Source organism: Cannabis sativa, chromosome 1 (genome assembly GCF_029168945.1).
Source record: "Cannabis sativa cultivar Pink pepper isolate KNU-18-1 chromosome 1, ASM2916894v1, whole genome shotgun sequence".
Lineage (NCBI taxonomy): Eukaryota > Viridiplantae > Streptophyta > Magnoliopsida > Rosales > Cannabaceae > Cannabis > Cannabis sativa.
Window position 1 is genome coordinate 28025879 of NC_083601.1, and position 111231 is coordinate 28137109.

General features: G+C 31.8%; 14 protein-coding genes and 1 long non-coding RNA gene across 51 annotated transcripts in view; 8 read left to right on the forward strand and 7 right to left on the reverse strand.

Annotated features, from left to right (window-relative positions):
* LOC115705738 (uncharacterized) overlaps positions 1–1900 on the reverse strand; it is a 4453-nt gene extending 2553 nt beyond the window's left edge. The window contains exons 1-4 of the mRNA XM_030633158.2: positions 1014–1900; positions 754–927; positions 547–651; positions 295–402 (exon numbers count right to left, since the gene is read on the reverse strand). Coding sequence (XP_030489018.2) covers positions 295–402; positions 547–651; positions 754–927; positions 1014–1472 — 846 coding nt within the window. The 5' untranslated portion in view covers positions 1473–1900. The remainder of the gene's footprint in view (positions 1–294; positions 403–546; positions 652–753; positions 928–1013) is intronic.
* Positions 1901–5907: 4007 nt separating this feature from the next.
* Positions 5908–11187, forward strand: LOC133032735 (uncharacterized). 5 transcript variants are annotated; one of them, XM_061107009.1, is made up of 6 exons: positions 5908–6101; positions 6823–6900; positions 7418–8456; positions 9107–9851; positions 10057–10504; positions 10787–11187. In XM_061107009.1, exons 3-5 carry the CDS (start codon positions 7432–7434, stop codon positions 10501–10503), a joined length of 2217 nt encoding a protein of 738 aa, XP_060962992.1. In that variant the 5' UTR covers positions 5908–6101; positions 6823–6900; positions 7418–7431; the 3' UTR covers position 10504; positions 10787–11187. The 5 variants fall into 5 exon arrangements, with proteins under 5 accessions (XP_060962992.1, XP_060962988.1, XP_060962976.1 ...); XM_061107005.1 differs by having other exon boundaries at positions 5908–6097; positions 6835–6900; XM_061106993.1 differs by lacking the exon at positions 5908–6101 and adding an exon at positions 6123–6520.
* Positions 11188–16432: 5245 nt separating this feature from the next.
* Positions 16433–34109, reverse strand: LOC115709040 (uncharacterized). 8 transcript variants are annotated; one of them, XM_061112883.1, is made up of 10 exons: positions 24581–24743; positions 24359–24448; positions 21699–21768; positions 19729–19809; positions 19580–19645; positions 19050–19453; positions 18521–18936; positions 18283–18433; positions 17638–18194; positions 16433–16864 (listed from the first exon to the last, which is right to left on the reverse strand). In XM_061112883.1, exons 7-10 carry the CDS (start codon positions 18823–18825, stop codon positions 16672–16674), a joined length of 1206 nt encoding a protein of 401 aa, XP_060968866.1. In that variant the 5' UTR covers positions 18826–18936; positions 19050–19453; positions 19580–19645; positions 19729–19809; positions 21699–21768; positions 24359–24448; positions 24581–24743; the 3' UTR covers positions 16433–16671. The 8 variants fall into 8 exon arrangements, with proteins under 8 accessions (XP_060968866.1, XP_060968874.1, XP_060968877.1 ...); XM_061112891.1 differs by having other exon boundaries at positions 19729–19814; XM_061112894.1 differs by lacking the exons at positions 24359–24448; positions 24581–24743 and adding an exon at positions 33830–34109.
* LOC133032736 (uncharacterized) lies at positions 26539–29030 on the reverse strand. The gene is made up of 4 exons (XM_061107013.1): positions 28912–29030; positions 27825–28013; positions 27273–27719; positions 26539–27108 (listed from the first exon to the last, which is right to left on the reverse strand). Exons 1-4 carry the CDS (start codon positions 28975–28977, stop codon positions 26791–26793), a joined length of 1020 nt encoding a protein of 339 aa, XP_060962996.1. The 5' UTR covers positions 28978–29030; the 3' UTR covers positions 26539–26790.
* Positions 34110–34580: 471 nt separating the features above from the next.
* LOC115705783 (uncharacterized) lies at positions 34581–36454 on the forward strand. Its single transcript, XM_061112910.1, has 5 exons — positions 34581–35211; positions 35632–35914; positions 36037–36096; positions 36215–36289; positions 36407–36454. The coding sequence occupies exons 1-2, from the start codon at positions 34824–34826 to the stop codon at positions 35763–35765; spliced, it is 522 nt and encodes a 173-aa protein (XP_060968893.1). The 5' UTR covers positions 34581–34823; the 3' UTR covers positions 35766–35914; positions 36037–36096; positions 36215–36289; positions 36407–36454.
* A 1448-nt stretch (positions 36455–37902) lies between these two features.
* On the reverse strand, positions 37903–48137 carry LOC115705625 (uncharacterized). Of its 24 annotated transcripts, none has more exons than XM_061112809.1 (20): positions 47173–48137; positions 46490–47038; positions 46277–46384; positions 44262–46190; positions 44065–44181; positions 43764–43946; positions 43611–43673; positions 43142–43213; positions 42785–43048; positions 42421–42540; positions 42014–42073; positions 41611–41651; positions 41429–41506; positions 41254–41338; positions 40300–40594; positions 40069–40148; positions 39641–39757; positions 39088–39192; positions 38798–39001; positions 37903–38561 (listed from the first exon to the last, which is right to left on the reverse strand). In XM_061112809.1, the coding sequence occupies exons 1-15, from the start codon at positions 48022–48024 to the stop codon at positions 40466–40468; spliced, it is 4650 nt and encodes a 1549-aa protein (XP_060968792.1). In that variant the 5' UTR covers positions 48025–48137; the 3' UTR covers positions 37903–38561; positions 38798–39001; positions 39088–39192; positions 39641–39757; positions 40069–40148; positions 40300–40465. The 24 variants fall into 24 exon arrangements, with proteins under 24 accessions (XP_060968792.1, XP_060968813.1, XP_060968795.1 ...); XM_061112830.1 differs by having other exon boundaries at positions 39452–39757; XM_061112812.1 differs by having other exon boundaries at positions 40069–40153.
* A 2334-nt stretch (positions 48138–50471) lies between these two features.
* On the reverse strand, positions 50472–53604 carry LOC115706789 (uncharacterized). The gene is made up of 2 exons (XR_004009647.2): positions 52828–53604; positions 50472–50861 (listed from the first exon to the last, which is right to left on the reverse strand). It is a non-coding gene; the product is annotated as an uncharacterized LOC115706789 (long non-coding RNA).
* An 8311-nt stretch (positions 53605–61915) lies between these two features.
* Positions 61916–63544, reverse strand: LOC115705799 (dormancy-associated protein homolog 3-like). Of its 2 annotated transcripts, none has more exons than XM_030633015.2 (3): positions 63407–63544; positions 63020–63178; positions 61916–62309 (listed from the first exon to the last, which is right to left on the reverse strand). In XM_030633015.2, the coding sequence occupies exons 1-3, from the start codon at positions 63519–63521 to the stop codon at positions 62203–62205; spliced, it is 381 nt and encodes a 126-aa protein (XP_030488875.1). In that variant the 5' UTR covers positions 63522–63544; the 3' UTR covers positions 61916–62202. The 2 variants fall into 2 exon arrangements, with proteins under 2 accessions (XP_030488875.1, XP_030488874.2); XM_030633014.2 differs by having other exon boundaries at positions 61916–62316.
* Positions 63545–63811: 267 nt separating this feature from the next.
* Positions 63812–65947, forward strand: LOC115705621 (uncharacterized). 2 transcript variants are annotated; one of them, XM_030633009.2, is made up of 3 exons: positions 63812–63926; positions 64116–64142; positions 64664–65947. In XM_030633009.2, exon 3 carries the CDS (start codon positions 64667–64669, stop codon positions 65696–65698), a length of 1032 nt encoding a protein of 343 aa, XP_030488869.2. In that variant the 5' UTR covers positions 63812–63926; positions 64116–64142; positions 64664–64666; the 3' UTR covers positions 65699–65947. The 2 variants fall into 2 exon arrangements, with proteins under 2 accessions (XP_030488869.2, XP_030488873.2); XM_030633013.2 differs by lacking the exon at positions 64116–64142 and having other exon boundaries at positions 63908–63926.
* A 12153-nt stretch (positions 65948–78100) lies between these two features.
* On the forward strand, positions 78101–78520 carry LOC115704337 (uncharacterized). Its single transcript, XM_030631548.2, has one exon. The coding sequence runs from the start codon at positions 78101–78103 to the stop codon at positions 78518–78520; it is 420 nt and encodes a 139-aa protein (XP_030487408.2).
* Positions 78521–80479: 1959 nt separating this feature from the next.
* On the forward strand, positions 80480–81580 carry LOC115704336 (uncharacterized). Its single transcript, XM_030631547.2, has one exon. The coding sequence runs from the start codon at positions 80480–80482 to the stop codon at positions 81578–81580; it is 1101 nt and encodes a 366-aa protein (XP_030487407.2).
* An 8067-nt stretch (positions 81581–89647) lies between these two features.
* On the forward strand, positions 89648–91652 carry LOC133036326 (uncharacterized). The gene has a single exon (XM_061112940.1). It carries the CDS (start codon positions 89653–89655, stop codon positions 91003–91005), a length of 1353 nt encoding a protein of 450 aa, XP_060968923.1. The 5' UTR covers positions 89648–89652; the 3' UTR covers positions 91006–91652.
* A 137-nt stretch (positions 91653–91789) lies between these two features.
* Positions 91790–94845, forward strand: LOC115705631 (vesicle-associated protein 1-2). Its single transcript, XM_030633216.2, has 8 exons — positions 91790–92354; positions 92503–92573; positions 92686–92767; positions 92893–93008; positions 93122–93289; positions 93393–93455; positions 94086–94163; positions 94427–94845. Exons 1-8 carry the CDS (start codon positions 92303–92305, stop codon positions 94535–94537), a joined length of 741 nt encoding a protein of 246 aa, XP_030489076.2. The 5' UTR covers positions 91790–92302; the 3' UTR covers positions 94538–94845.
* Positions 94846–95060: 215 nt separating this feature from the next.
* On the reverse strand, positions 95061–96764 carry LOC115705629 (uncharacterized). The gene is made up of 6 exons (XM_030633023.2): positions 96175–96764; positions 95958–96053; positions 95759–95878; positions 95594–95654; positions 95346–95470; positions 95061–95261 (listed from the first exon to the last, which is right to left on the reverse strand). The coding sequence occupies exons 1-6, from the start codon at positions 96568–96570 to the stop codon at positions 95193–95195; spliced, it is 867 nt and encodes a 288-aa protein (XP_030488883.2). The 5' UTR covers positions 96571–96764; the 3' UTR covers positions 95061–95192.
* A 428-nt stretch (positions 96765–97192) lies between these two features.
* Positions 97193–100526, forward strand: LOC115707217 (phosphatidate cytidylyltransferase 4, chloroplastic). The gene is made up of 7 exons (XM_030635103.2): positions 97193–97646; positions 97950–98251; positions 98555–98745; positions 99017–99141; positions 99508–99641; positions 99725–99840; positions 99993–100526. Exons 1-7 carry the CDS (start codon positions 97323–97325, stop codon positions 100082–100084), a joined length of 1284 nt encoding a protein of 427 aa, XP_030490963.2. The 5' UTR covers positions 97193–97322; the 3' UTR covers positions 100085–100526.
* Positions 100527–111231: the final 10705 nt, after the last annotated feature.

The window sequence follows — 111231 nt, forward strand, 5'->3', positions numbered from 1 at the left end:
GAGTGAGATAATACTTCTTCAAAACCATACATGAACCTCATTTTATTAATATCTCAAAAGTTATAATAAGAACAATCCTTTTTTACTAAATTGGAATCTTGGCAACTATATATAAAAAAATTAGAAGATTAACTAATATGTAAATATTTGAAATGCTAAATACTTGAACAATGAGTGGAGGTGGAGTATCGAAGGTGATCAATTGCCAAATTTATATGTTGAACTTCACGCATTTTCAATAAACTATGCACCGAATCATTTGTTACTTAAAGATAAGGGAAGGAGAAAACATACTTTTTCAAGGTCATTTTGGATTTCAGATATAGCACGCCTCACTTCAGATCGTACAGTTTCATATATACCAACAGTAGAAGCATCACCATCCAAAGAATCCCGGTCTGACTGTTGTGAATTAAAGCATAAAAGTATAAGCCCATCGTTTCCCAAAAAAAAAAAAAAACTAAAGCAATGTACTTTCAGACCTAATAAATCATTCTGCAAAATACCCTTTCTAACACATTAATGAAGAAACACCACAAAAGTTACCTTCATCTGTTCACACACTGCTTTAATGGTTTTCTCTTCAACTCCCAACAAAGAGCTCGTGGAGGAAGCTCCATCTCCCCTAGAAGTTTTTGGATGTGAAGAAAACTGAAAATAAAACACATACAAAAACCAAAAACATTTTCACATCCAAATTTAGAAAAACTACATCTTGCAAATTTAGAAAGTGAGTTTGCCTTTTTTTCATACCAAACTCACACCAGAATCATGTGAGGGCTCTATGTCAGAATGTTGACTAGACCATGTCCTTAGACCTTTCAACTGATCAGTACTTCCAGTTCTAACCAAACGTTTAGTCTCATCTAAATTCAAATTCTTACTCCCGAAACTCTTCACTGGACTACATTCTAGCTCAGCTTCACTCTGCACAAAGTGCAAACAGCAAACATATAAAACCCAAATCCCAGTATTACCCACCAAAGGAAAATGAAAAAACACAAAGCCCAAACCTCGGAATTCATGTAAGACTTCCTAGGACCAGGACATCTGGACACAGATCGATTGCGGCGACCGGTATCCACCCTCGACAGAGTCCGACCCACCTCTTTGGTTGCCCCCAAAGAAGCATTGTCATTCCTAGAAACCGATCGTCCCCTCCGACTATCGGCGGAGACGGTGCTCGGCCTGGAGTCGGTGGGAGCGGGGTTATCGAGGTCCGGAGGGGAAGGAGTGGCGGAGAATAGAGGGTTGTCTCTCTTGTTGAGGAAATCAATGGAGGCGTTTGAGAAGTCGGAGGTAGTCCTGGATAAGGCGCTGACGCTTCTGGATCTCCGAGCTGCGGCTTGTCTCTTGGCTGAAATATCAGGGGTGCGTCTGCCATTGTTGTTGGGGATTGTTGAAGAAGAAGAAGAAGGAGGAGTTGTGATATTGTTTCTTCTAGATGAGGATTTGAAGGCTGAAAGAGCCATGGATGGATTGGATTCTATTTTTAGCTCCAAATTTTTGTTTTTTATTTTTGTATTTTAGAGTTTTTAGTTCGAATTGGATTATAGATGAGATGAGACAAGGAAAGAATATGGATTGATGATTTGAGGTAAAAGGTGGCAACAACAAATAATAAGACAAACAGAGAAGAGGAAGGGTACGAGGGTGGGGTTCTAAGCTTGGCGCCCAACCTCTACAATCAATTAGGACAATAACACTTTCCATCAAAAATAAAAATAAATAAAATAAAAAAAATTGGACAATAAGTCAATAACTATAACATGTGCACTTAAAAATAAAATACGCATACAGAATTCCATCAAAAACTTCATTAAAAAAAAAAAATTAATAAGTAAATGTCCATCTAAATAAAATGTAGTTGATTAATATCACAAAAAAAAACGCTAGGTCAAATACAGGTAAAAGTAATCTTAGGGAAACCACTAAAGTTTAATGTTGTGCATGAAGTAATTAAAAAGTTAATTACTGGGTCAAAAGTGCTCTTATAGAGTATTTAAGAAGTGCTCTTATATAAGAGAGTGCATGTGTGTTTGAGGTCCTAAGTTTGACTCCCAAATTATGTAATGTAATATATAAATGCTTCAATAATAATAAAAAAAAAAAGTGCTCTTATAAAGAATTTAAGAGTACGAGCAATTAAAGATGTCTAAATGTGAATTTTTTTTTAGAAAAAAAGACTAGTTCAGATACCTTATTGCTTAAACAGTTTCCAAACTTCATATCGTATGAACTAATGAAGGTAATAACTCATTTTTAAAGATTACATGTATGACAAGTATTAATTCCAATGTTAATACATGAATCCATCTCTTGTATAAGCCTCATCCTTAATTGTGTAAAAACTAAGGTTTCTCAACATAAAGTTTACTAATTCAAGAAGTTGATCCATTTCCTTCATCTACCTATCTTAGCTCCAATTATTCTTCAAATCAAGCCAACCAAGCCAACATTATCAAGGAAAATTGTGTAACAACTCAACTCTAGTATGTGGAAGATGAGTAATCAACTAAAACCAATCCAATTCAATTATGATAATTGGATTGGATTAAATTTAAATAATTAGATTTTAATTAAATTAAATGGCGAATAACGTTGTTAAAATCTAGTTAAAAATGACACAACTCAATTATATATACAATATACATTAAAAGATATATACTTATATATTGAAAAGTGTTACATATCTATTTATTTATTTATAATCCATTAATATTGGAGGTCAATTACTTTGTACTATGCTCTTCCCCACTTAATTATATAAAACCTAAAAAATGCATCTTATTATTAGTTTTTATGTTGAATTTTGTTGGAGACAGTCTAAATGTTGCCGACTTTTTTATGCATTAAAATCATTTTTTGAAGCTTTCGTTTCTAGGTTTCTTTTTAGTTTTCTAGAAGCTTTTCAGATATGTTTCCTTGTTGTTGGTTTGAGTTTTTACTTTTTTCTTTAAAAAACTATATAAATAATAAGCGTTTATATAAAAGGATAAAAGGTTTGAGTTTTTACTCTCATAGGATTGCTACCTTTTTTCTTGTTGAATGAAAATTTATTTTCTTCTTTATTTTTTTTTTCTTATTGAAAACTCCTTTTTAATCAAAAGGAAAAAAAATTGTTGCTGCCTACTTCAAAGTGTGGGTAGTAAAAAAAAATTCTCTAAATTTGGTATTGTTATATTTTTTGGGTTTGGATTTTTTTATTATTATTATTTTATTTCATTGTAAGAGGATCATGCTACACCTTATTCTCTTGTATATTTAGCTTTTTTTCTTGAGCCACTTGGTAGCCGTGATTGTCTAATTGTTTGGAATAAGGTTCTCTTCAATGGGAGAGGTAAAAGTTGAGCTATAATTAGTACAAAAAGTGATTTTGTGACAGTTTTACATCAATTTTTACTATTGTGTTTTAATGTATAATTGTAAATCTACAAAATTGAATATGTCATTTAATGTTCATTTAATAATTTATTAAAAAATATAAATTAATACTAATAATGTAAAGATAAATATAAAATTTAATAATAATAATAATACAAATTATTTAATTTAAAAGTACTTGTTAACTAAAATTAATAAAAAATATTAAAAATACCAAAATGATAAATATAAAAACATATTATTTATTATAATGCAAATTGTTTTATGTGACATATTTACATCATAATTTTTTCTTTATTTTGTACCTTATAATATTAATGAACTTTATTAAAAAAAATTATAATATTGAAAAATATATGTAGCATTTAACTTATATGATTAGTAATATTTAATTTTTATGTAAATCATTTTAAGAAAAAAATAATAATATATATTAAAAATCACTAACTAAATTAAAATCTAGATAAAAAATAAGTAGGTTGAATTGAATTGTAGAATGATTTTCGAAATGCAATTGGAACAAATTAGGACAAAAATATTAGATTGTAATCATTGTATATGATACTCTTCATATCTCGTTACATGAAGAATTGAGAGAAGACATTCGAAATTCCAATTAATCCACCATTAATATTACTTAATCAATCACTTTTCATAACACAGTTTGTAATAATCAATCCACTTACTTTCATAATAAACTGTCCCAAGAATTTTGTGCGTGTGCACCAATTTTTCATCTTTCTTCTATCTCCAATTCTCCAATATCATATTCTAATACTACTCCATTCCAGTTCCAGGTATACCTCTCTCACTCACTCTATTTTTGTGACAAAATGTCGTTTAAGCTTTTTACATTTTGATTGATTGTGAGATGAGACACAAGTTTTTCTATGATTAGTTTTTCAATGTAAAGTCTTTGAAATAGTGTTTGTAACTTTATCATAATGGTGAGTTCTGTTGTTAACATTACTAGGTAGATTGGGATGTAATATGTTTTTCAACTTAAATACACAAATATAGCAGATTAAAACAATAAATTTGAGTTTGATTCAATTGCTGTTCTTATGAAAACTAGAAAGTATATGCTTTTTTATATATGTAAAATGTAAAGACAATGTTTAAGCCAATGTTTAAAAAAACGCAAATGAGCCTTGAGGCGTTTTTTTTTTTGTAAGGCGAGGCGTAAGTCTCGAGGCGTATGAGGCGTAAGCCTCAAAAATTAATAGAATCAATACTTTTAGGGCCCGTTTGGTACGCAGGACTGGATTGGATTAGACAGGCTAATTTGTCCAATCCAGTGTTTGGGCATGTTAGAAGTCTGGATAACTAATCCAGCTAACCTCATCTGTCTGGGATTATTTATCCCATCCAGAGTGGGATAAATAATCCCATGCAGGTGGGATTTTTTTTTTTTATCGTTTTTTTTTAATTTTAATTTTATTAATATATTTTAAATTTAATAAGAATTTAAATGAAATAATTATCACACATTTATTTATAAATTTTTGTATTAAAATTTATTCATTAAAATTAGTGAAAATTTATAATTTTGAATTATTATACGTAAGTTTTCAAAATTTAAAATATTATTAATTAAACAATAGTTACTTAAATTAATTCTAAGAAAAACAATATGGCAATAAAATTTTATATTATTTTTAAATTACTAAAAAATTTATATAAATATTTTAAAAAATTAATATTTATATTAAATTAGTGATTAAATTAGTGTTAAGATAAACAATTTTATATTGTTCAACTATTTTTATTTTACTATTTTAATTATTTATTAAATCAAAAATATGATAAAATATTTTATTATATATTTATGATATATATTTAATTATATAGGATACATTATTTTATTTTATTTTATAATTTATTTATTTTTTTTGCTACGAATTATTCATTTTTATTTATCTATTATTATATATTTTAATTTTAATTTATTATTATATATTTTCTATTTTTATTTTAATTTAAGTTTTACTTTTCTAAAAGGAAATAAATAAAATAGTCCAGTCTATTCTTAAACCAAACACAGGATTACTTTCAGCATAATCCAATCTTGTCCAGTCCAGTCCAATCCTTTTCAGTCCAATCCAGTCCAATCCTGCGTACCAAACGGGCCCTTAGAGCACCTAAGAGGAAGAAGAAGCAGCAGGCTTTTTTTTTTTTCGTGGGTTGAACTTGAAGCAATATGCAGCAGCTGTGTGCTGCTGTGAAGAAAGAGATGAGCTGCTATGAAGAAGATAAAACTAGGTTTTATTTTTAAATTTTATTTGGGCTCACTTAAGTATTTTATTGAGCTTTTTTATTAATGTTTATTGGGCTTTTTTAAAAATTTTCAAGTCTTTTAAATTAGGCAGCAGAAAACTAAATTTAAAATACTAATTTGGGCTTTTTAAATTAGGGAGAAGTTGATAAGTGCCCCTTTTATAATTGAATTAACTAAAAATACCTCCAGAATAAATTTAGTTAAAATATACCTTCTTTTATAATTGAATTACCCAATATACCCTCAAATATCTATCAAATTCTTTTCAGTCTTCAGCCACTTCGAATTCCACCATAGCAACTGCAGTCTGCCATAGCCATCGTCGATCAGCTTCCTCTGGCATCTTCAGCGGCCCTCAGCCTCCACCACCACCGAAAAAAACATTACACCTTTGAAACCGCAACCGCAAAAGCCAATGTCCTTAGCTATTTGAAGGTATGTAAGTTTCTCTTTTCATTCTGAATTAGTATTAGTTTCTTTTTCTAGATCTTGTTTCTCCCTCTTTCAATCTTCTATTATATTCTAGTTTGTAAGACCTATGTTCATATGAATAAGTTTGTGTGTATTCAGTTTGACCATTTTATGAAAATATAATGCTTTTTAAGTGTTTGTTGAAATAACTAATAGAAATTATAAAATCGTCTAAGAAATCTGGGCTCGTTCATCATTATGAGATGAATATCCAATTCCCAGAAATGCCAAGCCAGAGGTCGTCACACTAGACCATTTTGATAAATCTATTACTTACTAGAGAATGTTGTCATAACATAAGTTGGGACCACTGTTTTTTTTGTCACGATAGAGTGACAATGGTCTTTAGGTTTCCCCAATTTACAGCCCCACAGATACTCTTTCAAGGTTGGTTGGTGCTTTTCATTTCTCAAGTTGAAATTGTTAATTAATTCTTAGTTTTCTTGTGTATATTAATTAACTAATATTGTTCCTTCCGTTTCACCAATATTAAGTCTTGGGAATTTTTCTTTAAGAGTTTCTGCATCAGCTTTGGATTTTGATTTGATGGGATTATTATTATCATCATCATTGGTGTTAATTTGTTAATGATTCCATATGTGTTAATAATTTGTTAATGATCACTCTTTTATTATTGCAACTCACTTGTTCGATGAATTGCCTCATTGGGGCTTTGTCATGATAACCAGTTTCTTTTGAAGGCTCAGCCACATCTTTTCCTTTGCTTGGGTTTGCTCTTGGTTCACTGGAGGATTTGGTCACCTCAGGTTGGTGTTTTTTTAGCTTTCTTATTGTTATCTATTTTAGCTTTGTATGGACATGGGGTTGGTCAGTTGTTTGATAATGGTTCTGAGGTACACCAATGTATGGTCTGAACTTTTTGTTGAGCTTGAGACAGACTTTTTTTTCGTGTGTTGACAATGTTTTCATGTCATTTCACAGTAGCCAATTTAATTGGCACTTTTCTTTCTTCCTATGCTGTAATGATTTGGCTTTTTCTGTGTATTGCTATATAAAATGAGCCTTTTGAAGGTATATTGGTATACTGATTTGGTTGTTCTCCTCATTAACTTCACATGTTTATTGCAAGAATTCTTATAAAATATCTATTTCAATGTGCTATTTTATTTTATAGCTATTTTGTTCTTTCTCAGCTTTGATTGGTTATTGAATTTTCATGCTTGGGTAATGTTCATTATTTTTGGTTGGAATTGATGGAGCCTTCTCGAATTATTTTTGATGTAAAGGAAAAGACTAATTGAATTTATAATTCTAATATTGCAGAAATAGAATCAAGGATGTTGTACATAGTATTTAACGGAAGATGGAATGCACACAACAAATATGTTGATCATGAAATCAAACTCCTAATGGTGCATAAAGATATAAAATTTTTGGATTTGGTAGATAAGATACACAACTTGCTCAATTTGAATCGAAATTTGGTTTCGATCAACATTCTATTTGATGTGAATATGGGTACAAGCAAAGGAATGAAGATAGAAAGCGATATGGATTTAGAGGCTTACTTGATCGAGAACAACACAAAGGAAGATCTGAGAAATTGTCCTCTTATTGTTGAAGTAATTGAGAAGAACCAAACAATGGCCTTGTCAAGAACAACTAGCATTGCTGCAACTACTTCAGCAAGTAACGCAACAAGCAGAAAAAAGACAGCAGCAAGCAGTAGCGCTTACAGCGGCACAAACAGCACATCATCACGAGCTTCTTGTATGGCTACTGAAGGAGGACAAGAAGTTCAATCACCTCTAACTGTCTTGCCAAGTATGGGCATTGAAGACCTAAGAGTGAATCATATGTTCAAGAACAAAGAAGAGTTGAAATCTGCTCTTTCGAGGATTGCTATCAAGAAGCACTTCCAATACAAGGTTAAGAGATCATGTTCGCTGACATTTTGGGCAAAATGCATAGATGAAAATTGTGAGTGGTACCTCCGCGCTAGAAGCTCTAAAACATCAAGCTACTTCAGAGTTATCAAGTACAAAAATTTTCACTCATGCTCCTTAAATCACAAAAGTACTGATAATAGACAGGCTAGTGCAAAAGTAATCAGTGATTGCATCAAAGAAAAGATTCGTGACCCGAAAACAAACTACAAAACAAGACAAATAATAAATGACATGCGAGATGAGTATGGAGTGCAGGTAAAATATAACAAAGCATGGAGGGCAAAGGAACTAGCAAAGAATAATGTCAGAGGATCATATGAAGAGAGTTATGCTGAGTTACCTGCGTACTTACATATGCTGAAATTGTCCAACCCAGGAACCATCACAAGAATTGAGAAAGATGATGACAATAGGTACAAAATTTTGTTCCAACTCATGTCTTTTCCTTTGAGTCTATGTTGTTTATTTTCTACAATAAGTGTTGTATATTTTGCTCATTTTTTTTCCTTTTATGATTATTTATCTGGAAGATTGATTACAAGATTCTTGAAATAATTTTTGTTTTTTGGCATTGATATACAATGCATCTTTCATAAATTACATAATTCATATAAACTACAACAAAGCCATAAGAAGTAGGATTATTTTTTATTTTTAATTTAATTATTTGTACAGTTCATGTTCTTGTTAATAAAATTATGGATGAAATTTTTATTGCTAGTTTAAGATTGGAAGTTTAAGATCTTATAATGAATAGGTCTTCAATATTTTTTTTTTCTTTAGTTGCTTTCCTTCTATGTTAAAACAGCTTGATCATTACACTAAATGAAACATGTTCATAGTTTAACAAAACACCAACACTGATATCCATGTCGAGTTTTATTTTCTCATTGTTTTCATAAATTCATAATCATCATCATCAATATCGATTAATGGTATAGACATTTTATTAAAAAAGGATTTTGAGAGCATGGGAAGTTCAAAATATATGTATGCAATAGTGGAATGATTTTTAGGTGTTTTTAATTCCGATATTTGGTGGTTGGTTTGTATTTTTTTACAGGTTTAAATATATGTTTCTGGCTTTTGGTTGCTCGTTGGATGGATGGAAACATTGCAGACCTGTTGTAGTGGTTGACGGAACTTTTTTAAAAACAAAATGTGGAGGAACGTTATATGCAGCTTGCGCTAAAGATGGAAATAACCAAATCTTTCCTCTTGCCTTTGGAATTGGAGACTCTGAGAATGACAAAGCGTGGAAATGGTTTTTCAAAAGGCTTAAAGAAGCAATAGGTGAACGAGAAGAGATGTGCATAATATCTGATAGGCACATCAGCATAAAGAACGCGATTGCAGAAGTCTTTCCAGGAATATACCATGGGATATGTGCTTACCATTTGAAGCAGAACTTAAGGAGTAGGTTTAGGGGTGTGCACGTGCAAGCCACATTTGAAATTGCTGCTAGAAGTTATTCAGTTCCAGAGTATGATTCTGCTATGGCTGAGTTGCGCAACATCAATCCTGAAATTACCACATACTTATTGGAAGCAGATCCAAAAAGGTGGGCTAGATCGTTCTTTCCGAAAAGAAGATATAATATTATGACCAGCAATATTTCTGAGTCAATAAATTCTGCCATTGAACATGCAAGAGACCTACCTATAACTCCATTAGTAGAAGCTCTTAGAGAAATGGTACAAGATTGGTTCTCAAGACGAAAAGAGGCAGCTACATGCCAATTTTTTGACGTGACAAAATGGGCAAATGACGTAATGGAGAGCAAACTTGATCAAGCATTTCGAATGAAAGTATGTATAGAATCTGTTTATTTATTTCACAACATATATTTTAAATTGAATATTGCTGAAATGAAATTATTGCATGGTTTATATTATTCTATGCTATTGTGGATAACCTTCTTATGGCTAACTCGTTCTATACGACCTGTAACAATTTTTACATTCCAAATAACTATGCTTTTATGTTTTACTTAATAATTAATTTGTTTCACAGGTTGATAAAATAGATATGTTCAAATATCAAGTCACCTATGGTGACACAACCTTCATTGTTGATCTGACTGAAAACTCATGCTCTTGCAAGGAATTCCAACTAGAGGGAATTCCATGTGCTCACGCCATTGCAGCAATCGATGCGAATCATTTTGATAAATACAAGTTTTGCTCCGGGTGGTATAGGAAATTTGTTTTGTTGGAAACATATGCAGGTTCAGTTAACCCTCTTCCAAAGAAAGAGGATTGGAACACCCCAGATAAAATTAAAAAAGACCGCATCAAGCCTCCTGAATTCAAAGTTAAACCAGGACGTCCTAAGAAAAGAAGAGGAGAAGGAATTGGAGACTATGCCAAGCGTGGTCGACGTCGAACGATGACATGTGGAAATAGTGGAATATTGGACAACAATAAAAAAAGTTGCAACCACACAACCAACCAATTCTAAAGTAAGGCTAAAGAAATATCAAATATTTGACATTGCTTAAACACATATAGATTTAGGCTTGCATCATACTCTGTTATTTGCTATTTGGTTTGTCAGCCTTTTCCTTCTATTAAGTTTGGTTTGGCAATGTGGAAAATGAGAATTATAATCATTTGATTAAACATAAATGTGAACTACAATGAATCATGAATGAATAACTGTCTTCTAATCTCAACCATTGGAGGAAAGCATGGTTGATACTTCCTGTATTCTTTTGTATCTCAAGTATTGATCAACTTTGCAGGCAAGGATTCTAGCATTGAATGATAATTACTTTTTAAAAGTTGGGGGTCACTTGGTAATCTCCATCAAGGCCAATTGCATAGACTCTACAATTCCGTGAGCATGTTGCTTGAACATATATAGCTTTATGTTTTAGACTTGAAATTAATAATAATATGTATCGGTTGAAGAAGCAAAGATAGCGAGCTTTATTGATTTGTTTTTTATTTTCTTGTTGGATTGTAATTCTTTGAACATTTTTGATGCATGAGCTTTATTGTAATCAAATATTTGACCACACTTTTTAAGACTGTAGACATACCTTTTCATTTTAATTTTTACACATTTGGTTCTCATTTATGTTTTTGATGATATAAATATATTATGATGCTTACTTTGTAGGAGCTAATATTGACATTTTTATACTATATGGTTTCAGAATTCTAAGAACATAAATTTTTTTCATGTGCAATGTTTAGAGAAATGCTTATATTTCAACAATTGTTTCATGTCTTTCTTTTACTTTATTAAAACAACATTGTCATCAACTATGTATGTAATCATTTATAAAAATTAGACAAATAACAATATAATATATGTTTTAGGGTAGTAATCATAGTTTAAGTTATTTAAGGTATATTGTTTACCTTATTTTAGGCATGTTGTTTATTTCATTTTAGATACGTTATTTACCTAAATTAACGCATGTTGTTTACCTAAAAAAAACATGCTTTTTTCACCTTATTTTAAGGCAATTTGTTTACCTAATATTGGATGACTTTTTAGGTAAACACCTAAATCTAAATAAGGCACGTTGTTTATCTTATTTTAAGGCACGTTGTTTACCTTATTTTAAGGAACATTGTTTACCTTATTTTAAGGCACGTTGTTTACCTAAATTAACACATGTTGTTTATCTAATGAAATATTGTTTACCTTATTTTAAGGCACGTTGTTTACCTAAATTAACATATGTTGTATATCTAATGAAATATTGTTTACCTATTTTAAGGCACGTTATTTAAAATTTTAAATAAATTATTATTTGTTATTTTAAATTACATTGCAAATTGTTGATAATGAAATAATTATGAACATCAAAGTGCCAAGAAACAAAGATTTTTTTTTTTTAAAAAAAATAGTGTTTAAAACTTATTATTATATTTTTCTTTCTCAAACAAAATAAATAATATTTGGAAAGTTATTTGTATTTTTTCTTATCCATTTATTTCTAATGGATTTATTATGCTTTTTTTTTTTTAACATTGTGCATATATTTTGACTTTATCTTCTGCAATATTCAATAATTGTCCTAAATTTTTATAAAAAATCATGACTTTTTTTAGTGACAACTCATATACATATATTTATTTTAATCTTTATATATTTATGGATTTTTTCATAAAAATTTAGCTAATTATAATTAAATAATAAAAAATTTAAAGTTTTATTGTCTTGCACTCTCCTCGGTATCACACAAGAAATTTTTTTAAAAAATATTGCTAACCAATCGTGGGACGCCACCTATAGAAATTACTAGGCAAAAGTGCTGCCCAATAGCAATGTTGTTTCTACAATATGCCTATAGCCGTTCTCTTTCCTTCACTTCTCACACGAAATTCTTAATTTAGGTAAATAGTTTGAATTTTAATATTTTTGTGCGATATTCAAATAATAAAAAGGTAAACATCATGCCTTAATTTAGGTAAACAGCGTGTCTAAATAAGGCATGTTGTTTACCTTTTTTAAGGCATGTCGTTTACCTTATTTTAAGGCACGTTGTTTACCTTATTTTAAGGCATGTTGTTTACCTAAATTAACATATGTTGTTTATCTAATGAAATATTGTTTACCTTATTTTAAGGCACGTTATTTAAAATTTTAAATAAATTATTATTTGTTATTTTAAATGACATTGCAAATTGTTGATAATGTAATAATTATGAACATCAAAGTGCCAAGAAACAAAGATTTTTTTTTTAAAAAAAAATAGTGTTTAAAACTTATTATTATATTTTTCTTTCTCAAACAAAATAAATAATATTTGGAAAGTTATTTGTATTTTTTATTATCCATTTATTTCTAATGGATTTATTATGCTTTTTTTTTTTAACATTGTGCATATATTTTGACTTTATCTTCTGCAATATTCACTAATTGTCCTAATTTTTTATAAAAAATCATGACTTTTTTTAGTGACAACTCATATACATATATTTATTTTAATCTTTATATATTAATGGATTTTATCATAAAAATTTAGCTAATTATAATTAACTAATAAAAAATTTAAAGTCTTATTGTCTTGCACTCTCCTCGGTATCACACAAGAAATTTTTTAAAAAAATATTGCTAACCAATCGTGGAACGCCACCTATAAAAATTACTGGGCAAAAGTGGTGCCCAATAGCAATGTTGTTTCTACAATATGCCTATAGCCGTTCTGTTTCCTTCACTTCTCACACGAAATTCTTAATTTAGGTAAATAGTTTAAATTTTAATATTTTTGTGCGATATTCAAATAATAAAAAGGTAAACATCATGCCTTAATTTAGGTAAACAGCGTGTCTAAATAAGGCATGTTGTTTACCTTTTTTAAGGCACGTTGTTTACCTTATTTTGAAGCATTTTGTTTACCTAAATTAACACATGTTGTTTATCTAATGAAATATTGTTTACCTTATTTTAAGGCATGTTGTTTAAAATTTTGAATAACTTATTATTTGTTATTTTAAATGAGATTGGAAATTGTTAATAATGTAATGATTATGAACATCAAAGTGCCAAGAAACAAAGATTTTTTTTTTTTTTTAAAAAAAATAGTGTTTAAAACTTATTATTATACTTTTCTTTCTCAAACAAAATAAATGATATTTAGAAAGTTTTTTTGTATTTTTTCTTATCCATTTCTTTCTAAAGGGTTTATTAGGCTTTTTCTTTTAACAATATGCATATATTTTGGCTTTATCTTCTGTAATATTCACTAATTGTCCTAACACTTTATAAAATATCATGATTTTTTTACTAACAACTCATCTACATATATTTATTTTAATCTTCATGTATTTATTGATTTTTTCATAAACGTTAAGCTATTTAAAATTAAGATTTTAAAAAACCTATTTATTATAGGTAAATAGAAGAAATTTTAATATTTTTATGCAATATTCAAATAATAAAAAGGTAAACATCATGCCTTAATTTAGGTAAACAGCGTGTCTAAATAAGGCATGTTGTTTACCTAAATTAACACATTTTGTTTACCTTATTTTAAGGCAATTTATTTATCTAATATTGGATGACTTTTTAGGTAAACACCTAAATCTAAATAAGGCACGTTGTTAACCTTATTTTAAGGAACATTGTTTACCTTATTTTAAGGCACGTTGTTTACCTAAATTAACACATGTTGTTTATCTAATGAAATATTGTTTACCTTATTTTAAGGAACGTTGTTTACCTAAATTAACATATGTTGTTTATCTAATGAAATATTGTTTACCTTATTTTAAGGCACGTTATTTAAAATTTTAAATAAATTATTATTTGTTATTTTAAATGACATTGCAAATTGTTGATAATGTAATAATTATGAACATCAAAGTGCCAAGAAACAAAGATTTTTTTTTTTAAAAAAAATAGTGTTTAAAACTTATTATTATATTTTTCTTTCTCAAACAAAATAAATAATATTTGGAAAGTTATTTGCATTTTTTCTTATCCATTTATTTCTAATGGATTTATTATGCTTTTTTTTTTAACATTGTGCATATATTTTGACTTTATCTTCTGCAATATTCACTAATTGTCCTAAATTTTTATAAAAAATCATGACTATTTTTAGTGACAACTCATATACATATATTTATTTTAATCTTTATATATTAATGGATTTTATCATAAAAATTTAGCTAATTATAATTAACTAATAAAAAATTTAAAGTCTTATTGTCTTGCACTCTCCTCGGTATCACACAAGAAATTTTTTTAAAAAATATTGCTAACCAATCGTGGAACGCCACCTATAAAAATTACTGGGCAAAAGTGGTGCCCAATAGCAATGTTGTTTCTACAATATGCCTATAGCCGTTCTCTTTCCTTCACTTCTCACACGAAATTCTTAATTTAGGTAAATAGTTTAAATTTTAATATTTTTGTGCGATATTCAAATAATAAAAAGGTAAACATCATGCCTTAATTTAGGTAAACAGCGTGTCTAAATAAGGCATGTTGTTTACCTTTTTTAAGGCACGTTGTTTACCTTATTTTAAGACACGTTGTTTACCTTATTTTAAAGCACGTTGTCTACCTTATTATTGTGCAATATTCAAATAATAAAAAAGGTAAACAACATGCCTTAATTTAGGTAAACAGCGTGTCTAAATAAGGCATGTTGTTTACCGTACTTTAGGCACGTTGTTGTTTACCTTATTTTAAGGCACGCTATTGACCTTATTTTAAGACACGTTGTTTACCTTATTTTGAAGCATTTTGTTTACCTAAATTAACACATGTTGTTTATCTAATGAAATATTGTTTACCTTATTTTAAGGCATGTTGTTTAAAATTTTGAATAACTTATTATTTGTTATATTAAATGAGATTGCAAATTGTTTATAATGTAATGATTATGAACATCAAAGTGCCAAGAAACAAAGATTTTTTTTTTTAAAAAAAAAAATAGTGTTTAAAACTTATTATTATACTTTTCTTTCTCAAACAAAATAAATGATATTTGGAAAGTTTTTTTGTATTTTTTCTTATCCATTTCTTTCTAAAGGGTTTATTAGGCTTTTTCTTTTAACAATATGCATATATTTTGGCTTTATCTTCTGTAATATTCACTAATCGTCCTAACACTTTATAAAATATCATGATTTTTTTACTAACAACTCATATACATATATTTATTTTAATCTTTATGTATTTATTGATTTTTTCATAAACGTTAAGCTATTTAAAATTAAGATTTTAAAAAACCTATTTATTATAGGTAAATAGAAGAAATTTTAATATTTTTATGCAATATTCAAATAATAAAAAGGTAAACATCATGCCTTAATTTAGGTAAACAGTGTGTCTAAATAAGGCATGTTGTTTACCTAAATTAACACATGTTGCTTACCTTATTTTAAGACACGTTGTTTACCTTATTTTAAGGCACGTTGTTTACCTTATTTTAAAGCACGTTGTTTGCCAAAATTAACATATGTTGTTTATCTATTGAAATATTGTTTACCTTATTTTAACGCACGTTGTTTACCTAAATTAACACACGTTGTTTATCTAATGAAATATTGTTTACCTTATTTTAAGGCACGTTGTTTAAAATTTTGAATAAATTATTATTTGTGAAATATTCATATAATGAAAAGGTGAGCAACATGCCTTAATTTGGGTAAAACAGCGTGTCTATATAAGACATGTTGTTTACTATACTTTAGGCACGTTGTGTATCTAATAAAGCATGTTGTTTACTGTACTTTAGGCACCTTGTGTATCTAATAAAGCATGTTGTTGACCTTTGATTTAGAATTCAAATGAGAGTTTTAGCATTAATTTATAATGTAATTAAGTTATGTTTGGCTGTGTTGTGAGTTCTGTCATAATCATGTGATACGAATTGTTCTGTTTTATCTTTGATGTCAACATATCATTGGAGTGTAAATTATTTTAAGGCATGTTACTTATCTAATATTAGAAATCTTTCTAGACAAACATTATTCCTTAAAAAAGGTAAACAAAACTAACAGACAAAACTAACCATGCTTGTTTAAAACTAGAAATAGAAAATTTACATCTGTCCAACAACTCAAACAACTAATCGGTTTGAAACTAGAAATTGAAATACGTTCATTAGATAATTTTCACTAAACCAACACGAAAATGAACCATCTGGAAACACTCTCACTGATCATATTTGCATATTTGAACTGATGGAGTTTTACAATCATCAATCAATTTGATGCATGCATGGTCCCAAAATTCTATGGCCATTTTTCTTCTCATGTCTTCAACATTGTTTTGGCTAATACGGAAGTGAGACTCCCCCATCATCAATAATTCAACAAATTTGATGAGGTAAACGCCACAATCAGTTCTGAAAAAATACGAACAACATAGTCAGTAATTTTAATAGTGGATTAATAAATGCAACATAAACGTCATGAGATATGAAAAGCTCATCTTATCACTATGAATCTAATTTTATTTTCTGTTGTATTCAAATAAATATCTCATTTACTTTTATTTTTTAACTAATTAGTCATTATTCGAGATCTTAATATTGTAGGAAACTTAGGTTTTCTCTATGTTTAATATCATATAATACAAACTTAAATAACAGTAAAAAAATTATCCAAGGCAAAACAAAAGTAAACAAATTATACACATACACATATATTTCATCTACAACATGAATTGTAATGCATTTAATATGTCAATGAATCAAATTTGATTAGATCGAATTAAATTTAAAAGTCCTTAATATAGCCTAAAAAATTTAAAAAATGTGAGTTAGAGATGCTGTTAGATACAACAAACTAACAAACAAATATAACTCTTATGAAAAAGACAACGCATCCAAGTCTCAAGTAAAGTCTTTTATCAAATTTGAGTCAATGAACAAGAGAATGCAAAGAACTTTAAATTTTAAAACATAGCATACTTATACATTTTAACAACATGTCAATTGTTTAATAAAAATTTCAACGGCAGATTGTCAAGTAATTACAAGATCATATCAAAATAGAGCAAATGATGAGAGAATCAGCACAACAACAAGAAGCTTTGTTATCAAAAAAATAAGCAGCAACATAAAGCTTATTTTCTAATATATAAAGAAAGCAACAAGCTTTTAATATCACAACTTACTGGTTTCCTTGGTGAGGAGCATCAATCCAAACTAACTTGAATTCTTCATGACCAACAGCGTATTGTTTACGTTTTTGATGAAATCCCAAATGCTCAAGAATGAATGGAAGAACTTTGCAGTAGTTTCTCACATAATTTTTTATAGCTTCATCATTGGCCTTATAAAATGAGTCATAGATATAGATAATTCTTTCATCTATTCCTAAAACACCTAGGAACCAATGAGCTAAAGAAATACCTCCTTGAAGACACAATGGCATAAAAACATGATTAAGATCCACCCATGGCTTCGAAAACTCTATACAATCTCCTTTAATCATATTAATCAAGATTTTTATTGAATGGCACGGATGCTTCATAATCTCACCTTGGTCAAACTTTTTTATATCTGAAAATATCTTCCTTAAATGAATTTCATCCAATGAACTAACATCCCTACAAACTTGACCCATGTAGAAATCAAAAAGACAACTTGTTGTAGTGCATTTCAAAAATGAAGGGCAACATCTATGGTATAATGCTTTCTTTCGCAAATAATACAGAGATGTATCAACATGCTGAAAAAGGAAAAAAAAATAGTAACCAACAAGATTTAAACATAACCCATCGATTTAGAAAGATAAAACAATTATAAATAACACTTACTTCATCTGATAAAAGACCTTTAGCATCATATATATCGAAGAACCACCTCTTCCTTGTAACACGTGTTGTACCCAATTTGAACTTCTTTCCACTTTGAAAAGTGATAATGTCATTTTTTCCAACAAATGGAGGAGAAGATGGAGAATTCTTGCTAAAAAGAAAACAATTGCAATTAGTTTTTTTAAAAAAAAAAATGAACTAAAAATATATACATATAATAAATACGCAAACAATTTACCGTTTCATGTTCATGCCTTTTGAATACCACTCTAAGAAAGCATCAGCTACTTCCTTTGAAGGCATAGCTTCAAAATCACTATCAAATGGAAAGTTGCCTGAGAAACAATTTATCTTCTTTTCTGGTGTCAAAAATGTTGGAGAAATATCAACATAATTTGGATGGGAGTCGACTGGAGGATCACGATTGGGATGTATATCATTTCCTTTGATTACAGTTGTTTCAACAAGTGTTGAAAACGAAGGTGGTGAAGCAATAATTGTTGGTGGAATTTCTGCACTTGAAGAATGATAGACGGAAGTCATGTCCTCCTTGCTCGCTACCGAAAAATACGACTTTTGTACTTTTTTATCTTCATTAGATCTTTTTCTCTTGGAAATTTTCGGTCGCTTTTGATAAAAGAATTTATTGTCATCCTACATAGGTAAAATTTATGTTAGTCATATATCATTAAAAAAAGAAAATAGAAAAAAAAAATTGAAAACACATAAAAGATGCATAAAGGTAAATGAAAATTAATAGTTTATACTTGTATGACAGCTTTTAAAATTGATGGAGAAGGAGCAACACAATGCGAATTTTGCTAAGAACGATTCTCCCGGATTTTAAATCATTGATGCACTCCTCCAAGTCCTTTTGTGCAGCCAATTTTTTCTCTTCCACTTTAGTTCTTTCTATATCCTTCTCTCGTTGATTACACAATGCTCGGAGAAGATCTTCGACACGTTTGGCATCATCTTTCATTCCAACGAGATCATTAATATTTTCACGAATCTCATCTAATTTTTTTCCAAGAATAGAAATTTCTTTCCTACGCTCAGAATACTCTATCTTGTTCTCAGAAAGCTCCTTCCTATTCTCAGAAAGCTCCTTTCTATTCTCAGAAAGCTCTTTTCTATTATCAGCGACTTCCTTTATATTCTCAGTAATTTCCTGTTAAAGATATAAGAGGGAAGATAAATATATAAAAATGTTAAAATATTTATGAAGAAAACAATAAATAAACAAGAAAAACAAAATTAAAGATCAAATTTAATGTTCAGACAAATTAAAACACACCTTATAAAAAACACCTTCTTCATTGGTACTAAATGTTGTATTTTTAGCAGCACCCTTTGGCATAACCTATACTAAATTTTTATTAGAGACAAAGAAAATCCTATAAAATTTAGTTGCACAATTTTTGATAAGGTGTCCAATTTTATTACCTTGGAAAAAGTCAGTCCCTTTTGATAAGGTGTTGATGATTTTCTTTTTTTGTACTTCCTGTTATATTTTCTCGCCATACCCTGCACTTGAACGACAAAATACAACCATGTCACAAAAAATTATATTTCATGTAAGTTTCGTAAGTAGTGAAGTGTACTACAACTTCATATGGCAAATAATCCATCTAATAACCACAAAAACTCAACAAAAATAATATTACTTCTACACACGCAAAAGTCTTAAAATTCAAAATTAATATTTCAATTTTGGCTGACTGGCCTAAAGGTCAGAAAGCTTCAATTTTTTCAATTGTTGTTGAAATAGTTCATATTGTTTGTTCCTATGTCATTGTTTGTATCTAGCTAGTTTTTCAATTGTTGTTTACCTAAAGAAACATGTTTTTTTACCTTATTTTAAGGCACTTTGCTTACCTAATTGGATGACTTTTTAGGTAAACATCATTCCTTTAAGAAAGGTAAACAACATGCCTTAATTTAGGCTTTAACTAATACACAGATGTTGCCATAGTCTGTTTAATGATATTTGAATAAAGCAAAATACTAAATATGCATCCATTATTGCCACTGTAAGACAAGAGAAATATGTACCTGTAATAAGAGATGTAAGAGATAATCATAACAATAAATTGCCACTTGGAAGAAAAATTTCAAGGACATTGAAAATTCTTTAAAAGTCAATCAAAACATTCAGGGTTTAAACACCACCATTATAACCAACACCAAAAGCAAACAGACATTCAAAATAGCACCAATCTTTGTCTAGCACCACCACAAAGTGTGATAATCTTTGTTGGTACATGTATCATCCTACATATTTTAAACCTGCTACATCACATAGTTGTAATAAAATTTACTGTAGATGGTTAAAGCAGAAAATATGTAACAAAGCTAAAACAAAAACACAACAACCGATTTTTCGTTGTTCAATACTTTTTTGAGGGCCAACGTAAAAACTCACAAGGATGGCTACTACATCCTCCTATGATGTTAGCAACAAGAGGAAGTAGCCAAGTGTTTGTTGCAACTGTCGTAACAGTCAATGACACCTAATTGGCTAACCTGAGATGACAAGAAGCTGACTAGGATATCAAATACAAAACCAACACGGAATAACTATATTCTGTCTACTTATATTAAACAAAGCTTCACAAAAAATACAGTGTTGTCATTGCCCATGCTTGATTTGAATGAAGCAAAATGCATCCAACAATTTTATTATAAGAGAGGAGAATAACATGCAATTAATTAGAAACAAATTAAATGAAGCAAAATTCATCTAACAAAAAACCAAACAGTGACTCAATGCGTAATATTGTCACCATCATGCAGAAAAAATAATATTTGGTAATTTACAAAGCAAAATGAATGAAGAAAATTTCAACAATAGAGCATTATAAGATATTGAATTAAGAGGATATGAATAGTCAAAGAAAGCCCTCAGATCTCATACCAAAAATGGTCATAACAGCATAACATTAGACTTTTTCATTCAAATAGATATGTCATATAATTGTTGTTTACCTAAAGAAACATATTTTTTTACTTTATTTTAAGGCACGTTGCTTACCTAATTAGATGACTTTTTAGGTAAACAACATGCCTTAATTTAGGTAAACAACGTGCCTAAATAACGCATGTCGTTTACCGTACTTTAAGCACGTTGTTTATCTAATAAGCCATGTCGTTGAACTTATTTTAAGGTAGTAATCATTGTTTACCTTATTTAAGGCATGTTGTTTACCTTATCCAGTAATTGTAAATTAGTGTTGAACTCCAAAACCAAAGATGAACAATTGGTATATTTATTTATACTACTTATGCTATGTATTCATATGACTCCAACTTAATTTAATAATTAATATATAATTTTCATGTTACTACAGACAAATTTTGCAAAATGGGAACCTTGGCATGGAAAATTTGGGCTTTATTACCCATGGGGAAAGTACCTTCAACTTGGTGACCACCTTAGAGAATTGGCTTCCTCTATCATTTCCTTGACAAGTTGTCTCCAATACTCTAAACAGGTATACATCGTGAGCATTAATTAATTGCATAATATATATATAAATTTACAATATAGTTTTTCAAATACATATCAAATTATGTATTAGTATTAGGTACATCTAATTGTTATGTACATTTGGTACCTTATACACAAAAGTTTTTTCATCATTACAACAACTAATGTGTTCTGTTTTAAATGTATGCAACTGTAAATGGGTGCCTATTCTGTAATGTATGCAATTTGTTTAGTAATATAAATTTTTGTCAAAATTAATTTTTAAGCGGGTATATATTGTTAAAACAAGAATCATTAATATGTAATATGTAAGATTATACATAGCCAAGTTTATGCGGTAATTTGAAACCGAACATTGTTGTCAAACTTTGGTCTTGTAAGTTTTTTTTTTATTATTTTTTTTTTATTTTTGCTAAACGTATGTTTTAGTTTTTTCATGTGGTGCTATTTTAGTTTTTTTTTTCTTTACTACTGAAAGAGAGTCATGATGCTATCTTGATCTTGGTCTCAGTATGGTCTTGATCTTGGTCTCTGTTTTATTATGATTTATTTTTGTGGAGCAACAAATAATATTAATATGATTGAATTATATAAATTCATATTTAACTGAAAGTGAGCTCCCCAACTAGTCTTCTAGTTATGCTTACTGAGAAAATTGTTTTGGTTGCAGGAAAAATATTTTGACGGGTTGGAGACTGGAGACTTGAGCTTATTCCTCATTGTGGAAATTTTGGTAAACCCAGAATTTGCAGTGTATAAAGTTTACAACCAAATAATTGAGATCATTGATTCTTCATCACTTGAAGTCTTATTTCTCAGCACAAGATTATTCAAGTTATTTTTCAGCACAAATAATTTAAGAGGTGTTTTTGGGTAGAGTAATGGATAAGATGAAGATGATGGTTTTTAGTGGAAATGTAGGACAAAAGAGTTTAGTTTTCCAAACAAGAAGTAGTTTGGGACATGGCCTTTCTTGATGCAGTACAAGACAAACCATACTGTGCTAGTTTACAACCAATAAATCCTAATCCACAAACAAAATAACACAAATAATGTCATACATAGCTCTTCATAACAAATTTATACATATATATTATGAATTAAGGTTTTATTTAATCTCATTCTTTGATCTGTCTAACTCTTTTTTTTTTCTAATATGTAATGACCAAATTAATTCAGCTATAATATGCATGTGCCTCTCTCTTAATTAATAATACTAATTAAGTAGTAAAGTATGTATAACAGCAAAATAAAAGAATTTTGTCATGGAAATGGAACATAAGATCAAAGGAAGTGTGCATTGAACTATTTCAGTTGCAATTATTTTTTTAATTTCTTACTGTTTTATTTCTCCCACCTAGTTTTACACACTTTGCACTACAAAGAGATTATATATTTCTCTCTTTCAAAAATTACCAAATAGAAAAAGATATAAGAAAGTGAGAAAATTTCAAATAAAAAGGAGCCATGGTAATGACAAGAATCTCAAATTTCAAAGCTTGTGATGAGAATGAAGCATAATCCAGATGAAAAAAATTAGAAATTCTTCTTGCACACTCTTTTACTTTTGAAAGGTGAGTTTCTTCTTTTGTTATTATAATGTTTATATTTATGATAATTTAAAGTTATCTTTTTAAGTTTGACAACAAAATAGAGTAAACAATTACTAATATTATCTCATGAGGATCACTCAAAATAGAAGACAAAAGAATGAAGTATAATTCACAAACTGTGATATTCTCTACTAACCCAACTACTCTATTCTGAATATATTCCTTACAATTTTTCATTTTTAATAATAATTCTCATGACTCAATATATAAAGTGATTCTTATTTTATCTTTTTCTGTACTTATATTTATAGTGAAGGTGATTCTCTATAAATATATATCCATTACAAAACCCAGAGTTAGAAGCTTTAGAGAAATTCCATAGAGACAGAAAATCCACTTGGGAGACTATCCAATAACTTAATATAATCACTAGCTACTATAGATAATTATTGTAGCTGCCATTAAATTCTCACACCTAACTAACTAGCTTATTGTAATTACAGCTTGATGTTTGTATTTTGTGTAAGCTATACTATAATGGAGTTCTTTAAATAGAAGAAAATCAACACATTGCAAAGAGACTAAAGATTACAACTAAGAGATCACAATCACAAACTAAACCCATCATTATATAGACAAACCTTGTTCTTTCTTTAAAGGCATAGCTGAAAAAGTTGCAGAAAAATATTTATAATATTTATGTGAGTATATAAGCTTAGTTAGTAGTTTATGTGATAGAATTTCATTTGACATGGTTAATAGTGTAAATTTTTTTCCTTTTTGTTTTTGAGATCTAAAGTGTTGTCAAGTAGTTGGGGAACTCATGGCGCAAAATCATTTAATCAAACATAGATAGTATTTTAAATGTGCATTACGTATTTTATTGAGGCATTTAATCAAACACATAAAAGGCATGAGTGCATCCATTAATGACTAGATGCTTCTACCAACATTAAAATTCCTATAAGAGATGAAACTTGAATAGAAACTAAACAAAAAGGTGAATATAAAAGATAAAAAACTTCTCACACACCTGAAATGATGAGATTAGAGAGTGAAGAGTTGTAGTCTAAAAATTGGCATCAAAAAGGAAGAGCAAGGTATTGCACATCAAATTTTATATCTAGAAGAAAAACAACATTTGCATATATAAGAATTTGTATAGCTCACCTAATCATTAATGTGGCAATGATACCCAAAATCTTGGGACCAAAAAAATTGAAAAATATTGAAAGTTTTCATATTATAAACTTACATGGCTGGTGTTGATGAGTGAGAAATGAAAGAGTAGCTACTAGGAGTTGAAGGAAAAATGAATATAGAGGAAATCATTAACTTGGCTGGTTGTGATGTGGGTTTAAGGAAGAGGCAAAGGGAATATGATAGGGTAAGGCATTTCATCAAAAACAACTAAAGTTTTTTTTTTTTTTTTGTCAAATATTTTGCTTAATTACTAAATTGGCTCCTATTTATCAAATAATTGATTTTTAAACTACATTTGTTGTCCAAAAAAAAAAAATAAAAGACTAGAAAAAATTTATATATATTATTGGGATTCTATCTCTTTTTAATTTCTTTTTTTTTTCAACATATAAAATAAATAGTAAATAATAAAAACTTAAGTTGATTGAAAAAAATAAAATATTTTTTCAGTTTAATTTTCTAAAATAAATTTAAATTTAATTTTATATTTTTATTGAATTTTTAAGTAATATTATTATTTTTAAAATATGAATTTGTAAGTATAAATAAAATTAAATTTAAAAATATTTTGTCGTTGTAACATAAATGACCGAAAGAGAGATATTTTACCTACACTTTAAGTCTTAACAAAGTCTAAGCTTATCATCAAATCATGCATAAACTTTTTCTTATATTTAATCAAAATAGTAGAAGAAGTGAAAAAAATTATATTATTATAATGTATTAATTATGTAACAACACTAATAAAGAACAAAAATCATAATAAAATATTAGATTGGGAATAGAAATAAATGTTAACTAATATAGATATGAACACCAATATCATTGAAAAAGATAATAATGAGTCCAAAAAAATACAGTTTAGGATGGAGGTTTACCATTTTAATGATAAATTATGTTTTAGATTATTTTATTTAAGGAATTAAGTTTACCTAAAATGACATGTTTACCGTAATTTAAGATAGTGATTTACTATTTTAATGATAAATTAAAGCACCAAGTTTACCAAAAAATAATAATAAGAACTTAAGTTGATTAAATAAAAACTTAAAATGAAAATTTTGAAATTTAAGCTAATTTTCAAAAAAAAAAAATTAAAATGAAATAATTTCACAAAACAAAAAAAAAGAAAAAGAAAAACTTAAGGTGAACAATATGTTATTTATCTAATTTTAGAATAGTAGGTCACCATATTAATGATAAATTATATTTTTGAATTACTTTCCCTTATGCACTTAATTTACTTAAGCATGTTGTTTACCTTACTTTAGAATGGGGATTTACCATTTTAATGATAAATACATTTTGAATTACCTTATTTAAGTCACTAAATTTACCTAAAAAGACATGTTTACCATAATTTCAAGCAAACATTAACTTGCTGAATTTCTTAGTAATGCTAATAAGGCAATCCTATAGTATAATGTATTTTTCTCGATCTCACAAATGCACCAATTAGTTAGATAATAATTAAGGAACAAATGAGATATTGATTCATTAGCAGAACCACACATCATACAATTTTTATCAAGACAAATTTTATACTTCAAGAACCAGTCTTTAGTCTGAAGTTGCCCAAAGAGCGTAGCAAGCCAAAAAAATAAAATGATGCTTTGACAAAAAAAAAAATACCTTGAGATAATGTAATATTTAATTGAGAGAAATTGATTCAAATCTATTTGATTTTTTAATTTTTTTTAGTAATTCCACCAATTCGCTTCTAAAAGGTAAACATTATGAATCCACACCCATAAATAGAACTATAAAATTAAGTTTGATAGGATCAAACTTATTATAATGGATACAAAGAAAGTGGGGAAAATGAAATTGAACAATAAAATTAAAATGAGGCACTAAGTTTACCAAAATATAATAATTAAATTTTAATTTAATTGCAAAAAAAAAAAAAATACAAAAAGCAATCTAAAAATTGTGTCATTTAACAACAAAGAATTTGTTTAGACAATGACTCTTAGAAAATAAATTATATTAAAGCATTCAAAATAAAAATTAATAATTTTTTGCAAAATTGCTATCTTGTATTACTCAATTGGTTTTAGTAAACCTTGAATGTCATTCAATCAAGTACCTATTCCAAAAGCATTCCTTAAGTATATAACAAAAAAAGGAAACTAATATTAAGAAACTATAAAATGGGTTAAAACTAAGAAGTTGTACTTTTGTTTTAGAATAACTAGAAAAAACACATATGAAGTATCAAAAAATTGATACTTGTTGAATGTTGAGTCTTTAGTGATCACGTTATCTTGCGCCCTTTGGTTTATTCAATGGCTCAAATGGAGAAATAAGATAGCGGCTTAAGGTTGTCTTCCTCTTTCTTTTACTACGTAACACCTTCAATGTTTCACACAACGGCTCATTTTCATTTTCCGAAAATGATTGAGATAAAAGATTGAAGGTTGGAATATCATCATCGCTCTCAATTATTGCTTTTCCACTTTTGTTTGCCTCTACAACTTCTTTATCTTCATCATTGACATGATCCATGCTTCTAGATCCCTCATTTGCTTCCTTGTCTTGTTGTCCTTCTTTCATTTGATGAATTTTTACATTAGAATCCTACAAATGAAAATAAGATACATGTCATTGTTATTTGATAGATAAAATTATAAAACATAACATAATGAAATATGGTCATTTTGTAAATACTATACATACTTGCAAAAATATAAGAAAACTTTGATAAGAGAATATTCAAATTGAGTTAGATTCAAAAAAATTACCTGTAAAATCTCTGCAACATTAGGATGACAATCTGGACCGCTAAAAACAGTATTACTAGATTTCAATTCATTTGTGCACTCGTGAAAATTCCTTCGGGAAAAAGTGTTTTTACTTTCATTCAAAAAGACAAGATCTTCGCTGCTTTCTTTAGCATTCTCTTTTTCTCCACAAGTTCTCTTCTCTGCACCACCATTCTCCGCTAACCATAATACAAGTTTCTCAATATTTTTGAAACTTGTCTTCAACTCGAGAAGATCTGTAAAATATTGCATGAACACATCAACTTGTTTTCTCACGGCAGCTATTTCATCTTTTAATCCACAATTCTCGTTTGTTATTTCAGTAATTTTTTCTCTGATTTCAGCATTTTCTTTCTTAATTTCGACATTTTCTTCTCTAATCTCAACATTTAATGCTTTAAGAGAAGCACTCTCTTTCATTAAATCCTGCAAACATATAAGAGGCAAAACACAAAATCTTTTATAAATTTGTAAATAGTATGAAAAGACTAAAAAATAATAATATATGAAATAAGAAAATAAAAATAATACCTTTAACAAAATGGTGTGTTCATCTTTATTCATTTTTAGACTAGAAGAATGATGATTTACTTCAATCTCTTTTTGCAAATTTGTCCTTCTATCATTCATTCTTGGACTAGAAGAGTCGTGATTTAATCCAATTTGCTCAATGGTTGTACTTCTATTATCATCCACAGGAGCCAAAGGAACACAAGTAATCTATGATCAACGATATAAGAATAAATTTTTCAATGACTAAAAATGAAGTAGTAGCAACTTGTAGTAGTAAGCAGAGAAAAAAAAAAGAATCAAACAGAAGTATATTGTCACTTTATGTTGTTTCCCTCTCTGTGAGATTCCTAATATGGAAAGAACCAATCAATCAAAATTCTTACTAGAATGAAATCTAACAATGCCCACCATAAAATTATATCACAATAGGAAAAGGAGAGCATTTTTGTCAATGGTGGGAGTGAGGAGAGGCCCCAATCACATCATGTGTGTCTCTTTTTCTTTTTAGTTGTTCATATAATTGGAGTCAAGGAAGGCACTAAGTCAAAAATATAAATATTTTATGTATAAAGCAAGTAGTTATTACATTCATATTATGCTGATTCTAAGCTAAAGTGACATTATTAAATGAGTGGTAACAACTAAGTAGAGCACATATAAATTAAGGAGCCCAAACATTTGATGACATAAGATGTGATATGGGTTTTATCAAAAAAATCAAAAGTGGTGTATATAACATAATTTCATTGTATTCATTATTTAAAAAAAAAACTTGTAGTTTAAACAAATTTGTGAAATGATAAATTAAGCCACAAAATTAATCTTCGAGGTACTAGACCACTAACAACAAGTGTGTAGATTTTTATTGGATATTTTAACTTGAATTGGGTCTTTATTTTATGTTGTTATAAATTGGGAAACCAAAAAAACAACAAACAAACAAATAAAATTTTTCCATAAAACCCCAAAATAATGTATGAAATTGAACATAAGTAATTTAAGATCAAAGATAGAAGATTAATATCATATGAAAAAAAAAACATGAAATTGAAAATAAAACAATTAATAATTGCAAAAAGAACATAGACAATATAAGAATACACACCTTATTTTTTCCGAAAACTTCTTTCCAAATTGTTTTCAAGCGTGAGTTACGCTGCAAATTGGTCATCTTCCAATTTAAAATTTTAGGAATGTTATTTCCAACCTTAATCGCAAAAGATGAACCTAAACTTGGAAGAATTTTAAAGCCCCAAACTTGAAAAGCTAACGGGAATCCACATATCTCATATCCCGTTTTTCGGCGATTCAAAACAGTAGAAAGGCATTAGCTTGTGTCATTGAAAGAACGACGACCCCAAGGATACTTTTCAAACATTTGTTCATCATCAACCAACTTCATAACAAAATTGTCTACATGACATTGGCCACGCTTACTTTGTAAAATATTCTGCACAATGAAAACCTTCGTCAATTTTACAACATCATCATCATCATCAATTCGGGTTTTCATAAGACATTCTGCCAACTCTTTTCTGCTAATGGATTCATTGCCAGAAAAGTACTTGTTGAGTAATCGATTTGGGTGCTCAATGATATCGAATGGGGAAATTCATTGCAATTCAACCCTGTAATGATGCCAAACTCAACAATACTGAACTTCACTTTGTTGCTGTTAAAACTTAATTGAAGCTCATTCCCATTAGAATTGCACTCTTGATGAAGTAAGAGAGAGTGCATAATCATTTGTGCTGGTTTGAGAGATTCATCCAAATCAAAAAGATACCCAAAACATGACTCTCTCAACTTTTGTAGTTGTAAATCGCTTAGAAACTCTTTTATACAATTAAAACCGTGCCAATGACATGTAACATGGATGCGAGAATCATCAGAAGAAAATTTTTCAGGACCTACATCCTACATATAAAGCAAACATTGAAAAACAACTAAGATCAGAAAAAAGGAAAAAAAAAGGTTTAAAAGAACTATTAGCATCAATTACAACATACATTAGAAACTACACCTACCAATTACAATAACAATTTCAAAGGTTTATGTATCAGCTTACTAAATATAAAGTGCAAAAAATAAAAGTCAAAATAAGTCGGCAAGGCAATTAACATATGTTTTTGTACATAATTACTAATGCATATTCATCTAATTTTTAGTGCACATATACAAAGCAAGAAAAAAAGAATCAATATTTCTTCAAACACATAAAATACATTAAGTATAATAAATTTTAATTTATAAAAAAAAAAAATATACCTGAAAAACAACATTTTTTTTTCCACCACGATGACGACTTGATGAAGCTCTTCGCGCTTTCTTCATAGGTGATACTTTCGTCATATCTATAACAATAAGACAAAACACAATACTTAAGGCTAGCAATAACAATAACAACATATATGCTTATGCTTGTGGTGCTCAACACCCATGCAACTTCCCCAACACTTTTGTTGAAAAGTTATTTGTGTTATATCAATGTCTTTAAGCAAAGCAATATGTGACAATGTTGGAGAAGTTGAAAAAAAAAAAGAAGAGAAAACTTAATAAAAAATTTTGTTGATGGTGCTCAATCATCGTGACAAATGAGCGTAAAAGGAACTACTACTATATTATTATGAGTCTTTAAGCAACTAAACAAGTTGGAAAAGAAATAGCATATACTATTGTTTAAAAGCAATTATTTTTTTACCATGAAACTCTAATTGTAGGTTCAAAATTAAAAAAACAAAATTAACTTGCTACGGCCGCAATAGAACGACTTCACGACTTTAAAATTGTCCTCGTTAATTGATCTTGAAATTTGAGTTGTTTTACCACAGTCTTCTTTGGAGACTTACTAATGATATAAAATAAAATACTGGATTGAAAAATTAGTACTAACCATTACTAGTCAACAAACAAATAAAATAATTATGGTCATATTGGGAGTTTCTTTACAGAGCCTAATTGGTATAATTATGGTCCTTTAGAAATTCTTATGAAGCAAGATAGCATGAAATAGCTTCCTCACAACACACACAGTAATCTGAGTTATCTGTCATAATAGGTCAAAAAATAAATACATAAGAAATAAGTAGCATGATTTCAAACGAATTAACTTTTGCACCCCAGTATCAACACTGCACAACACATCAAGATCCAAAAGGTTCAGTATTATCAGTGGTTTCTTAGTTTATAAATAAAATAAACTTAAGAGAAGGTAGAGCCTCATATGCAAACCTCCATGAAATACAGCAAAATGATCAAATGTCTCTTTTAAGAAAACTAATCAATTTGTGTGCAAAACATGATGAAGATGAAGATGATGGTTTTTAGTGGAAATGTAGGACAAAAGAGTTTAGTTTTCCAAACAAGAAGTAGTTTGGGACATGGCCTTTCTTGATGCAGTACAAGACAAACCATACTGTGCTAGTTTACAACCAATAAATCCTAATCCACAAACAAAATAACACAAATAATGTCATACATAGCTCTTCATAACAAATTTATACATATATATTATGAATTAAGGTTTTATTTAATCTCATTCTTTGATCTGTCTAACTCTTTTTTTTTTCTAATATGTAATGACCAAATTAATTCAGCTATAATATGCATGTGCCTCTCTCTTAATTAATAATACTAATTAAGTAGTAAAGTATGTATAACAGCAAAATAAAAGAATTTTGTCATGGAAATGGAACATAAGATCAAAGGAAGTGTGCATTGAACTATTTCAGTTGCAATTATTTTTTTAATTTCTTACTGTTTTATTTCTCCCACCTAGTTTTACACACTTTGCACTACAAAGAGATTATATATTTCTCTCTTTCAAAAATTACCAAATAGAAAAAGATATAAGAAAGTGAGAAAATTTCAAATAAAAAGGAGCCATGGTAATGACAAGAATCTCAAATTTCAAAACTGTGATGAGAATGAAGCATAATCCAGATGAAAAAAATTAGAAATTCTTCTTGCACACTCTTTTACTTTTGAAAGGTGAGTTTCTTCTTTTGTTATTATAATGTTTATATTTATGATAATTTAAAGTTATCTTTTTAAGTTTGACAACAAAATAGAGTAAACAATTACTAATATTATCTCATGAGGATCACTCAAAATAGAAGACAAAAGAATGAAGTATAATTCACAAAGCTTGTGATATTCTCTACTAACCCAACTACTCTATTCGAATATATTCCTTACAATTTTTCATTTTTAATAATAATTCTCATGACTCAATATATAAAGTGATTCTTGTTTTATCTTTTTACGTACTTATATTTATAGTGAAGGTGATTCTCTATAAATATATATCCATTACAAAACCCGAGTTAGAAGCTTTAGAGAAATTCCATAGAGACAGAAAATCCACTTGGGAGACTATCCAATAACTTAATATAATCACTAGCTACTATAGATAATTATTGTAGCTGCCATTAAATTCTCACACCTAACTAACTAGCTTATTGTAATTACAGCTTGATGTTTGTATTTTGTGTAAGCTATACTATAATGGAGTTCTTTAAATAGAAGAAAATCAACACATTGCAAAGAGACTAAAGATTACAACTAAGAGATCACAATCACAAACTAAACCCATCATTATATAGACAAACCTTGTTCTTTCTTTAAAGGCATAGCTGAAAAAGTTGCAGAAAAATATTTATAATATTTATGTGAGTATATAAGCTTAGTTAGTAGTTTATGTGATAGAATTTCATTTGACATGGCTAATAGTGTAAATTTTTTTCCCTTTTGTTTTTGAGATCTAAAGTGTTGTCAAGTAGTTGGGGAACTCATGGCGCAAAATCATTTAATCAAACATAGATAGTATTTTAAATGTGCATTACGTATTTTATTGAGGCATTTAATCAAACACATAAAAGGCATGAGTGCATCCATTAATGACTAGATGCTTCTACCAACATTAAAATTCCTATAAGAGATGAAACTTGAATAGAAACTAAACTAAAAGGTGAATATAAAAGATAAAAAACTTCTCACACACCTGAAATGATGAGATTAGAGAGTGAAGAGTTGTAGTCTAAAAATTGGCATCAAAAAGGAAGAGCAAGGTGTTGCACATCAAATTTTATATCTAGAAGAAAAACAACATTTGCATATATAAGAATTTGTATAGCTCACCTAATCATTAATGTGGCAATGATACCCAAAATCTTGGGACCAAAAAAATTGAAAAATATTGAAAGTTGCATATTGCCTAAGTCTTCTTCTACCACAACTTTCAGTTGCATAAGTTGCATATTGGGACCAAAAGAGACTAAAGATTACAACTAAGAGATCACAATCACAAACTAAACCCATCATTATATAGACACAACAACACCCAACGAATAATGTTGCATATTGCCTAAGTCTTCTTCTACCACAACTTTCAGTTGAAAATTTTGACCAATATAAATCTGTAATAAGGGAAGATAGGCATAATAATGAGGGGATGGTTGATAAAGAAAATCAAATGTTTGAGTAATAATTACTGAACTACATTATAACCAGTAATCAAACAATGGAAGGGGTAAGAGGAAAGGAGGCACAAACTTAAAAGATAGCATATACTACTATATTATTATGAGTCTTTGTTTCTGATTTTTACGCTGGGACTTTCATTTGCTGCCTCTACTTCAAGAGCTACAGAAGAAAAATCCTCTTCTCACACAAGAGCATCAGGTAATAATTATACTTTATCTATGAGTATTATCTATTAGATATGTTACTTAGCTTGGCTATCTGAAATAGCTTCATTCAAAAGACTGAGGACTAAAAAATTCATTGATAACGGGCATCAGCCACATAATGTTCTGAAGTAGCATGCAAAGCAATTTAGCAAGGTATCAGCTACTACATTGACAATTCTTAGACAATAAATAAAAATCACACCAGAAATAGTAGAGCATAAATCTCTAGTATCATTAAGAAAGTAAACCCAAAGAAGAATCCAACATCGTTAAAGTACTGAGCTTCTTGATTAAACTTTGATAATCGGATTCAACAATGGAAATGAAATTTACCTAACTTTGATATTGCAGAAAGGATGATGCAGAGGTACGAAATCGCCGGTGGTGGAAGGGGCTGGCGACGAAGGAGGAGGGCTGAAATCGTAGGGTGGAAGGGGCTGGCGATGTTGAATGGAGGAATGAAAGTGGTGAGGAATGGCTACTGTTCTGGTGAGGAATGAAAGTGGTGAGGAATGGCTACTGTTCTGGTGAGGAAGGTTATTAGAGAGGGTATATTGGGAATGTGACAAATAAATGAAGGTATAAATAAAATAGATAGATAAGGAAGGTAAAAATGAAAGTAGTTAACCCAAAATGGGTATAGGATGCAATTTCCTCTTTTTATTAATGTTTATTGGGCTTTTTTAAAAATTTTCAAGTCTTTTAAATTAGGCAGCAGAAAACTAAATTTAAAATACTAATTTGGGCTTTTTTTAGGGCTGAAATAGCCCATTTCACACACAAAATTTGAGGCGCACGCCTCTTACGCCTCAACGCCTCACGCCTCAACTCAACGCCTCACCACATGAGGTGTACGCCTCACTTCTTCTCAGGCGCACGCCTTGAGGCACTAGACGCGCCTCAAAAACGCCTTTTTAAACATTGGTTTAAGCATTGTAGTGTTGATTTCCATTCCAATAGACTGAAACAATTTTATCTTTAATTCTTTGATTTGATGATATGTGTTGGTTTTAGTGCTTACAAAGTGTTTGATATAATTCCTCACTGAGTTCTTAAGGTGTTATTGGTGAGTTCTCTTTCTCTTTCTCTTTACCCTCTTTTCCTTTCCACACTCAAATCTGATTACAACAAACACCAAACACCCAATTTCTTTGTTGATAAATAAATTACTTTCACAAACAAACTAATGACACATGACACCGTGCAGGCATGTTTTTGTATTCCTTCTCCATAAAATATATTAGAATAATAAAAAGAAAATACATTTAACAAACAAAAACATAATAACAATAATAGGAAAAATTACGGTTCCCATTTCCCAGTCGCAATGTCCAGCGCAAGCCACCATCACCTCCTTCGCCTGGCCCTTTCATGTCGAAAAATCACGGCTCAAGTGACGAGCCCTTCCTCCTCTTCGATCGTAGCTATGGCTTCCTCCACCGAGCAGGAGTTCTTGTCCCACTACCGCGCCAAGCTCAACCGATTCCCTCGTTCACACAACTTCTGGGACGCTAAGATCGCCTCCCGCGTTGGTGAGAAGCTAGCCTTTCGTCTTAAAGAAATCGGCGTCACCGCCGTACAGATCGACCTTCGCGAGGAACTTTCTCGCCCCGCCCACTACCGCCTCATGATTTCGCCCTTATTCGATTCAGTCCGCCGTGCTGGTGTCGCCGTTGATGGAGCCGAGAATATTGGGGTCGGCGGCGCACATATTTGTATTGATTCTGATTAATTAACAGTGGTGATAATAATTTTTTAAAATTCAAGAATTTTCCTTTTATTTTTTGTTAATGAAGTTATTTTTTCTTTCATTCAATTATTATTAATGAAGGAATATACAATTATACAAAACATACATGTTTGTATGTGTGTACATATGCCACTAATTTCCTCTAATAATTTCTCCAGCATAGATAGTCATTTTCATGGTTTCAATTTCAAGTGATTTTACCTAAAGAAAAAGAACAACAACCATCTTTACTCGACAAACAAAACAACCTTTTCGAACTATAAAGATGTCGTTTTTGGTTAAAAGAAAAACACGTCGTTTAGTGGCTAAGGCAGTCCAATGCAAATTCCAATACATCTTCACTTCACAACAGCAAATAAACACTCAATTAAATCTTTCTTGGTAGGTTCTTCTAATTCTCCGGGATGTGGTCGCAGCAACTGTTGCCAACACCAACTCCGTCACTGTTTCCTCTTTATAACCCCCAAAATGCCCCCTTCTCTCAGCATGTTCTTAAGGTCCAAAAGGAGGGAAGAGTGAGGGCAATTTCGGCAGATGAAATTTGGCCGAATGCGGCGCGGCGGAAGAGGGAACCAGATTGGAGAGGAGGGTTCAGTTTAGGGGTAGACCTTGGAATGTCTCGCACCGGAGTTGCTCTCAGCAAAGGTTTCTCCGTTCGTCCTCTCACTGTAATTACCTCTCCAAATTATTCCATGTCTTTTTTTTTTTTCCATCATTATTGTTTGTTTAAATGATATATTGTATTTGTTAAGGTATTGATATTGGTGTCTCATTTTCACTATTTGGATAGGTTTTGAAATTGAGGGGAGATAAACTTGAGATGCAGCTTCTTGAGATTGCACAAAAGCAGGTAGAATGAGTTCTTTGAAAACTAAAATCTAGAAAGTAGTATTTTGTAATCTTTTTGCTGAGAAAAAGAAAAAAATGTAGGAAGCTGATGAATTCATAATTGGGCTTCCGAAATCCAGTGATGGCAAGGAGACGCCACAGTCGAACAAAGTTCGGAGTGTTGCGGGGAGGCTTGCTGTTCGAGCTGCTTACAGGTTATTCACTTTCATTCTTTTTCTCTTATGGAGCTAATTCACTTGGGTTGAGAAGCATATTTTGCTATACTGATGAGTCTCAACTGTCTGAACTTAAATTCTCTTTTCGAAATGAAGGGGATGGAGAGTGTACCTGCTGGATGAGCATGGGACTACACAAGAAGCTGTTGACAGAATGATAAACATGTAATCTCATTCTTTACTTTTAGAAATCAAAAGTTTAAACTGTCATTTGAAATTGTCAAGTAAAATAGCTTAAACTATTTATAGGGGCCTCACCGAGTCTGCTCGCCAAAACAACAGCGATGCCTATGCTGCCATGGTATGCAACCCTTTTAATTTTCTTTTTAAAAGGAATGCAAAGTTTTGGTTTCTTCTTAACGTTATTTCATATGGTGGTTGTTGGGGAGTAACAGATGGTGTTAGAGAGATATTTTTCTATGTCGGGCGAGGGAACTGAACTTGTACTCCCGAAGAACGTGGATCTACAAGAAAGACTGCGAAGGGGACCACCCAAGGACATCGATTTTTTCCCTGAAGAACATGATAATTGACATTGTTATTTTTGTGAAATTATTTGGAAAACTGCAGTTACAATAATGTTATGCAACTGCACAAAATCGGTCACTTTGGGGACGATTGTAATGACTCTGGTATAAGGTTATTTCGAAGCACTACTCATCAGCTCCATGGAAACAAAGCAGACCAAATAATTTGAAGAATATAGACTGGTACAAGACTTGGATAACAATGGCTCCTCAAGTTTTTACGGGTTCTTCAGATGTTAGAAACCGGCATTGTTTGGAGTCTAATTCATGGAAAAGCATTCAGATAGCCATCCCCAATGCTCTCTTTTCTCCTTCATCCTCCAGAAACCGTAGCTGCAGGCTTCCCCAAGCTTATTTGAATGTGCAATGTTCAAGATACCCAGCTCCTTCATCGTCAGATGATTTATCCCATTCTTCTAAGTACCACAAAACCACGTATAAAATGATTTAGTATGGCAAAAACATGATTACAGAGTTAAAATTGGCTAGTTAATAAATATTGTGCAGGTATTATGGCCTAACCTGAGGTAACTCAATTCTGAAAAGTAACACCAGAACCATGTTGCCCCAAAATACGGCACACAGCCGAGTAAAAAAACTTAGAATGGACAACGAGCTCGACAATGTCATGTGCGTAAATGTTCTTTAAAGTAAATGGCACCACCATATATATGTTTTGTGCATAAAATTACCAAGGAATTTTATTTGAAGGATGTGCATTCATACTGACTTCCACTTGTAAGATGAATATCTGAATTTTGTCCTTTATACGCATGGAAATAAATCAATACTTGGTCATGATTTCTATTAGCAATACACAGAATTCAGAAATGCAGCAACATTATCATCGGAAATGAAGCTGAATTCCTACCCAGAAAGAATTAAACCCAATGTCTACTCGAGTCACCCACGTTGAGAAATCTATCCCAACTTGAAAACCTACAGTTTCTTCACTTACAAAAAGACCAACCATAGATAAGGGAACTGTAGTAAAAAAAAAAAAAAAAAAAGCAAACTGTTAACCTTGAAAACTTGGAGATTATTGAAATTCAAGTTAAGACAATATTGGGTAATTGCTATCTTATTTTTCTGTATACACAAACCGTGTATATATTAAGTACAGGAAAATAAATAATTACAATATATAAGAGAAAAAATTCTATTAACTATCCTAATATCTCAGAATAACAATCAAATATACAGCTATACAAGAATAATTCCCAAACAGAAAAGATTTTCCCACTCCCCTCAAGCTGGTTGATCTTTTACATAATCCTTTTGTAAAGATGTCTGCCACTCAGTAAGAATATAGGGCAAGCTCACTTGGCCATTCTCATCTTTTCCTTGATAAAGTGCTTGTTAACTTCAACATGTGCTCAGTGCGATCATGAAACCCCTGAATCATAAACAATTGCAATCACTAACTTATTGTCACAATACAATTTTACAAGAGATGAATATGATGACTTCAGCTCTTCAAGAAGTCTTTTTATCCATATAATATCACACATGCCGTGAGCATCTGTGCTGCTTCTAGCCACCACATTTTGTTTCTTACTTCGCCAAGCAACTAGATTACCACCAATGAACGAACAAGGTAGATCTTCTGTCAACTATACTTCCGGCCCAGTCAGCATCGGTATAAACTCCGATTAAGTGCCCTTGTGATTTGAATAAGAGGCCTTTTCCAAGTGTTCCCTTTAGATACCTTAGAATTCTGTAAACTGCATCAAAGTGCTTAGAACTAGGTGAGTGCATGAACTGACTTACCATAGTTAAGGAAGCGAACTGTTAACCTTGAAAACTTAGAGATTATTGAAATTCATGTAAGAAATACATTTGGCGAATTAAATGCCGTTTGTAAGATTTGGATTTCATTAAAACATTGTTCTTATATTGTAGTATTAAGCATAAAAACAAGCACAAGGTAGTAATAAGATAAAATTGTTCAAAGACAAACCTAATATTTCTGAATTGCTTTTGAATTTATTGCTTTAGTTGTTGTCCACTGTGGCCCTGCCACAACTTTGCTTCATCAAATGGGAAGAGGACATGCAGCTTGAAGTTTACGACTGTACAGTAGCTGCTTCATTAAAGACTGTGTTTTCAAGTCTTCTGAATTGTTACCAGTGTCAGACTCAGCCTGTTCCAGATAATCTGCTGCCTGCAACATGTTATCAAGAAAAAACTGACTAAGAGAATCAAGAAACTATAATTTGGAGCATAAAAAAAGGGCCAACAAGTGCTCACTTTGGTCATGGCTCGGAGAACAAAAAGGAATGTGAAGTACAAGTTCTGGACACGATCTGGGTACTTAAGAAAACGGTGATATAATATTTCCACATTTTCACCCCACTGAAACCATATTAAAAAATAATCAAATCCTCATCCCATTAGATAATACGGATTTATTCTACTGTTTCTGTAAATGTCCTACAATGAAAAAACAGAATTTATAGTTGCACCTAAAATATTATATGTGCAATCATGAAATTGAAGGAAAAAAATTACAATTTGATCATGTTTTCTGTTATGCAAAGTAGTGACAGAAGATCATGTTTAAAATGCAAAATAGTAACCAAAAAAATTAGTGTGTGAAAAAGTTAGGCTTAACTTCCTAACCAGCATCCATTTTTTGTTTGAACAAGAAGGCCTCGTATTAAATTGTTGAATGCAGGAGTATGAATTGATGACATTATTTTTGCAACAATCTTTATATCTCCCAAACTTAATCACAACAACTAAAGCTGATGTCAGCATCGATAAAACACCATGGTTAATTATTATGAGGCAGCAGGAGAACCTGACTGGTATTCATCCAAAAGGTAATCAAAAGCTATGTGGATTGTTATTGAAGTATGAAGACCAGATATTAATTTGTATAGAACTTTCTTTTCCGGACATATTCCTGCAGATGAATCTGTCAAATTACTAAAAAGTTAATAAATAAGAACAAGAAAAATATGAATTTTCCAATGTAATTTTCAAATAAAAATGATACAGGACATCCACCCATGAATGATATTCACTGAATCAGTTAAAGCAACAACAACAGACAATTCACATCATGTGCATTCACATTCAAATAAAGATACACTAGATCAAAATCAGCATTTTTAATTTTCATAATTTATTCCTTCAAAAAAGTATACCATCAATGTCTCAATTGACATATTAGAATGTAAAATTTCTGGTTTAAAAATATTATGCAACAAAGAGTTACAAGCTTACAGCAAATTAGCTTTGGCCATCTATTCCTTGACAAGTATGCATTTTGCTTCAACTCATGTAGCTTACAAAGGAAGTCAAATCTGTACTTCAGTTGACAACAAACCGAGTTCATGTCTCAAGTGAAAATGTCAAAAAGGAAAAAGTGAGACTATAATATGCAGGTTGTAATAATAAAGAACACAGATATCAAACTCTACCTAAGTTCGACACAGAACATTAAGCAACCCTTACTTTGGTTCCGCTCTGCTCATAAAAAACAGGAGTCCAGTATGAAAAGGAATATGGCCTTCCAGTGAATTTTTCAACATTCTTCTAATCAACTGTTTCAATTCTTCAGAAGGAAACAGTTGATATAATACCTTACAATACGAAGAAGATTGCTTCATAGGAAAGAACCTTATGATAATACAATGCTTGGTATAATTTTTGGAAGCAGTCTACAGGACAGTTTCGAACACGACTCATCATCATCACTGGATAGGGTAGCAAGCTCCTTCTCCAAAATAGTATAGGCATCTGAAAATGCCTACATCACACATTACCCTTAATGTCAAATACTTAAACATTTATACACACATAAATATATATATATATATATATATACTAGTAAGAGCTTGCACGTGCTTAACTTATTAAAGAGTCTGATTAATTACTAATAAATAAATAAATCTTAAAAAAAACCATCATTTTTAAATTGTTACAAGAATATTAGTTTATATATTAATAAAGCACATAGTTTGCATTCTTGTGTTTCTTATGGAGTTGGAGTTGAATTCCAGTAATAAAACCACACAATGTCAAGGGGTAGAATTAACAGAGTTCTAAAAAGTAGATGAGTTAGTAAAAGACAAAATATTAAACTTTGTTCTCTAGCAATGTGAATTATGTACAATATCAAGGGGTAGAATTGTCCATTAAATATCACACCATTTTGAGACCTTTATAATAGTAAGATAAGATACATGAGACTTTTATAATGTGAGTAATTTGAAATGCAGTAAAAATTTAAATTAAATCATATGACAGAGAACATTTAGAGTGTACACACAACACACTGACACTGAAAAACATTTCTTGTAAATGTCAAATCAAAGTTATTTCCAATGTCAAACAACAGAGCTTTTACTGTCTTTGCTCTAAATAACAACAGCAAGATAATAAAACTGACAAGGACCTGATGATTACCTTAATACACTGGTGAATCCTAAAGCAATTCCTTCCCACATTATTAGTTGGAAAAAGGGGGTCGTCAATGTGTATCGGATCAATGCTACAACACAAAGTACATCATCAAGATACTAAGAGAGGGAATTCATAACAATGTCTACTGATTAAAGAAAGTGAAAGATAATAGCATTACCTACAACCTCTTTCCCTTTTGATATAAATTCCACTTCCCCTTACTGAGATTCGCATTTGTCTAGGATCAAATACATTACTGGACAATAAAATTTATACCATAAATATAAATATAAATAAACAGCTTTTTAAGTAACAGTACCAATTGATTAAGTAACATATAAAAGGAAATCAACAACTTACCCAAAGAAATATAGAAAATCCATTAGAAGGCTTCCAAATTTCTGAGAGATAAATAGTGTAACAGTTAGAGAAGCATGAAAAACATAGATTACGCAGAAAGACCAAATCAAGCAGTTACATCCAATATTAACTCAAAATATAGATGGTTAATATTCCAAAAAGAAAAGATAGATGACTAATTTTAGTTTTGAATGGGTCCAGTCAAAAATATTATTTCAGTATATAGTGTGATTCGGTTTATATATAATCTACATAGGCAACAATTCTGTGATTCATGTCCATGTTTATTTGCTGTCCACTTATGACCAATAATAAGACCGTCATCAGAAGGCTAGCAGGAGAAAAATAGCTTCCACAAAAAGCAAAAGATAACAATCTTTTTTTCTTCGTTTAAATAGCTTACTTGATTTATAGGTCGGCCAAGATGATACTCGTGTTGAAGAAAACGCGTAATTAGCAAACTCTGTATAAAAGAAAACTATTAAATAGATGAAGGAAAAAGCTACTTTCAATAGCGAAAAAATAAGTAGGATTACATTAACTGGTTTTCTGATCAATCAGTCGAAGCAGTTCTTAAAGTTCAAGGTGCAAACTATTTTAACCAAAAGAACATTGAAAATGACTTCTACAAGGAGTTATCATATACGAATCCCTAATCTGATCACAAAAATTGCAGTTCTAGCATCTTGCATTAAGCTTATCACCCATCCTTAATTGCATTAGCTATGCTAGATTGTGAATTTATTTACTTTACATTTTTTCTAATAAGATACATTGATCCAAAGAAATAAGCAGTTCAGCATAGCTCACCAAACAGTAGGAGCTCAAACCACCAGAATAGGATTGATCCAAGCTCCGATCTGCCAAAAACTGTTTAAGTACCAAAGCGAGAGGCATGGCCGCAGGAAAATGCTCAGTCAGCTCCTTAACCTGCAATTTTCAAATTCGACATAAAAGATTCACTCTTTAACTTAGAGCAAAAATGCCAAATCAAACCCAAAGAATAATTGCAAACTCAATGTAGCACCTTTGCCATACATCTTATTCAGGTGAATTTATTCCCATGTGGATAAAAATGATAAAACCACATGGTCAAATTTCATATAGATTTATCTGGTTCAAATAATGAAGTTAAAGGTAATATATTCACAAACAGAGAAGAATTAAAATGTACCAGTTCAGTCGTCTGGAGTCCTGTATGTGATGGAGATTTGAAACTTATGTCAAGACGAACTGATATTGAATCCTTCTTAGTATCATTGTTCATCTGTGAGCATTTTGGCAAAGCAGATTCTTCTAAAACAACCACATCAGCATGCACATTAGAACCTTGTTCCAAAGACAAGTGAGAAGGTTCTTCTTTTGGTGATTGTACATTAGATGAAGACGAGGCAATGAGATCACAGGGAACTTCTACCACAAGCATAATAATAGGTATCTAAGAGTAACAAGGAAAAGTGGTTAGAAGATGAAGCAAAAACTAAAGCCTAAAATAATAATAATCATAATAAAAATAGGAATTAGGAATTACAGCTGTATTTTCCACAGTCTTGAGAGAATCATTTTTCACCCAGTCCTGATTTGCTAGATACCTGGCTGCATGCTGGGGAAACACAAGCATGAAAATATTACAGTTTTTATAAATATTAAAAACAACAGAGAAACACAAACAGGCCTACATATATAGAGACCACTTGATTTATTTGATAAAAACATGAATCCAGCTTATAAAAAAGACCACCACTCGAACAAATATATGTACTGTCAAACAAAAAAACAATTTAGTTCAAAATATCCTCCAACTAGTTAGAGCATGCATAATTATATTGTTCAAGGCAAGCCTAAAACCTTAAAATTCATCCTACTAAGAAATAAGAACCAACAATTATAGCACAAGTATCAGTCTCAAACTGCTATCAGTTATCACTACCACAGCATCAACATTAGTTCTTTTACAAATTCACAATAGCCATTTACACTCTGCCAACGTGCCAAAATACCTGAAGGCATGTTTCTTTGATACCATTGCGACCCTCCAATATTCCAGCTTCTTTAATTGGTTCCTACATTAATATTAATTCAGCAATTATTTCTTTCATCATAATAAAAGAAATAAGGGAGCTTAATAAGCAATTTGATCAAGTGAACTTTACCAGGTTCCTCACAGGAGGAAGACAAACCACAAGGTCTACATCACTGGTAGGAAGAGACAAACCAGTTGCATTAGAACCAAATATGTTAGTCCTGGACCTTGGCCACAGCACTTGAAGAGACCGCGTAACCCGCTTGACTGCCCATGTTATGTATGGTTTTCTACCCAGATTTTGTGCAGCAACCTTGTGATTAAACAAAAACCGATGAAAAAAGTAAAATCACATGGATAGATGGGAACTATATACTTTTAGCATTGGGAAAGAATATAATGGAGATGATAATGAGCATAAAGCTTCATACCTGCTTGCAGAAAGAGTCAATCTCATCATGGAGGAGGTTGTGCATCATAGATAGAGAGGCTTTTCGTGAAGGACAGCTTTGCAATTCAGCTGGCTGCATGGGCAAAGCAACATCTGGCTGCATGATGTTAAAACCATCCATTAGAATAGATTGTTTTGTTAAGTATGATTTAAAAGTGTTATAAAGACTATAATTACGTGTTCCTGATCACGGGCAAGATGCGACATAGCAATCAGCCGATCCTGAAGCAAAGCTGCAGGAAGAGGTTGAATCATTGAGTGGCCTGAAAATGTAGTGTTTCTCCAAGATGGCCAAACAACTTCAGCTCCATCCCTGTATAAACAAGCTTCCTCCAAATTAGCTCCATCAGGGAACCAACCTCTCATACCCCAATGCCTTGGGCTAGAGCTACCAGATCTAACAGTTGGAAACCCCCTGTGTTTCCTTGATTCACTCACAGGAGAGGGTGGAGGAGGGGGTCGTGGAGCACGTGTAACACAACGCACGACTGGTGATGGTGGTCGTTTCATCCGAGGTTGCTCACGCCTAGTGAGAGGGACACATGGACTTTTAACATCATGACTACACTTGAATTCAGACCTTGACCTATCCCTCCTCATATTTGGAATAATGATTGGAGGTAAAATGTGGTAAGGAAGCAAATCTCCTGTCTTCCCTTCAACATCAACAGATAGCTCTGCTAATGATCTAGACGCATCCTCCTCAACTGTTGAATCAGTCGCTGCAGATGGCGAATGAAGCACCTTGCCTGGCACCTCATTTCCAGTCATAACATAGCCTAAGGCCTGAGCTGGACCCAAAGTATCAAAGGGCGAACAAAAAGAAGCAGTTGGTGAAGTCAAACCATTTGTACTATATGGAGAAGAAAAGGCAACCATATCATCAACAGCCCTATTCATGTCAGCTTCACGCCAAGCCCATGAGCTATCATCCGAACTCAGTGAAGGAGGGCGAGAGAATCCTCCTGCAGGATTATCAGAAGAATTCCAGTACATCACACCACCACCAAAGTATTGGTTATAATCTATCCCTGAGACTGCATGAACATCAACTTCATCTTCTGACATCTGGCTGTCCCAGTCATCTAATAGTTCTTGCTTACTTGTTAAATCAGGTGGGTCAGTTTGGTCTCCAGAATGCTTCCTTTCATCATCAATGGTTGTTCCATTAATAGTAAAAGCCTGAGGATAATGCCATCTTGAGATGAACCCAGAGTCATAATTACGAGCCAGCGATGGAGCCAACCCACAAGCACCACGAACCATTGGATGCCAATCTACACTCATGGGCAATCTTCGAGACAAAACTGGGTTACAGCCCCCTTCAATATTCCTCTGATGTAATGCAGGTACAAAGGATTGATGAAAGTGGTGATGCCAATTACGACCAACATCCAGATGCAAGCGATCAGTGGCAGGGAGGAGATGTGGGTAAACAGGTGGATAGTAGGTAGAAGCCACAAAAGGCCATTCATATGGAAGGCCATCTGAACTACGTGAAGTTGATGTATCAAATACATGTCTAGTCTCTTGCTTTAGATTTAAAATGGGTTTCTCTTTAATATCAAAAACCCTGATTGGTTTCTCTGGCGAAACTGATTTTTCATCAATTTCACTATTAGGTAAAGATTTCTTGGTATCACTATCTTGGACCCCGGAGGCATTGGTGTCCATTGTATGCAAAGAAGAAGATATTGCTTTCAAATCTACTGTATGATTTATAGTTTCTAAGGTATTATTTTCCGTAAAACTTCTATTTAACTGATAACATTCTAGTCCACCATTCTCTTGAATGATTTTGGTGGTTTGGTCATCCACGATAGGTCCACTTACAGAACCAGATGAAATTGTGTTTGATGGAGGGGTATCATTCTCAGCTGAATTCTCACCTGAAACACTCTGTAAGGTTGAATGAACAGACACGGGACAAGTTGCTGCCTCATCTTGAGAAACAACGGATAAAGAGGAAGCTTCCATTAGTGGTCGTTTACAATTGGACCATTCAACTGGATTCTTGAAGACATTTACTTTCTTATTCCCTTTTTCTCTTCTCTTCTTCCTTGTAGCGGATTGAGCTTTTCCAACACTAACTGCTTTGGCAGGTTCCTGATGACAGGATAACAATCATAAACTATTCAAACCATCAAGAAGATATGACAACCAAATTAAACAACTAGTGCAACAATTTCTACTTTTAATGATGTATCGTTGCAGATATCCTTCCCCTGATCAACATCAGGTGTCTTCTCGGGCTCATCCAACTCTGACTTCTCTTTACCAGACAATGTACATCCAAGAGCCTGGCATAACAAAGAGTTACCAGTTAAGACTAACTCTTCTCAACATGCGTTGTCTGTATAAGTTACTACAGAAAACCTGCCAAGGAAGAGGGAGCAAGAAGATACCTTGAGATGTTTTTCACGCGAATCAATAGTAACACATCCCCCTGAAATAAGATTTAGCTTCTTTGTATTACGGGTCCTCCCCTTTTTCTTATTGCTACAAGCACCAACCTTTCCTTTGGACTTAATAGGAGAGGACTTAACGTTTTCTTCTGCTATAAGTTCAAGTTTAGTGCAATCAAGCGAAATAACCATTAGAAATCCTCGCACTTTTCTAAGTATAAAATCAGAAATGGTACAAATTGAACTCATTGTGCTGAAGAAAAGTTTCCCTTTATCATATTCATTATCCTGACATAGTGCTGCAGTCATCGTAACAATATCAAGAAGCACAAATAAACTACTGAAGGCATTGGATAAGGAAGCGGGTTTTCCAGAAAGAGAAGCTGGAACAACATTTGACCCAAATTCAACATCAGCTGCAAGTGTTGGGATAGTCTTTCTCGTATTTACAGTAGAGTACTTGTACCTCATTGGTCGTTCCGCTCCCGTGTTGAAGAGCCAAAGCTCATCCTCCGATGCACTAGAAGAAGCCTTCAAAATCTCACGACACTGAAATTAAAAGTTTCAAACTTCAGTAACATTTCAATAAAAGGCATCATAACTAAAAAAAAAAAAATCAATGAAACATGCTGCTACGAACAAAGAAAACACAACACTTCAAAATGATCAATTATAACAGATACCAAAGATTTCGCTGATTTTCCCAAAACCGCAGAAAGAGTCTTCCTCCTCGTTGAAGCATCCAAATTTTCCCACCAGTCTACACAACCCTTCTTCCTCCAAAACACATTTGCCGCCACACCGGCAGCACTCACTTTCTCTTTCAATTTCACCCCTCTTTTCTTCCCATTACTACTATTAAGCCACGCTAACCTTAAAGCCACCTCTAACCGATTGGCCACAAAAGATTCGATACTGTAATACCCTTTTTCCTTCAACCACTCCAATTCGACCCAATTCGAACCCAATTCATTAACTTCGCCTCTCAAAAAAGCTCCATTCGAAACTACATCCATGGCCTCCACAAATCGATCCAAATTCTCAACCAACTCCTCGCTCACAGTTAACGTATTCAAACATTTCACCGACGACGAACACTCCTCGATCGTCTCACCTTCTGTTGACGAAAATAGCCGCGTGGACTCAAAAATCAACCTCTCTGATTGGTTCGACTCGGAAACCCTGTAAAGAAGACCGTGCGACCTCTTGAAGCAGATGCTTGGGAGGTCGCCGGAGAGGAGATCAGGGAGGACGATGAAGAATCCATGGCCGCGCCTACGAATAGTACCGAGCATCTGAAGGAGAATCTGAATGAAGTTGGAGTCGATGGCCGTGAGGTGAGCCTGGCGCTGGTGGAGAGTGAGAGATGAAAACCATTTGAGGATGGAGGACCTGGGATTAGAGATTGAATTGGAATTGGAATCTGAAAGGCGAGAGTGAGAGTGGTAGAGAGAGATGTGGGATGTTAGTTTGTCAACAAGTTGGTTGTGAGTTGCGAGCGAGTTCGGAAGGGAATTCAGCTCTGGTTTCGACATTTTCGATGCTCGACGTTCGCCTCGTGCATACAGACAGAGGAAGGAACAGAAAGAGACCCGGAGCACTAAATCATAAATTTATAAAATCAGCCCCATTTAATTATACTTTTATTTTTTAATTTTAAAAACAGAAAAATAGGAATAGATTTTTGAAATTTTTACATGAAAAATCTATTTTTTGCGCGATTTTATTACCTGAAATAACCTACACTTTATGTCTACATTTTTACTTACAAAGTTGGTTTTATTACACAAATACCACTTAGTCGTCATTCGTATCATCATCAATCGAAATCTCTACTCTCTTCCCTCTCTTTTTTCATTTTCTATCAATCAATCCATCATTTCACTCTCTTTTTTTCTTCTTTTCTTTTTATTTTTAATTTTATTTCAGTTTTTAATTTTTTATTTTTAATTTTATTTCAGTTTTTAATTTTTAATTTTTAATTTTATTTTCAGTTTTTAATTTTTAATTTTTTTTTCCATAACAATTCTTCTTTTCTTTTTTATTTTTAATTTTTAATTGTAAAGCTAGTTTCTTATATATTGTTGCTTAGGGTCTAGGATTGACTTCTATCAATCGAATCCATCATTTCATTTCTCTTTTTTTCTTCTTTCCTTTTTATTTTTAATTTTATTTCGAGTTTTTAATTAAATCTTTTTAACTTATTAGTTTAACTTTCAACTTCGAAATACTTTCATGACAAAAGAAGACTTTGACTAGGCCATTCAGGCGATATAAGCATGTACAAATAAATTCGTACAATTTTAATGTCATTTTCATTCTCGGAATTGGACTGAGCTTCAAAGCCACGTCGAAATAATTAGATAACAAAATAATATAATAAGAAACAATTACGATGATATTACATGCTTGAAAAGAAAACGATCTAATTCATGCTTATAGTAGTATTGACGTGAGTAGAGTTATAAAATTAATATTAGAAAAGTATTAGGACAAACATGATTAAGATTTATGAGTAAAGGTGGCAAAGCTAATAGATTAGATTAACACAGTGAGTCCCATTTTTATATCATCGATGGTATGATGAGATTTATCATGGATGTTGATGTTCGAAAGAGTTTTTCTTTGTATTTTAGTTTGTATACGGTTGTTTTGTAGTTTTATTATAGTTTTGCTACTTGCATATGTTATTTATTTTATAAAATTAATATGCGACTATTTGCACAAAACTTACTATGTATAACTACTATTTCTTAGTCACAATCAAATTAAATTCTTGCATAATATATAAACTATCATAAAACGATAATGCAACTATAAGGCAACTATTTGCACTTGCATACAGTTGTTTTGTAGTTTTATTATAATTTTGCTACTTGCATATGTTATTTCACTATAAAATTAATATGCAACTATTTGCACAAAACTTACTATGTATAACTACTATTTCTTAGTCCCCATCAAATTAAATTCTTGCATAATATATAAACTATCATAAAACGATAATGCAACTATAAGGCAACTATTTGCACTTGCATACAGTTGTTTTGTAGTTTTGTTATAGTTTTGCTACTTGCATATGGTATTTCACTATAAAATTAATATACAACTATTTGCGCACAAAACTTCTTATGTATAACTATTTATTTCTTAGTCCCCATCCAAATTAAATTCTTGCATAATATATAAGCTATCATAAAACGATAATGCAACTATAAGGCAACCAAAAGCAAAAAATAAATCAAAATGCAATTTGTATATAACGTAGATGTATTATTCATGAGGTTTTTTTTTAAATTTTTCACATCATACATTGTTTTGGATTTAGTGGGAGCTTCAGATCTGTTTGTTACAGATCTACATTTCATGAATATAAATTTCGATATTAGGGGGAGTTATTTTGATCGAATAAAATAGAAAACAAATGTGTAATTTCAGTTTCTTCTCACGGTTTTTGATTTTTTTCGTCATTTTCGAGTTTAGATCATTACGGGTATTCTTTTCCGAGTTGATTTTGCCGAATTAATAGTTGTATTTTTCTCGTTTTGGTTTCATTTTGGTTGTTTTGCGGTTTTGAAACGATCGCGTATTTTCATCTTCATGGTAGTTTCGCTGCAATACAGCTGAAGGCTTAGTGCATGTGGTATTTTTGTAAATATTTGTATGTGGACTGTATAAATGTTTAATGGGCCGGCCCAAAGTATTTTTGTAATTTTTTTTCCTTTTTTGTATTTTTTTGTTTTTTTCCCTAGATTTTTTGTTTTCAAAATTTTATTTTTAAAAAATAAAAATATGTTCAATAACTATTTTTGTTTTTTAATTTTAAAAACATAAAACAAAAGTATTTTTTTTAACCGTTTTTATTTTCTATTTTTAAAAACAAAAAGGACAAATTTTTTTTTTGCTTTTTCTAAATTAAAAAATTATGAATTTTATTTATTTTTATTTTTTAGATAAATATATAAAAATTATAATATAAAAATCAAATAAAAAATAATCATTAACATTTTAAAAAAATTCAAGTATTTTGAAATCACGAAAGTGATTATCTATAACACAAAACCGACAAAAATCATAATAAAATATGAACTAATAATTGCCCACTCTTAAAGAAAAATATTAAAAAAGTCCTAACAGTTAATAAATTCTACTCATTATCTTCATCGTTGTTTTGCTCTCTATATATGATTAGCAATTTCATCACAGACATTAGCCATTTCACGAATTTGATCTCTTGAAGTATCATTCAAAATTTCGTGAGTACTTTGTATAGTAGTATCTTGCACTTCAAGAATGTCTTCATCTCTATCAAAATATGTTTTTTTTCACATCCGTCTTTATAGATCTCTTAAGAACCAATCTGCAAAACAATCTGATTGGAATACAGGATTATGATGATTATAGTTTCAACTACTTCTTTTAATAATATACAAAATATTATTATACCGAACTTACACTTTTATATAAGAGAATGCTGATAAAGTATATCTATATATAATTACAAGACTAATCCTAAAATTCATAAAAAAAAAGTAACAATTAAACACAGAAGAAATGCATAAAGATTGTGCAAACCAATTAAATACATCAATGTGAAAACATATTGTTCAACTTTATACAAGTTAGCTCACTCTCTCATGCTAACTATTCTGAAATTCTTGAGCATTTTGACTCAAACGTAATGGCTATCTTACTTCTAAAACAAAAAAAATCGTTCTATCACAAAGGAGCAATAATCACTGGCTAACAAAAACTGTGGTATATTGTAACATGTTAAGCTACACAGTTAGTGAGACATATCATGTAGACTCACTTCTGGTCTTACTGTTAACTAAACTAAGTACTAAATAAATTCAATTCAAGTATAAAGCATTTCAAAATAGATTGATACAAACCAATGCAAATGAACAAAGACATAGAAAAATAAAAAATAATTAAGTGGGAAGCTCCAAAATCAACCTTTGCAAACTGTGTCTGTGGAGCACTTGGGTTCCTGGATGTAGTTATCAAAATTTTAGGTTCTTTTTAAACTGCATAGGGGTACTCATCATCTACATGAACCAATTACAAAAGCTTAAAAAAGACTAACCTAAACACTAGTATCAATAAGAACCCATCAAATAAATCTGAACCAAAAGAACCTAATTTCTTGACATATCAAAACAATAAAATAATAATGACCAATTCTTATGCAGGTTGCCAAATTTTTATCATACTATAACAAATTTATGAATATTCCGATTTGCTATTATGATAATAATTGCCTATGACATCATATAAGAGTATGTATAAGAACAAAATTAAAACTCTCCCAATTGATAAACGCCTAGTGAGACATAACAATAAGTCTCTTATTCGGTCTAAAAAGAATAAGATTTCATGTGTTGTTTATACCAAAATCGTCACTGCAACTATTACAATCCCAATTGGCTCACTCCCATAAATCTCTCTACCCATCCAATTAGTATAATAATACTAGTTCAGATACTACAAACCAATACTACCACTACTACAAATCATTAAGATACTACAAATCATGATATCATCACTACTAGTACTACTACAAATTGACCATCATCTCTACTAGTACTACTCAACCTCAAGCACTAATCTGACAAAAAATAGCACTAATAAGTAACTAAAATCACAAATAAAACTGGTAACATTTGTTCTAAAAATCAAACTAGTTCAAACATGAACAACTCCATCCATACATAATGCAAACAGAAAACTAACTCATTTAACTCAAATCTAATCTCCAAAAGCTTGAAACTCAAAATACATCATTATTTACAGCAAAAAAAAACAAAAAAAACTTACATAAAATCAAATAAAGAGAGATGGATATTGAAGTACAACCAAAAATCTAAAACAAACAGAGATATCAAATATCAAAATCAGGTAATGGAAATTAATAATACCTATTTCAGAGAACTTCAGAAACGACACCCTAAACTTCTAATTGGTGAGATTTACAAAAGGAGATAATACTGTAAGGTAAGAAAGTAAAACCCATTTCAGAGACTAAACCTAAAATCTTATATTTGAGATTAAATCCAAAATCCATTTCAAAGATTAAATGTGAAAGTTAAGCAGAGATTTTTTTCAAACTTTCCAAACCCTATAGATTAAAAAAAAAGACAAGAGAATTATACCTACAACAACAAAAATTCTTTCTCAAGCTACTCTTATCATGCTATTCTCATTTTTCATTTTCAAATCTGAGAATGAAAAAAAGAGAAAAAAAAATCAGATAGAGAGGGAGAGAGAGAGAGAGAGATATATATATAGAGAGAGAGAGAGAGAGAGAGAGGAATAAAGAGAGGAAGAGATTTTACTTGTTGAATAACTGAAGCCATGGAATAGTTTGAGCTTTTGAAGAGGAAACGAGCAAGAAAGAAAGAAGCAAAAGAGAAAATATGTTTTTAAAATCAACATAAATCTGTTTTCAAAATTTATTCAATTTTGATTTTAAATTAAAAAAATAAAAAACAAAATATTGTTACCGAACGTAGGGCTTTTTATTCATATATTCCCCCCTACGCTTACCCAATATTAGTTTAAATTAAACATTTACGGGAAGTCATTCCAAAAAAAAAAAAATACATTTGTGAATTTTTCTAATTTTTTTAATGGTAAGATCATTGTTCCTTAAGTTAAATGGAAGAAAAATTATCGTCTGCGCTGGGTGTCACACGTTGTTGCCTAAAAACCACTTGAGGTAGCCTCAAGTGGCCATAGGTGGGTGTATGTCTTGGAAGTTCTAAGTTCGAGTCCCAAGTAAAACATGATTGTAATATATAAACGCTTAAATAAAAAAAAATAAAAAAAATTATTCACCACTCCTAAATTAAAAATAAATAAAACACATACTAAAAAAATTGATACTGATCAATAATTATTTTCTGTTTTTGTTTAATTATTAACAATTGTAAAATTTTATTTTTTTCTCAACAAAATATTCAATTATTTTTTATTAGATGATCAACAATAAATATTTTCTGTTTTTGTTTAATTATTAATAATTGTAAAATTTATTTTTTTCTCAACAATATATTCAATTATTTTTTCTTAGATGATCAACAAATTAAATAATTAGATATTTTCATATAATTCTAGTCGTAGTATTCTTGAGCATAATACTCTATTTGATCTTCAGACTCTTTTATATTCAAAATACTAAATTTCAATAAAAAAGATAATTCATTTTCAAAAATGAAAAACACATACCAAGAATAGCTTAATGCTACATTTGATAAAATATGAAAGATGATTTCAAAAGAAAAAAAGATTACAAACTCAATGATAAAAGTTACAAGAAACAAAAAAAAAAAAGTTTGGATAAAATTCTTTACATTCTCCTCTCAAAAACATGCTTTTGAAATTTATCAAGCCTTCACTATTTGCCTAATACTCTAAACAATCAGAATGTAAGTTATTTTCGTATAACCAACATAACATTATTTGAAAATTATATAATAAGGCATAAAGGGCAATTAACCTGTATACTATTGCGTGAAAAAGCAAATATAGCCGTGTCCGTGAGAAAAAGCAACAGAATGGAGAAAAAACTACTAAGGTGGCGTTTGGTTACTAAGTGAAAATGGAATGGGAATGAGAATGGGAATAGGAATAAGAATGGAATGGAATAGAATTTTTATTCTTTTGTTTGGTAAAGCCTATGGAATCAACAACGGAATAAGAATTATCATGTTTGGTATTGTATGGAATGGAATAGAACTTTTATTATTTTGACTAAATTACCCTCTACTCTTCAAAAATTATATTTATTTTATTAAATTACCATTATTTTATGAATTGAACAAATAAATAATATTCTTAGCAAAAAAATATATTTATCATGTGAGGGAAATGTGCACATTCTCAAACTTAATTATTAAAAAATAAAATAATAAAATTACATATAAATATTAAATAATTAGTAATATGATGGTAACATCCAAAAAAAGTGAGAAGTGGAGGAGGATTGATAGGGTAAAATAGACTTTTGTTAGTATGGAATTAGCTTTCAAGTGATTTTATAGTGGAAAAGTAAATCCTTAATTTAGGTGAATTGTAATTCCTTTGGAATGGGCTTTCAAGTTCTAATAAAGAAACCAAACACTTGATTGAGCTTTCTTAAGGAATAGCAAGTCCATTCCAATGCTCATTCATGTGAACCAAACACCACCTAAGTGTTTGGTAAATATATTTTTAAAACAGCTGTAAGTTAGAAAAGTTGTATATAAGTGTTTGGTAAGCTAAATAATTGAATAGCTGTTAAATATACAATTACTAAAATAGGCATGACATTTGTTATCTAATTTATTTAAATAAATTCATCATATTAATATATTTATAATTATTTTTTATTTTATTATTATTATCATAATTATTTTCTTATAATATATTTTTTTTAAAATATAGGTAATAAAATAATTAGTTAAACTTTTACTACTACTAATAATAATAATAAAAAACCTACATAAAAATTGTCTATTAAATATTTTTAAATTATTAAAAAATTTCTTCATAACAAATAATTCAAATTTAATCAATTTAATATGATAAAAGACAATATCAGTTAAATAAAACAAAAATAATGTAACATGAATATATTTTAATTATGTCCTATTAAACTTGCAGCAATCAAATCTCTGATATTGTCCATTTCATTTAAATTTGAAGCTCTAGTTGTCTCATCTTCATCTTCAATATTAGTTTGATCACTTGCACAATAATCTAGATTGTCTCTAATTTTCTCAAAATGTCGATCACGTTTTGCATGCCTTCGAATGTAATTATGCAAGGTCATTGATGCAATTACTATTTTTACTTGCTTCTGGTATGGATAACTAGGCATATCTCTTAATATTTTCCATCTTTTCTTCCATACTCCAAAAGTTCTTTCAATAACACTTCGAAGAGAAGAATGTGCCTGGTTGAATACCTCTTTATAACCAGTAGGTTTGCTACCTCGTTGAAATTGTGGAAGATGGTATCTTTGGCCTTTATATGGTCCTAAAAAACCTGTAATTTGTGGGTATCCCGCATCCACTAAATAATATTTTCCTGTCAAATAAAATATAAAAATATTATTAAAAAATTATAAAGACTTTAATAATTTACAAATGTGTTTAGATGGCAACCTTGGGGTGGTTTTGGAAAATTTGAAGTTGAATCACGTAAAGCTGAATAGAAAATTCTTGTATCATGCGAGCTTAACCTTCCCACCCAAAGATATGCATATATAAATTGCATATCAAAATTACATATTGCCATAACATTTTGAGTTGGTACCCCTTTTCTACCAACAAATGGTACTTGATCTTCAGGTGGAATTACGGCATTTACATGTACACCGTCTATTGCACCAATACAGTTCTAGAAAAAGAATACCAGATTATAAAATTATACTCTAGCTTGAGAAAAAAATTAATAAAAAAATATATAATTTTAAAGTATGACTTACCTTAAAATGAGGCATATATCTAGAATCTTTCAATATCTCTACAGGAACATCTTTAAATTCCCGGGTCCGGTGGTTTTAATACATCTATACTCATATGACATAAAACATCTAAAACCTTGTTGAAATATCGACTAACTACTTTCCGCCCGAGTGCGAATCGCTCTTGGCACCTGCTTCAAATGCCGCCGTGACCTAATGTAAATAAAAACATTCCTAATATTTCAAGAGTACACATCCTTTTTGAACCCTCGAAACAATAATTAGCTTCCAGTTCATTGCATAATTTAATAAAAACATATTTCTCCATCCTAAACATTCTATAACATCTACTTTCATTTCCTTGTAATATTTCCATCAACCACATATGACCAGCTTGAGAAGAATTCATACAAGGAGTCTTTTCAATGTATGTTGTATAATAATGCCGAACAAGGTATGTAGCTACGTACACCGATTGTAACTCAATCTCGTCATCGGTGTCTGCCATTATTTTTAATTTAAAATAAACCTGTAAATATTAAAAAAAATATATGAAAAAGATATCAAATAGCCATAGAGTTTTCATAGCAAATACAAGTAAACAAAATAATAAAGCATATTTATTTTAAATAGTAATAACACCAAGTCTTGAGAGCAAATACAATTGAAGAAATAACATAACAAACATATATTAAAGTCATAACACAAAGTTTAAAAAATAAATACTACTATTCTACAATGATTTAAGCATTATAAGTATTCCGTAGTATACTCATTCCCGAGCCAAGTAAGCATCAACTCAGTTCTTCCAATGAAACAAACATCTCTCTCTTCTCTTTCATGATATAAACAAGCGAGTTGCAAATAAATACAAGCCGCTCTCTTTTTCGATTTCGTGCAAAGAATTTAATATTTTCATAACTTCGCAATACTATTCTCCTTTCTAGCCTATTTCAATATTTATACTTCTTGTCTCCACGGCATCAAGAAGGCGACCAATTTGTTCAAATATCATTACAGTCTCGTCTTCTTCATTTTCCCTTTTTCATTTTTCACCTTTTTATTTTGTTTCTCAAGTGGCTCGGTTGATCTCTTGCTAATTTTCTCTTTAGAAAATCTATCAATATTAGGCGTCTCCAGATCATCATCACTGCTCTCAAGTTGTTCATGTAAGGTTTCAGTATCATTAAAAGGCTTTTCAGACGCAGATGGAATTATTCCAGATGAAGGTGTCCAAGCATGCTCTCCTGTAGCAACAGTGTTCATAAAAATCCTATCTAATTTTTCCTCTACTCGGTTCAATTCGAATGCGAAACTTTGCATCGTGATGAGTCTACAAAAGGAATTTTGTTAATTAAATGTACCATGTATAAAAAAGTCTTTTAGTTTTATATAAATATTTAACAAGATTATAATGTACCTGTAATTTACTATTCCACCAATCTTCAGTTGCATCAATTGTATTCTTTTGCATACTCCATCCTAAACCAGTTTCTTTTCCCTTGAGTTGCTTCCAAAGCTTCCATTCATTTTTCAATCCATCCCACTTATTTTTCAGTTGGGCTCTAGTGTAATCTCTTCCAGTTGCTTTTTTCATATTTGTAATCAAGTTTAGATATCCAATTTTATCTAAATAAGTAGTAGGACGATGTCCATCATCAACCTCTTTGATACAGAATTCCAAGAAAAAATTCACACTCTCAGAATTCCATATTGCTTTACCTCATGGTACTGCTACATCACTTTTAGTACAAATATTTTTTTCTTTCTCCATCTAATTAAATTAAAATAATAAGTTTTATTAAGAAGTAAAAACTAAAATAATCAGTGATAAAACTAAAGACTAATTTAACACGAAAGACATACAATAATTATGATGAAAGCTTCATCATCATTTATTCTACTTGGGTACCTAAAAAATTTAAAGAGTGACCAAAGTAATGTAAACACTTGATATGATGTATTAGTATTCTTTTTTTTTTTTTTTTGGATTAAAGTGTTTGTTACTGTTACTCAATATGACTTTGTCAATACAAAGAAAATAAACAAAGTAAGCAATAACACTAAACAATTTGAATTGGCACAAAATGTACTCACTAAAATACCAATACCAGTATACTAGAGACTCGATTTTTTGAGACCAATACCGATACCAAGATTCCCTTTTTTTGCCGATTTTTTTTTAAACAGAAGCTTGCAAAAGGCACACTCCATTAAAGTTTAGCTTCACTGTTGGCTTTAGCTACAATTTGCAACATATGTGTAATGTCTAATTTGCATATCATGATGACCCCACTTGTACGGCATAATTATATCTAAGCAGACAAGATTTAAACATTAATTCTCCACCCAAAACTGTTCCATCTAAGAAACCCAAGCAACTAAACATTACTTGCACCTTATGTATAAATAATGCCTAATATAATTCTGAGACAAACAAAACTAAAATCCCCAGCTTAAAGATAAATAATTTAAACTTCTAATTCATGGTGGAAGAGTGTGGGATAGGCATTGATGCATCTAATTCTGATGCTTCAAATGGGTGTCACAAGATAGAATCTTAATATTTACGAGATAAAACCCCTAATCCCAATATATATTTATAACCTAAATTTCTTTTTCAATAACAATAGTGTGCCCAAACTTATATATTTATAGGAAAACCCGCATCGTTGTGAGTGGTTTCTCACGTAACGCAATTGACTCTTACACACCCAGAGGAAATTGTGAAGAAAAAATTGATTCGATAGGAGAAAAAGATAAAAAAAAAATATTTTCATGGCATTAAAGTGGAAAAGTTAAGAGAGACAAACCTTGATCAGGCAGAGTTGTTGATGATGGAGTTGGCGAACGGCGGCGTGCAGATCGGGACTCGAGAAGACTCCTATGAGTAAAGGTGAGGAGCCGCAGTCTATCTCTGGATTTTACGAATGAAAAAAAAAATCCTAAGTAAAATGATAATTTTTTAATTTGAATGAGGGTAATTGGGTCAACTAAAAAATTCATTAAACCTAAATTTTAGCTTCCCGTAAAAGCTAAAATCTAAAAGTTGGTGTGGGCCAACTTTAAGTAAAAGCTATAATTTTAGCTTAAATTTTAAAAAAAGCTATTTTTTTAATTTTGCCAAACACATTTTAAGCAATAGCTTTCTCAAAAAGCACTTTTAACTTTTCTAAAAGCCACCCCAAACGGGCCCAAAATAGCTTAATCCCATATTTATCTTTTTCTTTAGGATTCCTACCCATATTTCCAGCTTTATTCAAAAGTTTTTTTTTTTTTTGGTTTTTGTTGTGTAATTTCCTCATTATCAAGGTGGGCCTTTAAGTTGCCTCAAAGGTGGGCCTTTAAGTTGGGTCTAGCCCAAAAATAAGTTAAAAGTGCGAAGCTTGGAAATGGGCCTTTTTTTGGAATTTATCTTTACCAAATGTGAAGATCTTGGGTAAACTTTATTCTCTTTGTTTATTTTTATTTTAATATGTATTTTTTAGAATTTAGGATAACATGAATGCGATTCCATCTCCAAACCAATTGACAATGGGAGGAGTAGCGTATTCATCTTATACATGATAATTTATTTTCACACATTAGCAATGTAGGACTAACTCTAATACACCTTCCTCACGTTTGGGCTTGGAAAGTGTGGGTATAACAAACGACATTTAAGAGACCACAGAGTCGAACATGACATTTGAGAGAATCCCACAAGGCCAAATATCGAGAAATTTGTGAGTGTACATGTCAGTAAATTTGTGGATTTTTGAGAGAGGTCAAAGACCCAATATTAGAAACTGGCACACCTTGGCCGAAAAGTCTCAAATGGAAGGGAGACAGCGAAAGTATCTTTTTGGGCTCGCAGGACTTTGGCTCACAACAGATCACAAACAGTTTTTTGGACCGGTGGCATTTGGGCTCACAACGGATCACAAGTGGCTTTGATACCATGTTAGAATTTGGGATAAGGTGAATGGATTTCCATCTCAACACTAATTGGCAATGGGAAGACTAGCCCATTCATCTTATATAGGACAATTTATTTCCACACATAAGTAATGTGGGACTAACTTTAATACACCCTCACGTTTTGGCCTGAAAAGTGTGGGTATAACAAACGACCTTTAAGAGGCCACAAGGCCGAACGTGACATTTGAAAGAATCCCACAAGGCCAAATATCGAGAAATTTATGGGTGTACATGTTAGAAAATTTGTGGATTTTGAAATAGGTCAAAGACCTCAACACTGAAACTGGCACACATTGGCTGAAAGGTCCCAAATGGAGGTTAAATGGGAGACATCAGAAGTATCTTTTTGGATGGCACTGGGCTCACAACGAATCACAAGTGGCTCTGATACCATGTTAGAATTTGGGATAAGATGAATGAGGTTCCATCTCAAAATCAATCGGCAATGGAAGGAGTAGCCCATTGATCTTATATATGACAATTTATTTCCACATATTAGCAATGTGAGACCAACTCTAATAGTATTTGTTGTTATTGTTATTACCACAATTGAATTTGAGTTTATATGTATTTTATAGAGAGGAAATATCATCATATATTTTTAAAGCATTTGGATATATGGTTCCCAGCTCTGAGAATAAAGCTTGAAACTAGAATTTTAGAAACTGTTTCCAGTATATAGATCAAATGGTCGTTAAAATAATGAATACAAAACAAAAATTATATAGATTAAATGTGTCCACCATAATAATATTTTAATGGGGTTTGCCACAAGAAATTTATAATTTTTTTTAATAATCAATATAGAAAATATAGAAATTATAGATGAGTTTATGTGAGTAAATGGATTAAAAAAAATTTAACATGTGGAATAACACATCATAGGATATTGTAGTATCTATTAGTAATATTTTACAAAATTTTAATCAAAAATTTAAACAATTATTTTAATAAATTAATTTTAATTCTTTTTTTTTTGAATAAAAATCATAAGATTTATTAATAAATAAATTCGTTCAAAACAATAGAACGCACTTCAGAGGAACAGTCCTCCAACTGAAGCACACGACCTGTAGAGAAACAAGAGTCTATTGCCAAGCAATGAGCCAACTTATTTGCAGATCGTTTTACAAAACACAAATCAATAAAGGATAAAGCCAAAAGCGAATTTCGAACATCTTGAACAATAAGACCAAACTGTAAAGGCTTAAAAATACCGCTCTGAATCGCTTGGACACACACCAAGCTATTTGTTTCCAACATGACTCTATCCCACGAATGAGTTGCAATCCAACTCAATGCTTCTTTAATGCTTATTATCTCAGCAATTTCGGGTTGAACACATCCAATATTCCCCTTCTTGAATGTTTCTACCATAGCACCATAATGATTCTGATCTACACAACCCATGCCAAAAGACAAGACTCGAACGAGAATAACTAAAAGGAAAAGACTAAAAAACCATGTCAAAAGACAAGACTAATGAGAAAAACTAAAAAGAAAAGACTAAAGAACCATATCAAAAGACAAGACTAATGGGAAAAATTAAATTAGTTTCAACACATAAACACGATCACAGCATTAAAATTAAACATTTTAATTCCTTTTCTTTGTTCTTTATTTTTTAGTCTTTTTTTTTTTAAATAATTATTTGTTCTTAAATATATTTTTGCTGTGTGCAGTGATATATTAAATTATGAAATATATTTGGACTGCATGTACTTAATTTTAATATTGTAGTTTTTTATACTTTGAAATATTAATTATAAATTTAATTTTAATTATATAGGTGTGGCTAAGATCTGAGGAGACTATTTTATCTGATGAAAATCAATATTATTTCTTTTCTAGTGGATATTTAATTTTTTTGGTGTGGATTGAATTGAGTTGAGTAATTTGTACTAACACTCCTAATATATTATCATCATCATTACTATTTCCCCATCATACCATAGATGGAAACAAAATCATTACACAAACGAGTATTAGAAGGAATTTCACCAAAAAAAAAACAATAGAAGGAAAAACCGATATATACAGAGATTTCGATCGAACAAAAGTAGTACATAATAACCCAACCCTACACTCCGATATAGGTACAGCAAACAGCCCATATCTCACATCATCATCATGATTATCGTCATCATATAAATTATATATATATAACAAACTACACAGCCTCCTCATCCAAAACACAGAGACAAACACAACACAGCTACCTATTTATAGTAGTTAAGTGACATTCTCAGTCGTTTGATTTGGAACTGCAAAACATGATCTTGTGATAATCATATCATCATCATTATATTTCACACGTCGTAAGGAGGAGGAGGGCTGCTTCTGGGTCCAACTTCGCCTGTTTTCTCGTACGCATCCGATGCTGACTTTCTTCGAAACCTAAACGACTCTCTGCCTCCTAACAAAACATTCAATGAGTTCCACCATTTCTTAGCAAACCCACAATATACATAATCATTTCTTTTGTTTATACATCCAAACTCGCCATGTTTAAATATTGAAATATTAAAATAAAAATAATTAGGTGAACAAACTCAGACAAGGGTATTTCTTCAGTAATATTCATCACAATTCACAACTACACACTCGTGAATAGTTCAACTCAAAATCAGAATTTGTGTCGAGATAATTAATGGGATTTATCTTATATATTGCCAGTGGCTTATAATATAGATATATATATATGTACAACCAACCCAATTAAAACAAAATTTGATCTTTCAGACAATAAATTATGAACACTTTCAGTGTTAATGTGGCCGCTATTGAAAACAAGTGATTCGGATCATACCAATCTATTCCATATCCCACCAAATGGTCATAATCATAAATATATTAATTGTCATGCATATAGTGTTAAAGTGTATTACGTCAAAAGGGTAAAAACATCATTTCAGTAAGAGTGTAATTATTATATGCATCCTCCTAACACTACACTATTATCCACTAAATAGTAGACAGCATCACAAAATGACAAAACGACCCTTCCTGGATGTTCAAAGAGACTGATTACACAGATAATGCATTCCCCTAAATAATGGAGAGAACAAGTCTTCCAAGTAAATAGAACAGGGGCAATTAGGTCATTTCATTAAACTTACCAGAAAACGGCGACACTGGAGGAGTTGATCCAGCTGGCGAAACCGGAGGCGAACCGCTCAGGCTCGCTGGTGGTCTTACTATCATAATACTCCGCGTAACTCTCGTCGGCTCCTCCGGCTGATCCTCACCGTACGATCTTACGTTTCCACCGTCAGATCCTAATCAAATTAAAAAACACCAATTATTAATCTAACACAATTCCCCTCGTACTTGAAATATAGCTTCCATTTAAGTTAAAATTAAATATGTAAATATATAGAGATGACAGTAGATCTAAGCCGTCCGATCATTTTTAATATAATTGTTAGTAGTAGTAATAGTAGCAGTAGAGTATTATTATTTATTAAGATCTTTGTTCTAATAATAAGCCACCAACTCGGCCGTACCCTTGCCCGAATTAGACCGGAAACTGAAGGTGGAATGCTTTCGAAGCTTTCCTAAACCGTTCTCCGGACGAGGTCCGGCGACGGTGTCGTCCCAAAGCTGGTCAAGTAGGCCCATATGGTTAACGTAAGTTTTTAAGAGGAGACTGAGAGACCGAAAAAGCGGCTAATATCCCGAAAGAGATCTCGAGCTCTGTGTAGAGTGATACCCAGAATAGAGGAGGGAGCTACAAAGAGTAGCAGAGATATTTAATGGGGAATTTCGAGAGGTTAGGGGCGTTAAAGGTCGAGCAAGTTTTGGGATCTGGAATGGTCGTGAGCCGTTAGATGAATCCAAGGGCTGTGTAAGGACGTGGCAAGTGGATCGATTAGCACGTAATTAGGATAAGAGCGATATGACAGGTGGGCCCCGACGGCTGGTTGAAAGGGCAAAGGAACAGGTATGGCGGATAAATATAAATAAACGGTGAATTAATTTCACCATTAGAATCTGATCGAGTCTCAGCTATGGCGGAAGGAACAGGTAGCTTTGTACTTTCAATCTCTCTAATTTTCTGATTCTGAATTGTTTTGAGGTTTCCCACATACCTATTTATTTTTCATCTCAATCACCTCCCGCTAATTTATGTTTTCTGTTTATATTATATAATATATAAACTAATTTTAGTTGAAATCTAATTTACCAATACAAATTGAGTTCTGATTTTTGCAGCGATACACCTGTATATTCAATTCTCAGGTATCTCTTAAACGACATCTATTTTCTCCTTATTTAATTACATACCACATCGTTTTCTGCTTTCATGCAGTTTTCATTTGTCTTACCACAACTATTGTATGTGGCACTTTAATTTCTTCAGCTTTCCTTTTTGGGGCAAAGAATTAAACGTCTTTTTTCTCTGTAGATCACTGATACGACTTCAATTTCAGAAAACGACATAAAATCTCATTTTTATATATATACAATGGAAGTGTACGACCCCTTCTTTTTAATACGACATTTTCTTCCCTCTGTAACACGAGTTACGGCATTTAGTGGAATTTATAAGTATATATACATGTGAAAATTGGAACTTTATATGATTTTGTTGTTATAGAAATATGGTTACATTTACAGAGAATCTGAAATTCAGAAGAGTCAAAGCTAAAGAATATTATAAATGTGTATGTTATGTAATCTTGTTATCATTTCTTTTTCCAACATGATTAATTTGCTGTTATTTTCTGTTCCTTCTTTCTTTTTCAGCTCTGCTTGTTTAGACAATGAAAAGTAGTGGTTCTCTTGGTGTTCTGAATCAAAGAATGGCTTCAGTAACTGTGCCATCATTTTCAACCACCATCAGGTCCATCACTCTTCCTAGGGTCAACTCCAGAAGCTTCAACTTCTTGAGACCCTCAAATGGCTTTCGTCTACTCACATCCTCAAACTCTCACATAAAGCATTCTGCCATTAGCTGCACCAAACTGAGTCTTTGGGAGACCTCTTCAGCTACACACGCCCCAACTGAAGAAACTGGAGAAAATAATTTGTTGAAGAAAACTGCCAACATTTTTGAGACATTGAGTTCTGAAAACACAACTGAAACATCTGAAGCCAGCAGTGAAAAAATTTACAGCTCAAGTAATCAGTTTCAGTTACTCAAATGGCCAATGTGGCTTTTAGGCCCTTCTGTTCTCCTCATTACAGGCATGGCTCCAACATTGTGGTTACCTATATCTTCCATATTTGTTGGCCCCAACATAGCCAGCTTGCTTTCCCTGATTGGGCTTGATTGCATATTCAACATTGGTGCAACCCTTTTCCTTCTCATGGCTGACTCTCTTGCTCGGCCAAAGCTTGCAATGCAACCTTGCAAAAGCAAGCCTCCATTTAGTTACAAGTTCTGGAACATGGTTGCTATTGCAACCGGCTTCATCATCCCACTAATCATGATTTATGGCTCACATAAGGGATTCCTCCAACCTCAGCTAACATTCATTACATTTGCAGTTTTATTGGGTCCCTACCTTTTACTGCTCTTTGTACAGATGCTGACAGAGATGCTGACATGGCATTGGCAGTCACCAGTTTGGCTGGTGACCCCTGTTGTGTATGAAGCTTACCGTTTGTTGCAGCTAATGAGGGGTTTAAGGTTGGGAGCTGAACTTAGTGCACCTGGTTGGATGATGCATACAATTAGAGGCCTGGTGTCCTGGTGGGTTCTAATCCTTGGTATGCAGTTGATGAGGGTCGCTTGGTTTGCTGGCTTCACTGCTCGTACTCGTCAGAAAGTGGCTTCTTCTGTTGATGATTAGTCATATTTGGCATCCTCCAACTCTACTTGAAACAGTTATGGATTTGGATGTCTTCAATTATTCTTGTTATCTGTACTTTTGTAATGTTTTAAGCTGTAAGTCTGTAGAAGAAAAGTGTGGTTTGATCACCCCAAATCTTACTTATTTTTATGTAATATACATCTCACACTAGAGTAGATACAGAGACAAGGATTTCGACAAATTAAAGAAAAAACATGTTATATATAATGCTGTGGATTTTGGGTATCATTCAGTGACAGATTCATAAAAATACTAGGTGAAATGATTTCTTATCTATAATAATTTGCTCAGGCAGTGAGGCCAAAGAAGCCAACTTCTTTATCGTTGGCATCTCATGGGTGAAGTTTTGACTCGGATGTGATTGTTTCATTTTGGTCTAACTCATCACTCACAAAAACTGAAGTAGTGTCATTTTTGTGGTGGTGACCCTTTTTGTTTTTTCTTTCTTTCTTGTGTCATTTATTTATTTATTTTAGAAGATTTAAACCTTTGTTTTCTCAAAAAAATTGTTGTTTAGAAATTTTAAGCTTTGCTGGAAAAAATAGAAAAGCTTCAAGTTTATTATACATACAGATATTTTTTGTAAATAATATATTTTCATAAAACTGCTTTTCAACTACCAAAAAATTAAAGCACCAATCTATTATTTTAAAATCATGCTCACTATGAATGTCTCCTCCTTACTTTACAAAAACACAATCTATAATCTGTATAACTCTATATAAATGTGTTGGTTTACTATTCAACTTTCGTTCACTTATTTTGTCAGTGTATTCTTATTTTTTTTTAAGAATATTAGCGGCAAAATTTATTAAATTTTATATTTTTTAACGCTTAACTACAAAAATTAAAATTTTAACGATAAATGTTGAGTTCAGTAGGTTTGTCAAATTTTTTATTTTTGTGGTTAAGTGTTAAAAAATATAAAATTCAAGTGCTTTTAACGGTAAAACCTAAGTTTAAGGCAACGACAAGAGACTTGTGATAGCTATCTAAATTTGTATTCAATATTGGGGGCATTGATGTTGGTTACCCCTCTTCAATCTAGTTTCATACTCGGAGGTGGATAGCAGAATCCTCTATTCTCACTCAAGAGATAGTGTTAGGCTATTTTTAGCCTAAGTTTCAAATCAGTTTTTGAGTTATTTTTCTTCTTTAATATAACCATTTAGAATATTTTTACGCTTGATTTTCTTAATTTTAGGTTCCCGAGATGTTAAAGTACAAATTCTGTCAAGTGACATTAGGACAAGACGAGCTAAAAGTGAAGAAAAATTCGATGCCTAAGTTCCTTAGCTAATTCTGACCAGCAAGAACCATAGTTGTGACGAAATAACTGGTCACGACTAGGCCATTATGTAGTCACGATTAGCCAACTGGGCAGGGGCAAGGAAATTCGACTTTACACATGGTCGCGACTAGGCATTTCGTGGTCGCGACCATAGGCACGAACGTGATTTTTGGACAATTTTGTAATTTGACCATTTTGAGTTGTAAAAATTGATGTCTATAAAAAGATTTCGAGTTTTCAAGCAAATTATTAGGAAATAGAACCCTATAAACAAAGAAAGAGGTTAAAGAAGCAAGTGTGGCGACCTATATCAACTTCCCCATCTAGTTCTTTCTTTTTCCTTTTTATTTTCTTGTGTTGATTTCTGTTTGTAGTTTGATTATGGGTTTGAATTTAGAAATTATGAACTAATTTCTCAATTTAGGGATATGATGAATGTTGACTGATGTTATTCTAGTTTAGCTAATGTGATTTGTTAGTTTTCTTCTCTGAATTGTTGTGATTTGTTCTTATTTATTTTAATACATGTTTCAGACTTGTCATCTTATTAAGATCCTAATATAAAATCTAAGAAGTGAATACTAAGAATGCTCTAATAGAATAAACATAAGTTTTAATGTAAAACGAGAGTATTTACATAGCATGTGTGACATCTAGATTATTACTTAATGCAAATCATATGTTAATTTATTTAGAGAAGAAAATAGATAACATATGGTTTAGGATCTTAATGATTTGAGAAGAGTTAAGATTATTTCTATAATTTGTCATCACTTAAAGACATAAAATTGATAAATTACATTACCAGTTGGATAACTAAAATAACAAGATTCATATTCTTAATATCTTATCCATATTTAAACATCATTAAAAGCTATTTTTTAAAATTTCTTGTCAAGTTTAATTATTTTTCTTGTCACAATTATTTCGATTAGCCAAATAAAAATATAAATCTAGTTTGGTAGTATTCAATTTTAATTTTATGTGGTTCGACCTCTCACCTGTGTGAGTACTAGTCAATACATACACTTGCGTAGTTTACAATTTTGAGTAACGGATAGTTCACAAGATTAAAAGGAGAAAAGGAAAAGGTGGCCTTATGGCCATCAAACTTGATATGCACAAGGCTCATGATAGGGTGGAATGGTCTTTGCTTCATCAAGTTCGTATTACAAATGGATTTGATGAGACGAGTTACATGCACATTATGTCATGTGTGACCACTGTTTCATATTTGGTCCTTCTCAATGGGAGTCCTCTTAAAAAAACTTGTTCCAAGAAGGGGGTTGAGGTAAGGAGATCCTATCTCTCCTTTTTTCTTTCTCCTTTGTAAAGAAGTTCTTTCCAAACTTTAATCTAGAGCAGAAGGTAAGGGTTTAATTCACGAAATTTAAATTGCAAGATTGGCTTCTCCTAATTCCCACATAATGTTCGCGGATGATACAATTTTATTTACAAGAGCAAGCGAAGCTAAAGCTGTTGGAAATATTTTACCAGGATCTAGATTTACTACCAAGTATGTTTAATTAACATCCTAATATGAATTCTAAAACAATGAAATAAACACATAAGAGTTTAAGAAAATCTTACATTGGGTGCAGCGGAATATAATGACTCCTTCCATTCAGATCTCTAGCCCTTGATTCCTTTCTGTAGCAGAGCATTATCAAGATCTGAATCTGGATCTCTTTCTCTCCTTCTTTGATGCTGATTTTCCATAGTCTTACATACTATGATTGAGGTACCACTTGATGTGTGTGGGCACTACTCACTCACTCAAGGAATTTAGAAATTTAGAAGAGAAGAAAAGAGAGAGGAAAGTGGCGGCTCAAGAATTCTCTCAGAAAAGAATGAGATGCAATTGTGTGTTGTTTCCTGAAGCCATTACTTTCTATTTATAGAATGCCTTTTAGGTTTAGGTTAGAATTGTATGACATTAAAATAATGAAAACTATAAATTGTAATTGCTATGCATAGTGGGCGGCCAAACAAGGGATATTGGGCCTTACTTTGCAATTTTACCATTTTGTTATTTTTCATACCCATTTTCTCAAAAATGCCAATTTTCTAATTTAACCATTTAAATGCCAATTCTAATTATTTAATAACTTAAAAATAATTATTAAATAATATTGCCATTTAAAATATTTATTAATTTAGACATGTAAAGTCTCTTAATTAATAAATAAACCTAGAATCTCTTTTCTTTACAATTTCGCCCTTGCTTAGTGAAAATTCATAAAGTAAACATAGTCTAACTTTAGAATTATAATTGATTAATTAAAATCAATTAACTGAGTCTTACAAGCAGTATGGTCTCAACTAGTATGGGGACCATGGGTCTATATAACCGAGCTTCCAATAAGTCGAACCGAATTTACCAAGTAAATTCCCTAACTTATTAATTCATTATTGAATCCACACTTAGAACTTGGAATTGCACTCTCAGTCATATAGAACGCTCTATATGTTCCATGATGTAGACACGTCATTAGTTATCCATTGTTATATCCTAATGTGATCAATGACTCTCTAATAGATGATCTACATTTAAAAGGCATTAAGTTACCGTTACACCTTCAATGTATTTTATCCTTAAAACACTTAGCTCCGTATAAATGATATTTCAGCAAAGTGAAATGAGATCTCCACCATTTATCTCTATTTAGCCAAGCTCGAAGGATATCATCGCTTCACTTCTAAATTCCTATAGAAGTTATAGACTCCATGTTTATGGTAGCGCTCCCACTCAATTATACTATCATGTTCCCAAAATGTACGTATCACCCTGACCCAAAATTAGGCTTAACTAACAAATCAAAGAACATGTATAGTACTCGTGAGATCGAACCTAACCATATCAGGAGTAAGATCATTTGATCTAGGATCAACAGGTGATATTGAATTGAATATATATTACGGTAAGTTTTAATATATCTAATCAAAGTTCAATATCGGTCCCTTCCGATGTATACCCCATACATCCGATACTGGTAAACTTTGCCAATGTCCTGGAAATGACATAACACTTTTCCAAGGTGTAAGAATACCTATCGCTGATTATACCATGTCAGTCTAAATCCAGTGTTCTGACAAATCAGGGAATAAACTTTCGAACATATAATTAAGATTATATTCCACTGTGCTGACAACACTATAATCATTAACAAATTTATACGTTTTGGACTTAAATAGAATTCATACATTATATATATAATCATGAAATAAATCATGTGAACCATGCAACATAAAATATTATTTCTGATCTTTATTAATAAGTAAATCTGATTATATTGAAATGGGTTTTATTTAGGGCACAAAACCTAACAAACTCCCACTTGCACTAATATAAAACAAAATGTGCATTTCAAATAATCTCAACACCTTGATATACAAATCAAGTGTAGTAGTAGTAGTAAACTCTTCGTAATAGGATCTGACAGGTTGAATTAACCACAACCTTTTCTCCACCATTACTTTCCCTTAATCACAAAATCCTTTACATTGTGAAATTTCTCTCTATATGTCTACTCTTTTGGGATACTGGATTCTATACCTTTGGCAACTACTTTTGGTTATTCAGGAAATAACACTAGTAGTTAAGACAAGTTGGAACGGTGCCACAATTGTATAGAACTTTCCTTAGACTGAATAAGTACCTTTCCTGCAACTTTAACATTCAGTCTCTCTCTGGTAGACTAAGAGACTTCAGATAGGTTTTTACACTTCTCCAAAATCACTATTCCACCCCAGAGTAATCACCATCTTATCAGCAGACTTTCTAGCACAAAGGCAAGTCTCGAAATCTGATGTGGTGTAGTCTAAGAGTTTTAAACACACCCTTATTGACTAACATATAGTTCCTCTCCTTAATCTTAAAATTTACTTGATTGTCTTCCAATGTTCTTCTCCTGGATTAATCTGATACCTACTCATTACTCCCACTCAACAGCAGGTGTCTGGTCTAAGGCATACTAAAGCATATCTGAGACCTCTCACTGTTGATTTAAGAAATTCTTTCATGGCATTATCTTTTCTGGAATAGTTAAGACTTTTCCTTAGATAAATAAAATCTATGCTTAGAAGTTGTGAAGCTTCTATAGATTGCCATTTAAAGAAAATGCTTCAGTATCTTACTAAAGTAAGTTGCTTGCATTAGAGTAAGTAATTACCAGGTATACCACAAGCCATAGGTTTAGATAAACTCAAACCTATAATACTAGGAACAGGAAGTTTTGTTAAATCCATTGAATAGACTTATTAACGAAAATTTCCTTTTATGTCCTTATAATAGAAAACTTTAGGTTACTCCATGTGAATGGATTAAACCATAGTTCTCTTTGCTTTCTTCTTAGTTTCTTATCTTGACAATCCATTACTTGTTTAAACTCACAATGGATTTTAGTCACTAGCGTCTTCCGAGTCATAAGAAGGTGAGTTCCTAGAAACCCTCCCACTACGACAAGATACCGTGAATTGTGTCTAAGAAAATTAAATGGTATTGACCTCTTCGGTTGTGACAAGACAACAGAGGTAGTGAGATTATCATAATAAGATGATAGAACACTTTTGGAATCAAAAAAAAAAATTATCTCCTTTATTTGCTACTTTATTTTCAGACTTAGTCATTTTCTTAGAAAAGTAGTATTTGTTTAAACAAACACTTTCTTATCTATTGACTATGGGATGTTCCACTCCTAATCACTTAGAATAGCTAACAAACATGCAAACCATGGTTAACAGTTCTAGCTTTTCTTAAGATTTCGATTAGGTCATCCATGAATCTAGTAATGATTTACATTAAGTATACAACCATTGCATCATTCTGAAATTATATTACCATAGAAGGATTTAGGCAACGACTAGTAACTAATTATCAATATGCAAATTGAATTTCTGGGGAGGTAAGTTTGGATATAATTCAAAAATCAAATTAATGATCTTTGAACTGCATATCTACTAACTTTTTCTCCACCCCTATCAGTTCGCAAGATCTTTAACCACTTACCTTAATGGTTTATCACCATTGCTAGAAATTCATGAAATTTTTCAAACATTTCAAATTTCTTTTGCATAAGGTAAAATCTAGAGTGATCGTTTTAAGAATACAACGAAAACTCATATCCACCCCTGAATGTACATCCATCTGCGAATGAGATGAACTTAATTTCAGTGGATATAGGCATATTAACTCTTTGCAGAGAATGATCTTGTCAAAACCACTATGAACAAGATACAAATGTCATAGATTTATAAAATATGTGGTTGTATCTTTTGATGAGTTAAGTTAATTACATCAAAGAGTTCTTAGAATAGTGCAAGTGGATTCTGGTCACAGAATACTAAACTCATACAGTTTGAATCCATTGATAGAAAATGGTTATGAAACACTTGTGAAAGTGTAACTGTATAATGAGTAATTCTTTCTTGGACCACCACTACTAATTTAACTCTAAGTTGATTTGCCCATACAAGTTATTGATTTTAAGATTGAGAATTTATATCATTTCGGGATAGTATTTCTGGAATATAATCATATTCGTCATTTAATTTCTTAAGAGAAAATATAGAATGACTTTATATGATTTAGAGACCATTCATCCAATAATATGTCATTGAGCTAATTCGAAATGAATAAGGTAAGAGGAATTATGATAATTTCGTTTTAAATAAGAATCCAACGATGCTCTGATTAGCGAGAGTCAAAGTAATCTTATTTATACAATCTTTTTGTTTCATATTGTAAATACTAGTCTAAGGTGTCATCAATTGATGAACAGCTAGATGTTGCATTTACAATACTTATCTTTCGAGATCTAACACTATTATGTTAGTCTAATAGTGAAAATCCATTAGGGATTTATCTCATTAGAAAAACAAACCAAGTTAGACCAACAATGAAGATTCAAAATTAAAACTACAATTTAATAACAGAAAATAACATGTTTCAATATAAATTCATACACAATTCAGAAATTATTAATCACATAGCAAGTAGGAATTATAAGTGAAAATACTAAAACATACAATCCTAAATAATTTCCAAGGTCTTCAACAAACTGATGTCAGTGTCCCGTTTAGGCGAGAGTCAGTGATACCATCCATTGAATAGAGTTGTCATCTCATCTAAAATGATAAACATTCTAGCAACCTTTTATTCGATCAAGATTGGAATCCGCGTTGTCCCGTTTAGGCGAGAGTCAAGGCTATTCTATCTTATGAGCTTCCACCATTGTTTCATATTCTTGCAAGTCTTATACAGTCGCCACCATTAGGGTGATCAATACTATATAAAAAACTTACAAGATTACTTATCTTTCGAGATTAAACGGTGCTAACTTGCTAATGAACGTTCCTCCATTAGGGAGGATTACTCACTAAAACAATAGCTATGTAAAACCAACAATGGAGATCGAATATCCTAATAATAAAGCTCATTATTTAATGAAAGTTGTATTTTCTTCTGAAACTTATTTTAATTTATTTATTTTAAATATATATATTTATTTAATTAAAATTTCCAATTTAGAATGAAAAATTCTAAATATAAATTTTAATTTAATATTTATAAATTATACTTAGATGGATATGAAAATAACGTGAATTATTTCCATTTTAGTAATAATTTCCAATAAATATTTAGAAAATTATACAATTTAAGTTGTTTCAAAATTAATTTAAATTAATTTACAACTCAAATTTAATTTTCTATAAATATATATTGCATTTCGAAAAATGAAGTGTATAAGAATACTACTTTCGAAAATGCATTAAAATAAAATAAAAATAAATCTTGGAAAAATTATCTTAATTTTATATTAATTAATTTTCAACAAAAATATAATTTTCCTATTTAATTAAATATTTAAGAAAAATTTCAAATATTTAAGTATCATGATTAAGAATCAACTTAAATATTAATTTTTTATTTAATTAAATATCACTAGAAAAATATTTCAAGCAAAACAGATATTATCTATGTAGACTTTCATTGACTAATTAATTCAATTTCTAACGATAATATATTTTATTCATTTATTTTAATTAATCATTAAATGAAAAAAATCATTGATTTAAGTTGGTCCAAAATTAAAATAAATAATTTTCAACTTTAATCTATTTTTCAAATAAAATTCAAAATTTCTGCATTAAAGAAATGCAATTTCGAAATTTTGGGAAAAAGATTAATAAAATAAAATAAAATATATTTTAAAAAATTATTCAGACTTAAGTTATTCTGAAATAAGATTTCAAACTTAAGATAATTTTCAATTTTAATTAAATAACATGAAAATAATAATATATATAAGTATCATGATGAAAATCAACTTAGATACTTAAATTTTCAATTTAATTAAATGTATTAAATTCAAAAAATAAATAATTAAGTATAGAGGAAACTTAATTATTAATTCTAGTTTAATACTAGGAAAATATACTAAACTTAGATTGTACCTGTAGTGGCCAAAAATTGCTCTAAGCCCGACGAAAAAATGCCCAACGATCGAAGTACTTACGAAGCCCACTTATAAGTCAGAAACAAAGAACCCGTAAGCCCAATGGCTCACATGGGCCACGCCCAATCCATGCCTTTTGGGTCATACCCATATTCGAATGTCCAACCCACAATAAAGCTTGATTTTAAAGTGTAATGTTAGGGTTGACGCGTGGGGGAAGAAGAACGTTAATTTTCCCAACTAACCCACGAAAATAGCGATCTTCCCTAGCATAGCGGAGCAAGAATATCAACCCTCTAAGTGATACACTAAGGGGATGACGCTGATCGAGGAACGAACCTAAAAGATGACGCTCATCCCTCGAGAAGTGGGGGAAGACCGTTTCTCTAAGGACAGACCACGTTTCAAGAGGTAGCCGTTTTCCTAAGATAATAAATAGGCCCACACTGGGACTGAAAAGGGGGACGAATATTCACTCTCTCTCTCTCTCTCTCTCTCTCTCTCTCTCTATAGTTTTACGATTAAACTTATCATTTCTCTACGATCTGACATACTCTTTCTCATCCCAGTGAGCAAGGTTTGACCGTCATCACGTAACCATAGACACAAGAAGTATTTATTTACATTTCTTATTTTCTTTTCTACTTGGCACTATAAATTTACTGACTTGACCGTCGGAGTGCCTTCGGCCGGCACCACCCCGGTGTCCCAAGGTTTCACGGTCATCCTTTGTCTTTGTTCCGCAGGTTGTCGGTGCCCACTAACGCTCATTCCGATCATTGTAGATTTTAGCGTCTACAGTACCAAAATTAATTATTAAACAATTAATTTCACAATCAATGATATTTTCCTATTTAATATTAGAAATAAGAACTAGTATAGAAATAACTATCTAGAATATATATCATTAACTAAGTGTTTTTCTAAAATTAACTTTAAAATATTAAATGAAAAATAAATTTCATATATTTTAAAAGTTAATTATGTTGCTAATTCAATTTTAATTAGGTTAGACTAATATAATTAACCTAATACAATTATTTAAATAAGGCAAATGGGCCTTCACAATTGGGGTAGTTCATGTGAGGGGGAGCTGGGTTGAGTATGTTGTACCCACTTCTATTGGCCCCCAACTCTCACACAAGGCCCAAAAGAGAGGAATTTAACCTTTAAATAAACAATTGTTATTCATTGAATAAGCCCAAATCTAATTGGGCCTAAATAAAATTACTTATGTCAAATTTTATTTTAGCAACCTAGTCCATTTACTTAGTAAAACTTAGATGAGCTTCTTATATGCATCTAAGCCCAATAGCAAACATATAGGCTCACACAGGTCAAAAGATTTGGATGGACCCTATCATGTTACTAGGTTTACACAGATGAAAGAAGTACAAAATTTACCTGTTACAAATTATTCATAAGATCTATTGACAATTGGACTATGATGAAAATCAGATCATGGGATCTGTCAACAAGTTAATCATAGCAATTTAGATCAAATAAATAATAGGTTTGTTAAAAAAATTTTGAATAAACAATATAAATAAACAAACATTATCCATGTAACAGATGTGAAATAAGATATTAATATAATTAAATTATTATTCTTAAACTAACCAAATAAATTTTGAAAATTTAGGGTTGTTAAAACAAACCTTAAAATCTCAAAATAAAGGAAACTAATTTTAAAATATCTAGGTTTATTTGAATCAAATTAAATTAAATATCAAATAAGATCAATGATTTGAAAGAAAGAATCTTCAATATCACTTTCAAATCTTATAATTTAATAAAATAAACCAATTTTAAAATAGATTTGGTTAGATAATTATTATTTTATGAATAAAATAATAAATAAATAATAATTACCATAATTATATGTCAAAATATCTCAAATTAAGCAATATTCAAATTTCTACAAAAAATTTAAGTTATTTAAATATTTAAGATATGATTTATAAATTTCCAATAATGAAAAAAATGATATCTTTATATATAAAAAGTGCCTATCTAACGACAATTGTTGGTTTAACGATTTTTTTGAACGATTCCTTTTTTTTTTATTTAGCCTTACACGATTAACTTAATAGACTGTTAACGTTAAACGTTAACAAATAAATAAACCCAATAATTAAACCCAAAAAATTAAACAATCTTTTAAAACCCAATAATTAAACCAAAAAATTAAACAATATCTTCCCCACATATCTCTCTAACAAATCGTACAATTTTTGAAATTTTTTTACACGGCTTCAATTTCAAAAAATAAACCCAATAATTAAACCCAAAAAATTAAACAATCTTTTAAAACCCAATAATTAAACCAAAAAAATTAAATAATATCTTACCCACATATCTCTCTAACAAATCGTACAATTTTTGAAATTTTTTTACACGACTTCATTCAAATTTCAAAAAATAAACTCAATAATTAAACCAAAAAATTAAACAATATTCCACACTTTCTAATTTAATTTAATGATTTTTTTTTTAAATCATGATTTTATACACAATTAGCCTAAATAAAAATCAGAAAAGAACAATAAAACAAAACGTGCATTGCACGTAGGTTGACTCTAGTATATAGAAAAATATCATTTTTAAACTTATAAATTATAAATAATTAAATATTTAACAAAATAACATATTTTGAATTTGAAAATATTATGGTAAGTATATCTATAAAAATATCTATGTTAATTTCAAATTTATTAATTATTTAATTTGTCATATAAGATAATTTTAATATAATATTTTAAATAAAAAGACAAAATTATCTTTTAATTTAAAATATGTCAAATATCAAAATATTTAATCTTATAATTAAATAATATATAAATATTAAAGAAGTTAACAAATTTTTAAATCTGACCATAATAGGAAATATTTAAAATTAGAAATATTTAAAATTGGCAAAATTCCAAATTGAAAATATTTTAAAATTGGAAACATTTCAAATTGGAAATATTTAAAATTGGAAAAATAAATTTTGGGAAACAATCCCATAAAAAAAATTGAATTTTTGAGGAAAAAACCCCAAAAATCGCAATTTTTGGGTATCTGCCCAGGAGGGGTTGCATGCAGCAGCCCAAGAGGCTGCAGATGCTTGGACGCGCGCGCGGAATTGGAGGGGACGCCAAGTAAACTCGGCGCTGGCAGGGTGCACATGGGCGTGCTGCAGAGTCATCGTGAGCTAGTCACGCGTGCGGATGGGGGGGGGGGTGTCCGAGTGCACGAGCACCCACTCGACACAATGAAATCCCGATTTTTCTAAAATTCATATCTTTTTCGTTTTTCATCGGAAACGAGTTCCGTAAAAATAAAAATTGCTTAATTTTTCACAAGGAATCAAAATAAAATATTTTCAAAAATAGAAAAAAATATTTTTCATGGAAAAAATTCGTACAACACATACATTCATCGCATAAGCACATAAACCAACATGAAACCATCCAAATCAACAGAAAACATATAAAACATCGTTTTAATTCATATTACGTGAAAGTAAATCATTACCATGGCTCTGGTGCCAGTTGTTGGAAATATTTTACCAGGATCTAGATTTACTACCAAGTATGTTTAATTAACATAGGGACAACCAATGCAGTGGAAATCCGTCTGGACCGAGCAATGGTTACTCAAAGTTGGCTAGATGTTTTCAATGAGGTATCTCTTACTAACCTTTGTTTTTCATCATCTGACCACTCCCCCTTATTTTTACTCCCTGAAATTACTGCTGGTATTATGACTACTGCTCTCTTTCGTTATGAAAATGCTTGGCAAAGAGAGCCCTTGTGCCACCAAATCGTGTCGAATGTCTGGTATTCTAACCCGACTGAAGGTATTATGGGGAAAATTGCGATGTGTGCTAAGCATCTTGCTGATTGGGGTCGAACTACTACTGGGAACTTTAAATCCCGATTGAAGAAAAGCAAGAAGCTTCTTGCTCAGTACAAAAATTCAGCCAATGAGTTTGATGCTGAAAACTTCATGGTGGAGAAGAACAACTATTTCGAGATTTTAGCGCAACAAGAACTCTATTGGAAATAACGCTCCAAACAATTTTGGTTACATTCGGGGGACAAAAATAATAAATACTTCCATGCTACGGCTAGTGCTCAAAAAAGATCAAACCAAATCCACCAATTGCAAGATGTTCACGGCAATTGGCAGAGTTGGAATACAGAGATTGCTACAGTAATAAATCAATATTTTGAAAGTCTCTACAAGTCCATGGGTTCTTTTTCTCCTCAAATTATTGATAATGTTAGAAGCTCTGTTACTATATCTCACAATGGAGCCCTTTTGCAACCGATTCTTGATGAAGAAGTAAAATTGGCAGTGTTCTCTATGCACCCCGACAAAGCCCCTGGGCCTGATGGCATGGGGCCTGGCTTCTTCCAACATCATTGGGATATTGTCAGTTCGGATGTTACTAATTTGGTGAAGAATTTCTTTGAAACCGAGGCTCTACCTGAAGGATTAAATGATACCAACCTTGTCTTGATCCCCAAAAAGAAAAACTTTACTATGATGAGTGACTTGAGGCCGATATCTTTGTGTAATGTTCTTTACAAGATCATTTTGAAAGTTTTGGCTAATAGAATGAGGGACTTGATTGACTGTATCATCTCTGAAACTCAAAGCGCTTTTATTCCGGACCATCTCATTTCTGATAATGTTATGGTCGCCTTTGAAGTTATGCACTATCTGAAGCGGAAAAAAAGTGGCAAAAAAGGCTTCATGGCTTTAAAACTCGACATGAGTAAGGCCTATGATCGTGTTGAATGGAGTTTTCTTGCAGCTATGATGGCTCGGATGGGATTTGCTAGAAAATGGATTAATCTAATCATGGCATGTATCTCTTCGGTTCGGTACAGAGTTGTTCATAATGGTCGTGTCCTTGATCCAATTTTTCCAACAAGAGGAATTCGTCAAGGTGACCCCCTCTCCACTTATCTGTTCATTATTTGTGCTGAAGGCCTCTCTGCTCTCATTCAGAAATTTGAAGCTAACAGACTTATTCAAGGTTGTAAAGTTGCTCAACGTGCGCCTCCTTTAACTCATATGTTCTTCGCTGACGACAGTTACTTGTTTAGTCAAGCCACACAAGGGGCTGCTGACAGCATCACCAACCTTCTTCAACTCTTTGAAAATGCTTCAGGACAGAAGGTTAACTACTCCAAGTCATCCATCTTTTTTAGTCCTAATACTGATGCTACTACCCGTGCATACATCTGTTCTGTACTTCAAATGTCAGAAGCTCTTGAAGGTAGTTTTTATTTACGCCTTCCAAACATTGTTGGTCGAAATAAAAATGCTGTCCTTGGGTTCATAAAAAATAAAGTCATATCTCGTATCAACAGCTGGGATGGCAAATTTTTGTCCTGTGCAGGAAAAGAAATCCTACTCAAGACAGTAATTCAGTCACTACCTACTTATGCTATGAGTGTATTCCTTATCCCGATTGGAACTTGTAACGAGATTGAGAAACTAATGGCTAGTTTCTGGTGGAAAACAAAATCAAGTAATGGGCGAGGTATTATATGGATGTCATGGGATCGTCTTGCAATTCCCAAAGAAGAAGGTGGTATGGGTTTTAGGCATCTCCATGATTTTAATCTTGCTATGCTTGCCAAACAAGGATGGCGGTTACTGTGTAAGCCTGAATCTCTTGCCGGCCGTGTATACAAAGCAAAATATTTTCCAAATTGTACTGATTTCCTTTCATCTGAACTTGGAAATAACCCGAGCTTTGTATGGCGTAGCATTTGGGGTGCAAAGGACCTAGTTCAGTTGGGGGCTGCTCGTGTTATTGGCGATGGAAAAGAAACAAGCATATTGGGTTTTCCTTGGCTACCATCTTAGAACAACAGGTATATTACTTCTAATCATCCTGGCATCATCAATCAAAATGTCCACTCTTTATTTCAAACAAATGCACACTGTTGGGATGATGAGGTAGTTAATGACCTTTTCTTTCCAGAGGAGGCCGATTTAATCTTATCCATGCCTCTTGGCCGCAACACTAGACCTGATAGTTGGGCATGGACAACAGACCATCAAGGAAAATACACTGTACAGAGTGCATACCAGCTGCTGCAGAAACAAAAACCAGTTGTTGTGCGACCGAATAACTCTGGTTTTTGGAGAAATTTCTGGCATCTGAAGCTTCCTCCCAAGGTCCTGAACTTACTGTGGAGAGCCATTGCAAATACACTCCCGACTTGTGTTAATCTAGTCACAAAACATGTGCCAATCTCCTCTCAATGTCCGGTCTGTAATGCTGCTGCAGAAACAACAACACATGAACTTCTCACCTGTGCTTTTGCTCGATCCTACTGGGCATTTTTTGGCTGGCCGATTGAAACTGATCTTTCTATTTCCTTTGGCCATTGGTTTGAACTGCTACAGCACACAGATGACAAGGATTTCATCTGTCGAGCAGCCACTTTCTGTTGGGCTCTGTGGAAAGCTCGCAACAAAGTTGTCTGGAATAAACGCACTTCAACTGTTAAAGAAGTTTTGGCTACATCTTCAATTACTCTTGATCACTGGAGAAAAGCTCAAGATAAAAGTGCTCTTTTATCACTATCATTTGGAAATAGTGATGATGGGGCTGAGCTTTGGACACCACCTGCAATTAACAATCTCAAGATTAATGTAGATGCGGCTCTCTTCCCAAATGACAACTCATATGGCTATGGTCTTGTGGTTAGAGACAACACTGGCAAGTTCCTTGAAGCCAAGACTAGCCATTTTTCTGGTAGCTATCCGGCTGAAGTAATTGAAGCATTGGGGATAAAAGAAGCTCTTAGCTGGATAAAAGGGAAAAATTGGGAGAATGTGGTACTTGAGTCAGACAGTCTTTTATCTGTGCAAGCAATAAGAAGTAACCAAAAGATGTCCTCTACTTTTGGAATTGTTATAGAAGATTGTCGTTTATTGTTTTCCTCTTTAAATAATGTAAAAATACGATTTGTCAAACGATCAGCAAATCGAGTTGCTCATGCTATTGCAAGGCAATCTCGGTTTATTCCTGGTGGTTGCATTTTAGAGCAAGATATCTGGCCCAATTTGAGGGATATCTTGCTTTTTGAATGCTTTTGATTTAATGAAGTTGATATTTCATTCAAAAAAAAAAAAAACATTCTAATATGAATTCTAAAACAATGAAATAAACACATAAGAGTTTAAGAAAACCTTACATTGGGTGCAACGGAATATAATGACTCCTTCCATTCAGATCTCTAGCCTTTGATTCCTTTCTGTAGCAGAGCATTATTAAGATCTGAATCTAGATCTCTTTCTTTCCTTCTTTGATGCTGATTTTCCATAGTCTTACATACTATGATTGACTTGATGTGTGTGGGCACTACTCATTCACTCAAGGAATTTCGAAATTTAGAAGAGAAAAAAGGAGAGAGGAAAGTGGCGGCTCAGGAATTCTCTCAGAAAAGAATGAGATGCAATTGTGTGTTGTTTCCTGAAGCCATTACTTTCTATTTATAGAATGCCTTCTAAGTTTAGGTTAGAATTGTATGGCATTAAAATAATAAAAACTATAAATGGTAATTGCTATGCATAGTGGGCGGCCAAACAAAGGATATTGGGCCTTACTTTGCAATTTTACCATTTTGTTATTTTTCATACCCATTTTCTCAAAAATACCAATTTTCCAATTTAACCATTTAAATGCCAATTCTAATTATTTAATAACTTAAAAATAATTATTAAATAATATTTCCATTTAATATATTTATTAATTTAGACATGTAAAGTCTCTTAATTAATAAATAAACCTAGAATCTCTTTTCTTTACAATTTCACCCTTGCTTAGTGAAAATTCATAAAGTAGACATAGTCTAACTTTAGAATTATAATTGATTAATTAAAATCAATTAACTGAGTCTTACAAGCAGTATGGTCTCAACTAGTATGGGGACCATGTGTCTATATAACCGAGCTTCCAATAAGTCAAACTGAATTTACCAAGTTAATTCCCTAACTTATTAATTCCTTATTGAATCCACACTTAGAACTTGGAATTGCACTCTCAGTCATATAGAACGCTCTATATGTTCCATGATATAGACACGTCATTAGTTATCCATTGTTATAATCCTAATGTGATCAATGACCCTCTAATAGATGATCTACATTGAAAAGGCACTAAGTTACCGTTACACCTTCAATGTATTTTATCCTTAAAACACTTAGCTCCGTATAAATGATATTTCAGCAAAGTGAAATGAGATCTCCACCATTTATCTCTGTTTAGCCAAGCTCGAAGGATATCATCGTTTCACTTCTAAATTCCTATAGAAGTTATAGACTCCATGTTTATGGTAGCGCTCCCACTCAATTATACTATCATGTTCCCAAAATGTACGTATCACCCTGACCCAAAAGTAGGTTTAACTAACAAATCAAAGAACATGTATAGTACTCTTGAGATCGAACCTAACCATATCAGGATTAAGATCATTTGATCTAGGATCAACATGTGATATTGAATTGAATAGATTTTACAGTACGTTTTAATATATCTAATCAAAGTTCAATATCGGTCCCTTCCGATGTATACTCCATACATCCGATACTGGTAAACTTTACCAATGTCCTGGAAAGGACATAACACTTTTCCAAGGTGTAAGAATACCTATCGCTGATTATACCATGTCAGTCTAAATCCAGTAATCTGATAAATCAGGGAATAAACTTTCAAACATATAATTAAGATTATATTCCACTGTGCTGACAATACTATAATCATTAACAAATTTATATGTTCTGGACTTAAATAGAATTCATACATTATACATATATAATCATGAAATAAATTATGTGAACCATGCAACATAAAATGTTATTTCTGATCTTTATTAATAAGTAAATCTGATTATATTGAAATGTGTTTTATTTAGGGCACAAAACCCAACAAAAGCTAAGCATATTTTATATTGCCTCTCTCTTTATGAAAGCTGGTCTGGATAGAGATGTGGTAAATCAAAGACTAGTGTGCTTTTTACTAGTAATATAAGCCACGATAGAAGACAAATCAATTGTTAACGTACTTAGAGTTCAACAAGTGAAGGGAGAAGAAAAACACATAGGGAAACCCTTTTGTGTTTAAAAGAAGGAAGAAAGAAGACTATGAACAACTGATATAAAAAAATGTTTTAGCGATTGGAAGGCTGGAAGATAAAACTTTTATCTTATGTCAAAAGGACAATTATGGTGAAAATAATGGATTCTGCTACGCCCATTTATGCAATGTCCACTAATAAGCTTCCTCTCTCAACTTGTCGCTCACTTGATGCATTGGTTAAGAAATATTGGTGGAAGGGCAACGTTGAAAACGAGAGATTCATGGTTTTCAAATCTTGGGATAGTATTTCTTCCTCTATGGTGTTGGTGCGGCTGGGTTGAAGGCGGAGTTGTTGGACAGTGGTGTTGGTTCGGGGCTGGGGTGGGCTAGCAGGGGTGTGGGGGTGGGGCTTCTGGTGCTTGCTGTAGGCGGCTACGTCCTGTTGATGGTAGTTTTGTGCTATCAGTTAATGTGGTAGTCACTCCGGGTAGGGGCTTTGCTAGTTTTGGGGGGTCATTCGTGGTGAGGGTAGGGTATTGTGGGCGGCATGGGCGATAGGTGGAGCTGGTGAGTTCCAGGTGGTGGTGGCGAAATTGTTAGCATTGCGGTTGGGGTTGATTTGGGCATCTAGGTTGGGTTTCAATGTGGTGAGAGTGGAGACAGATTCTTCAATTGTTAGTAATTGGATCAATTGTCCAAGTTCAAACATTATGTTTAAAACTATTATTGATGAGAATATTTCTCTTTTAGCTACAGTTGGTGGTGGTTCTTGTTGTGCCATTTCGCGTTTTGCAAATGGTGTAGCCCACACACTAGCTAAGTCTGTTACTAGTTCGATTGGAGTCCATGTGTGGACAGATGCTTGTCCTAGATTCTTAAGTGCTTTTGTAACAGCTGATTTGATTTAATAATATTTTTTTCCTAAAAAAAAATATCCTCATTCATGAGAATAAAGTAGTAGTGTTCTCACCTAAGAAGAATTAAGAGCATCTCCAATAGAGAGTTATAAATGTGGTGTATTGCCAATTTGTAGAATATTTTGCTAAAAGGTAACTCCAATGGTGATGTAAAATATTTACCAAATTTGATCCAAACTAAAAATTGTGCCAAATTCCGCACAAAAGATAGTATGTGCCAAATTTTAGCCCACATAAATGTCACATTTTTTAATTAATTATTTACTACTCATTAATACTATTCATTAATAAAAAATATTGTTATATTATAAGTTATTGTTGAGAATCATGGAGTTCCATCCCAAAACCAATTGGGCAGCGGTGCTGGTGCAGGGCATGGGTGGGCTAGCAGGGGCGTGGGGGTGGGGCTTCTGGTGCTTATTGTAGGTGGCTGCCTCCTGTTGATGGCAATTTTGTGCTATCAGTTGATGTGGTAGTCACTCCGGGCAGGGGCTTCGCTGGTTTTGGGGGTCATTCGTGGTGAGGGTGAGGTAGTGTGGGTGGCATAGGCGATAGGTGGAGCTGGTGAGTTCCAGGTGGTGGTGGCGGAATTGTTAACATTGCGGTTGGGGTTGATTTGGGCGTCTAGGTTGGATTTCAATGTGGTGAAAGTGGAGACAGATTCTTCAATTGTTAGTAATTGGATCAATTGTCAAGGTTCAAATATTATGTTTAAAACTATTATTGATGAGATTATTTCTCTTTTAGCTGCTGTTGGTGGTGGTTCTTGTTGTGTCATTTCACGTTTTGCAAATGGTGTAGCCCACACACTAACTAGCTAAGTCTGTTACTAGTTCAATTGGAGTCCATGTGTGGATGCTTGTCCTACTGTAACAACTGATTTGATTTAATATATTATTGTTTTTCCTAAAAAAAATATTCTCATTCATGAGAGTAAAGTAATAGTGTTCTCACCTAAGAAGAATTAAGAGCATCTCCAATAGAGAGTTATAAATGTGCTGTATTGCCATTTTTTAGAATATTTTGCTAAAAGTTAACTCAAATTGTGATGTAAAATGTTTATAAAATTTGACTCAATCTAAAAATTATGTCAAATTTGGCACAAAAGATAGTATTGGTAAAAATACTGTAAAACCTAATTTAGCCCTAATTAATTCATGAGAATCAAACAATAAAATATAGATTAGCGGAAGCGTACCAGAATCCATAGAATCGATTTTGTAATGACCTTTGATTGGTATGATCTTCTAATTTGCATCAAAACCTTTCTCTGAAACTTTTTCTCTTGGTGATGGGGATACAAGAGTAAAAAGATACGATGCAAATGGGGACCATTACCTGTTATATTATTAACAGACAGACCTGTTGGTAATATTTATTGACTATTTTTATTTGGCCCCTCATCAAAATAGAAATTTTCCTTATAGTATCCACATATTAAAATCATGACAATCACGCCCTTAAGTCATAAACTTTATTCCGAAATAGATCACATAAATTTGACTTATTTATTTGATGACCCAACACACATTTTATATATACAATTATGACCCCAATAAATTTCTAACAAGTATGTGCCAAATTTTAGCCCACATATATGTCACCTTTTTTTAATTAACTATTTGCCACTCATTAATACTATTCATTAATAAAAAAATGTTTTTATATTTATAAGTTATTGTTGAGAATCATGGGATTCCATCTCAAAACCAATTGGTGATGAGTGGGAGTAGCCCATGTTCTTATATATGGCTCAATACTTTTACATTTAATCCATGTGAGACAATGTTCTCCAATATCCCTCCTCAAGATGGTGGCTATTTTTACTCACCAATCTTGAATCACCTTATCACAAGCCATGTCATTTGCTCGCTTATTTTTGTTTGGATCTCAAGCGTCTTTGCACCATCTGGATCTCGTGCGACTGGCTAACCATCTGGATAGGTGTGGATCAAAATCCCGCTAGGAATATGGCTCTGATACCATGTTGAGAATCATGGGGTTCATCTCAAAACTAATTGGTGATGAGTAGAGTAGCCCATATTCTTATATATGACTCAATACTTTTACATTTAATCCAATTGGCGAGCGATATCGGGATGCCTCCCCACTAAGACACAACTTAATACTAAACATGTGAATGTGGATTTTATGTGTCCATTCTGCAATTTGGCTAGTGCATCCATTCACCATGTTCTGTTACAGTGTGGCTTTGCTCAATCGTGTTAGAGAGTTTCAAGTGTCAATATGGATGTTGGTTTGGGAGCCGACTTCAGCAATTGGTTTTTCAAGATTGCCGAGACTCAAAGTCGGATGTTGGTGTGTGAAGCTGCCATGGTTGGTTGGAAAATTTGGGCTGTTAGGAATGATGTGTTGTGGAAGAATAAATCTTGTTCTGTTATGGAGGTGGTTCGGTCGGCAAGAGTTGTCCTTGACCAATGGAAGAATGCTCAATCTCAAAAAGGTGGTGCATTGTTAGTTGATGATATTAATAATGTGTGTAAGCGTTGGAGGGAACCATTGATGAATACGGTGAAGGTGAATGTTGACGGAGCTATTTTTGAAGCAGAGGACAAGTTCGGGTTTGGTTGTGTGGCTCAGGATTCCAATGGGCGTTTGATTGCGGCCTTGTCTGCAAGCCGTGTTGGCTAGGGTTGTATAGAAATTTTCGTAAACCGCCCAACCCGAATAATCCACCCAAACCAAACCGACAAAATCGATAAAAAATACAAACCGACATAACTCGACAAAATTCTAAACCGCCCAATTAAACTGTCCAACCCGATTTAACCCGATTTTTACTTTTTTTTTTATTAAAAAAAGTCTCTCTCTCTCTCTCTCTCTCTCTCTCTCTCTCTCTCTCTCTCTCTCTCTCTCTCTCTCTCTCTCTCTCTCTACCTTCATCTCAACCTCTCAAAAAAATTCTTTCTCACATATATTGTGTATTTATATGGTTAATTTTTATTTTAGTTGAAACTAAAAAAAAAAACCCTCTTAATTCAGTTTGGGCGGATTAACCCGACCAAACCGCCCAAGCCGTCGGTCGGGTTAAGATTTTTTTTTTAAAAAATTGGGCAGGTTGCATGCAGAATTTTACAACCCAATCTTTACGTTGGGTTAGAAAATATGTAGTATAAGCCGAATGAACTGACTGATGTACAACCCTAGTGTTGGGTTAGTCAAGTCTGAAATTACAGAAACAATTGGGATCAAGGAAGCCTTGAGCTGGATAAAGGAGAAACATTAGGCCAATGTTATAATTGAAGCTGATGCATTGGTGGTGGTTCAAGCTATCAATAGCACTATTCTTATGCCATCTTAGTTTGGATTATTAGTTCGAGATTGTCGTGTGTTGATCTTTTCTCTTATTAACGTTTCTTTAAATTTTGTCAAACTATTTGCTAATAAGACCGCTCATTGTGTTGCTAGAGAGTCTTGTTATTTGTCAGATTGTGAGTTTAGTGAGCATGATACGCCTCTCTCTTAAGAATTTTGTATCTTCTGAGTGTTTTTAAATGAAATACATCTTTGATTCAAAAAGAAAAATATATACACCATATATTATTAGGGCTTATTTGTGTGGCAGGTCCTCAAACTATGTAAGTTTTGGCAAATTGATCCCCAAACTTTTTTTCTTGGCAAATTGGTCCCTAAACTTCTATTCTACTAGCATCCATGATCTTTTGCCGTTAACAAACTTTATTCCCGTTAGTTTTAGCTCCTCTATTATATTAAATGATATATTTCATGTTTTCCTCTCTTTTTAATAAGGGTATGATAGGAATTTTCAAAACAATAAATTATGGGCATAATTGGTATGCTTGAAACATGAATCTTAAGTGTATAGAAGAAGAAAAGACACATATTAACACAAGTTAAAAACCCCAACCAGCTTGAGGAAGAAGAAAAGACAAGGTACAAGAGAGAAAATGCCATTGTCTAGAGGAGCACTGTGGGTAGCTAAACATTGATGAACTCCAATCAACAACTGTAAAATCGCTCCTTTACAACCAACGTGAGGAAGGAAAAAATTTCTTCAAATATAAGGTATCTATATTTATCTATACATACTACCATATCCTTTTTCTTTTTGATAAATATTAATACTTGTGATTATAATCAAATATCTATATTTGACATACAAGGTTATTTATTCACTCAATTATGATGGCTATACAAGAACAATATGAATTGCACCCTATATACAGTGAGTCATTTTTTTTTTTTATTTTAATTACATTTTGTGTTTATTATGTATTATATGTGTAATTGTATATTGAGTTAAAAATTATAATTATATGTCAGGTGAGAGTGATGACCTAACTTTAAGTATTTCAAATACAATCCCAAACATTTCAAACTCAACTCCAAACACTTTAAACACAAACCCAAATATTGAAACTAATTATGGAGAATGGGATGACATTTTGAATTTCATAGGTCCAAGTCCAAGTGAAGAGAATAAGAAAAGTGTTGACTTCCTTGTTAATGCGAGTATTGATGAGGGTGGTGGTAAGGATGTTGATGAGGGTGATGATGAGAGTGGTCAAAATTCAGATGAAGAAAATAGTACTGAAGAAGAAATACGAGATGAGGATTATGAACAACCAATTGAGGATTACTGTATGACACTAGGACAACCTATCACATGGCTTGAATTGATTGAGGATAGTGATTTGCTCTTAGATGGGGCCACTGATGAAGTTGATGTTGAGAGTAATATAAATGATCTTGAAGATGATGGCTACCCTGTATTTAATCCTGCAATTGATATGAAGAATCCAATATTTCATTTACGTATGGTGTTTGCGTCTAAGAAAGTTGTTAAGGAAGCTTTGAGAGAATATGCCATAAAGAATGGTAGACAGATTAGATTTGTGAAGAATGACAAGAGAAGAATTAGAGTAATTTGCCAAGAGAGTTGCCCATTTTTGTTCTATGCTAGTGTAATGGAGGACAAAATTGGCTACCAAATCAAAAAACTTATTGATGAACATGACTGCCAGCGGGTGTACAACAATAAAAGAATAGATGCAAAGTGGTTAGCTGAAAGGTACAAAGAAAGATTTAGATCAGAACCTGGAACAACCTGCAATGGCTTCATTGACCAAGTAAAGGATGACTTTGAAAGTGAGGTCTCCCGATGGAAATTCTACAGAACAAGGGCTACAACAATGAAAATGATTGAAGGAGATATCAAAGATCAATATGCTTTGTTATGGGATTATTGTGAAGAATTGAAGAGAAGTAATCCAGGCAGTACTATTGTGCTTCATAGTAGGGGAGTCAACGAATTTTGGAGGTTGTATTGTTGTTTTTCAGCATGCAAAAATGGGTTTAATGCTGGTTGTAGGCCTCTAATCGGGTTAGATGGGTGTTTTTTGAAAGGGTATTATGAAGGAATCCTACTTTCCGCAGTTGGTATAGATGCTAATAATTGCATGTTTCCCATAGCATATGCTGTGGTAGATTCTGAGAATAAAGCAAACTGGGAATGGTTTGTAGAGATTTTGAAAGAAGACCTTCAAATGAACAATAGCTTATCTTTCACATTCATCAGTGATAGACAAAAGGGCCTTTTGGAAGCTGTTAAGAAGCATGCGGAAGACGCTGAACATCGTTTCTGTGTAAGGCACATGTACAATAACTTCAAGACTAAACATCCTAGCTTGACACTTAAAGAAATGGTTTGGGCTGCAGCAAGAACAACAACTATACCAAGATTTCAACAACACATGGCCACATTGGGTGGCACTGATGCTACTGCCTTAGCATGGTTTAGTGATAAGCCAACATCTGCATGGAGTAGATCACACTTTCGAACTCGTCCCAAGTGTGATATTCTACTTAACAACTTGTGTGAGGCGTTCAATAAGTCTATACTTCCAGCTAGAGATAGTCCTATAATAGTTATGCTTGAGAGGATCAAGAACTATATGATGGAGCGAATGGTAGATAAAAGAAAGTCAATGGAGAAGTGGAAGTATCCAATTTCACCCAAAGCCATGGAAATCATAGCTAAGAATCAAGAATGGGCTCGATTTTGTAGAATTAAATGGTCAGGTGAACTACATTTTCAAGTTGGAGTTACTCATACAAATGAGCAGTATGTGGTTGATTTGAATGCTAAAACATGTGCATGTAGAAAATGGGAATTAACTGGGATTCCTTGTGAACATGCTTTGGCTTGCATACTCAAGGTAAATTTAAATCCAATTTCTTTTGTTGATGCTTACTACTCCAAGCAGGCGTATGAGAAGACCTATGCTGAAATAATCGAAGGTACAAATGGCCCAGAATCATGGCCAAATCCAAGAACACATCCTTTGCAACCTCCTCTAGTAAAGAAAAGACCTGGACGTCCCAAGAAAGCTAGAAACCGTGAAGCTGGTGAGGTTCCTGCTAGTAATAAAGTGAGAAAGTTTGGCACTATAATACACTGCAAAAAATGTGGAAAGCCTGGTCATAACAGCAAGACATGTGGCAAGCCAAATTCAAAAGTTACTAAAAAGAGTAGACAAGGATAAATCTCACCAAAGTTGAGCTTTAAAAGTGGGGATCCAATTCAATGTTAGTTTATTATGACTTATGAGTATGCATTAATATTTTGTTGTATGAAAACTTGATTCAGTCTATGCATGTTTGGCTAGATTTCTTTTATTTTACTTAAAATTATCATTATTGTTTGTTTAGTATGATTGATGTCAAGACATTCAATAGGTTCTCTTACCTATTATTTTGGATGAGCATTCTGTTGTGTTTTATATATACATGTTTCAACAACTATATTTTAGTAATATTTTTTTTATATAACTGTTTTAATTTAAAATGTACATATATTCTAAACTTTTTTATTCTATATGTATTAATTTTATTTTGTTTTAAAAATTTATAAAATAATTACATCTTAAAAAAAAATTAACCCATATGTAATTACATCATATTTTAAACAATTTATTATATTTTATTTAAAGTGAAAACATAATATATAATAATATTTGATTTTTTAAAATTTACTTCAAATTTTTTATAATTCCAATCACTACCCTTCATTAAATGGAGGGAAATAGAAAAGGCAGTAAAACTAACACTGAACAAGCTTGTTAACGGCAGAGGATCATAAATGCTAGTAGAGTATAAGTTTGGGGACCAATTTGCCAAAAAAAAAGAGTTTGGGGACTAATTTGCCAAAGCTTACATAGTTTAAGGACCTGCCACACAAATAAGCCTATTATTAGAGATGATCTAACTAATAATTTCTTTTCATGCCTAAATTAAAAGACCACCCTTGCTATTTAAGAGTTTTGTTATAAATATTTATGTGAATTTAATTATAACCCGACAATGAATTAATAAACAAAGGTTTTTTTTGGTAAAGTTAATTTCTCCATTTATGTCCTTTTTCTAGTTGAATTTCTGTCATTTTCTAATATAATTCTGTTTAGAAAGAAACTATACAATGTATTACTTCTCCCACCTAAATTTTGTAATAAATAGCATTTAATTTTTATAATTTTTTAGTGAATAGCATTTAATTAGTTGAGTAGTTGAGTATGAAAGGACCAAAATACCCTGAGAAGACGAAACCACAAAACTAAAGGAGTACTCAGTACTTGATTAAAACCGTAAGCCGAGGTCAAAGAGAGACAAAAGAACACTGTCCCACGTTGTTGTGTTGTTTTCTCTCTCTTATTGAGTTTGAAGACGTTGAAGTTTCAAACTTTGTAGTATTATTATCTAATTCGGTCACCGGTAAACCGCTTCTCCTCGCCGGAAACCACTCCCACTTCGTCGCCTCAGCGGTCTCTCGCCGATCGCTTTATAATGAGCACTGGCGAGCTTCTCAGTATCGAACCCCAAGAGCTCCAATTCCCTTGTAAGTCCTCTCAGATTCACTTTTTCAATTTTTCAAACGGGAAAGAAAATGAAGTAAATAAATCAGAAAAATCATTCTTTGTTTTTGGATCCATATTTCTGTTTGTTTATAGCGTTTCTGATTATTTTCTTTTGGGGTGGAAAAATAGTTGAATTGAGGAAGCAGATCTCTTGCTCTTTGCAACTCCTAAATAAGACCGATAATTATGTGGCTTTCAAGGTATTTGATTATAATTTCACCTTTTTTTTGAAACTTTTATGTGGGTTATGGTGGGTTTATTGATTTATGTGACCCACAAAGTTTTTTAAACTTAATTTGGTGGTTTTTTAAGGTTAAGACCACAAATCCGAAAAAGTATTGTGTTAGACCCAATACTGGAGTTGTTATGCCAAGGTCTACATGCGATGTTATCGGTAAAGACTTGGTTTTTCATAATAATTATTATTATTTTTCTCTAGAATAATCATGTTTTGCTTGTTTCTTTTTTCTTTTTCAAAAAAGTGTTAACATTTTTTTAAATTCTCAAATGGGTTTTTAGTAACAATGCAAGCACAGAAGGAAATGCCCCTAGATATGCAATGCAAGGACAAGTTCTTGCTTCAGAGCGTTGTAGCTAGCCCAGGGGCTTCTGCCAAAGATGTTACTCCGGAGATGGTATTTATATTAAGTATTCTTTGAAATTTAACAAGTTTATTATGTTAGCAAAGTGATATAAGTAATGCCAATGCGTTTTGCTTATACTTTTTGTTTTGTTTTTCCTTTTTCAGTTCAATAAGGAATCTGGGCATCAAGTAGAAGAGTGTAAATTAAGAGTTGTCTATGTGGCTCCCCCTCGGCCGCCTTCTCCAGTACGAGAAGGATCTGAGGAAGGTTCTTCCCCACGGGCATCAATATCAGACAACGGGCATCCTAATGCTTCTGAACTAAGTGTTACCGTGAGTATTTTGTGGTTGACAAAATCGTTTTCTATCTATGTTCTTTATGCAGATAGATCAGTCTTCAAAGTGATTGATGGCATTCTGTATTTGTGATTTGTAGGCTTCAAGAGGTTCTGTTGAGCGGCATGGACGAGTTGAGACTCATGGTGTGTCGTCATCCGAGGTATTTTTCTATTTCAAATTTGTGTTTTTTCTAATTAAAATGATAGTTGTGTATTTTAGTCCATTAGTGAAAACATTGGCATGGTGAACAAATACATATGAGGTAGTGGTGATAGTTGTTTGGACATGATTCATGTTGTATTTGCTTAAAAATTTAAAGTCAAAGTTTTAAATGGCGTTTTCTTTATAATTCTGCTTTAAAATCTTTGTTTTGTGAGTACACATGATTAAGATTTGTTTCCTCGGATATGAAACTCCATTTTACTTGGGGGTGCCTTGTCAAAACTCTTTTCACACTTCTAATCAAGGCCTCTCTCTCTCTCAATTGAATATTCCGATAAACATGGATATCACATCTTCTGTCACAACTCATATGTAACTATAGGAAAAAGACAAGTTTTTCCATTTCACTGTTATCTGTTTTTATGATATTTTGTGTGCATTAATGTTCACTTGTTGACAAGAACGACTGCCTTCAACTGTTTCACTTGTGACACATTTTGGATTTTGTTTGCTGTTAAAAAAAGAAAGTACTGTGGGATTGTCTTTCTTTATTAACTGATGAACTTGGTGCATTTTTCTTATAGCATTGAATCTCTTTGAACAAAGTGAGTAATATCTGTACTTTCAGGCTAGGGCTATTATTACAAAGTTGACCGAGGAGAAAAATTCTGTACTTCAGCAAAACAGCAAGCTTCAACAGGAACTGGTAAGGGTCTTTGTTCAGCTATGCATTATATTTTTACATGCATCAAATCATATCCTCATCCTTACGATCACTGTTCCTTTCAATCCTCACCATACTGATTCTACTGGTAAAAAAAGAAAGAAAACAAACTGCTGCTTTGAGCTTGATTACCTTAAGTTTTTATCAAAATCATAAGTGTTTTGAGGGTTTAACTCATAAAAAAATGTTGGAGGATTCATAGCGACCTCTTTCTGGACTTACGTTGAGATACTATCGTTTTGCAGGAGCTTTTGAAGCAGAACACGAGCAGAAATCGGGGTGGCCTTTCCCTTGTGTATGTTATCATCATTGGTTTGCTTGGCATTCTTTTGGGGTACCTTTTCAAGAGGACATGACCCTTGGAGTTGCTTAACATTCTGTAGGGTTGGTGATTTCCTGTATGGGAAAATGATGTGTAAAAAAACCAGAAGAAAACGAATGTGTGATTGGTTAGGAGAGAATTGTTTCAGTATCTCATTAGACAGCTTCTGAATGTGTGACCCCTTTCTTGGCGTATTTTATTAGTGTTAGTAGGCATGTTGACTTTCTAACTATTTACTTAAAATGGTATTTTAATATTGCTTAACTAAACTAATAGTTCAAGTGCTTAGCGCCACATTCTTGAACATTTTGAAATTCAATTAAGGTCATTTTTGTGTGTGGATGTCTCGTATGGCTTATATGGTCATTCTTAGAATAGTGTAACTTGATGTAGATCCCTTTAGCTAACTTTCACTTTTGAAAGATAATTACGAAAGGGCATTGCTGTCTAATATTATCATACCTTCATAGCAAAGTGTTATACCACCAATCACTTGTAAGGTTTCACCGTCTTTATGTTGGTTGGTTGGTTCTGGTGTCTGTTACATGATAGCAAAATTTGAAATTTGAAGATGTTTACAGTTTAGATTATACATTATGGATTTTTCCTTTCAAGGGGGCAAAGGCAAATAATTGTCCGTTGTTAATGTTACATACATACAACTAGAAAATACAAGTAAATATTGGGCATCAGGGATCTTGAGACTCTTTAATCATGTGACAACGTGCAGCAATCATCCGAAAATCATCCAGACTTAGCTGCAATAGACCACAAAATGAAATTTAAGTTAAAAAGTTAAGGAGAAAAGAAGAAACTCAAAGCTAGCGTAGCATTAACTAAACCTTTCCATCTCCATCACTATCAAAGCAACGAATCATATCAGCCAACTCATTGTCTGTCCAAGTAAAATCATGTGCAGTGGCTACTCTTTCTAAATCTTTTATCGTAATCCCCCCCTTCCAATTATCTGTGTCAAATCATTCAACAGATTTTGCCACTATTAGTACTTTGGTATTAAGTTCATTCTCTTCAAACTCCATCATGGATGGCATTCAGCATTTTACAGACACAATAAAGTCGGTAGCTTTACCATCAAACTGGTAAAAATGGACTAGCAGTTCATCCTCAGTCATCTGCAGCCGACTAGCAAACTGTTTCACCAGTTGAAGAAATTGAGAACGATAGGATAAAAAGCAAAATGAGAATATAATAGATGTAAATGTATTATAAGATACTACTGCACAAGAAAACGAACCGATTTTTTCTTCATATTTCTTCTTGAATCTTCCTTATTACTCTGCATTTTCTCCTTCTTTTTACTGATATGGGAACTCTTTGAAGGTTCCCCAGAATCTTGTAGGGAAAGAGCAATGGCCTGCATATTGATTGAATAAAAAAATAAATGGTTTTGGCTGACATTATGTTATAAAATTCATTAACATGTCGATATTTACCAGTTTCAATGCCTCATCTTCATCCATGTAATCTGAAGTAGTCGAAATCTTTTCCACAGGGATTTTCTTATTAGACTTTGAAACTTTCTTCTTCACCTAAACGCAAGATCAACAAACATGGGCTAGAACGATCAACTCAAAGAAACTAGTGAACTGTATACAACTTTTGTTTCTTTTTTCAAAGGAAAGATTTAAGTGTATATGGGCACGAAAGTACCTTTCTTTTATTTGACACAGAAGATTTTGGACCCAAATAATCCTCCTCATCATCATCTCCGTTCTCTTCCCGATCGGCAGAAGAAGTGGGTTCCTCCTCTTGAGGCTTATAATCTTCATCGTCCTTTTCAGTAAGCTTGGCTTTGCCCTTACCCTTCCGCGATTTCTGAGCCGAACCCATTAAAGACGAAGCCATTTTGGACAGACCCAGAGCCTCCATTCTAGCCCTGTTCTCCGCAATTCTCGATAGCCTCTGTTTCTCGTACTCTGATGCGCCGCCTTGTTTCCCTTTTCCATCATTATTGGCGGGATTTCTGGGTTCCTCTGAACTCGACCTTTGAAGGGTTTCTTCTTCTTCTTCCTCGGATTCAGAAACAATGGAATCTAGTTTGCCCATATTGGACTCGTTTGGTAGGTTTTTTGTGTGATTACTGCAACAAATACCTAACCTTAGAATACATAATAAGATTTTTGGTATCACTAAAAAGCTTACATTAACAACAAAATCTACAGCATATTTTTTCTTTATTTAATTAAAATTATATTGTACGGGGAAGGGAGTTCATCACAAATTATAGGTGTATAATTATAATTTAATGTTTTTTTCCTTTCAAAATGACATATAATTTAATGTTTGAATTCTATATTTTTTTGCAGTTTTAATGTTTTTTAAGAGAAATTAAAATTAAAATTCATTAAATTATAATCTTAATTTTTTTTTATACAATATTCTTACTATTAAATGAAAAATTTATTATTTAAAATAAAAATATGAAATTTGGTGATGCATGAAGATTAGATAGCATTAGCAAATAGCAATATTTGAAAAAAAATAATAATAGAGCTCTATTGATTTTTCCAAATAGCTATATATGTCGTTTATCACTTCAAAGTGTCAATCGTATGTCGTTGTTACATTACTTAAGATAAATTTAATTTAGTTAAAAATAAAAAATGTAATAATTTAATTTATTATTTATTTATAAATTAAATTTATTATTATTATTATTTTTTAATGGTACAAGTTCATTGACAATGAAATCATCGCCATCAAAAGCTCCTAAGGCCAGTTTGAACAACATCCTCATTACACACTCTCCTGTGCCACAGGAGGAGCATTCGATGTCCTAAAGATTCAACTTTCCACCAATGAAGACGCTTCTGAATTCAACCTCGGAGCTTCATCCTCTCACGGCGACGACGTCTTTGCACGTGGAAATCGACCGTTGCAAGCTTATCCCCTTCTCTTGTTCATCCCTTCGCGCCTCCCCATGTCGCTCACTCCCTTCAAAACCCCTCATTCTTTCTCGGGCCACCTCTAATTTCGGCCAAATGGGTCTGTTCCTGGACGGCTCGAAAGCTAAAGGCACCTTTTGGTTTCGCCGTAAAGGCGTCGTCTCGCCCCATCAACGATTCATTATTGCTGTAGCTCAAGCCCAGCCGGATAGACTTGACGATGATAATGCCGAACAGGTTTGTTTTGAACGAAACCAAAACATTTAATCTTTGAGTTGTATGGGAACATTAGTTCAAATATTAACTTCAATAAATTTGTAGGTTTGGATAAATTTAGAGATTTCTATGGAGCTTGGAAAGTTTAAAATGTATGTTGTTTTCTGTTCATCTTATTGATGAAGATTGAAAAGTTGTGATATTTATGCTGATTGAGATTGTAATGGAATTTAGTTAGATTGAAGCTCTTTACAACTTATTTTCTAGTGTTTTGGTGGCACACATGTATAATTGAAAAGATATGCTGAAATGGGTGTGTTGTAGGAAGTTGATAAAGGCCAAACAACATCGATGAGTATGGATACGGCTTCAGAGAGCCAACAGAAATCAAGTCAATTAAAAAAGAGAATTGTTTTTGGACTTGGAATAGGACTTAGTGTTGGGGCTGTAGTCTTGGCTGGAGGATGGCTTTTCACTGTGGCTTTTGCTGCTGCCATCTTTGTTGGTTCTCGAGAGTATTTTGAATTGGTTAGAAGTCGTGGAATGACTTCAGGAATGACTCCTCCTCCACGATATGTTTCGCGAACCTGCTCTGTCATTTGTGCTTTCATGCCTATTCTCACCTTGTATGATCAGTAACAGCCTTTTATTTATTTATGTTTTTTGTTTTCATATTGATTTTCACTGTTATTTTTTTTTTCTCTTGTAACTAATCCTATTTGAAGAGATTGTAAGATGCAGAAACTGCAATTAGATTCTCATGTCAAGAACCTTTATTTATCATTTTATTATGTGCAACATTAAAGGGGTATAGGCTAAAGGAACAACCTGGTATATTATTAATGCTAATTACTACAGGCTTCATCTAGAGGTATGCAAAGTAAATTTATATTGGTTGCTGATTAGTGTTTGTAATTTTTTTTCTCCAGGTATTTTGGCCATATTGATGTTTCTGTGACATTAGCTGCCTTTGTTGTAGCTATGGCACTACTTTTACAGAGAGGAAATCCTCGTTTTTCACAGCTCAGTAGTACCATGTTTGGGCTATTTTATTGTGGATATCTTCCTTGTTTCTGGGTCAAGCTTCGATGCGGCCTGGCAGCGCCAGCCCTAAACACTAGTAAGGGGTTGAGTCTATGCACTTAACTAAAAATTTGTCTTTTATATCTTATACATAGGCGATGCATTTTCCAGCTTTTATCTTGTTACTTTCTTGACTTTGTATGCGTTTTGGATTAAGCAAAGACGAAAGATTATTGATAAGGAATTGTCCCATTGTATTTTCTGTGTATATGTTAACGCATGTATGGTCTAGTGAATACTCTAGTAAGGGTCTGCTTTCCATGATTTACTTGTATTGTATAACCAACATTTTTTTATCACTTTGGCAGCAATCGGAGCGTCATGGCCTATTCTTCTTGGTGGGCCAACTCACTGGACAATTGGTCTTGTTGCAACCTTAATCTCTATCAGTAGCATCATTGCAGCTGACACGTATGCATTTGTGGGTGGCAAGGTATTCAGTCATTCAAAGTTTCTGTAAAGATATCATTATTTCATTTCATGGTCTCATATAACTGCAATCGGGGCTTTATTATTTTGATACTTGTGAATTGTATTCTTTCAATGGCCCTGGTAATTTTGAATTCTGCCATCAGAGTGGCTGTGGCCAAGATCCATAGTTTTGGGAATAAATATCTTAATAAAATTTCTAATTCATGGAAACTAAATTTGATCAAGAACTAGTCAAACTCAAAATCATGCATTTGTAATTGCTTCAGTCTTTTATGCGTTATCAGTGGGACAATATATAAGGGACTTGTCAAAAAAAAAAAAGGAGGATAACGCTGCATTCGTTGAAATAATGTTATTTATAATGCAGGCATTTGGTAGGACACCACTAATTAGTGTTAGTCCAAAGAAGACATGGGAGGGAACAATTGCAGGCTTGGGTGGTTGTATAGCCACTTCTGTTGTTTTATCAAAAATTCTTTGCTGGCCTAAATCCATGCTGAGGTACAATGTTTTCTACTGCTATGTGAAATTCTTGATATCAGTTCTTTTGTAATTGAATACTTATTTTTTTATACTCTTTTTAGTGCAATAGCGTTTGGGTTTCTCAATTTCATCGGGTCTGTTTTTGGTGATCTTACTGAATCAATGATAAAACGTGATGCGGGTGTAAAAGACTCTGGATCTCTTATACCTGGACATGGTAATGACCTTTCTCCTGTAGCTGTATTTATTCTTTCCTGTTTTTTGTTAAAGATTTCAGTCTAAGAAATTTTTTAACTGGTTCTTGGCAACAGTTTTCCATGGAATCTCTTAGACAATCATCTTAATTGTAGTATCTATTATCGTGTGCAGGAGGAATACTAGATAGGGTAGACAGTTATCTTTTTACTGGTGCACTTGCTTACTCTTTTGTCAAAATCTTTCTGCCACTTTATGGAGTTTGATTCAAATAACAATCACCAAGAATCAAAGTTTCATCAGAAGAATTTTTTGGGGTTTTCTCATTTCGATGGCTGCAGCAGACAGAACAATTAGTCAAATAAACTAGAAGCTTGGATGAAATATCTCTCCCTCTAAAAAATAAATATATATGCACCAGCAATTGGCATAAATCAATCTCATCCTAGAAAAGCATTTTCTTATATCCTTTCTTGCCTGAGGGGGAATTTGGTGACAAGGTTTTCAACTCCACCTGACAGAATGTCGAAGAGATCTCTTTATGGACCGGGAGGAGAATGCTCGCTTATAGCAAAGATTAACCAGAGCCAGAGGTCAGTTTGTTGATATATACAGTAGCCAATAATAACTGAAAAGGCTAGTCTAGTCTACATTTTCATTATCTCTTTTCTCGTTGGAATTCTTCAATAAAATCTTCTTTGTTTGTTATTCGTGTATATTCTTGTATGTTACTTAGCATAACATAGGCTAAATTCTCCAACACCAAACCTAGTAATATTCACAACAGAACACAATGAATGGTACTGAAACCTATTTATCACTAAATAACAAAAATTATACAGACCTATGATAAAAGCACAACACAACACAACCTTTTTGGTACTACAATCAGCATATAATTGGTTGGTTGGTCCCTCACTTCACTTGGTCCCACGTTACACATTAACTTCATATGACATTAACACCTTTGGTTTAAACTATTGTTCAATGATAAAGCCTGTGGTTATTAGAAAATTTAGGATTTGTTCATGTTTAGTGTTTTTGAGGTTTTCTACTTTTCACTTTAATGCATGCTGATACTATTGGGGACATGCCATGTAGATTTGTTTCCGCTTTGATGGATTGATTAATGATCTAATAAGATTTAGGATATATAACTAAATCATTTTTAATGTCAGATGCTTACTTTTAAGTGATCTTATTACTGTTCCATCAAAAAAAAAAAAAGTTATCTTATTACTGAACTATCTTTCTCCTGCCCAATTATATTACTGGTTGTAATTAAGCATTTTGTTTATGTTTTTGGTGATGAAGATGAGGACATTTTTTATTATTTTCACCCAGAACTGGGTATTGATGAATTAATTTGTTACTCTTGGTAAAAGTTCTCATGCCCCTGAGTAACGAATTCTTAAGTAAAGAGATGAGAGTTTATTTCTAATTGTAACTAAATTTGTAATTTATTTATTAATTACGTTGTTATTGGGAAAAATGAAACAAAATAGCTGTAAAATGCTTTTCCTAAGAATTATTTGAAACAATGTTACTGTAATGATAACAAATGTTCAATTACCAATCGACGTGGTTTAGTTTAAGGAAGGACATCTTTAGACAAGCAAATGACATATCGTTTCATCAAAGCTCAAATATGTCTTTTAAACATATAAAGATCAAAACGCATGTCTTTCTACAGTGCTACGGCAAACATTCAAATAGCAAATATCATGTCGTTTACGAATAGCCTATAAAAACGACAGTTTTTAAAATTCGAAGGAGCTATCGTTTTTCATTCGAAGTTTGTTTTTTGGGACTTGAATTATTTCTAATTCTACCATAACAAAACACAGTTAGCAAATTGGGCCCAGTTCAGTAGCACTGTAGACTTGTTGAACTAGCTATTCTAAGTGTAAATCTGCGGGGATTATTTAATAATCAATATTGGCAATTGGTAACTATTCTATCTTGTCATAATTAATTAGCTTGGTGGTTAAGATAATGACATATAATGCCACCCACTACTCTAACAAGTAGTGACTTTTGTTGGTTGGTTATTAAACATCTTACTTTTGACATTTTTTAAAAATAAAAATTCTCATCTGTAAGAAGAGAAATAAAATAAAAATAATCATCATCTATCAGACCCATTCTTTATATTTGTCCACCACTGTATTGTGTTGGACCAAAGTTACAAGAGCAGGCTTCAATATATTTTTCGCTATCATGTTTAATTAATTATTTTATACACTTTAAATTTTTTTATATATATATTTTTAGAAATTATAAATATAAACCAAACCTTAACTTTAAGTATTTAGCTATCCAATAAAGTTTAAGTAATGGGGTAAATGCTGTGTATTGGATAGTTAAATTTATAAAAAAAGAAAGGTGGGGGGGACTTGTGTTTCTGTTTTGTCCCGCTCATGTGTGAGCCTTAATCCCATATATGATTTTGGTGTAATTAATTTTATATATATAAAAAAACATTATTATCTATATCATGTCTAGTTACTTAGATAAGAAACTTAGTGTTAATAGAAGATAAATTTGTGACTATTTTCCATTCAATAATTCAAATCAATTCGGCCAAGTGCTAACCTCAAATATGATCTGACATGTTGATTTCTTTCTTGTATTTTTTTTTTTAGGAATAATTACGTAAGGCACTATTTTTTGTAAAATATTTATATTTTTACGTTCAAAGAATATTTTTTTGCATTTTCACGGTTTTCTAAAAAATAACACGAAAACAACATAAAATCAACAAGAAAACAACATAAAAGTAACATGAAAATAACAATAAAGAAACAACAAAAAATAGCATACATATAACAAAAAATTAACAACAAATGAACAAAATTTCAACATAAAAGACCGTATTTTATGTAAATAAAATAAAAAAAAATCGTAAAAATATTTAAAATTCCGTGAAACCGTATTTTTGTTGTTTTTGTGGATTTGTGAAACTAACCCTTCTTTTTATCTATATTTTTGGGCAGGATAATGTTTGGACATTACACTATCCATTGGGCCCATCCCATTCCTATTGCCATGATCCGAATGCTAAAACACAACAAAAGGAAAATGAGCAATTTCCATGAGTGGGCTGCAGTGCAATGGCATCATATCTTAGCATGACCACCTAATAAACTTTTTGACTCAATAATGTTAATTTTCCCATTTCCAATAATGATTTAGCTCCCAAGTTGTTGACTACCCTTTAAATTTGTAATCAGTTCAAAATTGAAAGTGATACATGCCTTCAGAAATGTCAACTATGGTCGAGGGAGACAATAGGATTTCTTATTGGGACAAGCCACCCTAAAGACTTCCTTACCCCATTACTCATTTTCATTTTTTTTTTAAAGATACATATATATTTTAATAAATACGTATATTTTTCGAAATATATATAATTGAATTACGATTGCTTGTCAACTTTTTCAACACCGTGTGATTGTGAACTACGAAGTATGATTAGGATTGAAGAACTAAAAAGTCAATCTCTTATCATATAACCGAAAGGACTAAAATAATTGAGAAAAAAAAGTTGTCACCAATTATATTAGAATTTCTTTATATAAATATCCAATTTTGCAACTACCACTCGAGGCATGGATGGTCCAAACCAAACAAGAGATTGCCAACCCTTTTTAGAATGTCATACAAATTATGTTCTTTTTATTTTTTAACTTATCTTCTTGACCTTTTGTGCCTATACCAAATATGACAAATGGCAATATTAACCCACATATTTAGTGTGTCACAATTATTGTCATCGTGGTAATATTTGCACCTGTTTTTGGACTATTAAACCACTATCTTCAATTAATTTAACCATATATATATAAGTCATTTACATATATTCTACTCAATGACTATGATTCACGTGGACAACATGAAAGGGTGGAATAGGAGCATAGTTTTTTCTTATTGATCTAGAGAATTGAACAATTATATATATATATGATTTAAGGTTAAGGTATATTAAATAAAACAATATAATAAGGTATATTGATTTAGTTACAAAATTCTAACATATTTAATAAGTTACTCTGAGGTAGTTATATATTAGTGCTTTAAATTTGATAAGTTAAGAAATTAAATTGCCAAACAAAATGACACTTTATTGGGAGCATTTATGGTAAAATTTCTTAGAGTGACGACAGTACTTAAGGACATTTATGCTAAAATCCCTTAAATATATGTGTGTGCATGCATAGTGTAATAGTTATTGAAGTCACATAAGAGTTTAAAATTGCTCTTAAAAAAGAAAACCTAATAATATCGAATTGCTGGCACTCTGGCACTGCAGCGCTGTATGAATAGAAATGTCAGTCAGGGACGGACGCAGTAAAGAAAGTGTGGGGGTTATAGCCCCCACTAAAAAAAATTAGTATTAAAAAAAATTAAATATCTTTTATTTAATTAAATAGTTATACAGAAAAATAGGAAAAAGCCCCCACAAAATAATTATAATTTTAATGTAAAGTAAATAATAAATATTTTTATAATAATTAAGCCCCCACTGATCAAAAATTCTGGGTCCGTCATTCAGTGCTGTGGCTCTCGTTGTGCGTGCAACGTAGGTGGACTGCGTCGATGGCTCTTTTTTTATATTGTGTTAATTTAATTCTCCAAAAATGTTACAAGTTTGCTGAGATCATTTTTCAATTGAATTTATTTAAGTGAAGTTTTAATTAAGAGAGTGACCTCACAGACAATGTTAGTGAGCATCTCTTACATTCTTTTCTTTTATTGGATTCTTCAGTATGTAAACTCATCATTTCTATGAGCTAGACTCATGAGAGTAATAATATTAAAAAGTGATCCAAACTATAGTGCGGCAAATAAAGTTTTTGGACAAAATTCTTAAAAGTTATTCAAGCTTTTCTTGTTTAGTAGGTACTTTCTCTTGTAATTTAATCTTCTTCTTCTTCTTCTTCTTCTTTTCTTAATTATTGTGTTTGTATTTTTAATTTGCCTACTTATACATTTGAATAATATTATTTTTCCTTCTATTTTGTATTATATACATCACATAACTTCAATATATATAAATATTAATTATATAATTAAATGCACACAATAAATAAACGTATATATATGAATTCTACTAGAATTCGTTATGTGTCGTAGTCGTACTAGGCTTTATCATATTGACTCGAGTGATCATCAAAATTTATATGTATACGGAAATACGTACGGACTTTATTTTGAATAAAAATATAAGCACATATATATATGTATCATATTAATATATATTTATATATATATATAGATTCAGTATTTACTAGGCAGAGGCTCTAACAAAGATTCTTACTTGTGGTGTGTGTGTTCATGCTAATTAAGTGTCATATGCTATGTAACTAATTTGATATCCAATCTTGTTTATTTTATTTAAATAATAATTTAAAAAACTGCTAATTTGGTATTACGTACTTATGGTGCATGGTACTCGGCACCATAGCATACTACAGGATAAAAATTAAAGTTGGGTGACCGGACCCTACAAGAGATTTTATCTATTTTTATTCTCTTCTTTATTATTTTTTCAAAAAAATAATATTAAAAAAAAGAGGGAGGTAGATTTAGATATTATAGGAAGAAGGGATAAAAATATAGAGCTGAATTGGAGTTTAGCCAACTCATACATGCAAAGCTATATATTGTGGAGCCATAACGCAACCCAAATAAATGAAAATGAAAATGAGAGAGAGAGAGGCTTGAGCAATAAGGGAGTCATGAAAAGGACACAAATGAGTGTGTCTTTGTTATATATATATATATAGATATATATAATGGAGGGCCTACGATAAGTGGCTTTTGACAATCATATGAGTGCTTACTTTTTGGGTTTTGGCATAAAAGAAAAAAAAAAAGATGTGTGTGGGATACAAACAATGCGTTGTTTCTAAGCTGACAATGAAAAATTAAATAGAAGAGAGTGAGAGAGAAAGTTTAAATGAAATTAGAAAAAAAAATCATATATTGAGGAAAAGAGAGGGCCGGGGGAAGATATGGTGGGCAAGCATCTATAAAAGTTAATAGAAGAGAGAGAAGCTTATATAAAAGATAATTGTGTGCTTAGAAAACTCTCAACTTTGTTGCACACGCACACCCATGCATGTAATATGTAAATCACATCACAACCCCACCCCACCCCATCTTCTTCCATCCTTTCTAATTTTACTTTTCTTAACCATTTGCATTGGATGCCCACATGGTTTTTGGCTTTGCCCTCTTCACATACCATTCCACTATTTATTTCTCATTATTATAAAATTCTTTTACTTCTTTCTTTTTCTCTTTATTAATTAATTTACACCTCCTTAATAACTACTTTTCTCGCTTTTTATTAATTTATCAAATCTAGCTAGCTAGCTACATACGTTATAGTTGTAAATACACACCTAGCTTAGCTACATGTGCTGGAAATACATATAATATATATCTATATATTGAATTGTATATTTCTTTAACTTGGTTATTAATATTAGGACGATGTGTATTTTTATGTACAAGAAAGAATTGGATATGTGTACAATGGGAAAACAAAGCAAGTACGGTTGCATTGCATTGCATGTATCTAAAAACTGAATATGTTACATTATTATTTTAATTATATGGGAGACAATAGAATTTTCGAGAGCATCTTCAAAAATCTTTTGAGACATTTCTTCGCCACTAAGGAAATATATATGATCAATTAAATTTAACACGAAGATTCGAATATTGGAATACGTGTTTCGATCGAGTAAATTACCTTAGAATTGTAAAATATCTCTAGAAAACTACGTGTGTGTGATAGCGATAGGGATTGGGATGCATGTACATATATTATCAAATAAAAGAGAAAATATATATATATATATATATATATTTGTGTAACACACCTATATGCAGCGGCCCTGAAAATATATGGGCCCAAGACGAATTAAATTTTGGGGCCCTCAAAAATATATAGGGATTAGAACCCGTGACCTTAGACATTATGCCATCCACCTCAACCAATTAAGCTATGAATATTTGTTGCTTATAATACACTTAAATTTTACTTAAATAAAAGCCTAAATAAATTTTTTTATTTTTTTTATTTCGGGCCCCCAGAAAGTGTGGGCCCTAGGCGCGGGCCTAGCCCGCCTATGCCTAGGGCCGGCCCTGCCTATATGTATAATATATATTATGAGTGAAAGTATGGAATACGATTCTTATAATAATTGACCTCTTGTATTGAATTTTCCAATGATTTCACTTGGTATTGATCTACCAAGTTCTCTAAATATCCCTATCTGATGAAGAGTGAGTAATCATTGGATCATAATTATTAATAAAGCACTTTTTAATATATTCTTTATTTTCACCGTGCATGCAAAGAGTGCTTTATCACTATAGAAGGGGTTGATTGTAGTGGCTTTTAATTAGCTGTTTGATTGAAATTAAGCACTTTAGATAGTGTCCTATGTATCCTATGTATGTACACACACACATATAATGTTAGGGAAATTTGAATTAATATACTTACTAATACCTATAATTTTTTTCCTGAATCCAAAGTTATTAAAATTGGTTATGTATGACCACTTTTCCAATTTTCCTAAACTACCCCCCTCATTTGAATCAGCCTCTCTCTTCCTCTCTCTTCATCTCTCTCAGCCAAACCCCCTCTCTCAAAAACGCAGCCAGCCGAACCATCACTCAACGAACCAACCCTCAACCCCGACCCCGACCCCGAGCATTCCTTCGTCGAACTGAACCACGGCCGAACGCTCAACCCCGGCCCTTTCTCAAATCTGAAGAAAAAAAAAAAAAAAAAAAAAAAAAAAACCCACGGCCGATGGTCGGACCTTGGGGTCCGATGGTCGGACCCCATCGGACCCCAAGGTCCGACCATCGAGCTTCTCTCTCTTCCTCTCTCCGAAATCTGAAAAAAAAAAAAAAAAAAAAAAAAAAAACTCGGTCGGTGAAATCGAAGAAAAAAAAAAAAAAAAAAAAAAAAAAACCACGGCCGATGGTCGGACCTTGGGGTCCGATGGTCGGACCCCATCGGACCCCAAGGTCCGACCATCGAGCTTCTCTCTCTTCCTCTCTCTACGAAATGCGAAAAAAAAAAAAAAAAAAAAAACTCACGGTCGGTGAAATGCGAAGAAGAAAAAAAAAAAAAAAAAAAAAACCACGGCCGATGAGTCGGACCTTGGGGTCCGATGGTCGGACCCCATCGGACCCAAAGGTCCGACCATCGAGCTTCTCTCTCTTCCTCTCTCTACGAAATGCGAAAAAAAAAAAAAAAAAAAAAAAAAACTCACAGTCGGAGGATAAGAAGGCCTAGACATTGGGACAAAATAACATGAAGAAGATGAAGTTGATTAATCCTTAAAGAGAGAGAAATAAGAGAGAGAGAGTTGCACTGTCTTCAATGGTGGTGGCTTTTGGACAGAGTGCCTCTTACCCATATTCAAAATAATGTGGGACGGAACTGGTTTTTTTTTTTTTTATTTTTTCTTTAGATTTCAGAATGGGTTTGATTTGAGAGAGAAAGGAGGAAGAGAGAGAAATGGTTGAGAATAATGAGGGGGGTATTTTGGGGTTTAGGTAAAAATAGTCCTAGTTTTTCAAGAGTTATAAGTATTAGTTTAAATAATTAATTTGGGTATAAAAAATGCATAGAAATTCAAATTTTTAACATATATTATTAGAGATATAGAGGACAAAAGCTGCCAAATATCTTTAAGTCCTAAGGCACATACAAATCTTTGATCTTTCGACAAAATAAAAATAAAAGAATTCCTCACTCCTAGGAGGCTTCTCCAAGACAAAAGTGCTTACCTCAATTCCTTATTGGAAAGTTGTTTATCATTATACTTTCCATGGCAGGTTGGATTTTTTATTTTTTGTTTTTTCAATTTTGTTTTAGAGCTTGCAAAAAAAAAAAAAAAAAAAGTGCATAGCTTTTATGGGCTTCCATATCAAGAAAGATGCTTAAGTAGTAGATGAGTCTCCCTATCTCTCTCTCTCACACACATTTTTTTCACCCCTTCATTCAATGGAATCTGCTTTCAGCTACTGAGGTGACTAAATTAAAGCAGCAATAACTAGCTGATCAGATCCATCCAAGAGGGATTGATCAAATTGGTTTTTCTGAGATTGTTAATAAAGAAAATCCTCTTTTCCACTAATTTCCTTATGTCTTTTCCCTTTCTTCCTTCCAATTGGGCCACATATAGAGCCCAGCACCATAAACCACCCAATTAGGACTCCAAATTCCCACCTTTTAACTAATTACACCCTTATTAGAAAAGATGGCCATAATCTTGTTTAGTACACTAAATAGATATTGGACCATAGAAGAGTCCTTTGTGCTCATTGACAACTACCCAAAGCTAAACTTTCATGTGGGGTTGTTTTTTTTTTTTTTTTTTTTTTTTTTTTTTTTTTTGTGGAAGGCAAGGGTTCCACCTCTTAGTAGACCTTAATAAAAAGTTCTCACTACCTGACATTGACTGTTCATTGCCATTTTCAAAAAACTTATTAACTATACATAGAAACAATTCCCTTTGTACTCCAAAACCATAAACATCCATTTCTCTCTTCATCAAAATAAAAACACATTTTATTACTACTACTACTACCATCACTACACTAATCTATTATCTATATAATTTATCTCAGAATTTATGCACATTCCACTAGTTGACTAAACAGCTAATAATGCAAATCTTTGTTCAATTTTGGTTACATGTGAATTTCCATTAATGACATAGCCAAATAATGGAAATGAGGCATCTACTCTAGTAATTATAACTCAATTTAATGCCTATCGTTTTTTTTACACAAGAATACTATCATCATCTTATTTACTGTATTTTTTATAAATATCTTTACCTCCACTTTCATATTACACTTTATATCATCTTTTCCATTTTTTTTATCAATATCATTTAAATATTATATATTATTATATTTTATTTATATAAACATATGTAAAAGTTAATAATATAAAAAAGAAAAAAAAAAGAAATTATTAAGCAGTTATGTCAAGAAGCAATGGTGTAAAATTTTAAACAATTTTTGCTCATTTGATAATTTTTTTTTAAGAACTTTCATGTATATTTTAGCTTATTCAGAGCATCCTCACTAGAGGAGCTAAAGTAACTATTTCAATTTATAATAGCTTTTAGTTAATATAATGCTAAAATAACTTACTTATAAAAAATCTTATGTTAATTACTATCTTTTAGAGCACTTTAATTAGATGCATAAAATAGAGATTTCTTAAATTAAATATTTGAAGAATTAAATTAAAAATACACTATATCATATGTTTTTAGTTAACTGTAGTAGCAATCCTATCATCTTCTAGACTATTTATTTTTTCAAAATATTTTACTACTTTTTTTTTTTTTTTATTATTTTTTTTTTATTTCACCTCATACTTTTATATTAAATCAAATATCAATTTTTCTATTTTTTTTTTCTATATCATTTAAATATTATATTTTTTTAAAAATATATATTTTTTATATAAACAATATGTTAAAAATATTAAATAAAAAATAGAAAAATAATAGATAAATTATTTAAAAAATGAATATTGTGCTTTTTCACAAGTAGAAAAACATTACTCATAACGTAAAATTTTGAAATATTTAACTCATTTATTTGATAGCTTTTTTAAACTATTTTTCTTTATATTTTACATTTTGAGTCATTTTAAACTCATTTATGTAATTATATTTTTCTTTATAGGATATAATATATTTTTTTTTTGTTGTGTTATAAATATACCTCAACTTCTCTATTTTATTTTTCACAATTACTTTATCAATTATTTTTTTATCTCACATATTCACATTACACCATACATAATTAAATTTTTTATATTACCCATTATTCAAATAATATATTTATAACACAACAAAAAAATATATTATATATCCTATATATCTAATTTACTTTATAGTGTATAACCAAAAGTTAACAAAAGACACTATCAAAATAATAATGAAAAAACATATATGCCTACTAAAATTTTAAAACTGTAGCTACATTTAACAGAACATTATTTATGAATTATTTTTTTTTAGTTATAATAGTTCATTTATTTTATGTGTTATTTTAACACTTTTTCTTACTCTTATTTTTATTTTTGTAATTATTGCACATTAGGAATGCTCTTAATCCTCAAGCACTCACATCAGATATTTAAAAATAGAAATTTTTTAAAAATATTTAAAGAACTAATTACCTAAAACTACATTAAATCAAATGCTCTAAACTCGTTATTTATTTTAAACTGTATTTAAAATTAAATATTCTTACTCTACATTTATATAATAATATTCATTATTCTAAATATATTTTATTTTTTTGAAGATAACATATTTTATTAATTGTTTGAGATTTTAATTTTTTTTAT

Bases quoted from the DNA above. Each gene is read 5' to 3' on its own strand.
- LOC133032735 (XM_061106993.1), top strand. From the start codon at position 6,472: ATGGTCTTTAGGTTTCCCCAATTTACAGCCCCACAGATACTCTTTCAA. The intron at 8,457-9,106 runs GTACAAAATTTT...ATTTTTTTACAG, and splicing joins GAGAAAGATGATGACAATAG to GTTTAAATATATGTTTCTGG. The intron at 9,852-10,056 runs GTATGTATAGAA...TTTGTTTCACAG, and splicing joins ATCAAGCATTTCGAATGAAA to GTTGATAAAATAGATATGTT.
- LOC115709040 (XM_061112894.1), bottom strand. From the start codon at position 18,825: ATGACTTCCGTCTATCATTCTTCAAGTGCAGAAATTCCACCAACAATT. The intron at 18,434-18,520 runs GTAAATTGTTTG...TTTTCTTTTTAG, and splicing joins AAAGGCATGAACATGAAACG to CAAGAATTCTCCATCTTCTC. The intron at 18,195-18,282 runs GTAAGTGTTATT...TTCCTTTTTCAG, and splicing joins AAGGTCTTTTATCAGATGAA to CATGTTGATACATCTCTGTA.
- LOC133032736 (XM_061107013.1), bottom strand. From the start codon at position 28,977: ATGACCAATTTGCAGCGTAACTCACGCTTGAAAACAATTTGGAAAGAA. The intron at 28,014-28,911 runs GTGTGTATTCTT...CGTTGATCATAG, and splicing joins AAGTTTTCGGAAAAAATAAG to ATTACTTGTGTTCCTTTGGC. The intron at 27,720-27,824 runs GTATTATTTTTA...ATATGTTTGCAG, and splicing joins AACACACCATTTTGTTAAAG to GATTTAATGAAAGAGAGTGC.
- LOC115705783 (XM_061112910.1), top strand. From the start codon at position 34,824: ATGTCCAGCGCAAGCCACCATCACCTCCTTCGCCTGGCCCTTTCATGT. The intron at 35,212-35,631 runs GTATTGATTCTG...CTTTCTTGGTAG, and splicing joins GGTCGGCGGCGCACATATTT to GTTCTTCTAATTCTCCGGGA.
- LOC115705625 (XM_061112801.1), bottom strand. From the start codon at position 48,024: ATGTCGAAACCAGAGCTGAATTCCCTTCCGAACTCGCTCGCAACTCAC. The intron at 43,674-43,763 runs GTAAAGTTCACT...ATATTAATGTAG, and splicing joins TTCCTCCTGTGAGGAACCTG to GAACCAATTAAAGAAGCTGG. The intron at 41,507-41,610 runs GTAAGTTGTTGA...TTTATTGTCCAG, and splicing joins GATTTTCTATATTTCTTTGG to TAATGTATTTGATCCTAGAC.
- LOC115705799 (XM_030633015.2), bottom strand. From the start codon at position 63,521: ATGGGCCTACTTGACCAGCTTTGGGACGACACCGTCGCCGGACCTCGT. The intron at 63,179-63,406 runs GTACGGCCGAGT...TAATTTGATTAG, and splicing joins CCGGTCTAATTCGGGCAAGG to GATCTGACGGTGGAAACGTA. The intron at 62,310-63,019 runs GTAAGTTTAATG...GTTAGGAGGCAG, and splicing joins TCCAGTGTCGCCGTTTTCTG to AGAGTCGTTTAGGTTTCGAA.
- LOC115705621 (XM_030633009.2), top strand. From the start codon at position 64,667: ATGAAAAGTAGTGGTTCTCTTGGTGTTCTGAATCAAAGAATGGCTTCA.
- LOC115704337 (XM_030631548.2), top strand. From the start codon at position 78,101: ATGGTTACTCAAAGTTGGCTAGATGTTTTCAATGAGGTATCTCTTACT.
- LOC115704336 (XM_030631547.2), top strand. From the start codon at position 80,480: ATGCCTCTTGGCCGCAACACTAGACCTGATAGTTGGGCATGGACAACA.
- LOC133036326 (XM_061112940.1), top strand. From the start codon at position 89,653: ATGAAAATGATTGAAGGAGATATCAAAGATCAATATGCTTTGTTATGG.
- LOC115705631 (XM_030633216.2), top strand. From the start codon at position 92,303: ATGAGCACTGGCGAGCTTCTCAGTATCGAACCCCAAGAGCTCCAATTC. The intron at 93,009-93,121 runs GTATTTATATTA...TTCCTTTTTCAG, and splicing joins AAGATGTTACTCCGGAGATG to TTCAATAAGGAATCTGGGCA. The intron at 93,456-94,085 runs GTATTTTTCTAT...CTGTACTTTCAG, and splicing joins ATGGTGTGTCGTCATCCGAG to GCTAGGGCTATTATTACAAA.
- LOC115705629 (XM_030633023.2), bottom strand. From the start codon at position 96,570: ATGGGCAAACTAGATTCCATTGTTTCTGAATCCGAGGAAGAAGAAGAA. The intron at 96,054-96,174 runs GTACTTTCGTGC...TCTTGCGTTTAG, and splicing joins CTGTGTCAAATAAAAGAAAG to GTGAAGAAGAAAGTTTCAAA. The intron at 95,471-95,593 runs GTAAAGCTACCG...GATTTGACACAG, and splicing joins CCATTTTTACCAGTTTGATG to ATAATTGGAAGGGGGGGATT.
- LOC115707217 (XM_030635103.2), top strand. From the start codon at position 97,323: ATGAAGACGCTTCTGAATTCAACCTCGGAGCTTCATCCTCTCACGGCG. The intron at 98,252-98,554 runs GTATGATCAGTA...TTTTTTCTCCAG, and splicing joins TTCATGCCTATTCTCACCTT to GTATTTTGGCCATATTGATG. The intron at 99,841-99,992 runs GTAATGACCTTT...TATCGTGTGCAG, and splicing joins ATCTCTTATACCTGGACATG to GAGGAATACTAGATAGGGTA.